Source organism: Ammodytes marinus, assembly GCF_949987685.1.
Source record: "Ammodytes marinus genome assembly, chromosome: 14".
NCBI classification, from domain to species: domain Eukaryota; kingdom Metazoa; phylum Chordata; class Actinopteri; order Uranoscopiformes; family Ammodytidae; genus Ammodytes; species Ammodytes marinus.
In genome coordinates this window covers 16,369,279-16,506,534 of record NC_137218.1, presented here as the reverse complement: position 1 = coordinate 16,506,534, position 137,256 = coordinate 16,369,279, and the positions used below count along the sequence as shown (strand labels likewise).

The 137,256-nt window shown below is 39.9% G+C and overlaps 1 protein-coding gene across 1 annotated transcript; it reads left to right on the top strand.

Moving 5' to 3' along the window:
- Positions 1–34,090: 34,090 nt before the first annotated feature.
- Positions 34,091–130,448, top strand: LOC307260310 (neurexin-2-like; the record flags this gene model as incomplete). The annotated part of the gene is made up of 21 exons (XM_080040512.1): positions 34,091–34,793; positions 36,308–36,328; positions 42,212–42,241; positions 42,483–42,494; positions 47,546–47,847; positions 56,167–56,328; positions 60,724–61,153; positions 62,062–62,445; positions 63,557–63,760; positions 66,368–66,394; positions 70,501–70,620; positions 70,713–71,094; positions 72,321–72,511; positions 73,276–73,449; positions 75,578–75,697; positions 111,411–111,592; positions 118,692–118,863; positions 122,741–122,830; positions 124,176–124,504; positions 126,289–126,373; positions 129,637–130,448. The coding sequence occupies 21 exons, from the start codon at positions 34,091–34,093 to the stop codon at positions 130,446–130,448; spliced, it is 4,932 nt and encodes a 1,643-aa protein (XP_079896638.1).
- Between the last annotated feature and the right edge of the window lie 6,808 nt (positions 130,449–137,256).

The following is a 137,256-nucleotide window of genomic DNA, read 5'->3' as shown; positions in this document are numbered from 1 at the left end:
TACCTAACACATAGGACACAAAAAAAAACCTATGTAGTAGGTAACACATAGGGTTTTTTTTTTGTGCTACCTAACACATAGGTAGCACAAAAAAAAACCCCTATGTGCTACCTAACACATAGGGGTTTTTTTTGTGCTACCTAACACATAGGTAGCACAAAAAAAACCTATGTAGTAGGTAACATAGGGTTTTTTTTTTGTGCTACCTAACACATAGGTAGCACAAAAAAAAAACTATGTAGTAGGTAACACATAGGGTTTTTTTTTGTGCTACCTAACACATAGGTAGCACAAAAAAAAAACCCTATGTGCTACCTAACACATAGGGGTTTTTTTTGTGCTACCTAACACATAGGTAGCACAAAAAAAAACCTATGTAGTAGGTAACACATAGGGTTTTTTTTTTGTGCTACCTAACACATAGGTAGCACAAAAAAAAACCTATGTAGTAGGTAACACATAGGGTTTTTTTTGTGCTACCTAACACATAGGTAGCACAAAAAAAACCCTATGTAGTAGGTAACACATAGGGTTTTTTTTTTGTGCTACCTAACACATAGGTAGCACAAAAAAAAACCTATGTAGTAGGTAACACATAGGGGTTTTTTTGTGCTACCTAACACATAGGTAGCACAAAAAAAAAACCTATGTAGTAGGTAACACATAGGGTTTTTTTTTGTGCTACCTAACACATAGGTAGCACAAAAAAAACCTATGTAGTAGGTAACACATAGGGTTTTTTTTTGTGCTACCTAACACATAGGTAGCACAAAAAAAACCTATGTAGTAGGTAACATAGGGTTTTTTTTTTTTGTGCTACCTAACACATAGGTAGCACAAAAAAAAAACTATGTAGTAGGTAACACATAGGGTTTTTTTTGTGCTACCTAACACATAGGTAGCACAAAAAAAAACCCTATGTGCTACCTAACACATAGGGGTTTTTTTTGTGCTACCTAACACATAGGTAGCACAAAAAAAAACCTATGTAGTAGGTAACACATAGGGTTTTTTTTTTGTGCTACCTAACACATAGGTAGCACAAAAAAAAACCTATGTAGTAGGTAACACATAGGGTTTTTTTTTTGTGCTACCTAACACATAGGTAGCACAAAAAAAACCCTATGTAGTAGGTAACACATAGGGGTTTTTTTTGTGCTACCTAACACATAGGTAGCACAAAAAAAAACCTATGTAGTAGGTAACACATAGGGTTTTTTTTTGTGCTACCTAACACATAGGTAGCACAAAAAAAAACCTATGTAGTAGGTAACACATAGGGTTTTTTTTTTGTGCTACCTAACACATAGGTAGCACAAAAAAAACCTATGTAGTAGGTAACACATAGGGTTTTTTTTGTGCTACCTAACACATAGGTAGCACAAAAAAAAAACCTATGTAGTAGGTAACACATAGGGTTTTTTTTTGTGCTACCTAACACATAGGTAGCACAAAAAAAACCCTATGTAGTAGGTAACACATAGGGTTTTTTTTTGTGCTACCTAACACATAGGTAGCACAAAAAAAAAAACCTATGTAGTAGGTAACACATAGGGTTTTTTTTTTGTGCGACCTAACACATAGGTAGCACAAAAAAAAAAACCCTATGTAGTAGGTAACACATAGGGTTTTTTTTTTGTGCTACCTAACACATAGGTAGCACAAAAAAAACCCCTATGTAGTAGGTAACACATATCTATGTAGTAGGTATGTAGTAGCTACTACAATTTTGTGTACCTTATTGTAAAGTGTTACCAATTCATTTTGTGCACTTTTGTGACATGTGAAAAATGTCTACATTTTGCCATCTTTCTTTGTCTGTAAATTTAGTAGTGTTGTGTTAACAATATAATGAGGAGTCAGTGCTAATATTGTTGTGACACCATCATTTTAAAAGACGGTGACAATTTAGTCATCGTATGAACGATACCGTGTATTAGTATTATTACTATTACTATTACTTTATTTTTCTGCACAGATCTGACATTAACATAAATAACTGATCACTCATCAATATTTTATTAATGTTTCCCCATTAAACAATATTACGATTAACGATTGCAGAGCAGTTTATACTGTATAAATACAGTTTAACTTACATTTATTCAGGTACTGGGTACAGATCTTGTTTACTTGCGCCGCACTTCTGCTGACTCTGATCTTTGGCTCGTTTTGAATATTAGCTGCTTAATTGTACAGAGGAAATTGCTCGAACTGCACAACTGAGTCCATCACAAGAACTGCACAAGCCTACGAAACGTGCTGAGACGGTAGACGAGTGTATTTTAGATAAAAAATTAAAATAAATTGCTGCTGAATCCCAAACAGCAGCTTCCAATATAATGCCGGCTTTTCTTAAGTCCCCAGGCCTTTCTCAATCAATCAATAATGTCCTTAGATAGATCACCCACAGCACACACAACTGTTTGGTTGCAGTAATATCACTAATAATGACAATAAAAGCTTTTATTGGAAAGAGTAGTGTGTCCCAAAGGGAAGCACAAAAACAAAACAGCTGGCTGACTAGACATAATGATGATTTAGTTCATTTGCATTTGTTGATGCTTTATTGCAATTAAATCCCTTGGACCCCGTTCTTCATACATGAATAATCAAGATATCCAGATTTCAGACCTTTACAACTCTTATCTTTTTGTTGTTTTAAGGTTGAGGTTTAAAAGTAATAAGGAGCTGTTGTCAGAGCAACAGGTCCTTAATCTCAAACCTGCAGTCAGCTGGATCATGACGAAAATATTTTAGGGTGAATCCCATTTTTTATTTTTTTTAAGATTATTTTTTTTGTTGGCATTTTCAAGCTTTATTTGACAGCCGAAATGGGGAGACAGAGAGAGAGGGGGGATGACCTGCAGTAAAGGTCCACAAGTCGGATTCGAACCCGCGACCACTGCAACGAAGGCCGGAGCCAACATGGTACACGCTCTATCCAATACGCCACCAGAGCGCCCGTGAACCCCATTTTTTTACTTATTTTAAAATACAAATGGTTCGCTTTCTTAGATTTATACATTTTCAGATCAGAACATGCAGGTTTGTAAAATCACTTTGGTCTGTAATGTATTACCACAATCACATTTTAAGTTGAACTAAATTCAATTACATTAAAGCTTGCTAACAAAAAAGAATCAAACCAAGTTTGTTTTTTGTACATAAAACAAATGCAATGACTAACTGCAGAATTTGCTTTGCCTGAAACTGTTCATGCAATTACAGCTGATTTTTAACAAGATTTTTGTATGGTTTAATTTTCATCGCTAACAATCTCAATGTAATGATGTTTAGCTTGATGTTTAAAGCTCTAGCATTGCACGACAGCATACAGATTAAATTAACTAATTTGAAACATTTGCTAATTAGTAGTAGAGTCCATCAATGGATGAGGCTGATCGAGATGACATTACTTTCCAGGTATTTGGTCAAAATCCAAATAAATTGATACAATGACATTTTTATCTAGTGGTTTAAAAAGTAATAAAGAGGAGTGATCAACAAATTATCACAATTGATCATCTAGGAGAAATGAATGTATGTATCAAACGCAATGAAATCCATCCAATAGTTGTCAAGCTATTTCAACAAACCAAGAATGGCAACTTTTTGGTGGTGCTGTAGAGGAAAAGGCAGGATCACTAAAGTCAGGCTTCATCACCTGGGGACAACAAAGACTCCATAGCAATCCATACATTAGTTTTCCATAAGTTTGGACCAAAATGGTGGCAGACCCTCAGATAGACGTTCACATCAGTAGAGCCACACTGCTAGAATGGCTCAAAATGAGGTAGCAGATGGCTAGAAGTGACTGAGATTGCCTCACTTTTAAATTAAGAGAAGTTTCCTTGACATTTTTTTTACTGATCCCATACAGTTCATGCAAAAATAGACGAGTGTATTATTTATGCGTAGTAAATGTAACCTACTTTCTAAATACGCTAGATAAACAACGGATGTCAGCTTTTTGCTCGATGTCGTTGACACATTTAAACACACATATGACCACTAAAATCTAGTTGCAGCACATACATTAACAAATAAGCCCTGCTGATTAGTGTCCTCAACCATTATAGAGAGAGAAAACAGTCTTTCGAAAAAGAAACTAAACTAAAACTAATCAATGCTTACTTATTTTAGTCACCGCTAAATAGTGGACACCATGCCAATAGTAACACCTGAATCATTGTACAGACATTGCAATTCAAAATGGGGAGAGGAACTGAGGGTAAGATACAATGATGACAAGACAGAAAAATCTTAAGCATGTAACTTCTGTGCTTAGCAGGAGGAGAGCCAAGTAGGTGTTGCCATTTAACCTCCAAAATGTGTAAGAACTTCGTTCTTCAGAGTAGAAGTTTGAAACAATCAGTTCTCGGATGAAGAAATAGTTTGGATTGCAGTTTACATTTTGGCTATGCAACAAACTCGCAGATGTGTTGTGGTTTTTTGTGATTTTGCTTTTTCAGAAAGTGCGTGGCTTCGGGTACATTTGCTGAACTTCTTGAGACCCAGATTTTTGTTATTACGATAGTATTTGCATTTTTCTTTCTTGTGATAGCGGTCCATAAAATGACCTGTATACTTCATTTGGGATGGTAAATTATGGTGGTCATAGTTATTCAGCCTCTGTTATTTAAGCATTTTGCTCATGCTTGTTCTGTTATTAAACAATGTTGAAATATTTCCACAGTAAATTAATTACATACATTTTTGTACAATTATTATACATACTTTATTTCATCATATTGAAATGCATTACTTCATTCTAATAGGTGTTAAATTATAAACGGTGGTAGTATAATGATGATTTTGCCAGTGAGGACTTTTGAAATGTAGCGGTAGAATAATTCAAGCCCATTTACTCACTTGTTTTGCAGAGGGAAAAAAAACATTTCAGGACATACATAATTTATACGTCATCCTTGGATTAAAGATTGCTTTGAATTTATCTTTACTGCAAGAATTCTTGGACCCATATAGGTTTAACATAGCAGGCTTTTAGGGGTGTGTGCGTGTGAGTCAACTGTCACTAATAAGTCAAACATTCTAAACTGACTTTGCAGCATATTAGCCTGGAAATCCAGACCCATGGTCTAGCCACAATCAATAGACCTTCCCAACTCAAGTGGATTTCAAATACCACTGCTCGCAATTGTATAGCACTACAACAACCAATCAGAGCAATGGACAAGGTGAAGTATTGAGCCCTGTTCATTTAGCGAGCAGCGGGATTAACTGTTAAATTAAACTTGCCGTGGTCGGTCGGCAAAACAGAACATTCCTCTTAATTGCTAATGAAAGATTTGATAGCCGTCTTCCAAATCGTAAAGGGTCGAGGCCAAAGCTGTCTCAAACTCAAAAAACATATCCACAGCCATTGTTGTTGTTTACTATCACAGCTTCGACTGCGCATGCACAGCATTGTCGCCATCCGGTTATATCCGCCCCAGAGCACTATACATATGCCTCTGGCCTCAGAATTTTCTGACATATTTAATGAGCTTCAATGGAGCGTGCCCAGACCAAGATGCTGAGCAAATTTAATTTGCCAGTGGCAGGTCTGGATTTCCAGGCTAGCAGCATATCCTTTTATTGGCTCCTCGCTGAGGACAATGCATACCATCTTTTGAGTATTCAATAGATAATGTGTGAAATGTTTCTGGATGGTTCAGTAATACCAATAGACATCTCTCACTGTCTCTTACCACATGAGCTCTCTCCGGGTCATCTCAAATCATCTGAAAGAGGTCGGCTTACAGTAAAGTTATTAAGCTGGAACAATTATTCAAAACACATTTTCCCCAAACATGACCAGGTTAAAAGGCTGATGTTCCTCAGCACCTTTTTTCCCACCTTGTGCACCATCCTGCGCTCTCGTATTTACTCGTACATTTTCATCAAGCATTTATATTTTTCCACTTTGTTGCCGTCTTCCTTTTTGTGTGCGCTTGAATGTTGCATACCATCCTATGCATTATGTCTTTTGACCTACTTTCGTGACCGATTTATACAGTAAATAACATTCGTGAGTCATGAATTACCCAAGACAGCATACCTGATAAGAATTATAAATGTTAAGAAAGGTTTTTTTCGATTTCAGATTTACCACTTGACATACCCACTCTGCTACAGGGTAGGTATATAACATTGTATTTTACAAGTTGTTGTTTTTTTGCCCCTGTGAAATATGTTTTGGGGGCATTTTTTTTAATTTCCAGGGCAGTGGGGAGTCTGCAGCACTTTGATCAAATTATCAAATGGACAGGGAAGGATGTGCGAGGAGTAGGCCTAGCCTATACGATGAAACAAAAATGGCATCCGAATGAGTAAGCAGGGACACACCTTGTGAAACAGGTTGAAATATCACTGTAAACCTACAACCGACTTGCAATGTGAGCCGCTTGGGAATAATGGAGTTCTAAACATTTAAAAAAAACTGTGATCCAAGCAGCTGGGGAGTCCTTACCCTGTGCCTTGCCCATGGACTCTTGGGCAGAATTAAGAGATGGTAGGGTGTGGTTGACGATGTATGTGTGTGTGTGTGTGTGTGTGTGTGTGTGTGTGTGTGTGTGTGTGTGTGTGTGTGTGTGTGTGTGTGTGTGTAGGGGGGCTTGAACCTGTGTCTCTCTCACCAAGATAGGTTCACCACTACTCCTATGCTGAGATACTCTTCCTGGGGAGATAGTTGGGACTGAGAATTTAAAAAAATAAAACAAAAATGACGCACCTGCCCGAGTGCCACGCGCTATAGTCCATGGTTGAACTCGGTTTAAATTCCTCCATGGCAACGCTGCTGTTAGTTTGATGGGGAGCGGGATTGGTCAACAGCAGCTGACCGCGCCCTCAACCCATATAAGCTTATACCTACCAAACTATTACCATCCAGTGTCGGGGGAATGACGGCTGATCTGCTGCTGCTACTGCTCGCGGTGCGGCGGAGGAGAGAAAGCATCTTTGTATGTGCGGTGAAGCTCCGGGCTTCCCTGCCTGCCTACAGCTGCCTTCATCGACACAGCGACGTCCTAAGCCTCAGGAAGACCATCCTTTCTATCTGAAGGCAGAGGTCGCGTATTCGCCTGCCGCATTCATCTTCTGCTCAATTTGAGGATTTTGCATTTTCTTTTTTTCTCTTTTTTTTAAACCCCCCCTGTCTGTCCGTCCCTCCATCCCTCCTCTTTTGTGCTTGTGTTTTCCTGGTCGGAATAACCTCGCTGTCTCCATGTGTCGGATCGCTGGATGATGCCCAGGTAAATGACACCGCGCACCTCCTACACACAAACGACCCTATGCACGGCGGTATAATTGGCTTATAAAGCGTGCTGCGGAAGGCTAAGAGAAAATATAAGACGCGTGTGAGTTTTTTTTAATTCAATGTAGAATTGATACTGTTTTTACCCTCTGATGTTGGGTAGTGCACACCAATTACCGACACTTAGGCTATCTTGAGGTGTTTTTTGTTTGTTTATTCGGACATTTCACCGTAATGCAACCGGATAATTTAGCAGGTTTCAAACCAACCCTCTCTGATTTTGTGTGTGTGTTTACAGTCAGTTGAGGAGGGTGGAGGTGGAGGAGAGTAGGCTTCAGTAGGCTACCGTTTCCAAAATTCAACATGGTTACGAATGAGGTCGCTTAATTGCTTGCCGGAAGACATGTCCTGTGGTTGGGCTTCTATGGCACATGCAGCGGTTGCTTTTCCCTTTAGAAGAAACGCTGCAGGATGGAGACGAGCTACACAAGCTATTGTTTGATTCCGCCAGATGTCACATGCCGACTCTGGCTCTGTAGGTATTCATATTTTATCATAGCCTATATAAAAGTGAACTTAGTGGTCTTTGAGTCGTGCAGCGTGCAGGGCCTGCTTGTCTCTGAAAATGCTCGAGGTAGCCTATTTATTATTGAGAGGGATTTCGTGTTCTGTGGCAAAGGATTGTCCACTTTAAAGATAGGAAGGAGAGAGAGAGAGAGAGAGAGACGTGGACACACACAGAGAGAGAGAGAGAGAGAGAGAGAGAGAGAGAGAGAGAGAGAGAGAGAAAGAAACAGTAAAGTCAAGCAGCTGCCACATCATCTGCAACAAAGGAGGCTTCGTCTCAGCTCTAAATATTCTCCTTTACAATCAGGGCAAATGTGTTGTGAGCTGGGCAAGGAATGTTTTCTTACCTGCATGATAAGATAGTGTTTCTTAAAAAGCTGCAGCCCAACATGCACGCCCCCACAGGATGCTGCCGCCTTAATACAGCAGATTAGATGGCACCAGTTCAGCAGGGTTGACCACTGAGGAGGAGGTGGGGTTGTTCAAATTATAGCTCCAAAATGTCACTCAATCCTCCGCACTAATGACAAACGGCACTGCATAGAATGAGTGGACGACTGTGGATGAACAAATGAATAGACAGTTTTCTTAATATTTGTCCATTGCTCTTTGAATTCTAATTTGTTTGTTTTTATTCAATGTTTGTTTCTATTGTCTGACTATCTTCAGTGGCAATATTTTTAGGGGCCTGCGATCTGATGCTCCCCTACACTCTTTAGTTTATTAATGTTTTTTTTACAGAAAAGAATAGAGGAGGTGACCAAGATACTGAGATAAACCTCTCACACACATACTGCTGACCTTCCTGCACTTCCTGTAAACCCATTTGCTTAGCAAATTCTGCCCCCAACAGTGAACAGGCACTATACCAGCTCAGGTTTCTCCGTCAAGTAGGTGACCACCTCTGCTTGGCTACTGTTGCACACAACCGCCACTTTTTAGCACCCCACTTGTGGACAGCACACAAGTGTTGCGTCTCAGAGCCGTTCTCCCATTACCACATGCTGTTTTCGGCTGCACTCACTCTTCAAAAATCCCTGCTGGTTCAGCCGACACACTCACTAGAATGTCTGTTCGTTCTTGGGTAAGCCACTTGGTTTCTTAAATAAGAGCCACGTTGGCAACAAGGAAGTCGTGTCTTGTGCTCAATATGTGAACGATGAACTTGTGCAATGCTGAACATATCTCTAAGTGCATATATGGTGATATTTGTAGGCAGTAATACAACAAAAGGGTGTGTCACAGTCGTGGCTTTTTGTTTTCTTTTTGTCATACTGCATTGAATGTTTTTTCGTCAGCTATGCTTCATTTATATTTGAGGCTTGTTACAATTCATGTGTTTATTTCCTATCAGCTTTATTTCTGACACAGGATGCACCATTGCTAAGATTTTACTCACCAATACCACACACTATTTTTGGTTCCCTTCAGTTCCATCTTTACCACTCTTGTGTTGCCATGATCTGACTCACACGACATCTGTCTCCACGCTGCTTCCAATGTGATTTAAGGGTCTTGGTAGAGTTAGCAGTTTAAAAAAAAGGTAACGATGTTAATACAACAACAGCAAACGTAATGCTACTAGAAATAACATCTAGAATAATATTGTAAATAATTGTTATCGCTCTCAGTAGAATGAAGCTGCATGTTACATCACTTTATGTTAAGCCTTATGATAAAAACTCTTTAAAACATGTGCTATGATGTGCAATGAGGACATCTTTCACCAAACACCAGCCAATGTGCAAAGAGAGATGGATGATTGGAAGACATGAAGGAGGAGACCGCTTGACATAATGACAAGGAATATTTGACGTTTTTGTGTGTGTGTGTGTGTGTGTTTGTGTGTGTGTGTGTGTGTGTGTGTCACACAGCTCAATGGCTTCAGCATGCGGAGTGGGGAAGGGGAAGGTTACAGATATTGTGTGGCATTGCGAATCATGTCGCTTCCTCTCTATCATACCCCATCAAGGTCATATCCACAGACTGAAAGTGGTGGCCCTGGCCTTTTCCACTGCTGGCTCTGGCAGAGGAATGGGGCCCGCGGACCACTGCTGCTTCTAATAAGGGCTGACGCGTGACTCAGTTGCATGCCAGCTGCACAGCCAAACAGGGATTTTGTCCCTGGATGGTGAAGACAAAATAAAAAAAAAGGTTAAGATCTTTGTCTCTCTACACCTTTGACGAGTTTGGGTTATTTTATTATTAATATTATTTGAAAGAAAAACTAAATCCTTAACAAAATAAGTTGTGTAGACAGTCAGAGTTGCGCACTGTTCCTTGAATTGCAATCTGGTTTATTTACTGACTCTTGTTTTTAAGGGGTAGCTAGAAGTGTAAAACAGTATTGAAGTGAAGACAATGGACAACTCTTAAAAAGAAAAGAAAAACGAAAATCTGCATTTACAGTGACTACTGATTTGAAAGTCCTGATTGATTTTGATATCTGTAAAATAATAGTTGTGAAATTACTAGTTATTTTCTCGATGGGTGGTACAGTAATGGAAGGGAAGGTGCTCTATAATTTTCTGTAAGCAGAAGGCTAGTCAGGATTTCGCCAAGGTACGTTGGAGCCTGTGACACCGATGATTAATGTTTTTTTTTCTTCTTTTTTTTAAAGCTCAGATGTGATTGATTAAGTATGTGAATGGCAGTAATGTACCACATCAAATATTAGCTTGAGATAATGCAGCAATTTTTGATGAACGAATGATGCTATAAAGTTTCTTGCACATTTTTTTCCCCATTATTTCTCATTGACGCAATGCTGCATAACTTAAAGATCTCCTATTATACTACTTTTCTGGTCTTAATTTCTTGTTAAAAACTGCTATAGAGCAACCTGACATGAATCACATCATAAAAAACTATGTAGATTTTCGGGAAACGCTCCCTCTCATCTGGGCGATTCAGCATGCCCTGTCAACACTGTGCTTCGGCCATCTCCGCCCCCCCACCCTCCCCCTCCTGCAAACCCCACTCCGTTGTGATTGGTTACCTTCCTTCCGGAACACTTTCAGCAGCACGCGGGTAGATTTGAGAGCAGGAAGGTGGGGGCATGGCCGGAGCACGTTGCAGCATTACCATATATAGAAAAATCGTGACGACACGATGGCAGGAAATTTGAACCGATTTGAACACGTGATTTCTCGACCGGCTGCCCTAGTGTTTAGCGCTCTGCACAGCCACCCCAGGCGGTCAGCAGGGAATACGTCTAAATGCATGTACGTAATTATTTGATACGCTAGTGTGGTTAAACATGACTATAAATCATTATTACAACGTTTATAGGTCATAAAAGTCGAAAAGTATAATAGGTCCACTTTAAAATATCCTCTATTGTTGGTGTTTCTGGCTAGGCCAGTTCAGGGAGTAGAATGAGGAGAAGACTGGGGAATGGTCAAACTGTGATATGAGTAGTGATTAAGTCAAGACCTGGCTCACATATAATAACTGAGAGAGCAGCACGTCATCCGGGCTCTTTCTGTCAGGTATATTTGTGCATTTTCTTCTGCTTAACTGACAGTGTTACTATAGATAAAAAGCCCATTTGAGTTGAGTAGAAGAGATATTTTCTCCCACCATTAGAGCAGACACAGTATTTATAATTGATGACCTACCAAGGTTGACACTGCAGTCTCCAATTAGCATCTGCTCTTGATTAAGAGGCTACCGCAGACCAGTAAGGAAAAATGATGTAATGTAAGTGTTCCCCATCACACCGTTTAATGTCGCACAATTCTGTTGTAATTCGACCAAAATAGCATGCAGAATAATGAGTTCTTAGAGTGTGGATAAAAGCCCCTGAAGGTGATATTTATAATAATAAGTGTTCACTATTAAACTTATAAGTGACCTATAGCGTTTCAAGGAATCAGGTTTGTCTTCCTTGCTCCATTCGGGGTGTCTTTCACGTTTGGAAGTGTTGCGTCACATTGCGAGTCTGAGTCTTTCAGCTCATCCATTGTTGTTACTGTGTGACAGCATGAGAAAAAGGGAGAGCTGAAACTGCGCCGTTAACTAAAATGTGCCCAGGCAGCATAATCTGTGCCCTTAGAGATATAAAACACAATATCACCCTGTCAGGATATACATTATGCAGTTACAGGGCTCGCAAGACGGCGGCTCTCAACGAGGCCCAACTCTACTACACAGCACTGATGGGGGCAACGAATAACAACAACTACTCTGTATGCTGTAGTTACTATATTATTTTGAATCTATTTAGAGCCCTGCGATGCGATATAGGGCTAGATATTGACTTTGGTTTTCCTGCACAGTAACCTCATGCTGTGCTTTGCGTGCATTTTCCTCATCTCCAAAGGCTAAATTATAGTGAAGTTAAGTGGCCCAAATTGGGGAGTGTAATTGACTGTGAGAGGACCAGCCTTTCCCAAAAATATCATCACATCACCGGAAATTGATACGCTGTGCAAAAATATCAGAGAATTTGATCGAGAATACGGTGATATTTGGGTCAATCACCTTTTTGGTTTTGCCATCCCTAAATGCAAATCATGCTTCAGTACATAACAAAAAAGCTATCACAAGTCTAACAACATATTGGATCAATACTGCTCTACATTCATGAGCTCACCACAGTAAGCATCCTTTACAGTCTCATAGAAATGTGCATGAGCCAAATGCTATTTCTCAAACACTCTGGTGAACTAAGCAATGTCAAAAATTCTCCTTGGCTGTCTGTCAACCTTATAATACGCTTTATCACCTCAGCAGCCGATAACTTTTGGGGGAAAAAAAATACCTGCAGTTTGGCCGGTGGAAATGTTTTTATTGAACTTGCATCAAATCTGTTGCCACATTCTTCTGACGGAGCTGCTGAGGTCTTACACTACTTTAGTTGCAGATCGCTCGTTGAATCTCTCTCTTTCATTACCCTTACCGGCGCAAGCATTCATCTTTTTCGAGGTAATATCCACGGGACTCCCGCATGGGAGGCTTGTGTGAGTTCACCGTGAAGACTAGATTGCGTATGTGTGAGGGGGTGCGAGAAGAAGGGCAGAAAACCTGGTCAGCCATTTTAAATTGCATTACACTGTAAGAGTTGAGGTTAAAGAGCACGGCCTTGTGAGATTCCTTTCCTCCTCCCCTATTGTGTCACATTAAGGTGGATGGCAGATTTACGTGGATTCCATCGATCAGTAAGAGTTATAGCAGGCTAGGCGTGATTCAGGAGATTTTTAGCAGCTGCACGGCTGTCCATCTGTCAGGCTGATCTCTGCTAAGCTTGAACCGGGCCTGTCACACTTAGATGGCCAACTGACTGCAGCATGTAGGTTTGGGGGGAACTGTGTTGGTATGGTAAACACAGGGACAGTCATTTATTTCAGTTCAGTCTGTGTCTGCAGGCCTCACTCATGGGAAACGGATTCATGCTAATTTGTTATAGTATGCATTGGAAATCTCATCTCTCATCTGCAAAATCAATCCTATCCTTGCCCGAGGTCGGCGCTGTCTATAAAGGTGTTTGTCTCGTGTGTCGTACCTGTGTGAGGAGGCCCCATGCCGTATCAATGTCAGCATTCATTGGGTCTTAGTGGAGCTCTCTGATCCCGGCCAAGAAGCTGTTACCCCAGATTAACTCTGGCTGTTCTGTTGCATAGAGCTGCTGAAGAGGAGACCTGTCTGTGTATGTGTGTTGTGTTTGTGATTGTGTTTGTGTTACAGTGTGTGTTTGTGTGTGTGTGTGTTACTGTGTGGAAAGAAGAGAATCAGGAGAGTAGGATGATCTCTCTCCTTTTTGTCCGGTGGCATCCTCCTCAGGATGAGATGTGCCAACACTGGATGATCTAATCATGTATGTCATGGCATAGCTGCTTATTAACTGAGATTTCAAGGGCAAACATTTCCACCATTAGTAGTACACTATACAAATGGGAGAGCTCTATAAGCAAGTGCAGCACCGAAAGATAGCTCCTGGTAATGTCACTTAAGCACATGAGGGACTAGTAGTCTCATTAGATTTTTTTGTGCATATATTTTAAAGGGAAAGTGTCTTTACGAGGAGCTAATTTATAGAACACACATTGATACGTGGTATGCAAGACGAGGACCAAATCTCAGGGGCGACTGAAGTCTTTGAGAGTTGAGGGGGAAGGAACTGTCATTTAGAGTAAGAATCACTTGGGTTGCTTTCATGATGGTTATGTTCTAGACTGTTTGAATATTCAGTGCTGAAGAAACAGTCTGAAAGATGTGCAAATGTATGAACTTTTACAGTTACAGAAGGGAGTCATTGATCTTACATGTTAACTCCCTAACAGTATCTTTATTGCTTTTGGATCAGTGTGTGTTTTTGAAAATCAAATGCGTGCAGTTTTCTATTTGTTTGTGCAGTTTGGCTTTTAGAAGCTTCCGGGTTCTCCTTGTGAGATGTTATCATATGTACGCTGTCTGTGAGCTACAATTCGTCAATATTTAGATGTTAGCTATTGCGGTTATTTTTCCTTGCAGCATCACACATTAGAGACAGGGAAAATATTTAGAGATATAGCTGCAATGGTTAGACTAATAATCGATTTGCCAATTGACAGAATTTTAATTGGCAACTCTTTTTTTTTAAAGATTTATTGGTTAAAGAAAGGGAGGGTGACATGCAGTAAAGGTCCACGGGTCAGATTTAAACCCACGACCACTGCAACGAGGCCTGAGCCAACAAGGCACGAGCTCTATCCACTATGCCATCGGAGCGCCCTAATTGGCAACTCTTGTTACAAAAAGGTGGAATTAGAATTATTTTTAATAGTCTTACTACTGTACATTATAGTCAATAATAGGGTGCTGGGCATTTAAGGAAGCTACCTGGGAAATGTTCTATGTTTTCCTCCTTTTACAGCCCAAAGGATTAATCCAGAAAATAATCAGATCAGATTAATCAATAATGCAAATAATTTGAAGTTGTTAGTTCCATTGCCCTGGAATTTGGTAAGGACATTTGCCAAAGAGAAACTTTTTATTTTCTATTTCTATCACTTTATTGATTTTAAAAAACAATACAAACATATAAGAATGCACATACACACAAAACAAAATAACAAAGACGTGACAATGCAATGATCAAATATGTTACAGGGTACAGTAGCAACTAATGACATTATGATATGGCTAACCTATTAAACCATTAACGGTTTATCTTCTTTTTTTTCAATAAAATCATGTTTATGAGTTATCAGCAAACGTTTCTTTTTGCCGATAACTCATCCATGATCCTACTGAGCATCACCAATTAAAATGTTTGTGAAAAAACAGCCTCGTCAGCAATTTGAACGATGCAAGCATGGCAGTGCTGCAGTGGTGCCAACACAAAGTGGTCCAGCAAAAAAGGCGACCAATGAAAATTTCAGACACAACACAACATAATTGAAGGTAACATGATGGATTGCATGCCATACTTGTACCATTCACTACTACTCCAAACATCGCAAGAAAGATCAAATAATTGCTGTCATAGTTACTCAAAGCTGTAAAATGGGGATCTAAAAGTATTATACACACGGTGCAGTATTTTGGCACAACGGCCTTCAAATTCTCGGATATACATTACTCAAACTTCACACATGTCACTGAATTATATTTCCAATCAATGCAGCCCCTTCCTTTGTTTTAACGCAGGGTTGATTTTAAGCCGAGCACCCACTTAGACAGGAAGCATTTTGCTAAAATATCAGCTCTGTGAGAGATTACACTGTGTCATCAGAATATCAAATGCATTAATGTGGCTAAAAGATTTTCCCTCTCATTCCCACTTTGCCTTACCTGTGTGAGATTGACAGCATTTGAATTAATGGCGCTCCACGCCATCCTGTGCTCGTCCACACACATCACTCATGGCATTATGTGCTGGAACAGAGCAGAGTGGGTGGCGAGCGGACGTCAGTCTTTTTCAAAAAATAAAGCTAAGACAAATAGTTCTGCTCAGTGACGATCATGTTCTTTTTATAATCCCCTTTTCCTCTCAAACATTGAAGTAAGAGTGAATAGATTTGATGTTGACAGTAGACATGCCAGGGCTAAGCTCTGTCTAATGATATTTGGGAGCCTTTGTGCCTTAGCTGTGCCTTTGATAGACACAACCCAACCTCCGCTTCTGAATGTAATACGGGTGGTGCTCTGATCCTGCTGGATTGGACGGAAACTGTGATTATAGCAGGTTAATTTGCAGCGTGCGAGCATATAAACTGGATGCTGCCTGCTGTCTTGTCATTTAAATCTATTTTTTTTGCTGTGGGAACCAAAACAAATTGTATTTCTGAGGAAAGCATTTCAAATGGTATTACAGATATAGCTATATAGCAAGCAGATGTGCATGCATTTTATCCTTTTCTACGCCTACAGTGCATTTACATCCATTTAATGAGGGTGCTGTGCTTAGTACAATGTTTGTGCTTGTAGCTAGTGTTATGCAGTACCCACCTAATTACCTGGCTTGCTGGTTTGTGAAAATGTCAGCTGTTACAGTGCCCTGTGTCACTGAGAAAATTGAATATTTTCTCTGTTCACGTACACCGATTGTATATGGCCTACATACTGTTACAGCAAGTACAGCAGCTATAAATTGTTTGTTCGGCCTGAATTTTTATCCAAGATAAATTAGCTTGAGCAGTAAAAATATATATATAATTTTCCCTTGTTTGCCTGTGTAAGAGCACTGTGATTTCCGCAGTTTGTGACTAAAACATTATTGACCCACACACTAAAAGCATGACAACAGCCACAGACGTAACACAAACAGTTTTACATGATTGATTAAAACAATTAAAATCGATTTTCAAAAAGTATTCTTTGACTTCACTGATCAAACAAAATAAAAACAATTTACACAGTTCACAGTGTGAAGAGAATGCCGGTATAAACATTAAAGGGGCGATACATATCTCTGTAAATTATGCAACATAAAAATCATCAGGATAACAGCTGATGCAGGTAGTATGAATGAACGGTCAAGATGATGAAGATGAGGATAATGATGGCCGTGGTAATGATGAAGATTGTATGCCTGGTGATGATGATGCTGCTGATGTAGCCTAGATGTTAAAGAGAGCCAAGATCATATCTCTTAACCTTGCAGTGGAAGCAAAAAGAATTTCACTCCTTGTCTATGTGTTTTTGTTGTACCCAAAAATGGAAAAACCCAATAAATAAATAAAAAATAAAATAAAAAATTATTTCACAAATGCAATACAACTGTGCATTTGCAGTTTTGACATGTTTCATTACTGGTGCTAATATGATATACATAGATACTGTGGATATGTTTTTTCTACAAACCCTTTTTCATTAAAAAATAAATAAAATAGGCTATAGTCCCAATGCAGCAGTCATAAAGCAAAATGTTTCTACATTTTGAGAAATGTACTTATAGTCTGTCTTGTTTAAAGTTACAGTACATGAGAAGATAAAAACCACTCTCATGTCTCTCCAGAAAATTACTAGCTTATTGCAGAGACTGGAATTATTGGGAAAACAGCTAGCCTGGCACTGTCCAGAGGAAACAAAATTTGCCTGCCAGCATCTAATTGACACGGTGTATTTAATCTGTACAACAACCAAAGTGTAAAAACGGCAAATCATCAATTCACAGTTGCCCGGCAACCAGTGGAGGCTCCAGGATGTTACTGGACCTGACAAAGGGAAGGTCTGGTTCACAGGATTCCAGTATCTGTACTAAGCTAATGTTTGCCAGCTGCTGGCTGTAGATTCATATAAACTATAGAGACATAAGAGTTGTATTGATTCTCTCATCTAACTCCCATCTCCCAAAATGTCTGACTTTTTGTGTTTTCTATAAACAAGCTGGTAGTTTCTTCAGTTTCTTGAATAAACCATCACATATAGCTACCAAACAGCTCTTGTGATGCCGCTGCCGTAAAGGCAATACCTGTCGTGAAATTATAGGGGGGAGGCGGGGCGTGCCGGTCGCAGAATACCACTTTTGGACTGGCAATTACCGTTACTGAACGGCACAAGCCATGGTATGGCAGTGGTCGCCGTGGCACTGGCCAAATGCCGGAAAACGATCTCGGCGTCTCTCAAAATTATTCCATTTACAACAACTCCTGCCACTGACCATGTGACAAGATCGTACCAGGCCTTATATCTTCTATTCAACATCAGAAAATGTCCAGCTGTAATTCTCCAAATGTTTATACCGTCACCACAAACGACAAACAGACAAAATGATCTCAGCCGGCTTCCTCACCCCACCCGCGAATAAGACACATTCTCAGCAAAAAAATAAATACTAAATGTCATCCATAAGTAATTAAGGTTTGAAGTCTCACACCAGCCACTGTAGATGAGTGCATGCCTGTCATAAAAGATTAAGTTATTTACAATGAAGATGCCTCCAGAAAAAGACACAGGACTGAGGAAAATGTAGAAGGAATAAGATGTAAGATTCATAAAGCAGAGGGGAGAAGAGAGTGTTGTTCGCAACATGACATACATTTGAAGTCAGGACACTGTCATGCACTGTGGAAAATATGAATCTCTGTACTAGCACGGAGGGCCTTGAACGGCAAGGCGGATGCCCACAGGAATCACAAAACAACATCAGTATTTTCCAATTACGCCTTTCACCAAATAATCATGCTTTCCTACATGTCAGGTGCAAAAGGGGGGATGGTATCAAGGGAATCACAGCATAACAACAGCTATGACAAAAGTCAAGGTGACACCTGAAGAGGAAGAGCATCCCCTCACCTCTTTCATGTGCAACACTGCTGGGATAAAAACTGTATCCAATAATTGGATGACACCAAGTTATTTACATGTGTGTTACACATAATAAATGGGTATTTACGTGTATAAAAACCAAGTTTATATTAGCTTTATTGTTGATCAATAGATAAGAAGATTCATACTATTTTTATGGTAGCCTGTATGAAATGATAGTTAGCTTAGCTAAGCGTAAAGAAGAAGGGTGAAACAGAAAGCCTCACTCTGTCTAAATTTTTTTTTTAAAATCCACATTCAAAGGTTAAAAATAATCTGTAATGACATTTAACTCATGAGGGTGGAAGTGGTAAAGACGAAAGACAATGACCATACTGTATATAATCAAAGCATATATCATGTGGTGGATGTTGCTTTAATGCCAACATTAAAACAAATTATTTTAGAAAGCATGTTAGTTTTCACAGTCTTCTCCCGCAACCATAGAACACCAACTTTCCAAAATGATTAACATATTGCTGTGCTTCAAACAAACTGGCAATAAAACATTCAAACATATTCAGACAGCTTGACTTCTCCTGTTAAAAAAGGAAGCTTCTCTACAGAACTGCTAACCTGTATGTGTCAGGGAAAAGAAGAGAACAGAAATAGGTCAACAAACAACATGCTTGTGAACTTACCGCTTGGTATAAATCGCAAATAAATTGGAATGGCTGTCGTAAACAAATATTGCACATGACTTCAAACTGACCTTTGAAAAGGAAATGGACCTGCAATTCACTGTGAAATCAAGGGCAGTTCAAGTCAAACACAGTAAGGTTTTTACACAGTTGGGCTGCAATAAAACCTGTAACATATAGTTTTATTATTTAGCCATGCTTCTTGCATGGCTGTAAGGAAATTTCCTTCCCTGCGTTCCAAATCGATCACCATTTATGTTTACCATACTACATACTGTGACTGTCAAAAAGCACATAGTTTACTTATACTATATACGGTATGTTATATATTTCGTCATAACATTGCACCTTGAACGGGTCAATTTTGCATATATATTTGTTACATCGCTGGTTGCTTTCACTAGGAGGCTTAGTCGATGTGATGTGGCTTCCACTGTGCAGTTTATTGTGGGTCAGAATTGCCAAAAAAGCATGCTGTTCGGCACACTAAAAATTGCAACTGGATGTAGTAGGATATTCAGTATTTTGCGGCATGCTGTATCATGCATTCGGACATCCAAATATTATATAATATATTTATCTGTCATGCTAAATGGAAATTCTAATGCACCCATTACGGTGATTTGGTTGGTCCGTCCAGAAATTTGGCCCAGACTTAAATATCTCAACAATTATTGCTAAGTAGCCATGAACGTTTGTGTAGACAATAGACATTCATGGTCCAGAGAGGAATCACCTTTCAAATATACTGGTTTTCGAGAGATCCCATGACATTTGTAGTTTTTGAGTGAAACGTCTCAGCCATTATATGAATTGCCATGACACTTGATTGAGGTGAATTGTGATCGTTATGTTAATCATCAAGCCTCATCAGGTCAATACTTTGCTACACTTAGGTGATTAATGTGGGAAAAGGTATGTGTTTCCCACATTAATATGTATGTGTGTGTATGTATACAAATCAGCAAGTAGGAATTGTCATTGTGAGCACGTTAGCTTTACTTTCTCTCACCGCCTTTCTCCTCTCACCTCCTCTAAATTGCCTCCAGGTAGGAGCAGAGTGCCATTGAAGGAGGTGAGGAAAGCAGGAGTAGTGAATCGGTTTCCATGGCCGTTGTCTGTTGATGCATTCACATTCAAATATATTCTCTCTCTCTCTCTCTCTCCCTCTTGTTTCTAAATGTAGCACATAAGCATAACTCTTACAATTTTGGGGGGTTGTCCCCACATGGTTGAATGCACCCCTCCCATTGCACGTCGCTTTGGATAGAAGCGTCAGCTAAATGTAATGTAATGTAATATCTCGCACTGTCACAATTTTTCACCTGCACACCACTGCATGTAGCAGTCCAGTAAACTACAGGGAGAACATATAGAAATATGAAGTGTACCTTGAAATGGTGGAGTTGTTACATTTTTTATCCAAAAGGCTGTTCTGCTTTCAGATCACATTTTGAAACAAAGGTGTGAAGGCACTTTATTTGCTTGGAATAGGAAAGGAAAACATCTCAGCTTTCAAACACCCTGCATTACTTCAGAACTGTATGACTTCTCCCTTTTTAGACCTGTCAGTACAAATGTGTTGGATGTTAAGTATCACGCAAGGAAAGCAATAGTTCATAAAATGATCAGCTGAGTAACTTGCAATGTCCTCGAAATTCAGTGATAAGGTCAATTTTCTTTTGCCCTCTTAGTGCTGAGACAGCCTGGCTGCTCTATTATGACATATTCAGCCTTGAAATGTGGGCTTCCAAAGAAGTTTATCCTGAGATGGGGCACAGCTTGTAATAATTAAACAGAGACAGATGAGTAAAATGAGTTGAATTTGTATTGTGTGAATGAGATTAATCCCATTTAATTCAAACAAAACAAATTCCCCCCAAATATGTGTCGAATTGTAACATGCTGGTTTGATCATATTATACTGTATAGTTATTTCACAAAAGTATTTTATCTAAATGAATGATTCCAAGCAAATAAAATGATTTACATGAATTTGAAGAGATTTATTGAGATGCATTACAGTGATTATTTTTCTAGATGGCGATAAGAGATTGTATTCGTGTCACCCATCATAACGTCAGCTGTAATTTGTAGCCCTAATATAGGGGAGAACGGGGGAATATGAGCCATCGGGTAATGTGAGACACCCATGTATCTAGGCAATGGAACACATTTTTGGTCATGTGAGATATATGTTTTCAAGCCCCTCTATTTTCCCCTTGGCCATGAAAGAGAGAACCTCATGGTGATGTTGTAAGCATGTTTTTTTCACAAAAATGTCATTTTTGCATGTAAAAGTACATTTTCTTGCTGTCAACATAACACATTGTTGTGCTAAAGCAAATTGATTCAGGTATAAAAACTTATATCATACATGTTGATGAACTACCAACATATGAAACCATGTGATGATGATAACTGAAGATTAGCCTTATTTGCTGAGAGAGGTAGTTTTTTTCTCAAATTGTGGCAGTGGGGTTAAGTGAGACAAATGCTGTGGGGTAAAGTGAGACAGTGTCTGTGCCCTCTTTTAATGAATCCATTATATTTGAGGTAGCAAGGAGACTAGTTTGAATAAGACAAAATACATTGTGGGCTGGAGGTGGGAGCTGATGGTTGAAGGGGTGTCAGCAAGGGCACATATGAATGTGGGGGACAGGAGAGTGACCTTTAACATCAATAGACTCTAAGTAATATGTCTTTATTCAATGAATGATCCCAATAAAACAAACGCAGAAAAATATTAATCAAAGACTCAAAAGATGGAAAATGACAGCTGGGTCTAGTCCTGTGTTCTGAGTCCCAGGCTGTTCTAGCTGGTTCTGATTGTTCTTTGCTCTGACCCCCAGACACTAGCTGGCTCTAAGGGTCCAGTGTTCTGACCCCCAGACTGTGTTTTAATCTAACTGGTTCTATCTGTCATTTGAATGTTAATTATTGAATAGGAATTATATGATGTATTCAAGTGTTTACTAAATGTTTTTCTTAATTGACCAGGCCCCATGATTATGTTACTAGTCCGACATTAGCTTTGGAATATTTGGTTTTCAATCTATCTGTCAGGGTTATAACTGTTACTACATGTGTTGTTCTGGTAGTTTCAGAGTGGAAAAAGTAAGTGGATCGGTTTACCCCCTTGATTTCTCTGGTCTGTCTCAGTTTACCCCACAGCTGGGGTAAACTGAGACACAAGACAACTTTTTTTTAAACAATCATATTTTCACTAACCTTTGTCTTGAATAAATTCAGCTAATGCCATTTTCTAGGAAACATCCTGAATTAATGGGAAATGTGTAAATTTGACTGATAAATAATTTTAGCTCCCTTAGAGGGGAGCAAATGTAAAAAGTGTCTCACATTACCCCGTTCTCCCCTACAGTATATTGAATTTATAAATGGGAAAGATTTTGACATCAACATGGCAGGCAAGGATAGCTGTTTTATTAACGGTTTTATTATTAATGTGGTGCAGGTGCATATTTGAAATCAATCATAGCCTATTTTCTCAGCTCACCTATCCATTTCCTTTGCTCTTCGTTGTCATGAAAATACTCGGAGAAGCGATCAGCATTGAGATTAATCTCTGTGAGTAAGCTAATAACAGTCCGCACATCTTCTTTGTAGCATTGTTGTTATGGTTACAACCAACATTACAACTTTTCGTCATAAGTGCAGGTGAACACACCGAGGTCGGAAGAACGACTTCAGATCTCGGAAACTCGGACCATCCGAGCACCACATGAATGCACCAAAAGTCTCAAGATAATTAAGCTAAATAAAACTCTTCTTCCAGGCTGATTAGGATTCACTAAGGGATTGCTGGCGTGGAGAACACAGACAGAATTTATTCCAGCCTAAAACCCAGCAACACTTTGCACACTGAGGCCGCTTTTATAGGCACCATAGTAAACAGTGTAAGAAGCTTCAGCTGGGCCCGACTGAGGTAGCAGCTTGTTAGAGTGATCCCACACAGCTGAGCAGCCTTCTGTGTCTCCGTCCTGGGTGCTGCAGGGTGGAGGGTGGAGGGCGGGTGCTGTCCTTGTTACTGTGCTGTAGATCCCCAGGCAGTATCAGTGCCTGAGTGACAACCCCCTGCTGCCTTATATTTGCATGCATATCCTATTTATATAACCAACTTTCAATGCAGCAGAATATACTGTGATCAGAACCTCTTTGAGCTTGTGACAAAAAAAATCTTCATATTTTTGTAGTCAACTTTTCTGTTATCATTGTATGGTACACATATGTTATTAAGTTAGCCTCATACATTTGTGAAGGCAATTTGAAATCTTTAAAAATTGTGGTGTTATTTTAGTAACACATATCAGCATTTTATCTTGTGAGGATTTTCTAAATGAATTGCCTCCACATAGCTTGTTTTGTCCAATCAACTGTCCAAACTCCCAACATATTCAGTTTAGTATAATTTATGATAACTAATTGATTATCAGAATAGTTTATTTTTTCTTATTGACTCAATTCTGCAGTAGGATAGGTTCAGCTCTTTCCTCTCAGTACCTTTGTTCGGTTCTCCTTCACAATTACTTTTCATTCAGCCAGGGAGCTATATTCCTCCTCCCTCCTTCCACTAATAGACTAATTATCATAGGGTTATATTCAAACACTGCTGGTGGTGACTTGGTGTGATGATTGAATATGGGGGTGTAGGAGGAACAAAAAAGGTGTAGATGAGTGCGGAGAGCAGGTAAGACATATTGGGCAAATCCCTCGAGGCCAATACGATACATCTATTTACATATTTTTTTCTGTCAGCCAACATAAAACAATATTCTCACTGTACTTAATAAAAGAAATTCTGCAATATAATTGACAGTGTTTTGGAAGGCAAAATGCTGGCATGCTGTGGACTGGTGATGGTGGAGCGTTGAAAACCTCCCAGTCACTCTTTGTGTCTGCAATGCATCAGTACTGACCCATTGTCCTTCCGGAGGACGACAGGCTGGAAAACACCCAAGCGATTACAGAGTTACTCAACCACATTCATGATGACTGTCATTAGGCCTGTCATTTTAAATATTCATGACGAACTATCTTTGTACTCCCATGTTTGTCCACAGAGGAGGAAAATGCGAATAGACCAACGGGAACAGAACAAAGATGAAATGTGAAGAACTGAACACATTGTGAACTTATTCGGAGGCAGAATAATGCTGTAATTTTTTTCCTTTGTCATCATGCATATATTTTTATTTAAAGAAAATATATTACACTGTAAATGCTAAAACATGCTACAAGACAGTGCATAAATGATTCAATGTGAGACAGTGGACAAAGCAAAACTTTTTGGTTTGTCTTTCATCAGCTCTATCATTATTGAAAATATACACACACAACTACACACGCACAAAGCAGCAAAAAATAACATTTGATAAAAAGCAAAGAAAATTGTGCTTGAAGACAAACTTCTAAGGCAGCAACCCTCACATATAATGCCTCTAATCTCCAACGCAGCATTTCAATTAAAGAAAACATCAAAGTGTATGTAGGTCAGGCCCATCTTTGTTCCATAACAGGCCAAATTAGATTACATTTTTTTAATTGGTTCATTAAAAGGGTGTGTCATTGTTTCAGTTGTAATTGTTTCTGTCTAGGATTAATAGTAATTATTCTTGCAGCTCCGTTCTCTTTATTCAGCAGACTGTTCCATTCATCTGTGATGCCTCACTTAAGAGCAGACCTCTGGAAATTGTACGGGCTGTAAACTTGACACGCATATTGAACAGGTGCAAATGTATGACACTGAGTATTTCTCCAGTATCATAGGGATTTGGACGAAAGGGTTAAAAGATACCGACCGTATTTGTAACTAAAAAAAATTATCCAAAAGTATAATCTCACAGTTAAACGTATATTCAGCAATATATATTAAGATACTTATTACGTAAAATTACTCTATTTTTTCTGTTTGTTCATATGGAATCATGGAGAATTCAGTAGGAGATTAGATTATACACAACATGAGCAGATCTTGGGTAGGCTCTGCCTAATCTTAGCAGATCTGAAGATGATGTAGTAACTTTAAGGGAGTTGGTTTGACACTGTCAAAAGGAATCTTATGCTCCCATAAATGCAGTTCCCAAGTGCTAGACTTCATTAAATGTTTGCATGGGTATGCCCCTGTTTTGCCTTCCGCATCATTCAAACTCTGAGCACTAAGGTTGAGGGGGGTTGAAAGATTACAGAGGTGTAGTGAGAAGTCGTTACTTGCAGCGAAACCTTAACTCGATGCACAGACCCATGACAGAGCCATGCCTCTAGTAGATTGGGCGTGCATTTTGAGCGCGGTTTCCCCCCGCATTCGCTCCCTATAGGCCTATTGGAATTGCTTTCATAGTCGTGCAGGTTCCATTTAGAGAATGACAGGGTATTCAACATCCACTGGTCCTTTAATAGGAAAATTTATGGTGGAAAAGAAAAGCGCTAAAACAGCTAGCAAACAATAAACATGTGGTGCATAGGCTACAAAATGCTGCTTTCCTCCACAATGTAAGCCTAAAACCTGCTTGGGTTAGATTAACAGGATGATTTCCCGAAAGTTTGCAGTTCATTGAAGCATTAAACAGAAACTAATGCCTGCAACAGAGAATACTGCTGGGCAAAAAGACCTTGGGCTCTGTCTCTTACAAACACTCTAACAGCATACTGTAAAATGCTTCTGTAACAAGTAATACAGACCTCATATAATGGTGTTAGAACATAATTACTGTCAAGTTGCACATGCACATTCTCACTGTACTCCGGTTAAACCTGCTGTGTCAGGAAATAAGAGAAGAAAAGGTCACGTCTCACCCAAAGCATAGCAACGTTAATGCAATTACACATCCATGCTGCGCCGTCTATTATAACAGTTCATTGTTGCCATTATCCGTCATTTTTGTCTAGAATGCTTTAGGCAGTTAAGCTAGTTTGTCATTTTTTCCACAGTCCACCTCCTGTGTGACTGTTTGACCTGTTTATTCACTTGTATTCTATGTAGAGAACACTTTAAGCTCACCGTTGTGTTCGCTGGAATGTCACTGAGTATCACACCACGATCCCTGTTGTTCTGTCAGTCACAGATTTGAGGGAAAAAGGCTTCACCACCTTTCCCTGTGGTGTACAGCCTGTGTGATAGCTGCACATGCACAATAGGTAACTGTTGAACCCACAGCCCCTCCGCCTGCCACACTGTCCTTCCCCAGGGTAGCGGTTTGACCCTTAGTAGCAGTCACTCATTCATGCTGCATCGCCTTAGCGGGGTATTCTTGGCCCTGAACAGATAGATTCTGAAGGAGTTCCATTTAAGAGAATATATCGGAGTGGAGAAAATTGGATGGTTGAAATTGTATTAGGGTTAGAGCTCTCCACTCTCAATTTGTCATTGACCAATCCTGATATATCTATATATTTGACTTACACGCTTTTGGCACAGCACTTCCAAAGAGCCACCTACACCATTTCTCGAATCATCCTCTATCAATTTCTTTATAGTGAGAATGGATCAGACGCCAAAAGCATTGAATATTAATTAGCAGGGCTAACAGTAATATTTCCAACTCGTCCATAAACATTTAAAAAAATATATCAAGATCAGCATTTATAGAAAAAAGTGTATTTTATAGATGTGATCAACTTCTGCCTGTTTTGTCATTAAAGCATCCCAGCATCTACAGTAGCACATGCATTTTTGTAACATTAATGCAAGCAATGTCTGTCTCTGTTGCATTGGTTGTACTGACCGTGGGTTCAGCTTATTCAAATTAAGTGATCTGATTGTACATGTATGGTATTTTCAGAATTACCATATTGAATGGTACAAATAGTACCATTAGTGTATCACAGTTTTGTTACATGATATAAAGATTATTATCATTCATATACAGTATTAGTATGTGGAATACAATAGCACTGGCTGTGATATAACAATATGTGATGTTGTGGACAAAGTACTAGTTCAGCAATGACTATAGCACTACAGAGTTTGCTAATTGTTTGAAGGGTGTATGGTGTCATTGTCAGGGGCGTTGCACCAAATTCTGGGCCCCTATACAGGAAGTCCTGATGGGCCCTCTGAGAGGCGGTCTTACAATACAAACATGTAAAAGCTATGTTTCTCTATAGTCCAAAACGTATGAGTGACTGGTCCCTCTCTGAGCCAGATAACAACACAATGTTTCTATTGATGAATGACCAAATCATTACGCGTACTTGAACACAACCCCTGGTCTAATGACTCTTAATAACCATGCACACACACAGTGTTTCTCACAGGAATTTGGGAGACTGTGTCGTGGACCCTGGACCTTCAAGGGGTGTCCGGGGGAATGCTCCCCCGGAAGAATTTTTTTTAAATGTTAAAGTAAAATTCATCAATCTGGTGCACTTTGAGAAGAAAACTAAGGCTAAATCAACTGTTTCCTATGTAAGCTATTTAGTACTATTTTCTGGAATAATTAATAGACACAGAATGACCAAAAAGCAGAAAGAAGAAATGTACATGTTTAAAAAATCCAGTCAGCCTCGGGAATTTTTTCCCTTTGTTTGTATTTTTTAATGGCCCAATATAGTCCCCTGATCTTCGTAGCCCCGAACAATGTTATTTAAAAAATAACAAAAATGTACTGACGAATGAAAGGCCCCTGATATCCGTTTTTTTCTTCCTAAATAACATTTTTCTGGGCCTTCAAAGATCAGGGGCCTATATTGAGCCAGCTAAAAAAATAAAAAATACAAAAAATACGTTTTAATTTTTTTTGGTGCAGCCCCCCTCTGCCTTGGGCCCCCCAAGCCTGTCCGCAGTCAGACGGCCCTGAACGTAACTGACCATCGTCAGATGCTCATAATTACCGAGTAGAAGTTGAATGCGTCATAATACAATTCAATGCAGCCTCTGAATGGGCGCATAGGCTACTGGAGCACTGTCAGACAGTAATATGTGTGAAACACATAGTCACTGTAGTAGTAACGTTCAGTTATAGTTACTGTAGGAACCGTTGGTCTACAATGAACTGGCGACTTTTTTTTTCTTTTTTTTTTAATGAACTGGCGACTTGATCAGAGTGTAGCGCGGCCAGATGACAGCTAACGTAGGATTCAGTCTGCGCCCCGTCAAAGGTAATGTTATCAATGAACAAGTAGTAGGCTAATTGTTTCAGCCTCCCTCTGTAGTTTTACTCTCACCATTCTTAGAAAAAAAGTTTTTGAAGTCCTGGGCCCCTGCTCTGCTGCTCATATCCTACTCCTGGCCTCCTTCTCAACTTGAGGGTTCTACTGGGGGCTGTGTGGGCCCTAGCTGGCTGTGGGCCCTTATAATCGTCATAACCTTTACCCCCTATACGACGGCCCTGGTCATTGTACTAAAAGAATACCCAAGCATTGAAATGTGGTGCAGGAATATAATGTTAGATTGTTAGTCAAATAACTAAGTATCAAATTAGTCAAATAACAAATAATTAAGCAATTTTTCAGGCTGATATAGCTGTTTGATTTGTGATTTAATCTCTTAAATGAATTTATAAAACCATTGACATGACATCACTGTATAATGTAGATCCTAAAAAGCTAATATGCCATTCTTTCAAACAATTTTTAATTTCAATTGGTCAGTCTTTCGTCCATGTGGGATATTGTATTAAAGTGGGACTCCTATACTAACTTTTGCATCACAATAATCAAATAGAAATGTTTTTTTGTATTAGGCCTAATGTTGGCCTTTTATTAGCATAATTAAAGCAGCTCAACATTTGAAGTAAAAGACCACTGTTTTCCGCAGAGTTAATAAATGCCCAGGACAACATACTGTACATGCTTTAATTCATAATTTTAGGTGTCAGACTTTTTCAATGGTGGAGGACACAAAGAAGGATGTATCTTATGGGTAGGCGGGGTTAAAATTAGATTCAATTAAACCCCCATTGCCCCCCCCCACACACACACACACACACACACACACACACACACTGGATTCCAGCCATAACCGGTAATTGGCCTGTTGTTTTAAATGAAGAAAGAGCAGTTGCCCAGGGAGAGAAGCCATTAAACGTAGAGGAGGCAATGTTATATTTCAAGATAACAAGCTTAACTGTAAACACCTTACTCACGAGTTGATACGTTATCATTGTGTAATGGATTACATTTGGACAATGGAGCAGCTGACCCCGGGTCAACACACACCGAGGCATGCAATTTGGGCTTGCTTCCATACACTTAATGAGATTGTTACTACTACTATACCAGTGCTATCGATTCAGTCAGTTGAACAATCCTGTTAATGCCGGAGAGCATCAAAAAGGTTGTAGAGGGGACATGTTTTCCTGTTCAGCTCTTAAGTCGATTTTGTAAAGCTACTTTAATAGAATTTTATCTATGTCATTTTAAGTAGTGTTACTGTAATATACAGTACATTTCCTTTTAAAAATGAGAATGTTAGAGTTAAATAGAAGCATTTCCTTCAAAGAAATCCCATGGCAAGGGCTACACAAGTTCAAGATGTGTGCTGAGTCAGCCTAAAATGCTTTCACAAATTCAGACATAACGACATTGCCAGACCAGCATCACAAAAGCTCCATTGGGAAAATTGGCCTTTGTTTGTTTCATCTGCCCTTTGGCGGTGTTGGCCTAATAGTCCCCTAGATCATTTTAGTCTGTCAACTTGATGTAAGCAAGCAGAAAAAAACACACACCAACATTTTTTTTTAAACTAAAACCATATACTGTAACTATACTGGAATGACAGGGGATTTTAAAGATGAAATAACAAACATAGATAAGAATAAAGGATACAGACAAAATATAGATTAAAGTTGAGTTATTCAGCCGGTGTGTCCCTCTTTCATCCACCCCTTTTTCTCTTTTGATAAATATACACTCAACAAAAATATAAACGCAACACTTTTGTTTTTGCTCCCATTTTTCATGAGATGGACTAAAAGATCTAAAATTCATTCCAGATACACAATTGTACCATTTCTCTCAAACATTGTTCACAAATCTGTCTAAATGTGTGATTGTGAGCACTTCTGCTTTGCTGAGATAATCCATCCCACCTCACAGGTGTGCCACATCAAGATGCTGATCTGACATCATGATTTGTGCACAGGTGTGACTGTCCACAATAAAAGGCCACCCTGAAATGTGCAGTTTTGTCTCACAGCAAAATGCCACAGATGCCACAAGCATTGAGGGAGCGTGCAATTGGCATGCTGACAGCAGGAATGTCAACCAGATCTGTTGCTCGTGCATTGAATGTTCATTTCTCCACCATAAGCCGTCTCCAGCAACTTCGCACAGCCATTGAAGAGGAGTGGACCAACATTCCACAGGCCACAATTGACAATCTGATAAACTCTATGCGAAGAAGATGTGTTGCACTGCATGAGGCAAATGGTGGTCACACCAGATACTGACTGGTTCTGAGTCCCCAGACCCCCAATAAAGCAAAAAAATTCACATTTCAGAGTGGCCTTTTATTGTGGACAGTCTAAGGCACACCTGTGCACTAATCATGATGTCAGATCAGCATCTTGATGTGGCACACCTGTGAGGTGGGATGGATTATCTCAGCAAAGCAGAAGTGCTCACTATCACACATTTAGACAGATTTGTGAACAATGTTTGAGAGAAATGGTACAATTGTAGCCTGGAAATCCTGACCCTGATATCTTGAACGATAGAGGGCGACGATCAATAGTAATTTCCAACTCTAGGGGCGGCTCCTACTCGTGCATTTCAAATGCCACTGCACGCAGTTGGATAGCACTACAACCAATCAGAGCGATGCACAAGTGACGTAAGCCCCGTTCGTTTAGCGAACAGCTGTTAAACTGTTCAATTAAACGTTTGCCGTTGTCGGTCGGCAAAACAGAACATTCCACTTACTTGCTAGTGAAAGCTATGAGTCCCGTCTTCCAATTCGTTAAGGGTCGAGGCCAAAGCAGTCTCAAACTCACACAACATATCCGCAGCCATCTTTGATGTTTACTATCACAGCTTCGACGTCGCATGCACGTCACTGTCGTCATCCGGTTACGTCCTCCCCAGAGCACCATATAAAGGGCTCTGGCGCGCCCATATTAGATAGAACCAATTGAAACGTTATACCAGATTTCTGGTAGTCTTGATAAGCTTCAACGGAGCGTCTCCAGACCAACACGCGCAGCAAATTTAATTTGCCAGCGCCTAGTGGCAGGTCTGGGAATGCCAGGCTAGTACAATTGTGTATCTGGAATGAATTTTAGATCTTTTAGTCCATCTCATGAAAAATGGGAGCAAAAACAAAAGTGTTGCGTTTATATTTTTGTTGAGTGTACTATATGTCAGCTATTAATCCTAGTGTTGTTGATACGTTGACCGTACCAAATTAGCCCAAATGTTGGCTTTGTTGACTGCATTTATGTAGCTGTAGAGGTTGAATGATTATATTCCACAGTTTAAAATGGGCCATATTTATCACTTTTTTAATGTTAGCTCCCACATTATGCTACATTTATAAGTCTTAAAATGGCATCTTCAAGCTCACGTTGCTCCTAATGAGCGTTAATGGGAGTTGCATTTATTATGTGGTGACAATGAAATCATGGAGCTGAAAGCACCACATGCTTCCTTGTCTTTTTTTAAACACAACACTAATCTGTTGTTCGTGTAGATTAAAAAAAAACATATGGAAGTCACCATCACGTATACAGCTGCGACAGGTTCTGAGAAGCATTTCACACTCTACCTGGCTCTAGCAAATTGCAATTCATCCTGTGAGGAGGGTGTCAGTTTTCTATGACCTTCCACAATACAGCTATTCCCATTTCGACCTGCCTGTCAGAAGGTTTTTTTTCTGCCAGCCTCTCTGATACTTTGGGGAGGAACTTTGATTTATTTGCTGTGTACACTCTTTCCTTGCGACACCTACCTTTTTAGCGGATAAAACCAAACTGTGGCAGTCCCTCATCAGCAGGACATCCAATAGAGGCTGTTATAGCCTGTAGACTCAAACACAAATGATACATCTCTATCTCTATAGCCGAGATGAAATTGGGCCAAACTTGCATGAAATGCATCTGCTCCTAGTTGAGAAATGTAACGAAATGAGAAAGAACACAGCTTACCGTTACACGAAGATTTTTGCTTCCTTTCACACAAAATGACCCCCTTTAGTGGTTTATGGCAAACCTTAGAGCCTTAACTTGACAAATTATTTACAGCTGTTTGCATTAGATGTAGACTGATTGATTGAGTCACTCTGTGTCGATCAATACCTCTGAGGTAATACAGACACAGTGTCTGCATTCTTTTCTCTTTTTAGGTGACTTTGGTGCATCTTGGGAATGTTAAGAGCAAAACGTTTAAACACATTTTGAGTTTGATAAGATGTGGGATGTATGACATTCAGTATGCCTTACTCGTTTTAACCGTGAGCTCTATAGTGTCGTTCCAGTCTTTCATGCAAATTGCTTGTACTAGATTATAGCTGCTGATTTTGTTTTTGATCCCTCATAATTAGATCACACAGCGGTATTGCTCTTTTATGTGTTTTAATAGGTTTTGGGACAGCTGTGGAGTTGGTTGGCACAGAGGCATAGCTATATCAGATGGTGACTGCACAGATACTGTACATTTATTATCTGCTTTGTTCTCAAAAGGGAAATTTTTGCTTTTACTTCTCTTAGATTATGTATAGATTCCTTGGACATAATTCCATAGGAAGCCTGATTTCCCAGTTCTAAACAAATAGCCAGAGCTGATTCCCATTTTATCCAAAGAATGAATCCTGACTCTGTGTCCTTTAGAAATAGGAGGGGCAATCTCTTTTGTCAGCACAAAGTATTGAATTTATTGTTTGTTTGTTTGTTTGTTTGTTTGTTTGTTTGTTTGTTTGTTTGTTTGTTTGTTTGTTTCTAGCACAGGCCTTCTCCTTTCCATCACCCCTATAGCCTCTGGCTTGTATCTTGTTTTTAGCTGTAATGTCTTAGCTTGAGCTCGGGGAGCGCCGAGGGCTTAAGGGGCTCAACATCACTGGAGTTAGCGAGGCCATGGATACCAAAACATCTTTGGGGGAGCTTATGAAATAGACTTTTCAACCTGCTTTTGGAAATCAGTACGTCTCGGCAAACTAGCAAGAGCCTCTGTTTCCCATTCTGCCTGATTGAGAGGCAACTTGGCCCAATACATGCAGCATGTTGAGGGCCTGTTTTTGGAATCTGTAGGCTGTCTTTTTGGTAAACAGCAGACCAATAAAAATACAAACTAATACTGAATTCCTTCTAGCAATTAAACCTCTCTATCCCTCTCATTTCCATATTTCCCTCTGTGCCATTTGAATGATTTGTTAGATTTTGAAATTAATTTCCCATGCTATTCACAACAACTGTGAATTGTATACAATTTTTTTTGTCCCATCAATTGTTTGTAATCTTTCCAACTATTCATTACACGTTCTTCTTTCATGTCTTAGGATGTTGGGAGGCTGAGAAGAATGGAGGCTGTACCTAAGCTGCGTGCCTAGCCTACCCATGGGTAACTGATGGGAACATTGCTGGATGGAGGCCAAGACACTGGATGGCGAAGACGAGGAAGCGCGCCGTATTGCGGATCACTTGAGTTGTTTGTTCTCTTTCTCACCCGATCCAAAGTAGATGCAAAGTAGTCTGCGACGTGGCTCGTCTGTTCACTCTGTCACCTGACGCCCATGGAGAGATGGCAAAAAGAATCAGGATAGGCAGTCGAGGCTGAATAAACTATTTTGCTGCATGTGGGAGTTGCATTCTCATTTCTGCAAATTTTAGGGGGATAATAAAATAACTGCAACACTTTATAGCATTTCCTCCTCACAAGCTCTGTTTTATTCACATGAATTACAGACCCCAAAGAAAGCCAGTAGTTGTAGATAGGAACCATCATGGGCAAGTGTAAAGTAAAGGCTACGCTGTTAATGTTGTTAGCTGGGTTGGTGCTATCGGGAATAGCTTTGGAATATGAGGGGGTTCCTGGTCAGTGGACTCGCTACGGCCAGTGGGATGCAAAAGCGACAGGCGAGCTCAGCTTTATTCTGAAAACCAACGTCAGCAAAGCCCTGGTGCTCTATTTGGACGACGGAGGGAACTGCGACTTCCTGGAGCTTTTGATCGCAGATGGGAGGCTCCAGATGCGCTTCACCATCCACTGCGTCGAACCCGCCGCCCTGTACACGGAGACGCGTATCAGCGACCAGCGCTGGCACAGGGTCCTCTTGACCCGCAATTATAGGGAAACCAGGCTGGTGGTGGACAACGAGGAAAAGGTGGCCGAGGTGAAGTCCAAGAGGAAAGAGATGGTGGTGGCCAGCGACCTCTACGTCGGTGGAATCTCGCCTGACGTGCGTCTCTCCGCCCTGACGTCCAGCACTGCTAAATACGAGCCGCCGTTCCAGGGCTTCATAGCCAATCTGAAACTGGGGGAAGCGTTACCGCTCCTGTTGGACGGGCAAGCTGTTCACAGTGATTTGGAGTATATATGTGCCACACACTCGCCATGCAGCAACAAAGGCCTGTGCTCTGTCAGCCAAGGAGAGATCCTCTGTGACTGTATCAACACCAGCTACAGGGGCAGGTACTGCCATGAAGGTGAGAACAATACCATCCATGTCTTTGCAGCAAAATTAAGTTGTAGCATTAATATTTAAAAATTTGGCGATGTATGATTTGGACAGAAACACACTATTTACAAGTTAAATGTGTTGGTTTATATAGACTTGAGATGGAGGCATGTTGATGTTTATATTGTGTTCCTGAATAGCAGCCACTGGGGTTTACAGCTACAGGATCATGTGTAATGCCAAATGAAATGAGTGCAAATACAATGTAGTGCCACAGTGGTACGAGGAAAGAAGAGTCTGTGCAGAGCAGAAATATAAATTAAAAATCCCTTAGTGAAGTGAATTATACAGAAGCATATACCTAGTGTTTGCTAACATTAGCCTCCATAAGTAAATGCCATACCTGTCCATTTATTTATTTCACCGTTACTTTTGGTCACACAAGTGCACGTTGTAAATGTACAAGTTGTGAAGGGCCATGCAACTTTGAAATTAAATAACGCTCTTTGGCTCTTGAAAATGTTTGCCACCCTTATGATAAGCATTAGCCAATAAATGGTTAAAATGTATTTTTAAGATCCCATTCTAAGTATATGGTCTGAACCCTCATTGAGCACAAAGAAAAATCAATAAAGCCCACTTATCCGGGTTAAAGTATACTACAGCAGTACATAAAGGCTGCTTGGGTGTGTTTGAGTCCAGCTCTCTTAGCAATTATCTTCACAAGTCATAGAGGATAACTGCTTCCTAATGTGACAGATGTCTGCATGCTTTCAACATTTTTACAGGCTGCCAAATAGATGCTCCTTATTACTTATTGAAAAGAAAGAAAAAAAAGAAAGAAGTGTTTCATCAAACATATTTTCCTCTTTGACAAAAGACTTCAGCTTTCCCTGTTATTATAATAACACATGTTTAGATTGAAAGCTGTGCAGCCTTCTCCCACAAGGTCAGGGGTCATGGGAGGTGACCTTCCTGGCTGAGTAAGGCTGTCAAAGGAGGGTCCTTGCAGGTCTTCCCTAATTTATACAGTGGACTGTATAAACCATTTAACCGCTAAGAGTTTTTAATGACCACCTGCAGTTGTTTCTTTAGGTATGCAGCAAGGTGATAACATAATATTGGAGTGGATATTAGTGAATGGGGCTTGTGAATATCAGAATACATAGAATTGCCCCCCCCCCCCCCCCCCCCGGTCTGGTTCTGTTGGAAGACGTCCAACTTGCATCGGGCTGTGACTCTATCTGTGATTATATGTCATAGATAAACGGACTATTTATGTGCTGCAATGGCCGCTATTATTATCAGTGATATAAATGCTACAGCTATACTATCGGAGCAAATGACCAACCCCACAGGCTCTGGATGATGCATGCATTCTCAAACTGCACACCATGGTATGTAAAGAAGCTGAGAGGTTTAGCAGAATGTGAAAAAAATGTAATATCAGTTTCAGTTTAGATAAAGATAGCATCCTGATAGCAGCCAAATACTGCAATTAATCAACATTAAAAATGTCTGTTTTTCTTTACTCTCCTGCAGCTGTCCAAAGAGAGGTGGAAGGTAAGAAAATGCATTGTATAATGAGCATAATGATGAGCGTAATTTGTTTTTTTTTCTCCCTGATGCTCCCATTTGTGAAAGCCTATTACGGCAGCATCAGAGTGTGAGAGTGTGTTCGCTTATTATCAGCTTGTTATTGTCAGTTTGGACTGCAGTTCTGACATCCAACAAATTATGCTGAAAGGAGATATACTATCACTGGTCACAAGGTCACTGAGGAAAACGCGATTAATGTGCTGAATACTCATTGTATATGTAATCATTGTGCTCAAGGTGACTGGAGAGGTCTGCAGAGTATGTGGGTGTCGCACAATATGGGTAGCATAATATAATGCATCACAAAGAAAACGACTCCACAGAGATGCTTTGTTTTATGATTTATAACCTCTGAGTTTTTCCTCTCTCTCTTCAGTGCATATTTCCTCATTTAGACTACTGTTTAATATTAAGATTTACTAAGTCATTGTGCCATAATATGCCATTATGCTCCAAGGTATATACTGTATATATACACAGTATGTGGACCAACTTCAAACATGATGGCATAAATCCTCTAGCGTGACATGGCCCATTACTGAGGCCTTGACATTCATCAAATTGTAATACTGTTTGCGCAGCGATATTTTTTCATAGGTGCATTTTAAATGATTTTCTTGAGGGGAACAAATCTCCCCAGGCTGGGAAAGAGACATCCCTCTCGTTGCAGGGGGGCATTTAAACTGACCATAATTACACAGGATTGGTTTATAATGAGGTGCTCATACTGAACGTGAAAATTAAGATTGAAGGTGAGGTGGAAGATTTGTTTAGTCGGCATCAGAGCGAGGCATCCATCCTCCTCAGTAAGGACTGCTGGTTCTGGTGAAAGGGCAGCCAACAGGCTCAGGAGACCAGCGCAAGGTGCACTGAACCCCTGCACATTATAAATCACTGCTACGGATTCAAAATGCACCGACCCATCCACACCTGCTCTCCCAAATCCTGCAGCTGAGACTTACTTTGCAGTGTGACAGCAAAATAGACTGAAGACTTCAAAATGTTATTGTCTTCATATGTAGTGACTGTGAGGAGCACAAGTAGAAAAGGCACGAGTGTAGAATGACATATTCATTGACACTGGTATAACTAATGTTAGATGTAATACGATACATGTTTTGGTGTAAATTCTCAATGCTGCATAAAACAGCACATAAGTCAGACCTAGTGACTGCAATGTGGTTGTACGCTTTAGTTATAGTTAAAAGGTTTTCGTCTCCATGCTTTATACAAAAACATGCATTAATCATTCTTAATAAGAGCAAAGATGGCATGGCACTGCTCACTGCAAGAAAGGCAGGCATTTTAAAATGACATGCTGCAAAGAGAGCACATCAGAATGTTGATTGGATTAACGTTTGACATGGAGACAATCCCCAATGCAGAATCTATGAAAACAACACTGACAACAGCAAAATCGCACAGAGCAGAAGCCTTTTTTTTCTCTCCCCTTCACACTCCATGTGCAATTCGGCAGCAAGTCTTTGTTGTCCTTGCAACGACGGAAATAGACAAATCTATGGGTTAGCTAAATCGCTTCCTCCCCCCAGAGATGGCTAAGATGGTAACCCATATGCTATATTTGGTTTTGTGCGTTCTAAGTGGTGCAGGAGATATCTTTTATTTGTCTAAGGAACTGCTTTAGGGCAGAGAAAGGCTTATTCACAGCAGGTGAATCTTCCGAGTTGTTCATCTACAGTGTGCAGCACGTGGGCTCCCATCGATCTCAGCGGACAAAAGGCCATGGTGGGACACGCTCTAACGCCAAAAGAGTGCCGCATCCTCTGATGTTTTGTGTGCAAAAAAAAAAAACAGGTCTGTGGACGACAGATAAGGACAGTCACATCACAAGGCAGACGCAGAACAGAGAGAAATCTCTCAAACGTATAGGAAAAAAACTTAAACTGAACACACATGCCAAATATGAATCCATTGTCATTATTTTTACTTTCTCATTAGATTCTTCAGATTTGTAAGCTCAGTGATTACACCCTAAGAACTACAGGGTTGACAAAGCAAGCATATAAATATTCTGAATAAAGGATGTAGCTGGCCCCGATGGGCTTGCATTTATTAGCAGCAATGACCTTGGTCTAATCCCTCATTACAACAAGCTCCATTATACAGTACTTCTCATGGAAAAACGTATTCTTATTCTGATGCAACGGCTCTTTCTTCTCAGATGCGATAATTAATGTCACAACAATGACTCAGAGGTCCTTAACAACTGCAATTGTAAATTGACTGTGTTTGATTAAAGTTTCTTAGAGTGCAGTGTTTGACTTTGTCAGGAGTACTTCGAAAAGTTCATAAAGTCAAGCAATTAGCATTTACAAAAATAAGAGGAAATTAAATCCAGAAGGTATTTTTATTTTGTATTAGGGTTCAAACCTTCAAATAAATGATACTAGTTTATATCAGTGACTTTACTATGAAAAAATATATGTAGTTTTAATAGGTGAAAAAACATTTACCAAAGGATAAAATCAGTAAAAATAAAAAAGAAGGCAAATTGAAGAAGAGTATAGGAGTATTTCTGATAAAAAAAAAATAAAAAAAAACATGCCTGTTAATATGTAGTTTTATGTTGTACCTTAAATAAAATATATATTTTTCAGGAAAAAGTGAGCTGGCATAGCAGCACTTCTGAGAATATTATAAATGTGTTGTCCTAATTTGCTTACTTTACTTACGCCGGATTCTGTGGGTTCAAGCGTTGCTTGTTCAGGTTCATCAATAAAGGGTGAGTGGCCGGAAATGCAAAACAGTTAAAGTTTTTTTTTTTAAATGTCGATTCATGAGGATTCACTCAAATTCAGCAGATAGATGAGTATAGGCATGGACACAGTAAGCACAGCACACCCATTACATTACTAATACAATCCCCTGTGAAATGTCAGGATAAAATGAGCATTAACATCACATCTACAAGGTAAATTAGTCAATTAACACATTCCAAACAGCGCTGACTTGAACTGTGGGCTTTTGACAGACTTACTATTCATTACATAATGCAATATTGTTGGATAATAACTCTATAAAAAGGATCTAAAAGCAACAAGCAAACATGTTAAGAAAGTGAGCTTTTATACATGTTTGTGTTCCCCTAAACTGGTCTAATATGGTTAAGGCTACCGCTACTTTAAAAAATAGATTACTGGTAGGAAGGGAGGGGGTTTATTTTCACACATGCTTTCCTCTCTATAGGCCTAGCCGGTTATCTTTGCATTTCCGCACACTGAGATTTTGATGTAAGGCTCAGCCGAGTAGGATGAGCCTATGCAATCGGTGCCCCTATATACGAAGGCAGCAACGACACCACTCCTCTGCATCCACTTTTACCGACTCCTCCAATGACAACTATTGTCTAAGATCATTTAGTAAGCTCTGTTGTTAAGTGCTGCCTGCCCTGTCCGGGTTTGGTCACCAGCCTCCGTGTCTATTAGTAGTAGTTTTTCTCTCCCCAGTTCTCGAATGAAATTAAATGTCTGCAAGTGGAGTCATCACAGCTGAGAATTCTTTGGGGTCGAAGCTCCTTTCTCCAGCTCCACAGAAATCCCCGCACTGGGCATTCCCCAGTTAATAAGACGATGGCCTCTGGCTTTAAGACTGCTGCTTCTTCATATTAGTTGGATAAAAGGAAACCTATACCCCTCCGCCTCCTCACTTGAACCAAATGAATGGAGAGGGATTTTAACAGATATTCCTCCTGCCGTCCTGGCCGGTGGCTTCTTATAGGCCGACGCCACTGGGTGTGTCTTTCTTTGTCACTGGTAATGATAAACAAGCCTGCCTTCTGGCCCCTTGTTGCTATACTGTCATAGCTCTGCTGAGGGATGTGCTTTGGCTCTTGTAGCAGAGTATACAGGCGCCTCAAGAAGACAAGTTCAAGTGCACTCAGATCTCAGTACATCTGGTAAGAATAGGGTGATAGGTGATGAGTGGAAGGCGACGCTACACTGGTTGTGCCATTTGTATGTACATAGGAGGTTTAACGATATATTGATTAATTGCCAAAATATTGCATTGAAGCAACATTGTGTTAAATGGGCATATGATATTGTCTCATATCGATCACAGGCCCCTGAATTGAATATCGTATCGTTATGCAATGAATCAATCTAATATTGTAATGAAACCAGCGATTTACACCCCTAATGTACATAGGCGTGTCATGTGAGATGCACACGCACAGTGTAGGTAGACACTGCAACTCTTTGTCTGTGATGTGGACAGAGTTATTGTTGAATCCTGTCTAAGCAATGACACACTATCAAAAGCCTACATGTTGGCAGTCACATACCCTGTCTCCCTTCCAGGGTAATCGTGTCCTTTTCACACCAAGAGTTGCAGCATGAACAACAACCTTGATCAATGGCATGTGTGAAAGAGATTTGTGCAACTATGCCCCAACCTGCCCCCTAATAGTTTTTTTTTTTTTTACTTCATCACTGAACTGGGACTCGAACTGTGAGCAAGAGACTTGCCTTTTGAGTCTTGGAGTGCTGAGCACTGATGAGAGCTGTTTGTGTTGGCCGGTACAGTGGGGGCTCATGTGCTCAGCAGAAGTGTTTGCATTGTGTTATCCCCAATCTCCTTTTTGGCAGGAGGAGCAGGTGAGGTAGGCCATGTCATTTCTGGCTGACCTTTTGAGTTATTTGTCTGTTTCTCTGCGTCTGCGCTTAGCACAGGACTAAGGATTGAGAGACTTAAACTTGCGGTGTGTACACACACAAAAAGAATAAAAATATTTGGTTGACGCAGTATGTGCAGGCCAACAAGCTGGACTTTTATATACCGTCAACTCTGACTGCTGTCAGCAATAACATGTGATTAATAGGTTGCAGCTATCTCAATTTGCTTCCATACATTTATTGTTGTCTTACTTTAGCGTTTTAGTTTTGTTTTTTTCAATATTATTAGCGAGAGTATTGCAATGATGTTATCAACAGCAGTTATTTATAGTAGGATTATACTGCCTGTGTTTCTGTATAAAAGTGTTACACCATTAAGTATTGTATGTGTTAGCCTGTCTATTGTGCTACGCTAACCCCTCCGCCTTGTATTTGACTATAGTTTCCAGTCAGTCAGTCTTAAACCCAGTGCAGTATTGGATTGCGATTTGGGTTTTTTATTCTTTTTTTTCATCAGAATTCAAAGGTAAGGTGTGGCAGATCATTAATAGCTGACCTGTTACATAATGTTTGTTATGTCATTGAATGAGTGTTCAACCCCCTAAACCTATTGAGTGCAATTAGTTGGCGGGTCAACTAAAAAGTCACTAAAGATTTCGTCAGTGGATAAGGAATGGTGTCATTGCTGCCCTTTTTATTAAACGTTGCCGTATTGAATGTTAAATTGGCTCCTCTGGATTTAACACTTACATGCAAGTAGCAGTGTGTAGAGACAAGTGGCTAAGCCTGTAGTGCCCTGTTAGAGATCACAGAACTAGCGTTACCAAATGCAACTTTGTTTCACATAAGGTGTCTACGACATAAAGAAGGATTAAGGTATATCTGATACATCTCGAACACTGTCTGCATCAAGTAAACATACAGTATGTGTTCCATTTAGAAAAAAGCATCTGAGTGAGCAACTACCTAACAGGGTTGCACCGATCAAGATGTTTTTTTTCTTTCCTTGCCTTCCCCCTCCCCCCTTGAGATGTTTGTCTGTTTTGAGTTTTAATTTCCCCTTTATATTTTAGTTTGAACTTTGACATCCGTACCTCCCCCAGGATGTCTGTCACAAACTGCAGTCCAACATTGTGACAATGCTTCTGTTCTCCCAAACCTCTTTATGAACTTCCTGTTTTTCCGTATCCTTTTTTCTGTTCTTTCCCTCAAGGTCTGGCGCACCTGATGTTAAACCGCCAAGGTATGGGGTCTATTGGTTTGCTTTTCCTTTCCAGCCACCTGGTCACATCATTTTCCCCCTTCCCAAAATCATTTTAGTTTAACTGTGCTGCACTAATATTTCCTCTCCTTTTTCCATATACTTGCCTATTCGTTTTTTGCTTCCTGTCATGTTATGCTCACTACTCACTCAATTCTTGTCCGTCAAACCCTTGTCCTGACCACTGACTGAGCTACTGGAACTTCACCTTTGACCTCTGCAGTTTTTCGCCAAGGTAATGCATCTATGCTCACAGCATCTCTTCGGTTTGGTTTTATGGTGTTTTCAAAGGAAATAAAAAGGTGTCGCGAATAAAAGATAAAGAAATCCAATGCCAAAGATTTCTTTCATGTCCGCACAAAGGTATTATTGACATTTCCTGTAAGAAAAATTAGAAGCAAAAACCTAATACATTAGTAATTAAAAGAGAGCGGTGATATCTCAACTGTGTGATCAGTGGGTTGTTTATGATCACTGATCAGTGGGTGGCAAAGAACATTCCCTTCAAATGATTTCTACATTGCAGCAGTGCTGATGTGTTGAATATTCATGGAGGCGCAGATTTGAGAAAATACATTTCAAATTACTGATGGATGAGATATTTTTACATAGGAGGCTCTTGCAGTAAACAATTAAGAGCCATAGAGAAACATTACTCCGATGTCCCAATTTTGTTCAGAAAAAAAACATAGTCATGCACGCAAGGCTAGGATATATTATATGCACACTCTGAACTCAATTGATACCAAGAACTGAGCTACTGTGACGTAAAAAAGAAAAAAAGTTAATAGTCTGTACATGAAGTCTGCTGTATTTGTGCTTTATATGTTCTGCCATGTGTTGTGAGATTCAGATTAGAGTCACCATCCTGTCTCCATGGCAATCAGTGTTGTCTCTAAACATACACCCTTGGCTTCGACGACCCACTCTAACAGTACACTGCTCAAGTTTCCTTTTTGCTGAGGTTAGATCTTGATGATCTAGAGAGGAGATATTTTCTTGGTTGAATCTTGACAAAAGAAACATTTTACACAGTGTGCTATAGAGGACTGACTAGAACAAAAAGGGCATTTTCGTTTGCTTATCCGTATACAGCTGCTGTATAAGAGGCCCTTTTTTACAGGTTCATAGACAACTACAATAGTATATGTATGTCATTGCAATAAGACATCATTTTATTACAAGCACTCTGAGGATGTAAAATCATCATCTTTGAAGTATGTTATTCCCACTCCCATGGAAAACAAAGCGGTGGAGATGAACAAAAGAGTGGCAGTACCCTGGGTGTTCACAAATATAGTTTCTGGTGTAGAACTGATAACACTAATATTGAGGTCATTTAAAGTAGATGAAAAGGCTTAAGCGAATACTTCACAGTATGATAACACAGCTTTTCAGCCACTATAAATGGTGTAGCTCGAGGCTGTACATAACTGTGACATTATAGATTAGGGTCTGGATTCTTTGGTTACTCCCTTTGGGAAAAACTTGTTCTTGTAGAGAAGCAGTAATCATTCTTTACAAGGCCAAAAGATAATGTTCAATTTACGCCCCTGCTTTAATTGATGGCTCTGACGAGGGAGCAATTGGATAAACTGTATGCTGCTTCTGCCTCAACAATGATTAACATTGTCTGCCATGTTTGAACCATGCCGCTTTATCAAATATGTTGTTAGGAATACAGTAGGTGTGTACTAAAGGCCAAACCATGAAGTGATTATTCAAAAGATAAAAGCCTAAATGTAGTAGATCCATTTCATGCATCAATGAGGAGAAGTTGGTATTTAATTGTGCAATGAAGATTTAAAGAAATGCAGTAGGCCCCAAGCAATACCCAGGCGCAGCACAGCACAGCAGCAATAAGTATGAAAGTACTGTGCATCTGATATCATGGGATATACATGAGACATCAAAGTTTTATTCAGCCATTTCATTTTATGGCAAATATTTGTTATTTACTTTGACTGTTCCAGCTTTAGCCTAAGGGGATACCCACTACTAATTTATAATCTAACACCACAGTTGTCAGTTTTAGAGAAGATTCCCACAGACTAGTGTATATACAGTATTAATTAAAAGCTTTTAGCACACTTCATGAAGTTCAGGAGTGGCTGCTTGTGTATGTGCTTCAGTCTCAGAACTATTTGCTAATGTGTGCACACAATATACTGTAAATTGTGAGATTATTCAGGAACAGGTGTAGCTCACTGACCACCTGTGCTTATGCACGTCCCTGTCTCCTGACCAACTATGCCCTTCATGCCCATTGCCACAGCCAGCAACTGATTCCACACCCGACCAGGAGAGGAAGTCAGCAACTGCCATCTGTGCCCCGGGCTTTTGGACCACTTTGAAATGAATCATCTATAAATCTTAATAATAATGAGTCACCGAAGTGTTGCTGCAGCCACGGCATCAATGTGTAATTGTAACAGAGACTGTACCGGGTGTGCTGATAGGAAGTAAAGGCAGATAATGTGTTCTCACCTGATGGCAAATCCCTCTTCCTCTGAAGTGTTTGATGTGCATCACACTGTGAAAGTTGCCAGCTAATGTAAAGCTCTGGGCAGTACCTTTTACAGATTATCCTTTTTGGACATGGACATAGAGGCAACACCAGCTGCTATCAGCTATTTTAAAAGCTAACTCGTCCAAAGTTGCAAGTGGCACCCATGATGGGGTAGCTCCCTTAATATTTCGAAGCTGCACACTTTATTGGATTGGCCATGGAGCAGTGCCTCAAGGACTCACCAGTATTTGTATCCTGAATTTAGAGGGACTTATTACGGTTTCAAACCACAGGCTGCGAGAATTGGGGATTGGATGATGTACAGTGTAGTATCACAGAGGGGGGAGGGAGAGGTAGCAAAAAGAAGCAACACGTGACAATGAGAAGAAATGCAGGAGATATGAAGAGATTGTTGGGGCTGCCGTTCTATTCCGCTGAGCCTCCTTTTTCTGCTGATATGGGTAGGTGCAGTTGTCTTATACTGTAGCTGCAGCCAAGGTATGCGGTTGATGGCTCCGACCCAAGTCAGATGCAAACCGCATGAAGTACTAAACTGCTCCTGCAGCATCTCTGAGCTGCTGTACTCTGACTGCAACCAGTGTCTCTGGTGGCATTTCCTCTGAGTTCCTGCCAAAGTCTATCTGCTGTCAGAGCAAACACAGCCTGTATTGCCTTCTCCACACGCTGATAAACACTGTGGCTGCCTGCTGCAGACAATGGCACACCTCCTTGGTAAGCAGGAAAAGCAAAGATATGGCCTCTGCCTTTCTTACCACCCACATGCTTCCATTGATCCCTTAACGAGGGCTTCCGGGCCATCTGCGGTGAAGTCTTTATTATAGAAAGCTGTCAGTGACAGGATATTACGCAAATCCTTGTGTATAAGGGGGGGCTGATCTCTTGTAAGAAAACCTTCAAAAACGTAAAATGAAATGGAAGCTGTGCCAATGGGGGGGATCAACTGGACACGTGGGCATATGTTTTTTTTCAACCTGGAGACGACACCAACAGTTTCCGTCACCATATTCATTCTGTTCCTGCATTTAGGATTATATTTCACCTACAACAATAGTCAATACAACAATAGTCAATGCCAAACGCCTTCACATTTAAGCTCAATAACAATAGCGTAATGGGTTGCTGTCTGCTGAGTAGTTGAGTTAACTACAGCGCTCAAACAAGAGACTAATGGGACCAATGATCCTGCCGGCTTAAATTGGCCCTGGAGTTCAGAAGCTGGCATTTACTGTACAAGCAAACACAGGCTAAGGGACGGCTTATCCGTCTTGCTTGAAACAGCTTGCTCAGTAGCTTCGAGAGGGCTGTATCTTACAAGTAAGCAAAGGAAGGGGTGTCTACACTGGCTTCAAAAAACCCATTCAAGTGTTCAAAAATGGGGTTATCCCAGGGTTAACATTAGCCCTGTGGTTCAATGTAGAACCATGGTTAAATCTGAAAAGTAACAAATGACGTAGCAAAATAAAATACGTGTTTTATTGTTATTTTTACAAAAGGGACAAGATAAATCTGGCAAAACTAGACTGCAAAACCACAATACAACAATAAAGCAAAACTGACTGACTTTTCCCACTATGGTGTGTAGAGACTTTGCTGCTGTCTCCACTCAGGTTGCTGCATGTCCAATATTTATAACTTGCTCTTCAATTGTTTCCACTTCCCAAATTCATAGCTTGTTCTGTTCACGTCTTCCCATGAGTAAGGTGTGTATGTATACAACTGTAGTTTTATCTATCCATCTATTTATCTGTCTGCTGTATCTATCAAACTGTCTACGAAAGGTATACAAGGCATTGGTTTATTTTTCATCCATTCAAAATCTTGTCATTTTGAAAGAGAGCATTCGAACATTGGGAAGAATCCAAGCAAATCAGAAGACCGTGTCCTGTATATGGCTCAATGATTTATAGCATCCTTGTTGACTGAGCTGTAATATCGAGAATTATTTTGCGGTGTAGAGATGTGATGATGTGGAATTCCTAGAAATTATGAAACTGACAAAAAAAACGTCTGCTCTGGTGAAATCTGAAAACTGCTTTCACTGTAGCAGTTGGGGAAAATGTTTGAGCCATCAGATTTTCCTGTACATTTCACACACTCGCTGGAAACTCTTTGGAGTGCAGAAAGGAATTAGACACGATTAGCCAAGCCTGACACATTTATATTGTTTAATTTTTTTTTACGTTACTCTTAAATAGAGGCTAAGGCTGGCATTATTGTATGCTTTTCCTATTATCAACACATCTTAAAAATAATGATAATAATGCGTCAGTCCTTCTCTCAATATATCTCCTAGCCTGTGGCACTCAGCTACAAGCCCATGTTTTCTACGTTTGATATCAATATTTTCAGACCAGTCACAAATATACATTTTTCCCTCATTAAAAGACCAAATAATTTCCTCAGATTTTCTTAAATTAAAAAATATATAAAGTAAGCCGTTGTAACACTGTAGAGGCCTGGGGAACAAAGGTACACGCTACATTAGGCTTTGGCGACATAGACAGTACTTGCTTGTAGCAGAATCAGTTTTTTGCTGGTTTTGTACGTTTCATGAGATTTGTTGATGATAAGAAAAATATAGAATATCATTTAATGTAGAACATGCAGAGATATGGGATCTGCCCTTGACAATAACTCATCCATCAGAATATACTGTTTTTGGCATAAGTATTTAACTCCAAAAGCATGCAAGTGGTCTCATCAGTTTAGTTTTCGTGATTGTGTAACATTCTAAGATCTTTCTCCTCCCCTCTCAGGGCAGGAGGAGTCAGTAGCCACCTTCAAAGGCAACGAGTTCTTCAGCTACAACCTGTCCCAGACTCCCATTCAGAGCAGTTTGGATGAGATCACGCTGTCCTTCCGTACCCGGCAGAGGAACGGCCTGCTGCTTCACACAGGGCGTTCAGCTGATTATGTCAACCTTTCCCTGAGGAACGGGGCGCTATGGCTGGTCATTAACCTGGGCTCCGGTGCTTTCGAGGCCCTGGTGGAACCTGCCAGTGGGAAGTTCGACGACTACGTCTGGCACGATGTTCGAGTGACACGCAACCGCCGCCAGGTGTGTATGAAAAACCGCTTGCCTGTGTACCTGTCTGTGATGATTTCAGTTCATTGTTTAATATTTCTGCTCCGCTCCATGTTCCTTCTTTCTGATGGATATTACAAGCTCATATTAGGTCATCGCCCCCTTTCTCATGAAATAGATTGCTTTTGTGAAAATCACTGAATCCTTTTATAATCAGGCAACCTGCAATTTTTTTTCTGTCCCCCAAAAGATTGCTGTAGAGGTCTTTTTACCTCATCGAAGGAAAGGCTGAACACATAGCAATATCCATCATGTTCGTGTATCCTGCAGTGCTAATGAAATCTCTGGAGCCTGGTCTTTTTTTATACTTTTAGATTTTTTATTTTTTTTTAGATTTGAACAAACTCCACTTAAACAAAAAGTTAGACCTTTTTCGTGGCTTAAGGCATCGATGCAACTCTGCTGCAGTATGAGAGAGGTCATGCAGGGCTTTTTTATAATGAAAACAGCCATGGCATGTGTCCGATATTGTTCTGCTGCACCTACCTTCCTGTACTCCAGCCAAGTGCAAATCGACCCCAAGGTTTCATATTCATTAGTTTGTCCATTGGAAAAAGTTCAGTGCTGAATTCCCAAACTAATTTACAAACTGCCAGGATGTGTCTTTTTTATTGAATGTTACCCTGCTGGCAATCTCATTTGACTGCAGTCATTCTACAATTAGCCCCATCATACGGTACCTTAAAGCTCCACTGATCATTGTTTTTTATATCAACACTCAATAAATGTGTAATGTGGAGAGTGTAATGTGTAACTTTCAGCAATAAACCCATAGGAAATTACCCATTTCTGCAGGTTTATGGAGTGTTTTAAAAGCTTGCAACTTTTTTCAGGTGGCAAAGTCGCAAATGCAGCTATAACACTATTCCCAATGCTGATGTTAATCTTTTTCTGGTGTAGACTACAAACAATTGTTTGCTAACAACTGAGCTTTAACAACTTACTTGTCTGTTTATCGTGGGGTTCTGTTCCCTACTTATTTAATACTAAACCTACATTAACTGATTTTTTTGGCTCCTTTGGGAGACTTAAAGTGATATGGAAAACCTGTTAGCAAACACTTGCATATTTACACATCCAGCAACTGTTCAGGAACACTATGATTCTTTAGGATAATATTTACTCTCTCGTATCGCAGTTTTTTTTATTTATTATTATTGTTGGCCATTTGAAATGGGTAAGAAATAGCATAAAGTTGACTCATAAACAGAGACTGTAATATTTATATACACAATACATTTTAAATTTTTTATCAATTGAATATTAATTGAACTACACACACAACTAGTTACAAATTAACGTAAAAATATACAGTATGTATGTATGCAAATTAGGGCTGTCAAGCGATTGCAAAAATTAATCTAATTAATTACAGGCTCTGTGATTAATTAATCTAAATTAATCGAATACTTATATGACACTTTTATACCTGTTTATAAACAGCTGTATAGCCTACTACTGTTTGTTTCTCTCTCTCTCTCTCTCTCTATCTCTCTTTCTCTCTCTATCTCTCTCTCGCGCGCGCTCGCTCTCCGTCTTTCGTAACTTCTGTCTCCTCCCCTCAGCCAGCTTTATACATGAACTAGCGCCGAATTTTCTCAAAAAAACAAGCAGACTAAATGACTTTCCATCTCCCACAACAGACAGCGCTGCACTGCCACCATTTCGTAGCCTACTCATTGGCAAAAATATTGACACACCGACACATATACACACACACACACCGACACACATACACACACACACACACACACACACACACACACTCGTTTAAATGCGAGACAGCTAGCAAACAAAATTGGAGGAAGATTGAGAGATAGGCCTGCTGTTTTGAACCTAGCCTACATTGTTGCACCCACTAAATCAATAATGCACGGACACTGCGGAGAATTAAGTAAGATGTCTTCCTACCTTCATGTTTATTTGCCGAAGCATCCCATAAACCGTCCATATAGCCCTCGAGTCGGCCCCTTTCCCCTGCTTCACTCTTTGCATTTCTCCCTTTTACCCGCGCGCCCGGCCCGGCAACATGGACATATAAAAGCTACAGGTGCAGCGCACCACTTTTGCACCGGGTCAAAGGGCATTATAGAATTGCGATTAATCTGCGTTAATTTTTTTAATCGCGTTAATTTTTCTGTGATTAATTAATCGAAATTAACGCGTTAATTTGACAGCCCTAATGCAAATATGAATGATTGAAAGACACCGTACACTACATAAAGCAGTGAATGATATGTTGGCAAGATAGATTCAATGGAAATCATGATCAATGAAATGAACTCACTGATCAAACCGTTTCTATATTGATGGGATACTTCTAACCTACATCCATACAGGTGATACTCGTATTATTAGAATATTATGGAAAATTAATTGGAATTGAGGCAGTAATGCATGCAAAAGGCGCCCAAACCAAGTACTGAGTACATATGGATGATTATAATTTATTGAGGGCTGACATTTCTGTATTTAAAATACATTTTTTATTGATTTCATTTAATATTAAAATTTGCTGAGATTTTGAATTTGGGATTTTTCATAAGCTGTTAGCTATAATAATCAAAATTATAACAAATAAAGGCTTGAAATATCTCACTTTGCAAGTTATGAGTCTATATAATATATTAGCTTCACCTTTTAAGTAAAATCTATCTATAAAGCAAGAAACGTCTGTCTGTGTGCCTGTCTGTGTGTCTGTGGCTCGCATATCTCTCTAAGTTTTAGTCAGATCGGCATGAGCTTCCGGATATTGCTTGCAGACAGCACGAAGGTGTGCATCCTTAATTGTGAAGTTTTTAGAAGTACGAAGGTGTGCATCCTTCATGCTTCATTGTGAAGTTTTTAGAAGTACGTGCGCACACTGAAGGCCACAGTGAGCACAGTGAGAACGGAGCATGAAGTAGTTTCTAGCTAAACCCCGTCTCCCTCTGATTTGATTGGCCGCTGCGACCAAAGCATGAATTTACAAACGGGACACACACAGAAGACCGACGTAGCCTGGTGTTACTTTCTCATTCAATGCACCAACTTTCCAACCAAAACGTTCTTAAACCTTTCCACAGACATCACCAACTTCTCAAACCTGTCCGCTTTAGTGTAAAAGATCGCATGTTACGCTATTTTCACTGTAATAGAGTTAATGTAGGCCTATAGTTAAACACTGCCGCGGCAGTGATGCTAATTTCAGTTAGCATGTCAATAGCGGTTTCCATTCAAACTAGCACGGTCTCGGATAGCTCTGCTATCGGTGAATGTAAACATGATCGCTTACACAGAATGTTTTAAATTCAGTAGAAACACCTAAACGAGCTAAAGACTATGTAAGATGCAAAAATGCCCTTAATTTTGTTTGCAAAGATCAATGCTGCTGCCTTCAAGCTGCAATTACGTACCAATGAAAAAAAATGTCACCTGCTTTGCCCATAAAGAATAGAGGATTATATGGCGCAAACATCCATCCAGCCATTTCAATGACTGTGTGACACTGCCTATGTGTAGGCTACATCTGTTTATGTGTCCCACTTTGATAGACGGGTTATATTTAAGCATGCATAAGCTACCACTTCCTACGGGCAGTGCACTAGTTACTGAAATAAATTAACTTTTGCACGATATTCTAATTTTTCGAGTTTCACCTGTATGCCATAACAGCTCTCTGTCTGTTGTTTTTCTCAGCAGGCAGGCAGGATGATCTTACATAATGATAGCATTTGTCAAATATTTGTTGAATTCACAGCTTTCATGTTTGAGCTTACACGCCTTCTGGACTGCTGGAGGACAACAAACACAACCCATGATAAATCTATACACCGTAGCACTGGGCACACATTCAGGGAAGGAAGTCATTCACTGCTACACATGTTGGCTTGTTGTCAAGGCTCAGGCTGATAGATAGCATCATTCACATATGTCGTCATGACCATTGAGGTTACACATACAATAATGTGTGTGTGTGTGTGTGTGTGTGTGTGTGTGTGTGCGCGTGTTTATATATAAATGCATAGCAAATTAATAATATTGAAGTAATTCTGGGTCTCTATCAAAAGGAATGTGAATTTGTTATGTCCATGAGGGGCATTAAAGGAGGGGGAGATAGGCACACGCTTCTCTCTGTGTTATTCAGAATTGGCATTTTTCCTTTGATATGCTATGATTAATTCACCCATCCACCGATTATATATATATAAATATATCTGTTAAACATAAGAACAGGTTTTTAAAGTTTTTGCAAACATAATAAAATGAGAGCTATATAAATACTATATGTTTTCCTATACTTTATCATGCTTGCAAAAACGTGTTTGCAAAAACAAAAACTAGATTATTGGATATGTTTTAACAGTTCAAGTTAGGTTTTCTAATGTGCCTGCTTCAAGATTGTAAAATAAACATATATCTATTGGAGAACACATAATGTCAATTATTTCCTTTGTTCTTCCATCCCTAAGTTCACAAGCAGCACTTCATGTTTTACAGAGCTGCATCTTGGAGTTGTGATAGTGGCCTTTTGAAGGGGTCAGTGCGGATAGGTGCTAGAGGCATTTGATCGTAAATTGGCCAGTTGTCACTTATCATTCTTATGGCATCCTCCTTGAGTCCGACTCCTGCAGGACCAATTCTGTACCCATGGGTCTTGTAAACAGGATGGTAAATGAAATTTTCCTCATGTGGCGTCTCTTTGGAAATTCTAGTCGCCAATGCTGCAACTGTCAGACAGCATTTTGGCCACTAATATCAGTTCTAGAAAAAAGAGAGTGCTATCTCTCTCATCACATCTTTATCAGATTACTGATGATGCCAACGTTTAAACGTCACAGCTGTGCTTCATGATTATTTCTGGAGCATTTACTCAGTGTGCCGGCATGTTTTTGTTTAGACTTGCTTTGGCCATTGCGCTTGGCATCTATTGGAAGTGTGTACAATATGTTAAGGGCCCACAAATTGTATCAACTCAAGAAAAGGTCTTTTGAGGTGTCATGCAATATTCATATCTTAGAAGAGCATTTACGGAATCTGCAGGAGACAAGTACAACAGGATGGCTATGGATCATTTCTCACACTATTCTGAAACCTAAAGGAAATTGAGCTCCTGAAGGCAAAAGGGGTCCTAGCAATTTTGTGCCAAATGAAGTAATCACTTTTAAAATTGACCAGATCCATAACTAAACTAACTAAACGTTCCCCCTAATCAGCTTTTTCCATGTGCAATGCATTTAAATTTTTAATTTCCTGCTAGAATAGGAATGAATTTGTTTCTAACTCTCTCATTGCCAACAATATATTCTGAACGTGTCACATTAACGTGCATATAAAGTTGCATACCCCCCTCCACATCTATTTCCTTACCCTGGCTTCCAGGGGGAGCGGCAATTCAATGCTTACAATGTCACTTATGCTTTCAGCCGTGCATTTGATCCCTGTGTAAATGGCTTTCCCCTCAGATAAATTACCTCGCTGACATATAGATAGGGAGAACTGTAACTCCCCAAGAGAGTGCTGCTGGAAACATTTTATTAGATCCGGTGGTGTTTTTCAGGCAAGGACTCCTCCTCTTACTATCTCCCTCTCCATTTGTCTTCTCACTTACTGTCGTAGGCAAACTCACTGGTGCTCATTTTCTCTCCTTTCTGACCCTTATCAATGATGCATCCCCCTATTTGTGGGCCTGAACAGCACATACTCTCTCTCACTCTCTCTCTCTCTCACTCTCACTCACTCACTCACACACACACACACACACCTACACACACACACACACACACACACACACACACACACACACCTACACACACACACACACACACACACTCTCACCCACACACACACACACACACACACACACACACACACCTACACACACACACACACACACACACACACACACACACACACACACACACACACACACACGCACATTATCTGTTGCTGGTCCTCTCTAACACTGCACTCAATTTCTCTACAACTCCTGAGCTCCTCTAATGGAGCCTGAATATTATCTGTTGTGTGTCTCTAACTTGATAATGTGTTTGTCTAATCGAGTAATTACCTTAGAACACATTCATCCCTTACCTCTGGTTTTTGGAATGTTGCTAAAGTAACTGTCTGGGGATACGGCGTTACAACCAATATTGGAAACTGGTCATGCCTTTCTAGATGTTCTGAGGTGAAAGAGAATACACCATCAATCAGTTTCCAGACATGAAAGCACTTTAGGTCTCTGAAGTTTCTCGTTGTGCAGTATCCTCAACCCACAGTCAAGCCCTGCTATTGTCCACCGACAATGCCAAAGATACTGAAGGCTTTACCACTAGATGGATACAAATCAATACCTGCCAGTAGCAGAGAACGGAGATGCAGGAGACCTTGTTTTCGAAGACCTGACACCTGGACATAACATGTCAGGACATTCTTTTTGTCTCTTATCCATAGACAGATTATGAGATAATGGGGCCTTGGGCACAAACTCTTAAAGGGCCCCCCACTCCTCCCTATCCAGTCAGGTACACTGACTTTTCCACACAGATACATACAATTAATGGCAAAAACATATAAAGGAAGTCAGTGTTTCCTACAGGATTTTGGGATACTGTTGGAGGGACCCTGTACCTTTTTGGGGGGTCCAGGGGCATACCCCCTGGAATTTTTTTTACCTTTTTAAAGTACAATGCATCAATCTGGTGCACTTTGAGAGGACATTTTAGAGGCTATATCAAATCCTGAGATGCAGAAGGAACATTATTTTTCAGATTTTTCTTAATCAGGCAGCACTCTTTACTCTGCAACTGTAAAAACAGTACAGTAGATTGGTCTGCAGACCCATGTTCTATGATGGAGGGGCCCATTTCAACAGATAAAGGGTAGATAGCTACTTTTTATGAACAATTTAGAATTCACACATAAAAAGCTTATTTCTGTATGTGTGAGGGGGCCTTCAAGGCCCCTCATGAAGCCCCTTAGACTGAGCTACTAATGCTGTTGTTTTTAACTTGCTTTTGTATTTCTCCCCTACTAATTGAGGGGCCCATGATGATTTCTATCTTGTTAAATTTTAATAAGTATATCCTTATATTTAGGCTATTCCTTTTTGGACCCTGTTATTGACATCAGTGACTGAGCTCTTTGACTATGCGACATGAAAAGTTACTATCAGTATCTCTGGCTAAGGGCCCCCCTGAGCCCTTGGGCCCCTGGGCCTGTGCCCGGTGGGCCCGTGCAGTAATCCACCCCTGCTCTTATCCTCTTGTTTTCAACGTATCACTGATTTTACAAAATAGACACAAGATAGTTTACAAAGTTAAGTGACGTCATTGAGATACGATTTCAGGCCGTGGCCTTTGAAAAAATCCAACCGCTTGATCATTCAACAAACATTTTAAAATGTTTTGGGTACGCTTACTGAGAACTAGATGGACGATTAGGTTCAATATTTTCTGAATAAGACCACACCACCTAACTTTTACTATTATGTTGTTTTTTTCTAGCTATTCATCAACTAAGCTGGTACTGTATATAATTAAAGAGAACAATTTCATCTCCCTTACATGTGCATGAATTGGTCTGTGATATATTGTCCCAGTGATTGTCCTGAAACATTAGAATTAGTTGTAGCAGCTGTAATTTTTCTTTTTTGACCTTAAATGCAATGCATCACAGGCCGTGCAATTTTTTCAAAGGTCCATTATATTTACACAGAAGCCCACACAGTAACCTTTTTTTCCTGAAAAACATTTTTCACCCATTTTGTAATTGTTATCGTTTACCCAAAGTGGGAGCTTTTACATTTTTGCAGCAATACATGTCAACTGTAGGCTCATTGTCATGGCAACAGGCATATCATTTTTTTTCTCCTGTAGTTCCATTCAGTTATTCATTTCCTTTGTCTCTGTGCACGGATAAGACCAATTTGATTTAGAATAATCTTGTTTTGTTGCTGCTAATATACAAGTGATACAGTTTCCCATCTTAAGATCTTTAATCTCAAAATAATTGTTTGTGCTGTGGCAAAAATATTGCTATGGAGCCAAAATACGGGCGGAAGGAATATTTATGAAGTAGGCCTATTGACTCCACTGCAATCATGCCAATATATCAGAAACTAGGATCGGCTGAGATTAGTGAACCACTCAAAGCTATTCTTGTAATTGCCTTCGAGATCCAACATTAAGGCGAGCTCAACTAGCATCAAGTAATCAAGCATGAACTAATTAGACCCATTCTTCCAGTTTGACTGAAAATCTGCCATTTCTTTTCCCTCACACCCTCCCTCCCTTCCCCCAACGGCTCCTCTAGGTGACGATCTTGGTGGATGGGATTCTCACCACCACCGGCTACACCCAGGAGGACTACACCATGCTGGGCTCTGATGATCTCTTCTACATAGGGGGCAGCCTAAACACAGCAGACCTGCCAGGCTCCCCTATCAGCAACAACTTCATGGGCTGTCTGAAAGATGTGAGTACAGCTTGACCTCGGCCCCATGCAAAATGACTGGTGGAAACACTATCCTACCCTCCTTAGATAGCACTACCACTCTTCCTAAGTAGAGCATGTTCTGTAGCGTATAGAAAACCGTCCCCTCACATATATCGATTCCCTCCGTTGTAGGGCGTTTGAAGGACTAAACCTGCAGCTGAGAGGCTGCGCTGTGCAGAGGATATGCATTTATGGATTCCCATGGGAATCCCTTTGTGAACGTTGTGGCACTTATATAAATATTAAACAGATGCAGCATCTCTTCATGTTTATTCCCCGAAACCCAGTCTGAACTCTTTCATGCGTATATTTCCACATTTCTGAAGCCTCCTACCTCTGGCATGTACCTGTCATGTTGATTATCTTGAGCAAGTAAGTTAAGATCATGTAATTAGAATAAGTATAGACAAAGCAGTGAGTCATGGGTTAATGCCCAATTTCAGCCTGACCATACACATTTTTAATACAAGTGAGCAATATCTTAAAAAGCAAGGGAAGTGTGAAGTTCATTACAAGTACGAGAGATGCTCTCCCTTAACTCACCGGGGAAGGATTAGGAGGAGATATAACTAAAACAGGCAGTAGTTTAAATTAAAACATTGAAATGGATAGTATTACCGGTGGGGTGGAACATTTTTCTTGGGTCAATATCAAACTCAAACAAATGAGTTTTCCTTCTCTCTGAGACATTTAAGTCAAAGGATATAAGAGCATTTTATTCCTTAAACACTTCTAAACAGATATTAGGCTCTGCTCTTGATCCCCATTTAATCCAGCAAAATAATGGGGACACAGCTGGGAGTACAATGCACCAAGGAGACACTTTACTTAGATATGGGATACAGAAAAATGCACAACGCAAATAAAAAAGAAATAACCTGACTAAGCAAGTAACAGCATCGGGAGTTGCAGCAAAACATGACAACAGTAGCTCTATGGGTGAGAGTAAGGGTTGGCAGATAGTCGTTTTTTTTAAAGAAGATTGATGACTTATTTGAATATTGTTGGAGTCGGTGTGCTTGACTTCAGTTCTCTCTAAATTTTGAACAATACTCTGGTTTATAACTAAATACGTTGCAGAAATGCTTGCATTCCCATCAGCCTTAGCTGTATGTTGTGCTTAGTGCTCGTAGCAAATCTTAGCATGCTAACCAGATAAACTAATGTAGCGTACCTGGCTAATAATACCTCTTTTAAGATCAGCATGTGAGTATTGCCTGAGCCTTAGAGAGCTGCTGCTAACATGTTGTTTAAATATTTTCTCACTTTTCATTCTACGGTCTACAGTAAAGTAATTTTGTCCATTAAAATCTGCTGCATAGAGTAGGCCAGTTTTCGTTAATTTGGTACATTAAATCAACTTTTTAAAGCACTCAAGCGTTTACTGACTGGTGTTCAAACGTAGTGTCTGTGTGTGTGAATACACAAAAATGAAAATTTGATTTTATTTGTGGATGGAAGTTGTTGTCCCAGCACCACTGCCAATGCTTCAACCTCCGCTCTGTAGGCGGTGTGGTGCTGGTGTGCTGACCTACAACTACACACACAGCTGTACCGTAGGAATGCGGGGAGAGTATGATGCAATAAAAAAAATGATACGATGGACAAGCCAATGAAAAAAGGCCAGGTAATGAGGGTGAGTGGTGGCAAAGGCAGAGCTGATCAAATGGGATCTGCCTGTCAGGAAATTCAAGAGACGGTTTCAGAGATGGGCCGGTCCAAGACAGGGCTAAGTGTGGTTTTGAACCAGAGGAACAAAGCTATGTAAAGCAATAAGACATAATTCACACTTACATATTGATCTTAATCCATGTGGGAAGCAAAAGTGATTCAAATATTTATCTTTTATAAGTAGCGGATCTATTTAGAGGGATATATCTTTCCTATTGAATGTAGCTGAGAGCTGGGGCCATGACTAATCTATTTTGAAGTTACGCGAGTGATAATAGATGCGAGTGCTGCTGGGTAGAGGCCGTCAGGTTCACCAGGTACGGCGAAAAATAATGGCCACTTTCAGACGAATAGCAACAACTAGCAGGGAGAGATGAATTGGTCCTTGAAGTCACCAGCGTATCGGTCTGCACTATGTGTGCCCACAGGATATCCCACACCACATCATTAGGTGGTTCCTCTGCTTTACTGTTTCAAAGATTGTACCCAATTTGGTTAAGGAGAATGTGCTCACACAGCTATTAGCAGTAGGTCTTCTCTCTCAAACGTCTGCTGTCCCTAATCTCTTGAGCATTGAAAGAAACAAGGGCTCTGTCGAATCTTCTACACTAGAAGGGCTGTATTCTTGTGTTTTGGGATACTCTGTAATAAGGCTGCACAACGAATCATAACAAAAAATTGCGATCTTGATCCATATTTCTATCTCATTACTAAATGGTGACAATTCACCATTTTCATATACTATAGGTCGGTCTATTTTCCTTTTTATTGTAAGAACCAACTCTGTAATAGGTTTTTATGTTGTTTGTTCTTTAATGTGTCACTAGTTGTCAAAAAACATAGTTGCAGTGGTTTTATTTAATTAAATATTTTTTTTTGACAAAAAAAAAAAAGAATCAGATAGAGAATCGCAATCTCAATTCTGAAGGAGAACAATTGTGATCACATTTTAGCAAGAATTGTGCAGCCCTAGTCTGCAATCATTGTCACAAACAACAGCCATCTGCATTGGAGAAACAGGATTCCACTTCCTATTTTGTCCTTGGCCCGCAGAGGTCACAATGTTTCTTTTTTGCATCCATCTATGCCTTTTTTGCCAGATTTCGGTGTCCTACTCATCCAATGTCTGAATATAACTGCCACACATGCATGCTATTCACTGCTTTCTAAGGGACTGTCTTGATTGACTCTTTCCCCTTTTAAAACATTGCCTGTTACACTCATTTCTCAATGGTCAGTTTCACCATCTGATTGCACTGCTTAATTAGTCACACTGAGGCGTTGTGAAGTGTGGTATTGGCTCAAATTGCCTCTCAGCTTTGCTGTTAGTCCTCTGTGCGTGTGTGTCCCCTCCAGCAATGACTGGTTGCAGAGTAGTATGGCAGATAACAGTCGGCTCCGGGTGACTTACAACTGATACAAAATGAGACAAGGATTGTTGTCTCGTGCTGTGCATATTGATGAACCCAGAAGGAAAGAAGAAAAATTATACAATAGCAGCAGCAGAAGAAGGCAGCATTTGCCTTCTACCGACATATGCTATGAATTTAAACAGGACACTGTGTATCTTGTATCAAGTAGAAGTAAACATCTTTAAAAGTGTATTTTTTTTTGTGTTCTTTCCTGTGATCTAAAATATTAAATCCATTGCCAGACTTTTCCTAGAAGACAGAGGGAGGTCTCATTGTACATGCACAGCAGCCGGAGTGGAAAATCAGAAAAAATATGTAACCATTGTTTAGCTGTTTCTGCATCACAAGCTCAGCGCTGAAAACGAAACACTCATGTTTATGCCCTCTTGCATTTACTAAATGCACCTCTTCAAATAATAAATTGTGTGTCGTGCTAGTAAAAGACCGAGTCCACCTCTCTCCCACTCACCATCTCTGCTTGGAGTTGATCTTTTCCAGCTTACTTGGCAGGAACACACGTAATTATTTGCCACTGTGTAGGTCTGTGATTCCACCGCAGCCAATTTCAGATTATTCCATTGTCAGACCCAGTGTATATTCCCGATTGAGTCAGCCAAATGTCTAAAAAAAATTTAAATGTTTGCATTACATTTGCATCTAAATCTAAGTTCTGCACCCAATTCACAAGCAGTTCAGCTCTAGCTGCCTTCTTGTTTTTTTTTTGTTTTTTTGTGACAATTATGTGGTTATTGAAGAAATTGTATGGTCAACCTAAAAACCTAAAAAAAATACATGCAAATGTGTTGTGCCGTCAGGAAGGAATCTATGCCCTCACAAATAATTGGAAGCAGCCTCTGACTTTGAAAAATCCTTAAAAGTCCAATGTGCTCAGTTCTTAATGTTTCCTCTATCTACATGGATACACAGCACGAGTCAGGGACAATCACAATCACAGCGAGACAAAATGTGATTGATGTTTTTTTTTGTGTGTGTGTCAAGAGCTTCTATAAACATATCCGTATAATTGAAGGTGGCAGTTTATTTGACACATTACTGGATAGGAAATCAAAATTAAATTGTGGGGATATTTTCTATCTGAGCTCTGACTTTTTTTTTTATCTTTCAATGCTGCCGTGTCACATCGATTCTCGTATTATTTATCAATGGGTAATATCCGACCTTTGCACCCTTGGATTTATTGCTGTGTCTGCGGCTTGTCATCTCTCGCTCTCTCTCTCTCTCTCTCTCTCTCTCTCTCTCACTCTCTCTCTCTCTCTCTCTCATTTATTAGGTGGTCTACAAGAATAATGAGTTTAGATTGGAGCTGTCGCGGCTGGCTGAACAGCGAGACCCTAGGATCAGTATCCATGGTGACCTGATGTTCAGCTGCGAGAGCGTGGAAGCCCTGGAGCCTGTCACCTTCGACACGCCGGCTGCCTACTTGACGTTGCCCCGCTGGAACACCAAGAAGACGGGGGCCATATCTTTTGACTTCCGCACCACGGAGCCCAGCGGCCTGCTGCTCTTCAGCCATGGCAGCCTGCAGGGCACGCAGCCCGACCGCAAGCCCAGGGCCGACTTCTTCGCCGTGGAGCTCCTGGATGGATTCCTCTACCTGGTCATGGACATGGGCTCCGGCAGCATCAAGATGAAAGCCAGCAACAAGAGGCTCGACGATGGAGAGTGGTGCCATGTGGACTTCCAGAGGAAAGGGCGAGACGGTGAGATGTAATTATGTATATATCTTTGTGAAGGGCAGGCGAGGGGAAAGCCTTCTGTCTTGCTTTCTGTCACTGGGTTTCTCTCCAATTTTAGCCCGAAAATGGCTCCAAGCTGTGAAGCTGCCAGACGCCAGCCAGCACGGATGCGGTCACGTGATCCTCATGGTCTTGTTCTGTATTCCGCTGCAGTGAAACATGCACGCATATTAGGGTTTTAATTACAATGGTTTTGTCGCTTTAATCTATGTATGACATTTTGAAATCTGTGTTAACCTGTGGCCAATTATGCAGTCACCCTCCTCCAAAAAGGACCTTATTTGTACAATCCAAATGTCTGACGTATTAATAGCAACAAGATATATACACAGGGTTCTTTCTATCTTCCTTTTTCACATTGCTATAAATACAGTAAGTAACACTTTACAATATAGGTATATTAATTAACTAACAATTATGCTTAGTTAATGCTTAACCAAGCAACAAACTAACTAGCCTACTAATAATTAAGCATAAATCGTCAGTTAATTAATAACATTAACTAAGCATTAGCTAACAGTTCATTAATGTACCCTTTTTATAAAGTGTAACCATACAGTTCCTTCCTCCTCAAGCTGTTTAACATTGTTTGTTTATAACTCTCCACTTCATTGTATCATTTGAAACGTACAATGAAATTAGGAGTGCTACTCTTGATATACTTACTTCTATACTCCATACTTCCCAACATAATCTGCACAGAGCAGTGCCTCCTCCCTCTATCTCACAGTTTGTTTTTACTACTCATTTAATGCTTACCCATACACACACACACACACACACACACACACCTGTCTTCATTTTCTCACACAAAAAAATCATTATATGAGCTGAAGTTGACTCACTGCCTGGCCTGCCTGCCTCCTCTACAGGCTTTATCTCGGTCAACAGCCAGAATGTCCCCTTCTCTGCTAACGAAGGCAGTGAGATCCTTGACCTGGATGGCAACATGTATCTCGGCGGTTTACCTGAGGAGCGCCAGGCCCTCATGCTGCCCCCCGAGGTATGGAGCATGTCTCTCAGCCTGGGCTACGTGGGCTGTGTCAGGGACCTGTTCATCGACGGACAGAGCCGCAACCTGTGGAAGCTGGCGGAGGTGCAGAGTGCCACCGGCGTCAGCAGCTCCTGCACCAGAGAGACTCACGTGAGGTGTGGCCGGGACACGTGTGCCAACGGCGGCCACTGCAGAGAAGGCTGGAACCGCCACATCTGCGACTGCAACGGCACCGGCTACCTAGGTCCCAACTGTGAGAAGGGTAAGAGAGTGTCTGAGAAGCATGAGTCGACGATGGGAAGAATAATGAATTAAAGGGGCACTATGTAATGTTGGGTGTGTAGTGAGTGAGGTGAGAAGTAGAAATACCTGAATAACTGAATGAACTTTAACTTTCTTCCCAGGATATGTAGATGCCTGGAACTTTGGAATTTTTATAAAATGAACTACCTCTAAGAAATATTGTTTCACTGTTGTTGTTTACACCGGCAGGGCCCACAGTTTTGTTTACAAACATATTCTAGTCTTACGGTTGGTTTCAGGCGCATCAAAATAATTTTGATGACGATTTATGATAGAAGAATTATTCAATACTAAGAATTACATGTAGATTAAAAATGTTATGTAGACTAACTGCAGGCTCTGCAAGTGTCAACAAATCCCCCTCCTCTGAAGCTGCATAGTGCAACTTTCATTTAAAAATGCTGCTCCGAAGGTTTTAACACACACTTTGGCCGGTATTTTATTTATCACCTTCGGTTTTATTTTGAGGATGGAAAGTGCCTGCATCGACTGAAAAAATTTAGATGTAAAGAAAATGCATTAACAGGCCTCCTAAACAATAATAATTATCAATTTTTATTTCATTTCAATTTAAATGAGAGCTGTGCTCTCAACTCAATATAGCCCTCCATGTTCACGAAGCAGTCCAGGTGACAGTGAAGGGACAAAAGAAATGACTCTGTATTTCCTTTCTTACAGTATAGTGATTCGTTAATGGAATGTCAGTGTGAGTGTTTGCAGTGCTGCTCCGGCCTGAATCACGCTGCGTTACCATGAAGAATGTTTTCTCACTAGAAAGCCAAATTAGGCAGATCCATTGGCAACTACTCTTACGTGGGATATATGAAAACCCCCCCTCGTATTGCACTATGAAGGGAATAAATCCTCCAGGAATATGATTTGCTGCTGCAATCTCACCACTGCTTCTTCCTATGCTCTGGGCTTTTTCTGCCATCTGGTGTGAAGTGATGAAAACTGCAATTTAAAAAAAAATTATAACACGCAGCAGCAGCACCCTACCATAAGCTCCAATAGAAATCAGGTTTCATTCCCCTAAAAGCCAATTTGTGTGTTTTTCCTGAAACCCTTAGAGGCCACCATGGTAAGCTACGACGGCAGCATGTATCTGAAGGTGCTGTTGCCAAGGACGATCCACACGGAGGCGGAGGATGTGTCCCTGCGCTTCATGTCCCAGAGGGCCTTTGGGCTGCTGATGGCCACCACGTCTCAGCAGTCAGCGGACACCCTGCGTCTGGAGCTGGACGGGGGCCAAGTCAAGCTCACTGTGAACCTGGGTAATGCTGCTACTGCTGCGGCAAATGCGAGCAGATCACTGTAATACCCGTTGACCTTTCAGGACGTGTCACCTAGCACCAGTCCTCATGACATTAGTTTTTCCTTCTCAGACTCTCCCATAGTCATCTCTTCACACACAATGCCTACAGTTGCTTAAAACAAAGACAGAAAAGAAAATCCCTTGATTCTTGTGCATGTAGTCATAACGTACTATATTTCTTTCCCCTGTGTCAGGTTTATCCAGTGTAGTTCTATAACTGGAAATTAGTCAATTCAATTATGAATGGCAGGATTAACCTAAAGTGAGAACATAAAAAAACATTTTTAGGATATCCCCTCTACAATTGTCTATTTATATCTTTCTGACAAATATAATTTGTTCAAAGCAGTTGTAATGAAACATGTATAATGTAAACACAACTTCTAATGTTGTTTAATTTTAAATTCCATCCAACATTATATTAACTATAGAAATGTGTCAACTTTACAGTGGCATTCATCATATGGCTTGTATTTTAGGAAATGGATCTAGTAGAGTTTTAAAGTGATTCATCCATGTGGATGAGACTTAAAGTAACAGTTTGACCTTTTAGGAAATATGATTATTCCCTCTCTGGCAGAGAAGATCGATACCACTGTCATATTATTCAATGAAACACAATCCAGTAAGCTTAGCTTAGCGCAAATGGATAACCAGGGGAGGAACAGCTAGTAAGAAGAGACAACTACAAGTGCTTCTAACGATCATTAATTAACAAGTTATATTTTGTTTATTTGAAATTTTATTTAAACTGATGTTTTAAAAACGTCAATTCACAGTTTTAGATTTATATGTTATGTGTCTGACTATTTGTTGCAGACTGCTCAGAACCAAGAAAACACAAATAGTTACACATAACCCACCAATTCTGTATCCGAGATTTAAAATCAATCTTTAAAATACATTTTGAAAAGGTACTTTTTATATGAAAAAAAACTATGAAAAATGTAAGGATTTTAAGCAACTGTAGATGTGTGTGTATTCTCTCTCTCTCTCTCCCTCTCTCTCTGGCTCTCTCTCTCTCTCAGTTCATCCAGTGGTCAGGTCCCGTCTGACCATCTCTGCTCTTTCAGCCCTTCAATGGCTTGTCTGCAGTTCAAGGAGAAGGCAGTCAGAGACCAGATCAGTCATTACGCTGAGACATTACCACTCAGTCTGCTCACTCTGTAGATGTGACAGGTGTAGATCCCTCCCCTCACATTTACCGGCATGTCCAGTTTAGAGTCGCTTCACCGAACAGAGGCTGCCAGTGATGGAACCACGCACACACCGACACACACACACATACACACACACACACGCACACACACCTCTGCAGCTGAAAGTCACTCTGGTCTCTGGCTGTCTGTATCCACTGCTCTGTGATGGTTGACAGCTTGAGAGCACTCCTCAGCCACATGACTTTCACCAATATATTCATGTCCAGTCGGATACATTGCTTTTCATTATTCAGGGATGCAAATGATGCAGTGGGTGATTCCATTTTGAGGCCTACAAATTTGAATAATGCAGATGCATATGGAAGGTAGTAACCATAGTAGACACATGAAAATGTAGGAAAAAGCATCACATTTGTCTCCTTTTTTTTACGGTGTAAGGTAGATTGTGGCTGGTGGTTGTGCAAATCGCCCCTTTTCCTCTGTACTTGACTTTGAAAATATATTACCATCACGACTGCCAAACATGGCAGGAGACTGGATCATTTACGTAAATAGTTTGAGTTCAGGGACGAGGACAGATCAAGGTTCGGGGTTTTTGTGTAGAGGTGCATTGGTACAGTAGGCCACATTTTAATTTAGTATGACAGCCCTTTTATTATTAAATGACACATTTTTGGATCTTCTCAGTAGTATTCAGTGAAAAAAAAAATAATAATCCACATGCATAAATATGATACAGAAGCAGCTTTGTGTACCAGAAAACTGAGATGGTTTGAATACATGTACAATGTATAAGTGTGATCATTTGAAAGCCACTCTCACCTGTTCTATAAAGGGAATTCCTTATTCTCCTTTGGTGATAGGCTTTTAGAACGTTTATTCGTTTTTTTTTCACGTGTTAAATCCTCCCAACAGAATCCACCATTTTTGTTATCTTCTTGAGACAGTTTTTCACTCACAGCGGCACACGTTTCGCCGTATTAACCCCATAGGCACGTTTCAATCAAACCATCAGTCGTGGCATCTGAAACACTCTTTTTCACTCATTTGCCCCGGCCGCCTCAGTGCTGATACTGATGCAAAAAAAAAAACACTGGTGCACCTCTACCTTTATGGTCGATAAAGCTTGTATCGACCCCCAGCTTTGATCTGCTCTGTTAGGCTCCATGCAGTGCCAGACACATGCTGAGCCTATCCTTTTGACTCGCTGTTTCTATTTTTTTGTAATGGTATGTACACTACAGGGAGGAAAGTGGCGGTTTAGACTCTCGAGCCTGTCCCCGGATGGTGGGCTCTGAAAAGCACTGAACTGTCTGCAGAATGTACCTTTGAAGGATGTGAAATATGCTCTTCTCTTTTGTGCTTTTTTCTTTTTAATCTCACCATCTCACTCTCTCTCTCACCAGATTGTATCAGGATAGACTGTAATCTCAGTAAGTGTCTCCTATGATTATTTACTGTATACTATGATTTAGAAAAACATGCACTGTGTGGTATAATCATTTCTCCCAAGACAACATGCATTTATTCTGCCCTGCAATCCTCCCTGTTGCTTCTAAACTACTCGCAACAAGCATCATTACAAAGATAAGACCAAGAATGCGACTTCACTGTGGCAAGCAGTTGTACGCTTGAATATGATTGGATTTTATATTGTTCAATGGCCATGAAATCCACATTTCAGTAACCATTTAAATGACACATTTTCTCATTATGGAAATGTAATAATGTTGTAATCAAGTGTAGCTCAATTTGACTTACAGTAGTCTGCGGTTGTGCTCCCCACAAGTCTTTCATTAATTTTTCCTGTGGCTAATTTTCTCACATAGCTGGTAATTGTGCACAGTTCAAGTACACTCGGCAATTATTTGTAGTGAGAAAAGCAGTGGTCACTCTCAGTTTAGAGAAAGAAAATGTTGATTTTTTTACGGGTTATCACACTATAGTGGAAGATATTCATTTAACTGTTAGCTTGATATCTGATCAAAAGACGGATATGAGACGTTCAGCCATCAATGACTCTCTGCTTAAATGTTGAAACATGTCGGAGAGCTAACAGTTTGTTGTGGCCAATTTTTGGGAGAGCATGTGTAGTGAAACATCAGATGTCAGTTCATGACAAATTCTTCTGTCTGAATCTTACTGAGTGTCAGAATCTAACTACTTATCCTACATCAACAGACACTTGCTATTCCCCAAGACCTTAATTGTAAGAAGCCAACTGGACCAGATGTGCTAAAAGCAGTTCTGCCTCCGTATAAACTGAATACATTTTCCGTTATGATATTCTCTTGTGAAGTGGAGTGGTCCTGTAGTTTGCACCGCAGTCATGTTTGAATTCATGATGCAGATTGTTGCGCTCATCTGATAGAGACAGGCAATTTAAGTTTTTGGTTAGACTGCAGCGTTGTGAGAGACAGATAAAAGCTATCATCAGTGGAGAGGTTAACGTCTCTCTGATAAAGATCCTCCAATACAGACGGGGCTTATGAATGCTTATGAAAATTATCTCTACGCTGTCACTCGAGTGATGGCTGAAAACTCCTGTGTGAATAGTTCCTGGATTCTCCCAAATAGAACTATTACTGTTCAATTTGCAGATCAGCCTTAATATTAGTCACTATGTTGTACGTATAGTTACGCTCTCCTGAGGTGAAAGGAACCGATGGCAACAACTGCTTACATGTAGCCTACTCTCAAACATGTTTTAACATTTGAGCATGTGCAATATGATCATCAATAAGCCTGTATTGTAATTATGTCTCATTTTAAAATGTATCCGATTTGCTGGCAATACAGCCATAAGGTATACTTTAACCGTTAGAACAGATTTACGACGTACAATTTAGCATGCGCAACAGTCCCTTATGTTGAATGGATTATATTGTTTTTTTCTCTGATCCAGGTGAGTGTGTGTGTGTGTGTGTGTGTGTGTGTGTGTGTGTGTGTGTGTGTGTGTGTGTCTGTCTGTCTGTCTGTCTGTCTGTCTGTCTGTCTGTCTGTCTGTCTGTCTGTCTGTCTGTCTGTCTGTCTGTCTGTCTGTCTGTCTGTCTGTCTGTCTGTCTGTCTGTCTGTCTGTCTGTCTGTCTGTGTGTGTGCGTGTGGTTGGACAGAAGTGAGGTACTGTCTTTGTGATCCAGTTGGCTGAACCACCTGCAGGAAATATTTTTTAAATGTGTCACTGCACTAAATACGACAAATAGAAATGCTGATGAATTATTATGAAGAAACAACAAAGAAAATATGTTGATAGAGGTGGCTGTTTATCCCGCATCTGCTCAGATATCTTCCCTAGAAATTGCCCTGTCTACCAGCAGATGGCGTTGTTCCATCATGCACTGTTCCCTATGTGCACTTCTTCTCTGCATGCTAAATGCATCGTCTTCCTGATCAATTATACTGTATGTATGCTATACCAGTGACCTCTGAATAGCTTACACTGCAGATGCGATGATAAATGGCTTGTTAATGAGTTTAATGGTTCATAAGAGAAAAATGGAGCCACATTTTATATTGCAGAATTATCTGCCTTAAAGCTGGGGTGGAGGATTTGGGGAGAAAATGGCAGTTGGGATAGAGATTCGAATTCAGATACCTCAACCGCTCTACTTGCTCTCTTTGGTCCCTCCCCTATGGTCCATCCCTGACACGCTTTACACCAAAGTCCTGCCAAAGTGAATGAACAGTCCCAACAGCCAATAAGAACAGAGAATCGGAGCCTCGCTCTGATTGGTCAAAGTGTACAGCTCATGTTAACTTTGACCAATCAGAAATCATATACCCCAGCTTTAATGCTTTTTAACCATAATCACTTTGTGAGCACTATTTTTTACAATTTCAAATATGCTTGTTTAGACTCCTTGACCGGGTTAGTTTATGACATTGATATGCGATGAAGGATTCAGATTTCTCAGGTGAGGGATCTGGTGAGTGTAGCAAAGAGAAAGCCCATCTGCAGCAGTTGCTTGGATGCTGTCAGTGGGAGGGTAATAGTTGTAAGAACAAATGTTGCTGCATGGCTCTTGATTAATTCTCGGGAATCTGGGGAATAATGGTACCCTACACACTTTTGAAAATGAAGCATTACCATAACACGCTTTGATTAGCACGCACATCCTGCGTTCAAAGTCTCCGCTCGCTCATATAATGCTGACCTGTATAACCGCACTGTGGCTTTGAAGTTATCCTTGTTTGAAAATATTAATCAAATTCAATTTTATCTGAGGATCAAACTGGTCGAAATAGACCCCTCGTGCACGCGCGGCTTGCTCTGCAGCCCCCTGGAAATCGAGCGTGTGCGTGAGTGAGTGAGGCGAAGGTGCTTTATAAAGGGGCCCACATTTCAAAGGGTTTACAGTCAGATGTCTGTGTGAATACATATTATATTCCACCATTTTACTGCCCACTGCAGTGTCAGAGATAGATCACTATCACTGATATGAATCACAATCTGCACAGTCACTTAAATGCTGCTGTTGTGTGTGGCCTTTACATTTAGAAAAATGCGCTATGACCACACTTTGCAATCAAAGACTACTTTCAGGTATAATACTTTTAGTTGAATAACTCATATTGAATGATTTGATTGAGGGATTCTCGGATTTAGCATTGCACTCCACTGTCGAGTCACAAGGATATTATAGATAAATGGTCCCTGCTATCCAGCAGTCCCCAATATCCTTTTTCATTACAGCAAATCTAGAGATTTACTGGGTAAACATTTCTGGTTATATCAGATATTATTATGTTTTTTTAATTATGTAAGTAAAACCTTTAAGTGCTTAGAAGAGCAGTATTTTGACGTGATGGATCCGTCTGATGTGTGTGTGTGTGTGTGGGGGCGGGGGGGTGGAGGTAGGGTGCTGTTAGGACACTTGTTATGCAGCCCTGGACAAAGTCTTCCGTCGCACTCTTTTTATTTCCCTGAGGATGAAACAGTGAAGTGTTCGGAAAACCAGTTGATGTTTTCCATTTATTGCCCTCTGTACGTCCCCTGTAATTCTCCCGCACCCTGAGCTCAATTAGACAGACAAACCCCTAAAGGCGCAGTCAGCTTACGCATGGCCAATTAGTTTCCCAAGCGATGTCAGAACTCCTTTGAACTGCCGTGTCGGCCTGTTGCACAGCCACTGATTCGGGATGACGGTGCTGCAGCAGTGGCAAGCTTCTGCACTGTGTGACCTATTTTGTACCCATTGAAAAAGAGGCAGAGGAAAAATGTGCAGATTCAGAAACTTGGAGATGTGCGTTGGAGGCAAGCCCCCTGGATAATGCCTAGCAATCTTATCATATCCCCAGTAGACATCAATTAAATAACCCAAAAAAGACAGGCAGAAATAATTGTACAGATGTCGGGCAGTTGAACCTTCAGAACAGGAGCTACTGCTACATTCCATCCTCTAGCCGTGTGATACTGTAAGTGCATAAATGTTTGCGCCCTGGGTAAAAAGTGCTTCTCATGTGGAGAGCTTAATGTGGAAAAAGTGTATACGCTGGGCTGATGTGGTATGATTGTCACTTGACGCTTTCCTCCTCTTAGGCAAGGGACCAGAGATACTTCTGGTAGGCGACAAGATGAATGACAATGAGTGGCACACGGTAAAGGTGGTGCGGCGTGGGAAGAATCTGCAGCTCTCTGTGGACAATGTGACTGTGGAAGGTATGTCAGGGGTGATGGAACTGCATTCAAAGAGGTACACACAGCTATTGAAAGGTTATATGCAAACTAAAGCCGCTTGTTTGGTTCCTCAGGCCACATGACCGGCGCCCACACCCGCCTTGAGTTCAATAACATTGAGACAGGGATCATGACAGAACGGCGTTTCATCTCTGTGATGCCGTCCAACTTCATTGGCCACCTGCAAGCTCTCTCCTTCAACGGGATGCTCTACCTGGACCAGTGCAAGAACGGTGACATCTCCTACTGCGAGCTGAACGCGCGATTCGGCATGAGGCACATTGTGGCCAATCCTGTGACTTTTCAAACCCAAGCCAGCTACTTGGCATTCTCCACCTTGCAGGCCTACGCCTCCATGCACCTTTTCTTCCAGTTCAAGACCACCAGTCCCGACGGCCTGATACTTTACAACTCTGGAGATGGTAGTGACTTCATCGTGGTGGAGCTGGTCAAAGGGTAAATGCTGCGCGTTGGTGGCCTGGCGAGACCAGTCTGATCTCACGCAAGGTTCAAGTTTTCTTTTATCACGCAGATCACTCTTGAATTTATCCAATCTCTGTGGGGGGAGTGTTAATGGAAGCAGCCCCTGATTGGTTCTTGTTGTAGGCATTGTTGTAGTGGATCCACAAATAAGCTTGTGATATCTGGCTGTTTTCACAAAGCTAGATTGACAACTACATGAACCAATCAGAAGCTGCCTTCCACTAAACGGGATCTGCAGTTGAAAACCGAATGTGAAGCTCGTGTGAGATCAGGCTGCTCTCGTTAGGCTAGGGTGTTGGGATGAGGAAAGATAGAACGGGGTATTTATAGTATATATAGAAAATATTCAACTTGTATATAATTGTGATTAGTTTCTGGAATCCATCACCCTGCAGCAGAGATGGGGAGACGCAAAGTGGCTTTTAAACAATTTGTCCATCATAAATCATTTTGTCAAAAGGAATAATGAGTAGAAGTAGAGAGAGGAAGCATGAGTGTTGAAACATAGCTGCCTTTACCACAGCACCAGTGCTATTTTCATACCCTAACCTTAACCTACTTTACTCTGGGGGGGAAAATACACTATATTCCAAATGTTTTATTCACCTTAAATAATTATTTTGTTACAGAGACTGAAAGAAAAAAATTGCGAGACAGAGCACGCATAGAAACAACTGTAGCTTCCCCCTGTCAAACCTTGCACACTTTCTAAGCAATTAGTCAGCAGGGGGCCTTGTTCAGCTCTGAAGCCTGCAGCAAAAGCTCCAACACAGACAATAATTCTGTCAGTCTTCAGGCTATACCTGTGTTGTGTTATGTGTAGCAGGCTTAACTTTGATTTGAACAAGATTTAGTTTCCGACATTCCACTCTGTCTGCCGATCAAATTTGTTATCAACACAATCTTATCAACAAGCCATACCGTGCGTTTTCATGTACGGCTACTGTTATTTATTGGAATGCTAATAAAGTACTTTTCAGGACATTTCGGACTTCAATAGAAATGGGAATGTCACAAAACAGACTGCTACACAGCAGTGTGCACAGCTGCACATCCTGAAACACGCTATTATCACATGACAGCAGCCATGGCTTTGAATTATTTAATCACTCTGGCTGATTGGTAAATGTCATAATGCTGTTTGGAGAAATATTACTAGATAATAAATAGTGACTGTAAACATCTGTGTCTTCCTGTAGGTACATTCATTATGTGTTTGACTTGGGAAATGGGCCGTCACTAATGAAGGGAAACTCTGACAAGCCACTCAATGACAACCAGTGGCACAATGTGGTGATCTCCCGCGACAACAGCAACGTGCACATCCTTAAGATCGATTCCCGCACTGTCACACAACACGCCAATGGAGCCCGCAACTTGGATCTAAAAGGTGAATGATCATAACAATCGAAACACAGGGACACTATTGAATGATGAAATAGACTTCGTATTGAAGATGTATTTATTTTATCTTTTTATGCCTCTAAAGGCTGGAGGCATTATGTTTTCAGGTTGTCCGTTCGTTCTTGATTAGATTTCTTCAAGGTCACTGTGACCTCATCCCTTTTAAACGCTTTGAGGTATTTTCAGCAAATTTGGCACAAACTCGCAACTTGATTAGAGGATAAACTGATTACATTTTTGGGGGGAAATGTCAAGGTCACTGTGATCTTGCATATATTGAATATTATACACTTAACATACAGCCCCGGAAAAAATTAAGAGACCAGTTTGGATTTTTCTGCAATTTCATCTCTACATTACTTATTGAAAATGCTCTAAATGACAATATTTGTATTGTGATTGTAATTTGGTAGAAATGTTGTCAGTAGTTTATAGTATAAAATCTAGATGTTAATTTCACTCAAACATATGCCTCTAAAGAGTAAAACAAGAGGCACTGAACATTTGGAGTGGTCTCTTCATTTTTTCCAGAGCTGTATATTATATTTTCGTCAAAGTCTGCACAAATGTAGTTTCTGACTAAAACCTTCTATGAAGGTACAGCATTCACCATTAAAAGTGTTGAGAAGCTTGCAACAATCTATACAAAAATGTTTGACAAGTTGTTTTCTAAATTCCCCCTTTAAGTGGTTGACCCTCATACACTACTGTGTAGTTAACTAATGTAAAGCTTATCTGTGTATCTCACAGGAGAACTGTACATCGGTGGCGTTGGGAAGAGCATGTACAGCAGTCTGCCCAGGTTAATAGCATCCAGGGAGGGATACAAGGGCTGCCTGGCGTCTGTTGACTTGAACGGAAGACTCCCTAACCTGTTGGCCGATGCGCTCCAGAAGGTTGGAGAGGTGGAGCACGGCTGTGGAGGTGAGGCGGGGAATGCTCTGGGGAGTATTCCAACACATGTGAATCATTCCCATAATCTGATCAAATAATTGTTCTTCTCTTTCCAGCCAGAGTGACGGCTCACTGAAAAACGAATTACACCACCATTTGTTATGGTATTAAACAGCTTTGTTGAATGCTCCATTCTGATTAGCCAGTGAACATATCATGGGGGGTTTATTATTTCTGATTATACACGCTAATGTGTAACAGTATCACTCCCCGGTCAAGAAGTCCAGTTCCTTTGGTTGAATTCTCTTTCAAAAAAGAGAGTTCTGCCAGGCTTTGTAAGCTCAAGTAAATTCCCCCAGGTAGTCATAACTTTTACAGGAAAAGTTGCTTCAGTTGTGACATAAAGATTATTTAAGTGTACCCAAAGTTTGGCATGAGTGTGACACTTAGGTGAAGGTCATGGAGCCTTCTACGTCAAAGACATTGACCTCTTTGGAGCATGAGCAAGAAAACTCAATTTCATGCCAGTAGAAATTATCAAAAGATTTAATGATTAGGAAAGGATTAGTCCTAAGGTTTTCAAAAATGTATGCAAAAATTACTGATCCTCTCGCCTGGAAATCCAGACCTGCCACTCGCAATTTGCGGTGCCTGTTGTTCGGAAGCTCATTTAATATGTCAGAAAATCCTGAGCTACGTTTCTATTGGTTCTATCAGATATGGGCGGGCCAGAGCCCTATGTATGGTGCTCTGAGGCGGACGTAACCTGATGACGAAAGTGCTGTGCATGCTCCGTCGAAGCCGTGATAGAGATGGCTGTGGATATGTTGTTTGAGTTTGAGATGGCCTCGACACTTAACGATTTGGAAGACGGCATTCAAATCTTTCATTAGCAAGAAAGAGGAATGTTCTGTTTTGCCGACCGACCACGGCAAAAGTTCAATTTACCAGTTAACCCTGCTGTTTGCTAAATGAACAGGGCTTAATAGGTCACCTTGTTCATTGCTCTGATTGGTCGTAATGCTATCCAATTGTGTGCAGTCGTATTTGAAGTGCACTCGTAGGTGCCGCCCCTTGAGTTGGGAAGGTCTAGTGATCGAGGCCAGGCCCTATCGTTCTAAATATGGGTCTGGATTTCAGGGCTACTGATCCTCCTCTTGAGATTGTGATTGTGCACAGCACATTCCAAGGCAAGTTGATTATAACTAACTGATTATCTGATTAGACTGTGTGTGTCATCGAACGTCTTGCTTGGTAGAGCGCAAGGAAAAAGGTATTAACCAGTAATCAGCCAAATCAGGGGTAAACAGCATTCTCAATTAGCTTGTTTAAATTGTCTTGCTGAACATCCTTTTTCATGGAAGCGTGTAGAATACATGATCACTTAATAAAGTGTACTTCATGTACTATTTTATGTCAAAAAAGCTGATAATATTAGGGGTTTGGTCTATCCGATCCAGTATCATATCGGGTCCGATACGGCTGCAATCTACGCATCGGATATCGGACTAACAGCTCCGATATACTTTTTTTTTTTTTAACTATGAAAGAGCAAGCGAGCCGTGCGAGCAGGCGCCAACGTTCGGTGGAGTGAGAGAGGACGCCACTTTCTAGTTATACAGTACATATCAGTTTGTTAGCCACTGAGCTAACCAAAGCTAACCCCAGTCAAGTGAAGAGGCTTCTGCAATGTGCTACAAATTCTACTATGTAAAATACAGCCAGATAAACACACCACCTAGTGGGGCAGAAGTGATCATTGAGAGGGATTCTTTTTGTGTGACTCTACAATTTATATTTTCATTAAAATATTGCATAGTCTGCCTTTAAGATAAACCTATATGCATTTGTGTATATTTCCTGCTCTTCTAAATTAGAATTGCTTAAGCCTTCCTAGCCTTACACATAACATCACCACCAACAAAGAAATGTTTAATAATTATGATATCGTATCGGACAGTATCGGTATCGGCCGATATCCAAAGCCCAGGTATCAGAATCGGATAGGAACTAAAAATAGTGGATCGGTGCATCCCAAATAATATTGCCTCTTATTTCAGTCACCAATGCATAGTTATTTTCCTTTGGGTAGTTGTGAGGATGCATTAATGAACTGGAGAGATGACACCTGGTAAATGTGCTGTCATACCCCCTACAGGTCCGAGCACCACCTGCACAGAGGACTCCTGCCACCACCAAGGTGTGTGTCTGCAGCTGTGGGAGGGCTTCTCCTGTGACTGCACCATGACTACCTACGGGGGGCCATTCTGCAGTGACCGTGAGTACAGTTGTCTTACGCCTGAATAGCTAAAATAGTTGGGAAAGTCTTCCACCAGTCAACTGTGATGATCAGATCCCATAATTGAGTAATTTGACAAAAATTGTAAAATCATTCACAAATGAGTCGTGTCGGTTTAAAGCCCGTAACAGTAAATGACGACAGATGTCTTCTTCTATTAAAAAACCCTCCCCGGCTCTCACAGTAGGAGTCAGGGCCGTTGGTTGTCTGTAATGTGTTGTTGTGGAAAACAGTGTATCCCCAAAATTCTAATTGTATTATTATTATTGGAAATAAGACAAAGTTCCATGTTTTATCTACAGAGAAATGCTTTTTTTGGGTTAGCTAGCTCAGATGTTCCCAACATTTTTGTCTTGTGGGCCCCTAAAGTTTAACTATTTTGTGAGTAATTTAGTACTCACATTCACAACAGTAGTATTCTAGAGCACTGAAGAGCTAAAAGTGTGCTTTATTTCCCAACAAATAGTGAAAAATAAGGAAAACAAAAGTAAGAAAACATTAATATTATTTTCTGGACCCTTATGGGAACACCAACTTATTGGCATAAGGGATGTTATCTGTGATCAATTGTTAGTTTTAAGCAGCATTTCCAGGTTCTGCAAATACATTTTGCTGATGGTGTGCTTTGGAAAATGTTTGAAAGTGATTTAGAGTCCTTTAAAACATTAAAATTTTCAAAACATTAATAAATGATCACTCTCCAGAGACGTATATGATGGCTTTTTGATTCAGACGACAAAATCTTTCTTTTGTTTAAGATACACACTATAACCCAACGTTAATTTGAGTTCCTCAGCACTGCGATTGTGTAGTGGTAATGCTATCATGAACACATGCTGATTTACTGCATTTCTAACTTAATAACGACTGATTGCACGCTAACACTGATCGCACCCAAATTACAAAAAACCTCTGGTCTGATTGCTGCTTCCTCTCAAAAGAGCCCTCGATGTCCAATATAATAGAAGCGCCTTTTCACCAGAAGCTTTTCATAGTTATAATAGCAAGAGATTAACATTAAGCTTATTGGTCCAGTGGTCATGGCAAGTTAAGCTTCATTTGCTGCGGGAGTCATTTAGAATAACTGCAAATATCATGCTTTTGTGGTAATTGTTTTAAGAAAAAGACATTACACTTTGAAAGGGGGGCTACATAAGGATAATTTGACAGTAACAGTGTGTATAAGAAGAACGCTACTGATGGATGTCAAGTCACTACTTCTTTGGGTAGGTCAGAGTACTTGTAGACCTTTTCATACTTTCCTGTTTATAGTTTATAGCTCTGTTTGTGGATGTTCTATCAATGTTGATGGGACTATAACATTGAATTTCGAGGCAAACAAAGCAGTGATAAATCCTGTTTGTGGCTAAAACATGTTGCTCAGTATTATTGTTTGTATACTGTATAAACCAGGCATTTCATTTAAACATTTATTTTTATTTAATTTCTAACAGAATTCTTATGTTTTGGATGACTTCTTCAGGATCTCTTAAAATCATGACTTAGACAGTGAACTGTTATTGTTTGTGTTACTGTTCATGTATATTTCCGCGCCGATAATTTTTTTTTTCTGCCGTGGTGTGTCAAAGCAAAGCCAGAAAAAAAACATGTAGACATTTATTAAATGTGATAAAGATTTCCAAAAGCACTCTTTCTCACACTCTTACTATTTATAACTAAGACAAAAATGTTTGTACAGTAACATTTGGGTGCTAGAGAACGATGCAAGTTCTGGCTGTTTGAATGGTGTTGAATACAGATCTGATATGGTTCAGTCAATATGAGTTTTCCCAAATAATACCAAACTTTCTAGTAGCAACCATTTCTAATTTGTATGCCCCACATATTCTCTGTGCAGTTCCTTTCTGAAATATGTTCCTTTACCTGTTGAAGGCCCTGAAAGAGCAGTGCTTTTCCACAGATACAATTATAAGGCAAACTCTTTCTTACATTCCTGAGTTTACTAGCCAATCAGTGAACAATTAGCACTACAAATAAAAACGTTTTCAAGCTAAACACAGTTCCAATTGCATTTTTTTTGTTTTCATCCGGCAGTGACCAGGCAGTACTCTCTATCATTTGGGTGGTAAATGGTGTGGCTGACCGTTATCAAAGGTCAAACCAATACATCAGTCCAACAGAGGGGGAAATAACAAGCCTCATGCTGCACACTGAACCATCATCAAAATATATTAAAACAAATGTGACAATAATGTGAAAGCACAAACAAATATGCAGGCAGGACTATGCTTTTGCAACCATGTGTATTAATTGGAAAATCCACAATCTGCAGCTTTACTTTCTCGCCAACATTGAAACCTAATTAATACTACTCCCCCAACCTTTGTTCACCTATGTCTGTGAACCAGCCCAGAAGGTCAGCCATACACAATCCAAGAGGAGGAGTGGTAATTCTTTACCTGTCAACTATCTTTCAAAACTATAACCTCCTACGTGCAGAGGCTTTAAAACAATTAAAATTTCCCCTGTCTGTTTGTGCCTCAGTATATGTTTATTTATACACAGCAAAAAGCAATTTACCAAGTATGCCACAAACATCTGTGCTTATTACTCGTGGATCATCGTTTCATCACTGAAGTCACGGTGATGTATAATGATGTTCTGTGCTCAATTTCCAGCGCTTCTTTCTGTAAACATACGGAGGGTGTAATCATGGGTTAACCTCTGCAGTTGCAATGAATTGTTTTGGCATATTCATTACCTGCTGGTGCACGTCTGCATGCTTGCAAATGTGTGTGTGTGTGTGTGTGTGTGCATCAGTGTCTTTGTGTGGCTGTGTGCATATTTCCAACAAGTGCAAATCCAAAGCAAATACCAAAACCATTCCTGCCGTAACCAAACGTACAGCACTGCGGTTACTTTGCTTTAACTTCCACTTAAAGTCCATAAAAAACAATGGCAATCGTGACGAATGTTTTACTTCACTTGACGTGCCAGGAACCGTTCGGTGTTGAAACGCACAATGGGTAACCACTGATGTGAACTTAATGTGACAAACAGCTGTTCCTGCATCTTTTCCTTGTCCTCCCGTCCCCATCCAAAAACACACAACCCACACATTAGACAAACATAAGTATTTCAACCCGACGCAGCTTTACTTTAAAACACCCATCAGCTGTCTACAGAGTGGAACCTACCTTCGCCATTAATTTGTAAGTCATCACTTCTTTTTGAATTGTTTAATTCCAGTGGAAGAATGGCAGATTGGAAATTGAGGCTGTAGCCGCCAGGCATGCAGGCAAGGTACAGTGACACGGCATTGAGGCGGCAGCTGTCTTCCTTTCCTGTTTCATGTGGCATTTAGCAAGCTTTGTATCCAGCTTTCATTTTATTTCTGCCAAAACTACAAAGCTTTTCCATTTCCTCAAAAGAGCTGGATGTAGTCTGTATTATCCAGCAGAAGTCGTAATTGTCAAAGGATTCTGAACCGCAAGACTCCTGCAGAGGCTTAAAGGAAACCCTTATCCAGACTATACAGTTGTAATACATTGCATAAACCGTATTTTCAGAAATATTAGACACATTTTTAAAGATAATGTGATTGTTGTACATTTTTGGAAATATTAGATGGGCTTTCAGTTGATTTACAACCAAAACAATTGTGTAGGTGTGTCTGGTGCTGACAAATTACTCTAAATGCACTACAGTGTGGCAAAACTGGAAGTAGTATTATTGTATAGTATCATATTATTCCTCAATCAATTTGTCCTCTGACCTTCACTTCAGGTGGAGAGTCATTCGATATGATGATGAGTGTGTCCCAAAGGCCACAAGGATAATCTAGGATAGAAGTTCAGACTTAATCTTACGCCCTGGGACCAAGGCTCAAGAAAACACAGTGCTGGTGCTTCGTAACATGGTGACCTACCCAAAATACACTTGTGAGACTTCTGACTCTGGGCCACATACATCCAATGGTCTGGGCTGTACTTGGGGTCGAGCAGAAATGGCTTAAGAACATGATGTTTAAAGTATGGCAACATATTTGAAAACAAGGGTTAGGGTTAGTTAAGTTAAGTCAAGTTTTTGGGCCATTGATCTCATTTACATGTTAGTTGCATACTGTATGCTTCATTTCATCTCAGTCTTAAATCCCTTAAATGCAGCGGATTTTACAGACTTGCTGTCAACAAATGTTAGGATAAACATAGTCCTCATCAATTTAGGGATCTCTGATTAGAAATAGTTTGAAAACGTGGATAGCTTAGTACAACATAATACACTTCCCTCCTGAGCATAAAAATGTGTCTTCTTTGTTCCTTGTGCAGGGTTTTTATTAGTAGTAGTGGCCCATGTTACCTTATTAACACCCACCCTGAGGTCACTGCAGTGTGTGTCAGTCGTTTCTGAATAACACAAGACCCCTGAGGGCAATTACAACATTTTGTGTATCCCCTGATAATCCTTTAGTTGGCCCTGTTCTTCCTTTTTTCATAAGAAAGAGACAAGCAACTCAACCTCAGTTATCTCTCTTTGTTCATAGTATGCCCTTTTACACTTAAACTTCAGTAGTGGACGCTGTCAAAGTAGATTGTATTTCCTAACTTTTGGCGAAAGATCTCGGATTCATCTTCACCATAGTCACACCTACAATGGTATTTTATAATCATCCTGTAAATGAATAGATGTATGACGTTCGGAGATAGACTGTCCAAGGTGTACAGAGAACTGCTAGGGTAGGCGATGGATGTATGGATAACTCATATGATACCAATTCTGATTTTCTTCAAATTAATTTATGCATATTGAAATCTTGCATGTCCACGCACCATTTTCCCTATTAAGTTAGTTTTTTCTTTCATAATTAGGTTATCAACTCTATCTCCATTAGTGGCCACGACCATCATCTTAGCCACCTGGCCCACACTCGATCATCTCTGCCAAATCTCTGCTCTGTGGCGGTTATGTGGATACGCTGAGCACAACACTGCTGGCACAGCTCCCCATAGCCACATAACGGAGGCAGAAAAGCATGAGCATTGTTTAATTGACTTGATACACGACTCACAAGGCTTTAAAAGTGAACCCCTGACCTACAAGATGCATTGCTTTAATCAGTGTAAAGCAAAAATCATCTAGACTCATCCTCCAGTCAAATACACCATGGGTCGATATCTGACCACTCCCAGCCTCTGACAGCATTTTAGCCTTTCAGGCATGAGCAGAAACCTTTTGACATTTACATAGATGTGAAAGGAAGTCAGGCACCTGAGGGAATCTTCCCATATTGACTTATTTTTGGTTCTCTGCCCTTACAGTTTCTCACGTTAAAACATTTTTTTTTTGTCTTTTCTTTTATATTTAAAGGGTATTAAAAAGGCCCTATAATGAATTAAAAAAACAGATACTAAATACACTACTAGTAACTTAATAACTAACAAGTAAATTCATATTCCTATTTATCATGATGTAATCAGGCCAAGTTTATTTTTTTAATCTTTTCAGCAATGCATGATTGGACATTATGTAGAGACTGGCTCATAGTGACACACTGTAGCTGTTAAGAAATGCATGTAGTGTAAATATAAGTGTAAAAAGTTCAAACATAATGATTATGTTATTACAACCATGCACGTAAGAATTTCAAACACTTAATAAGAGATTTGAGTTAATGTAACCTTAAATCATTTTAATAAATAGTATGGTTCAGGCACACAAATAGGAAGAGATTCCTGGGAATAGATTGCTTCCAGCAATGTACCAAACTGAAACTGTCACTGTTACTGTTAGGGGAAGGTGGGGTGATTTGTGCAACTTTTTATTCAAAGTGATTTTAAAGTGAGGCCTTGACAGTTATGTCTCCAACTCAAATATGTACATATATTTCAGGATGTTGTGCATCCCTGGCAATAAAAACTTTGGATCTGGAATAAACTGTTTAAGAAATATAGCTTTCGGAAAAAAAGTTGTCTTGTCGCACAAATCACCCCACGTAGTGGGGTGATTTGTGCGACAAGACAACTTTTTTGTCATTGTCATTGTGTCACAATGACAAAGTCACCATCATCATCTTTCTGGCCATCTGAACTCTCATCAGTGGTGTCGTTAAGTGGAATTGAGATGTCACTCTCTCCTGAGCTACTGTAGACTATCACTTTCTTTTGGTGACCAGCGTATACAGCCATGCCACTGGCACAACTCTCAGAAATGTACTTTGCACTAGTTGCTCCGTGCTTGTGGAACCAACTGCCACCTGACAAATGTGATTCCCCCTACATTTCTGCCTTTAAATCAAGGCTCAAAACCCATATGTACACCCTGGTGTTTCCTCCCCATTAACCTCTGCACTACTTACTTACCTCTGCACTACTATCTGTGTTTATGTGGATGTATGGGCTTTACGTCTTTTATTTTGGTTATTGTTATTTTACCTTCATTGTTTACCTACTGAATGCACTATGTACAGCACTTTGGACAGTGCAAACTGTCATAAATGTGCTTTTATAAATACATTTTACTTACTTACTTACTTATAACTCACCCAGGCCCTTGCGCACAAATCACCCCATCCCCAGAATTTTGGATAATAGGCATGATGCAGCAATTTAGGGTTGACATTGTGCTAACTATATAGATTCAAAGTGTAGCATACCAAAGCACTAAAACATGTGTCAAATGTTTTCAAACGTGTCTATAATTGTTCAGACACAATAATCAAAAAACCTTGATCATGGAAATTTTACTTTGAAAGGCAAAACACAGTTTTTTGAGCTTAAATGTGCTTATATCTTATTCCTTGTGTCTCCCTTCTTTACAGGATGAGTCAAATGGATGGCTCTTCTTAAATATGTGGTCACATTTCCAATTTCTTCCACGGTTTTCTAGAAACAAGGGGTTTTGCAACTTCCAAAATGCACAAATCACCCCACCTTCCCCTATTTGTATTTTAATTCATTTTTGTCTGACACCCAGCCTGGTGATGTCACATCGTCATAGTGGAAATAGCAGTTGAGTTTTTTAATTTTGAAAACTTTTAACACTATCCCAATCCGCTAAAAGCCGGTGATAGCTGCATTAAGCAGTGAGCATGGATGTTGATTCACATTTGGGCCCATTGTGCGGGTAACCCTTCCATTACAGTGAGTAATTTCACTCAGTTGTAAACACAAATAATATTGCATAAATTCTCTTTGGCTCTCTATCCGATGCATTTACATGCAAATATCTTAAACTTTTATGGACCTTGTGAACTTTGATGATCCCCTGACTTTCGTCTAACGCCATAACCAGACATTTCACTTGTCTGATCCTCTGGTTAATCCATCAATCATTGTTTTTTTACAATGAGAATGACTGTACAGCCTCGCAAAGCTGCTGGTAAAGCGGTTGATGACTTAAAGTTTGTCATTTTTAGGGTTAAATACAAAGTTGAAAATGTTTCACTTCAGACAGTGTCAGTGCCCAGTGCCTTAATGCTCATTAGCCCGCAGTCAATATTTTGTTCAACCCTGTGAGGTCTACGAACGCGTGCGCGCATATCTGTATTAATATCTCCCTGAAGATATGGCTGAAAAATAAAATGAAAACATCATCTCAAACTAGAGGTCCTCCTGTTTCCGGGGGAATGTTCTTGTGATACTGCCTGTCCCTTACAGGCTTAGAAAACACCGTGAGGAGCAAGACCCAGAAGCTCCCCAGCTACCACTTAGCTTGTAAATAGTGCATAGAGTATATACATAGTGTGAAAGTAGTTTGTTATTATTGTTTTTATATTTACTTAATGGTTTGTTTGAAAAATGTTTTGTGATGCTTCCTCTGTTATTAGTATACATCCCATGAATCATTATATGTGGTTCAAAAACTTCATTCAGTCTAATTTCCTAATGTTTTTTGAAAGTAGAGACAACATTTCTACCAAAAAGCGTCTGGACCAAATTTTATATTAGTGATGTTTTGTGCACTCCCCTTCTGTGTTTTGGAAAATTTCCACTGCATTTTTTAGCGAAGGCTTAGGAGAAGCAATTTCAAGAGCCAACACAACTCAACAGGATGACTAAAGGTTCTTCTTTCACACAAATTTCCAGGTTTTTCAAAAATCGCAATGAATTTTTCAGCATGTAGCCAATTATTTATATACACAATGGTCTAGGACATACAGTAAGTAGACCTCAGAAAACAAAGGCCTAATGTGTTTCCATATAAAACACTTAGGTATAATTTATCTTCTTGCACATTTGAAATAGGTATTTATAGAAGTATGTAAAATCGGAGAAAATACCCCTAGATCTCAGATGGTTAAAAGATAAACCTGCTCTCTATTTCAAGCCCATAGACATTGCTCTCCTGACCTATTGGCAACTTTTGGGTGAAGTGTCACGGACCAGGGTCATTTAATGAAAGCTAATAGCTCATTAGAATACAAACAGACACGGGTTGTTCAGCTAGGCTATGTTTAACAGATTGGAAAATACAAGCCATACTGCGAGTTTCCCTCAGATATGTGACAGGTTATTTCATGATTAGTAATTGTCTCGTATGACTCACCCTGTAAACACTGACGGCTGGATAGGGAGTTCAATCTCCTGACAATGTCACACTGACTAACAGAGTTAGCGAGAAATGTCCTAACATTTATAAATCACACTTCACTCACTCTTTCCATGGAGGAGTTCAAACCACATTGTAAACATTATATTACATTGTCTGAGATGAAAGTTACAGGATGCATTCTAACAACGCTCTGCAGCCATTCTTGTGTACTATGTGAGTTATACGCACATGCTCATTTAATAAGCTATGATGGCCGTTGTCAGTATTCTATTCTATTGTGAAAAATTAAATATTTCTGGGATTTTTATAACAGTTTTTTTTCTGAGATGTCTGTGTAGCGTACAGCAAATATAGTATTCGTACTGATTTCTTGTTCCATGGTTGTCTGTGAAGCATATGATAATCTGATTTAATAGTTTCCTATAGTTGGAGGTTGCAGTTTAATATCGGTAGTTGTGTGTTCATCTCTACATCTCAGCACAAGTCTATCCATAAAAAGAAAAGTATATACTTGAAAAGTCTAATTTTTCCTCTGATGATCATGAATTACATGTAACAGAAAACAAGACCATCAGTGCAATGAATGCTTTTTTATACAGTTTTAATTTAATAAAAACAAACTAAAAGAGTACCTTTTAAGATATATTTATTTTATTAGAAGTATTTTGATTAGTAGTAGTAGTAGTAGTAGTAGTAGTAGTAGTATTATTGAAGGATTCCAGATATCTTTACGTGGTAAATAAAGAAGGCTGTATCCTGGTCAGGTATTGTATAATGTAATTGCATCAGTATCTTTATATTGCTAAATGAAAAACACATGATTGTTCAGGTAAATCAATCCTCTACCTGCTCTATTTGGCAGTGTATAAGGTGTATTCAATAATACTAAAATAGTTCGACTAGGATAATTCATCTCTGCAGAGAAGATGTTTTATTGCCACGAAACCGTCACATATTGAGTGAGAGCACTCATTAAAGAGTCATTTCGTGCCTGTGAATCGTTTGAGTGTCATCTTCACACATCGTATTAAACGCCTGCATTGTTCAATGTAAGTGACTCTATTCGGTTGTGGATTCGACTCATTGTCAACATCCTCGACAGCTCATTCCAAGAGAAAAGACCTGTTTTATGATGGAGCTGGGCTAATTAGAATAGGTAGCGCTAATGCATTTAAACAAAGGCTGCTGCGCTGTCACTCCCCACCCCCCTGAAATGGTTGAAAACATGCGAAACCATCAATATTGTGATTAAAGAGAGATTCGTAATTATCAGGTGAAAACAATTCTGAACAATCTGAATCAAATTACAATACAAACATACAGTATATACTGGCACCTTGAACCTTCTTCTCTAAGGAGCTCCGAAAAAAGGTGCAGAAGTGCAATTTCCATTTTAAGAAAATAATTAAGAAGCTCTCCATTGTTCAATTCATTTAGTAAATCATATTATATACGCAGGCAACAGCAAGTTCATCACAAGGCTTGGTAATTTAGGCTACAGGCTCAGAGATGCCCTAGAAAAGATTTGCTTCTGGTTGGAAAGCAATTTTCACTATTTCCTGTCTAAGATAATGTGAATTCATAATGCACAACTTGATTACTAGTATATGAGTAATTCTGTAAGCCTTTATATAAAGGCTGAGTTTTGTCAGCATTGTTCATGTGGTGTTTGCACTATCTCTCTATATATCTCTGTTCCTCCATACATTCATTCATAGGGCTATACATGGGTAAAACGCTGGAATAACTAGTACCACATAGTAAAAGTGGGGAAAAGAACACCGAAATACTTTAGTTTTTCCTTAACAAACAATTGAATTGAAAAATATAGTCTCCCAGCTTCGTCTCATGTTACATGTTAGAGGTAAACTGAGTAGAAAATGTTCCCATTGCAGCATCATAAGCATTTAATAAAACTACAAGATTCCCTTTATAAGAGCAACCAGGAGGACTGTATATCAGCCGGAAATAGCCTTGGCATGATTAACGATTTAAACAGCCAAAGGCAGTTTCAGACTGCAAAATAAAGCAGATAAGAGCTGGTCTGAAAGCTGCATTTGCAAATAGAAAAGAGCAGCATATCCATAGGATACATTTTTAGCAGGAAGTGTTTCTTTTTTTATAATAACAGGCAATTTGTTAAGTAGGATGTTATAAAATAATATTAATCGAAAAGCGATTTATTGTCAGACTGCTTTTTTTAAATTGCTTTGTCTCTAACCAAAGAAGTAACAACATTCATAATACGGCTGCAGGTGAAATAACCAAGGGCATATGTAATTACGGCAATAAATGGTGTAAAAGTTGGGTCAGAGCCTCGCCAAGAGGCTGGGTGCTTCTGCACACAATGAGTGCTGTGGCTGTGTAGAGATACAAGATAAAGTGTAAATTGTCTCGCATTGGCAGTTAGTGCCTTAGTTCATTCACCGTTTTCCAGAATGATATCGTCTAAAGTGTCTCTTAGGCACAGGCCAGTTTTGAGACCAACATTATGCAAGGCTTGATTACCAAGTGGACAGCTCCTGCTCTGCTCTGACTGTCCCTCTGTGCTCCACTCTGCATGGGAACATGGTGGGTTTCACTTGACACCCAGACCACGCAGCAGCTGAGCCACAGATGAATGCTGGTCTATGCCGGCTCCCAGGGGGAGGGGGCAGGGCTTCCCAGTCCCTGCTGCAGGGGCTGTGCCAGAGGAGAAAGGTTACTTTCAGTTTACATCATAAAGGCTTTACGCACACACAGAGGCCTTCAGATGCAGAGTCTGCCTCTCTGTGGCTTGGCTTCTGCCTTTCTGTCACTTTTAACACTCTCACAGGCCACAGTGACACACTCACTTATACATCATTCACTTGCTGTCACTCACACAAAGTCAGAGCTTTTACTCGGTGTGGTAAATTATAACCCGCTGTAATTAAGAATTTAGAATTTAGAGTGCCAGCAATGTGGCTGTGTCATTGAGGTCATCTTAAATGTTATCATGAAGAGGTTGAGAGGGTAAATCTAACAGAAATCTGACAAACACCTAAAACACATAGCGGGTTAATGTAGCTAACATTTACTGCTGTGTTTGCTTTGGCGATATAGGTGCTTCAAAAAATCGTTTTAGTAAGGTAAGGCATAAGAGTAATTTATATAAAGAAAAATGTTATTTCAATTACATGCTATTGCATTTTCTTTCCTAGTTGTACCTGCTTTGAAAAGAGATGTCATGTCACCTTTGTACAGCCCCATGCAGTTGAAACAAAGGGACTTTGCTTGGTATGCTGTGAACTGTAAGGCTATACATCACTCCTGATATCTTTGAACATATGATGGATTTCTGTGGTTGAGGTCACAACTGTCGTCTCTTCAGCCAAACTGGGCCAACTGGCTGCTGCCTCTAGCTACTGAAGTTGCCTCTGTGGCCTTAAAACCTCATGTACTAATCCTTCGCTTTTCCCAGCCCATTTTAACTCATAGTCCATATAAAATTTGCATTCTGAAGATTAGTTCATGGAAACATGTCTTGACAAGGCACTCAAACTGCTGGAATGTCACTGCTATAGTCAACGCCATTGTAACTAACCTATTTAATTAGTGGAAGTGAAGAACAGTAAAGGGTTTGACATGAATGTCTAGTTGTGTAATCTACACTGACTAAAATGTCACAATACAAATTATACAAATAAGTTGTAGTATACTACTTTATACAGTATGTACTTCAAATAATTATATTTAGTTCAGGGAATACAACGCAAATGTATTTAAATATTATTATATTAGTATGATTATACTATATTAAAATAGTATTTTATTACAAGGAGACTTAAGGTGCTTCACATTAATGACTCATCAACCTGAAGAAATTATGAGGCACTTTGGCTTAATATTACTGCTACTATAATTATTGCAACATAAAGACCAACAATAAGAAGTTGTGCAATTTGATTCCCTTTTATGGGTCAGTAAAAAATGAATGTGTCCATTATTCTGAAGTATTATTGTAATGCAGCATGCAATCCGCAACAGTGCTGCTTCATCTTGGACATTTTTATTCATTCATTTATTTAACCTTTATTTATACTCGAGAGATCATTGAGGGGTGAGTCTTATATACAATGACATGCAACACCACTAACTGCATCTGCACATACACAAGCTAGAGTTAATTTACAACAGTGTAATATGACTGTATGTGGGCTAGATCAAATCTGTTCAGAGAGAGCAGGCTTTCCATTTGGTGCAAGAGAGATATAGGAGCATATACAGTGTATATACAGTATATATGTCTCTGTCTCTCTTCTCTTTGTCACCTCTTTGTTTATTCCTGCCTCACTCTCTGGTCAATGTCCTACACAGCACCAGTCTCTGCATTCTCAGCAAAAGAAAACCTTTACATTATCTGCTTTGCTCCCAATTCATTGCATGATAGTTTGTTAACTTTCTTCTGTGTTCAATGAATAATAAAAAGATCCCTTCCTTCCTACCTAATGGAATGATATTCTGTCACTTAGACATTTTTATTCAGATGTAAATGTATTGCAGAGTGTGTATTTTGTCTCTTTTGATTTGGTCCTATATACTGTATAAAGGCTCTCTTAAATACACAGCGGACACTATTATTGTGCAGTGCACTGCTACAACACTTCACAAATTGACTTAATGGGTAATATTTTAAAAAACAGTATAAGTAGCAGCTTTTGTTGTTGTTATATATGATACCTGAACATGTCATGCGTCCCTAAACATAATAAATGCAGATGCAATTCGGCAATTAAAGCTGCAAACATTCGTTATTCAAATTCGTTATTCATCTACTCACCATCTGCTACCTGTCCTTAGTGTTTGTGCACTGAAACAATTTCCAGCGTGTACTGAATACACAGTGGCTCGGTGCAAGACACACAGTCTCACTCCCAGCACTTCAGGGACCAACGTTCTCATGTTGGTCTCCGATGCGAAAGGTCTCCTCCGATGTGAAAGGTCTCCTCAGGTCAGGAGGATGGCTGGAGCACTCACATGGTTAGTTCAAATATCAACAAGAGGTTCTCTGGAGACTGTATACTCCACCATTAACATCATGCTCTCTGGCATGTGTAAAAATGCTGAGCAGGACAGTTGATTCTGATTTTGTATCAAGTTGGAAAGAGAATAAGATCTAAGGGACTTGGAAAGAGGGCTCATTGTTGGGGCATGGGTGGCAGGAGCTTGTTTCAGGCTAGTGTTTCAATAGGAAAAGTCTAAAGTACATAGTGTCTGATAGTGTGGTTGTGTTGCACATTTGGAGAGTGTGATGTTTGTGCATTGGTTTGAAATGTAAGGAAAAAAAGGCGCTAATGAAAATGTCAATGCAGGACGTGATCAGACTGTCAGAAAGAACTGTCCATCCATAATTACATAGATAGTTATATTTTTATAGGACTGTAATTCTTAAGCCCCTTATTACAAGTATGAATGCACATTTCAGAGTTCAGCTGTTAAAAACCATAGGCACTTGTTCACAGGGATGTAAGAAAAAGTGATATGGTCGGATGAGTCATCCTTCACCATATTCTCGAACAGTGGGCGAGTGCATGTGTGGCGTACAAAAAGAAAACAGCACAGGCCTGAATGCTTGATCCCTACAGTGAGTGCATCCAATGGCTCTGTAATGCTCTGTGGGACATTTTGCTGTGCCTGAATGTCACTAAATGGTTTGGTGAGTATGAAAATGATTTTAATCATACAATACTATGGCCATTGCAGTCACTAGATCTCAACCCAACTGAACACCAATGGGAGTTTTGGGATCAACGTGTTAGATAAAGCTCTCCACTACCGTCATCAAATCAACAAATGAGGGAATATGTTTGGAGCCAAGTAAAGTTCAGAAGACTTGAAGAAACAATGCTAAGAAGTATTGAAGCTGGTTTTTCAGCATGTGGTGGACCAACACCTTTCTTCAATACTTTATGTTGGTTTTTCCTTTAAAGCCACTACAAGTAAGTCGGCACGTTGGCGACACCTTTGAACAAAAGCGGTAGTATTATTACGACGCCAGCTGTCGTGAAGCTGTTTTCTAGCTCGTGCAGGGCGTTCAGATTCAAATAATCAGGAAGCAATATGGTGCGTGTCCGTGTGTTGAAAGCAAAGTGTGAGGGCACCGGACTCTTTTCGGCTCCGTGAGTCTATGGGTGACACAACATCAACTAATGCCAGTAAGTGCTAAACACACCTGATTGCAATGAGTTGATGCATTGTCACCTCTCACGGAGCTGAACGAGTCCGTGTCCCCACACAAAGCGAATGAACGAGAGATGGCAGTTAGTTAGAATGGATCACGATGAGGTAATGTGTTTATGTTGTAAATAATGACTATTTCAGATGAATAATGGTCATCTGATGATGCTGGTGAGGCAAAGTAAACTTTGTTTTAGTAGGCTACCACTCATTCATTTAGGAGTAAACACTGCAGTCTACGTTCGCTGCGTGAAATTGTGTATACGTTGCTTGGCAACGCCCTCCCGCCCGACTATCACTCTCCCTTTTCGCTTTTCTTCATTGCATTTTCTTTTTTTTCTTTTATGGTTCAGCCCCGTTATCAGTCATTATGACGACAAACAACTGTCTCAAACAAGGCTCCCGCTCCCCTTCCCTCACCTGGAGGGATAGGCTTCTCAAATCGCGTAACTGCGCCACACTGAAATCTGTGACCAATACGGATATGTGACCATAGAGCATGCACGCGTGAACCGAAAATCGGACTGGGTGTACGACCAGATCAAATGCAGTAATAAAAACTATATAAAAACGTCTTTCTTTGCACTGATGGTCTCGTTTGCTGTTAAAGGTAATTTATGATTATGAGAGGAAACATGAGGCTGTTTAAAAGATATTTAAAAGTTACTCGTTGCCGCTTTAAGAGCACAATCACAATTGACAATCATACCATGCCCCAGCATGTTTGACCAGTGTCAGTACTTTTTATGCTACACTTCCTTGGTAATGGCCCAGTCATGGCCCAGTTAGAAGAGGTGTGCTTCGGAACACCATAGATGCTCCTGTCCATAGACAGCGGCCCTTATGTCACCTTTGTATGCTAAATCTCCCTTCGCAGATATTATAAAGAATGCCACCAAAGGGTTCGCGTTGGTCTGAAGCAGAGGTGGAATGTTTGATGAAAAAGAAATATATACAGTCATATGAAAAAGTTTGGGAACCCCTCTCAGCCGGCATTATAATTGACTCTGCTTTCACAAAAAAATATAAAAGTGGTATGTCTTTAATTTACCAGGAACAGCTAAGTACTGGGATGTTTTCCAAACAAAGATTTTTTGAAAAGCAGTATTTGGTTGTATGAAATAAAATAAAATGTGAAAAACTGGCTATGCAAAAATGTGGGTACCCTTGTGGTTTTGTTGATTTTAATGCCTGTAACAGCATGTAAAACTGATGACTTTAAACACAAAGGTGGTTGGATTATGTTGTTAAGCCTTGAACCTCGTAGAAATGTCTGTTTAATCATGAGAAAATGTATTTTAGGTGCCTAAATGCAAGTTGCACTTCTCTTTGACTCTCTGCTGAAGTGAGACAGAATGGGATCATCAAAACAGCTCCCAAAAGATCTGAAAAACAAAGATTGTTCATTGTCATGGTTTAGGGGAAGGCTACAAGAAGCTTTCCCAAAGGTTTCAATTGTCAATTTCGACTGTAGGGAACGTTGTCAGGAAATGGAAGGACACAGGCACAGTGGCAGTTAAACCCAGGCATGGCAGACCAAGAAAAAAACAGGAGCGGCATAGGTGGAGGATTGTGAGAATGGTTGCACACAACCCACAGATCACTTCCAAAGACCTGCAAGAACATCTGGCTGCAGATTGTGTATCTGTACATCGTTCAACAATTCAGCGCAATTTGCACCTAAACATCTGCTTTTTATAAAGACCAAATAACTTAATTTTTGTCTCATCAGTCCAAAGCATTTTCTTCCAATATAAATCTGGCTTGTCTAAATGAGCTTTTGCATACTCCATGCAACTGTATCTGTGGCGTGGGCGCAGAAAGGGCTTCCTTCTCATCACCTGGCCATACAGATGTTTTGGTGCAAATTGCACTGATTTGTTGAACCATGTACAGATACACAATCTGCAGCTAGATGTTCTTGCAGGTCTTTGGAGGTGATCTTTGGGTTGTGTGCAACCATTCTCACAATCCGCCGCATATGCCGCTCTTGTACTTTTCTTGGTCTGCTAGACCTGGGTTTAACTGCAACTGTGCCTGTGTCCTTCCATTCCCTGACAACGTTCCTTACAGTAGAAATTGACAATTGAAACCTTTGGGAAAGCTTCTTGTAGCCTTCCCCTAAACCATGATAATGAATAATCTTTGTTTTTAAGATCTTTTGGGAGCAGTTTTGATTATCCCATTCTGTCTCACTTCAGCAGAGAGTCAAAGAGAAGTGCAACTTGCATTTAGGCACCTAAAATAAATTTTCTCATGATTAAACAGACATTTCTATGAGGTTCAAGGCTTAACAACATAATCCAACCAACTTTGTGTTTAAATTCATCAGTTTTACATGCTGTTACAGGCATTAAAATCAACAAAACCACAAGGGTACCCATATTTTTGCACAGCCAGTTTTTCACATTTTATTTTATTTCATACAACCAAATAGTGCTTTTCAAAAAATCTTTGTTTGGAAAACATCCCAGTACTTAGCTGTTCCTGGTAAATTAAAGACATACCACTTTTATATTTTTTTTGTGAAAGCAGAGTCAATTATAATGCCGGCTGAGAGGGGTTCCCAAACTTTTTCATATGATTGTATATATAAAAAGGATACACCGTACTAAAACAAAACTCCAAAACAGTGTGTTTTCCAAACAAAAAGTTGCATCATGACAGTGTCAAATCAATGCATGTGTCTTATTGCGACGTGATGGTGCATAAGCAAGAAGCAGTCGTGCCTTGGCCCGGATCTTTTGAAGCAACCGGGCCAAGTGTGAGTGCGCCCTGAATTGTGACCCATTTGTACCGTACAGAGAGAAATATAAAAGTATGCTTCTATGTTCTCACTGCAATGAGAGTCCATAATACCAGCACATCGCATATCTTTACAACTGAAAAGGACAAATATTTAGTTTTACTTTACTGTACTGCATCACGTTATAAATTTAATCTACAAAAATGCTAGTTCATGTGAATGTATGGTATTAGAATTTGAAAACAGTTTTGTACAATGCTGTTACACATGTTTGTCTGTTTCTGTTGTGTTCTTGAAAAACAATCAAACGTGTGACTATCACATGTAATAGGCAATGCCCAAAGGCTTTCACAGCTCGATGAGTTGTATCTTAATGTTCCCACGGTCGAATGAGCAGCAGAAAACATTGTAAAGCTTTATACTGTATAAATGCATGCATTTATTTATTGTATTGAAGTTAGTTAACTATGGATCAGGTAAACAGTAAAGCAGGTTCAGTATGCAGTACACACTTCACTCATGGCTGCACAATCCTTTAACCTTTTAACATTCTGAAGGCTCACCAACCACATCTATGTACAAAAAAATAAATCCGGGCAAAATACAAAGATTTCTACTTCAGTGTTTTCAAACTGCAATTTCTCAGTGCCATCAGCTCTTGCAGCACATTGATTGTGACTGTGGGGGGGCTTACACCTCAAAGGGTTACCTCTCTTAGTTTAAAAAAAAAGCAATGCATATACTTCAAATGGTTCAAGAACAGCTTACAATTTGCTTCGGGTATGGTTTGGCTATACATTTTAGGTGAATTGTATAGGACTGTATATGTTTTTTTTACTGTACATCTGGATCAGGATCCACATCAAAGGATTTTGGTAGGTGGCTGCAGAGGTATCGTTTTTTAGCAGGGTATGGCTTAATTGTTTCTAACCTCTCTTACCAATATTTTTAGGATGTTTCCACTAACTGTTTTTAGGTGGTTACTATGTGTTAGTTGGTTTGGTTTTTTGATCCTTTTTGGAAAATCCATTTGTGTCTTTGGCCACTGTCAGACAAATACAACAACAAAAATACATTACAATCAAAGACAGACATTTACCAGCATATTGCTCCACAGCAACCTCACCAATAATCAATAATTGAGTTCAGATAACTGAATAAATGTGTCTCATATCACATTTGTTTAACAAAGCTATACTGGAAGGTTTGAAGGATCTCCGGGCATGGGTAATCCACAGAGGCAGTGCCTTGTTCATCCTTCCAACAACTTACAACGCATATTCACCATGGAGAGGGTGGGATAAATCACTTGGACTTTCTGTCCCTTCCCTAACAAAGCATTGTCATACTCTGTTGTTGTCGACCCACAATCCTATCAGACATATAAACAGTCTTATTACGTTTATACAAGTTAAGTACAGACAGTGAGAAATACCACAACAACTAAACAAATTGTTTATCTCCTTAAAGAAGGTTAATGCCAGTGGTATTCGGGAATATTGTCAGATAAATGTATATTTAGTTATTTCCCTATACTATCAGATTTGGGATAACCCTTCAACAAGGTTTTGGTGTGCATGGTGAGGCTGTGGTGGCCGAAATGAGGCAGAGGCAAAGAGAGACGGGCTTTGAATGTTTCAGCACCATGGAGAGAGACACACACCGAGAGCAGCAAACCTGTACTATTTTAGTTGCTGTTTAACAAGCCACAGTTTACTGTCCCTCTCCACTTCTTCATTGAGCATGCCCATCATCATGTTAAGAAGTGTTAAATGTATACTCAGAAACTACATTTTAGAAATACATTATTATGAAAACATTTCCACCAAATGTGGACCCAGGGTTCTGGGTGGTGTGGTTTTAAAGTAGAAGAGGCTACTTGCACACATGTCTATCACAATTTGCAGTCATAGCAATGGTTATATGATTTTCTTTTTTGTTGCTATAACGAGCAACATAAGTAGATTGATGAGAGCCTACAATAAAGACTGTTGCTTTTTACATGCTCATCATCAGACTTATCCTCCATGGTGAGGAGGGAGAACCACTCAAGCAAGCACTATTAGTACCGTCCTTTGCGGTGACGGACCACTGCCTTCTTCGGTTTTCAATTTTGAAGACCAGGGTTTGATGGTGGACAGGGGGACAATACAGTTTACATAAGCAGCTCATTTTGTATCAATCCAAAGCCCAACATTTAGTAAATGTTGTAGTTCAAAATAAAAGTGCTGTTGCCCCTTTCATCTTGTTGGGGGGGGGGGGCATTGTAAGCATCGCTGCACCTTTTCCTTTTCTAGCAAACATGCTGAGGCTTGTGCGCTCAGCTAAACAAGCAAATGGAATCTATTTTTGCCTGCACCATTTGCAGCTAATAATACGCAACCTACTGTCACATGCAGTGTCTTTCAGCGGAGAGTGCCCACAGTCTGCCAACGAGACGCTAGAGTAAAACTAATTTTGAATGAAGGTGTGAATCTGGAGGAGTGAAGCTGGGCATTCAGAGGCTCTTTTATACCATTGAACTCTGGACCTTTTGTGTAGTTAGTTATTACCCGACCTCTGCACAACTGACATCTCCATGAGTTAACAATAGTCGTCTTCTAAGATCATAATGTAAAAAAACTGTGGAATAAGATAGCTGTTCTTCAGGTTATACATACACTTCTATCAGTGGGTGGAAGTGTATTTCACTGCCTTTATATTTTTCACTCCTTTCCTTGCATGATCTAAGCCAGGCTTATTTTAGGTGTTGTCCTTTTTTGCCTAATGAAATCAACCGAACATCACAACTGCGGGCCATGCCTTTCAGAGGTTGCTCGCATTATGAGTAATTAATCTGAAAGTGCTATGATTAATCCTGCTACTTTACCCCCCGGGGCGGGACTGGATGTCTGTGAAAAATCTCCTCTCGCAAATCCTCCTGAGAACAAACAGTGCACATTTAGGTTCCCTAAGTCTTTAAGACGCTGTGCACGTCTTCTCACATCATGTCATTTACAGGTTTGCAGGCACCACATCTTGTCACTTGTCTCGGGAGAAGAAAAAAAAATTCTGTTCATAGTTTATAAACTTCTATTGTTCCATACATGCAAAACTAATTTGATTATGTAAATGCACGTAGAGATTTGCCAAGCTGCTCTATACGTGAGAAAGAAGGTTAAAAATAGCCTGTACGAAAATATGTAAAATGCAAATGATGGACTGGAACTGCAGAATTAGCTGATATAAGACCAAGTCCGTCCATTTTCAATATCTTAAGAGAAGTCAATTGGGATTCATTCAACAATTAAGCTCATCATTGAATGTATCCTACATACAATAAATGCACATGTGACGTGTGTGTAGTTGAGTGTTAATAGGAAGAGCTGTGTGGGATGCCCAAGTTATTAAATAACCAAGGACAACACAAGGTTACAATCAGCCAGCCCTCTTCTTGTTGTCCAGGTTTCACGGCTTTCATCATGTTGAGCAACCGTCAAGCCTGTCAATTGATTAATGCTGTTCCAAACAGCTCTCACCAAGATATCATCGCTGCCTCGGAAGATGCTCACATGCCCAAGAGCCTGACAGTTCAACTCACTGGCCATAAATCACCCCCCCTTCACTATAGGCTGCATAACTTCTCGTCGTACCCAGTCCTCACAGTTAACTGGGATTGAAATGCCGGATTGATTTAGGAAGTGATCGTTTGTTAGTTAGAAAAAAAAAATCTCATTAAAAGGATTTTTCCTGCACTTCCCTCATGTTAGCTTGGGACTAACTGACAACGGAGCCGGCCAGAGCTTTCGACGGTAGAACTAGAGAACTAGAATGGACTTTTCCGTCGACGTCATCACTGAGGATTATTCTCTATGCTTGTCCTTGCGTTGCCACACCGAATAACCATTACTGTCAAACGTGTCTTGCGTGTTCTAGGCGGGCAATTGCTCTGCATCATTGCCATTGTCTGTTTGATTAAGCTTGTCATGCTCTTCCTCAGTTCGTTCAGATTTACTGAGCAAACGTACCGAGGACGATAGGCATAATCTCATGGTGACTAAGATTGACAGACAGTTGAGAAGGGGAAAAAAATCACAATTTCAGTTTCTTCTTGTTCCGTAATACCAGCAGATGAACGTCCATGAACTTGTTTGGGCACTTGCCATTCCAGAGTGTTATGCACTCACCCCCTCCTCTGTTCTTTCTGTTCAATCAGCCTCGCTCCCCCACACACGCCCCACCCCCTCCCCTGCTTGAGTAATGGCCTGCGTCGACTTCTTGTCACTATGAGAGGTGGTGCTGCATGGCTCGCCCCTGTCCTCCTGTTTCCATGCGTGTCCTTTCAACCGACTAGGCAATCCCAGCTGATATCTCTATCGACCGTGATTTAGCTGATATCGCTGCAGTCTCCCCTTCCTCTCCCTTTACTCCTGCCCTGCAATCTCTCTCTCTCCCTCTCTCTTTCTTTCAATAGCTCTCTTGTTTTATCCTGTTTGGCTCCATCTCCTCTACCTCCAATCCCTCCCCACTTTGCCTTCCCCCTTTTTCTAATAATGTGTTCATCCTCTCGAGTGTCAATATACTCCCAATTCATCTTACCATCACATTTCCCCACCCGGAGGAAAAAAAAGAAGAAAAAAAAACTCAGCTGCTCTGAAACTGTCATGACGGAATACCTCTGAACTCAGATCAGTCATAGGAGGAATAAGTTCTGCATGGCTAAGCAGCATGAGTACAGAGAGATACCAAGCTTTTCTATCTGAGGGGTGACTTGTTTACAGATATGAGGTGAAAACATCAGGCAAAAGGGAATGAAAGAAATTGATTTTTGAGTGTAAAAACAGCTGTGTGTGGTTGTGCAATGTTTGGGGGATGAGGGGGCTTGAGGTGGAATATTTACGCAAGATCCATACTTCTTAAAGATGGATAACATACCATCCATGTAGCCAATAGCTTCCTCAGCCTAAGGCAGTGAGCTGATGTGTTACATCATCTTGACAGGCATTTGTGTTTTCGATCATTCATGCACCGTGGAGCCTCTTATGTTAGGAGCACGTCCATACCGATACCCTTGTGTTCACTCTGTAACCGCTCTGACAGCTCACCTAAATCAGGCTCCTCCTCTGCAGTATGATTTCTACGTGTTACTGCCAGGAACCTGCAAGCCGCCAGTGCGCTGCGAATCTGTAGCGTGTATTTATTCACACACAACCTATTTTCTTTGCCTCGCACTATTTCCCTGCGTGTTGGCGCCGTGGCTGTGCCTGTGTTCTCTTTCGCTGTCTCTTTCTCTGTCTCTTTCTCTCTCCCTCCTGCTAACGCTCACCCACCCAATATCTTCCACCCTCCCCCTGCCCTTTCCTCCTCACTCATTTGCTCACAGACACACTCTCTGAGATGCGCGCACACACACACACACACACACACACACACACACACACACACACACACACACACACACACACACACACAGGCACATGCTGTGCCTCGCTGGATCAGAGCCTCTGACTACAGTATGCCTTCAGAGCGGGCTCCCTTTATCTGGCGTTCATTAGACCACAACTCCAAAGCCAAGGTTGTTTTTGCCGCGCTCCCAGACTGTCCTGGAATTTTCCCCCCAATCCAGGATTCATAATGATACGACGGCGCTTTTCAATTAGCATATTTTTTCCTGCAGCAGTCAAAGAAGGAAACATTTCTGACGCTGACATCCAAGCGGTCGCAGCATCCGAGGAGAATCACCTGCCCTCCTCAGGAGACGGACACATGCAGCTGTCACGTTAACCGTCCTCGCTTTAGAAAAACAGTTCAGCAAATCTGGACCAGGTTCAGGGAGAGAGGAGAAAAGGAGAAAAAAACGAGCAGCGGTGAGGGGGAATGCAGCAGTAGACTTTACTGCATGAGACTGAGCAGGTGGAGCACGAGAGAAGGATCTCCTAGTGCGTTCATTTTGAAATAGAAACACTTGTGCTATACGGCTTGTGCATTCTGTTCTGGCGGATCACTGCCACATCACCAGAGGCTGCTGTTTGCCGGATTTTTGCTTCTGCGTCTGGGAGACAGGGAATGAGGAACTACTGAGAAATTATTTATTTATTTACTGGATTTTCTCCTTTACCGTGCCGCTGCAGATACTGCTCCCTCTCTCCTTCCCTCCCCCTTTCCCCTCCCTCGTCTCTCTCTCTCACACACACTCTCTCTCTCCCTCTCTCTCTGTTCTCTTCCCTTTCGCTGGCTAAAGGGGAACAAAAGCGCTGGTGCCTGCATCACCCGCCATCGCTGCATCTTCACTTGCGCGTTCTTTTTGTGTTTTTGTTTTTTAAATCTCCTTGTCCCTATTTGCTGAGAGAAATGATCCAGTTCACTGCGGACGCATGTTATGTTTTCTCCTGCGGTGGACGGGCACTCTTCTTAGTGGGCAGGTTCAGCTGCCCTCCAGCTCTACCTGTGGGCGATGGAGACTCTTATCAGAATTCTTGTCACATGAAGCTCCGTCCTGCCACTTTTTAACGCCTAAATATCACGATTGAGCAACAACATGGCTGTTTGAAAATTGACACCTGGATTCATCCCCATTCCTTATTTGAATGAGTATCTTTTTCTTGCATTCTGGATACATTCGGCTCACTTTTCTTGAAGAATGTGCTTTTGGATGTGTTTTCAAAGACTGGGTTTTAACACTGGCTTGTCTGTGCAGCAGGCTAGACATTTTGTCATGGCAAAATGTTAAGAAAAAAATAGATGTTAGTTTCTCCTCAGTTTCTTCCACAAGAACATTAATTGGATTTTGACTGCCTTCTTGAATTCCATATTTTTTGGTTTATTTTTCTCCCAAATTCCAAAGGATATTAATCTTCTTTATTCCTAACCAAAACAAAGGGATTATGAAAGAAATGGGCCCAGGTTGCCACTGAGATGCCCTGTGGCCTTCAAGTTGAACTGTCAGAGGCCAAAGCTTGGCCAAGTTGTCTGCACTGGGCCCATGTAGATCTGATATTCATGGGGAGACTCTTCACAGCCACCCCTGTGCTCAGACGGAGGTGCAGCTGGTCACGCTTTAGCCAAGGCATGGGCCTAAGTTATTGTTCCAGGCTAGCCTTCTGGTTCGCTTTGCTCACTATACTTCCCATACAGACTGGAACAGCACGCGTGTCTTCTAGTCTCAGTACCACACACCATGTCCACCATTTTCACAATAAGCATGGCACCGTTCCTATTGCCATCAACAGGATGCCTTTTCTTACCAGAGGGGGTCATGGTAAGAAATTTCACTCACAACATTCTCAACTTGGTGTTTGCTGCTTCACTTATGCATCATTTTGCTCTGATTGCACCTAGTGTCAAGGGTCAGGAATAATAAAAATAGATATGAGCTTTGCTTTTGCTATCCTACGTATTTAAATGTGTATAGCCTTGGCATTTTAGAGGCAACATAGATTTAGTACATCCTATAGGTGAAACCATAGGCCCTATGGTGACACACAGTAAGATAATAGATCCTTGGCTAACTATGGATTTTTCTGCAGCCCCTGTGCACCATCAGACCCCTTTATCTACTAATCAGTTGCAGTAGTGATTGCCCTTAATCCATGTAGCTTTTCAAGATGCTTTGGCAACAGCAGAGCTCTGTTATATTGCAAATACACATCCATGGTGAAATGATTCATCCTTGCGAATCTCATTATCTTTTTCCATGAGATTCTTGTTTGTTTAACAAGTGATTGCACTCCCTATAGTGGAGACAGTTTTGTGTCAAAGGTGATTGCTACACTATACTGTAATTGGTGGCCTCTCACAACAGGCCTCAAGCATTTTATGTACAGCAATGAAATAGAGAAAATATATTTTTCTCTTGGGCTTGAAATATAGAACAGTCAACAGAGGATTTATGATAAATGAAAATTGAACTTCATGTAAAATCTGTCTTCATAATGTCTTCTACATTGGGCTCTTTCAGAGGATAGAGAATAACATGTTCAACTGTAAAGTAGTGACCTATCCTCAATAATCTACATCACACTGGCTATGCCACTTAAATTGGCCCCTTTCAAAGCACTGACACCAGTCACTGCTCCCTTTTATGGTGCGCTTTGAGATTTCTGTCCTAAGACTCACTTTTATGTCCCATAAAATGAGGCTCAATGGATTTGTAGTGTCTTTTTTCACCGCAGCAGTTTTGTCAGTCGCAAAGGGGCTAAAAAATGTGATGAATTACATCTATGCCATTATAGCCATATCATTCTGGACCAGGCTTTTACAGGCAGGGCACAGCCTGTGATCAAACAGGCCTATAAAAAAAAGCACTTCAAAGAACTCACTGATAAATTTTCAATTACCTCTTTTGTAGATTTTGTACTTCAGGTTGTTCTGAAGTATGTGCTTCAGAGCAAGAAATTCAATTTACTGTGACATAAACGATACAGGGAGTGCCTATGATTTACAAGTCCATGGCCACAATCCAATAATCCACCGTGTAGAACGCATATGCAGATGTTGGTTTGCATTGATTGGCATAATATTCTCTATACTGTGTTATGTAACTCTTTTCACAGAAGCACACATCATTTTAAAATAAAACCATGTTTTGTCACATCTACTGTCAGAAAAGTATCTCCACTAAACAATCATTTTTTAATACCTGTTTTTACATGTTGTGTGTGTGTGTGTGTGTGTGTGTGTGTGTGTGCGTGCGTGTGTGCGTCTCAAGGCTAGCCAAAGACTTTTGGAGGCACCTGGGCTATGGCTATTTTTAGGCCACCTATCCTGCTGCAATGCCTCACATACTAATCCTATATGTATTGTAACACTAAATTGTTAACAAGTAAGTGACACACTATCGCACACTGACACTAACAGGTTCAAATGATGAGCACAGTGAGCTGATTAGGTCTATGAAGAGTCATCTAGGTCACAGATTAGCACGAAGCACCAAGTGGCAGGATGCATTGCCAGTGCATTAGTACTATCTTAATGATGAGCCAATTAATTGTATTATTCAACCGCCAGAACGTTAATCAGCGACAATTTTAATCGTTGTTTAAATCCTGAAACAGGATCTTGTTACAGCTTCTTTAGTATGACAATTGGCTGATTATCTCTCTTCTATATACATTTATAACAATGTAATCTGTTAATACATTGGATTCTGGGAATTTGTGCTTGTTTAGATTGCATTAAATGATAAATAAATAAATACTGCATGTTACAAATAACTAGCACTTAAAAGATTGTTGATGAAAATCCTCTGGAATCTGGTCATTTATCAAACCTTGCATTTCATCATTTTAAGACTAATTTTTTCAAGATTCATTTTAGCTTCCAAATGTCTTTGACAGAACGATGGGAAAATGGTTGCAGTAGAAACATAGCTCAAGATAATGACTTTATTATTTACATTGGTGGCATTTTATATTGGGCATTTTATTTTATACACTAATAATCTTTTGTACAACTGATCCTAAGAGGAAGCCCTGAACTACCCGGTTAAACTCCACCATACCTTCTATATCATCAGAGAGCTGATCACAAAAACCTGCAACATATCTTCAGTTAATGTTGGGTCTATACAGTCGAGGCATTGCATCTGGGTTGTAATGAATAAATGATGTTCCCATGCGTGAAAGGGATATTCTGATATCCAAGGAAGGAGAAATCAATCAGGAAAAAAGGTTGATTCTTAGTTCAGGCTTCTTTGTCCACACTTGTGGTCGGAATCAGCACAAGCGTACAATCAAGATACTGCACACAGAACAAAGGACCCCAGGCCATTGTGTAGTTTATCCTGTGAGTCCACATGATATGTTGCATTGTGGATTCATATTGCAAAGTCTCATGTGGTTACGAGACCATATAAGATTGTAGATTTCTTTCTTTATCTATACGTAAAAGGGGAAATACCTTTTATATTCCTTACTCATTACAGAGACAAAAAGAACCAAGATAATAAATTACACAAACTAAGATGAGGTATTTAACATATATGAAAATTAATATGGACCGTTTATTAGAATTAAAAATAAAGGCATACTAAATGTAATTTTTCTTTTCATGTCATAGACATATTTAACTCGTACCAAACCCACTTATCAATTTTCCAAAGAAAATACTATCCATGAGTGCACCAGATATTAAAAAGACATTATTGAGAATGTTAATACATTGAGTGAAGGATTTCTCCTGTCAGAGGAAGCCAAATCCCAATTTGAGATAATGTAATTTATGTGTTTACTGTCTTCCTCAGTTTATATTCCAACCCAGTGTCATGATAACTCAGAAGTTTTTTTTTTCATTGTTGTGTGTGTTTGTTTTTATGTAACCATCCTCTTGTATTTGTGGATGGGCTTCTCGAAAATACAAGTTTCATTTCTTCAAAGCAGGTTTTATGAAGTGTTTTGTTGAACTAACCCCATAACCACTGCACTGCAAGATGGCTGGCCAGGGCTACTATCAATGCCTAATAGCTCACATGCTCCCAACTGGAGTGCAGGACAGTTTGATCTGTGTGACTGATCCCTCATTGTGCTCCCAAGGCACCTGTGTGTCCAACAGTCAGTTAAAATCTACTGCACTTCCCTCTCCAGGGCCACCGTGTTGGTGTTAGAACTGTCTGGCTGTGGCGAGGCAAAGAGCAGCTAATGCTTCCAGAGAGCTGTCTCAAGTGGTGTAGTGAGCTTATGTCAATGATATCTTTGAGAACTATGAAATATTTAGGGAGTGAATTCAACAGAAAATGTTACCCTTAGATAACGAAACACAAGCTTTAATGTGTTGTTGCTGCTAGACTGGGATGAAGGGGAAAGCAAAGGGACAGAACCAACAAAAGGTCTATCAGGAAGAGTTCAATATTCTCTAGGTCACGCATTGCATTACCCTTTAGGATGACAGTGACGCAGCCCCACGCACACACTCCAACCCAGAACGTCGAAACGTTGTTTGACCTACGTAATCGTGGGTTTGCGGAAGAGTATTCTGAGAACGTTTTCCTCTGGAGACTGGGTTGCACACTCACACATACGATCATACAGACTCAAGCAATAAAAACAGACTGAATTCCAGAAATTTCCTTCCACTGCATGTATGTTTTCTTCACATGCTTCTAGTAACTGATACTATAATATCTTCACAGTTGTTCTGTAGCTGAATACAAATGTGTTGATCACATTTTTGCCCAGACATTTAGGGTGTGAAACAAAACAAGGCACAGTGCAGCATGTGTGAGCATAACATGATGAACTAAGGTAACCACTGCTCTGCTCTAGACCTGCAGCAAATAAGAAAAAAACTGGAGAATAAATAACTTGATGAGAATAAAGCGTCTGCTGTAGATATAAAGACAAGGTCAGCAAGGTTTTTTTTCTCCAGAAAGTCAAAACATGTGTTATTGCTTTTCCGTGCTCGACTATTATATAGGATTGTAAAACTCGGCTTACGTGTCAGACTTCTTCATATTCAGAATTTTGACTTTTATGGTGAGGGATCCCATAGTTCCCCATTTTAGGAAAACATGCGTGGGCCTGCAACAGAGAACTAATGGACTATAAGAATAACCTTATAATGACAATCAAAAACCTAGGCATTAGGGTGTTGTTACATGCTGAAAATCTTACCTTCTCTGAGTAAGGGGGAGACCAGAGAAAATATAACGGACTAGCAAACAGTACAGCAGAAGTTCACCAATAACGACTGTACCTGCTTCAAAAGCATTTCTAGAAAACCTCTTCAGCCGTTGTGAAGACAAGATTTAGATCCAAGGGTTGTGCAATAAATCTTTACAATACTTGAAGGTATTGAATCCCTCAAAGTGCTCAATAGAAATTATCTTGTTGTAATTTGGTTGAAAAAACCGCATTGTGCTTGTTCTTTTGTCTGGAGTGTGCATGCAATTCAAAGCCTATTACTGCAGATTGCTGTTATTGTATGTATATTTTGGGATCTTAAAAAATGTGTTTGTCACTAAATGCAATATTCTTCTTAATATTAAAGTTCTAATCCTTAAGATTGGAGTCCAAATTGATTTGGCAACACCTGTGGTTTCTGTGATAACAGCAAACACTACTTTGTCAGAAAAAAAAACCGAGTGTGCCTGTCTATAGCCCAGCCAAAAAAAATCACGTTGTTGTGTTTTCATATGTTCATAGTTAAAACCAATACAAGCCAACTCGTTGTTTACCAGTTGAATGCTTTTAATGTGAAGCGGCAGCAGTAGCAGTGAATGTTCAGTTTGCATTAGCAGTAACTTAAAAGAGCACTCCACCATTTTAACATTACACTCCTGACTACACACCGAGTATTGTCTAGACCTGCTTCATGTGAAAAGTGCCATGAGATAGCTTCTGTTGGGACTTGCTATATAAAATGAATTGGATTAAAATGAACTCTTAACTGCTATTACACTGTCAGAATTATGATTTACATTTTTTCTATTTGTTTTACAGAGGTTATACAGCTCTGGTAAATTCACTTATTTCTAACTCTACACGTCTGAATTTGTTTATTTTCACACCAACCAAAGACGCCTCAAGTGACATCTCTTTATGACATCTCTTGTAAAATGACAATGTGTTACGCGCTGCAAAATATTTTGTGAATTCCTTGGGCATGTGCACGCAATTTGAGGGTAGAAATGGGAGACTCGGCCAGTAACAATGACATACTCAAAATTGTGCTTATCACACAATGAAAGGACTTTGAATGGCTTTTGCAGGAAAACAATGTGCCGACCAATAAATAGCATCAAAAATGGAAAGGAAATAAGAATGGAAAATTCATGAAAACCTTAATGATTTTAACTTTATATATAGTACATTTGCATTCATACATTTATTGTGTGTCATACATGTACAGATCACATGCGAAAACTTGTGGTGCTATTGACGCAACCTTGCAAATACCTCAGCAATAATGGAGTGACATAATTCTAAAAAAATAAAGCCACATGAAAACCTTTGGGATTATATCAAAACGCTATCCTGAACGTCTTTGTGACTTTCGCAAAAATAAAATATGTTTTTCAATACAGTATTTCAGAATTGCATTTGAGTTGAAAGAGTTTCACAATGCCTCAAATCATCGGAAGATTGAGTGGGAGAAAAACCCTTAAAATTGTTTCAGAAGAAGGGGGCCATTGAAGGTGCTCTGAGCTACAGACGTTCGATTTAGAGAACCAACAGTCTTGATACATTTAGCTGGAAAGAGCAGAAACAGCAATTCAACCATAATACCGTTGAAGTTTGCATGTGCCCGCTGCATGTGCTATTCAAGATTAACAAGATCTTCAGGGCGGTTTGTGTAATTGATCAAATTCGATTGATCTGAATGATTTGATTCCTAAAGTCTATGTTCCTCTAAGTCTAACTTAAGCGCAATGTTTTAACTTTAAAAACAAATGTCTTCTCTGACAGGCTCGAGTCTGCACTATTCATTTTCATCATTTCACTGAGCTGAATTTAATAGACCATGGAAGGAGTGAGCCTCAGATGCAATAAGTCAGACGACAAATTCAAACTTAATGTCTCTCCATAACTCTCCATTTATGCAAACTGCTCACAGTCTGGAGATTTATATGAGTGTATATCCGTTATCGATCAGCTGTGTTTTTCCAGTAGAGTGCCTTTGTTTGTTCTTTGTTGTTGTGCTTATAATGGTACAGGTGATACCGGATCCCTATGTTATGATTTAGGATTATCTTTTCAACCTCTCAAAAGGCATGATTAGTTATAGTATTGAGAGATGATGCTCACTAGGTCACTCACTCAAGCCATATGAATAATCAAATTGTCTAGGAAAGCATATTCAGAGTGCTGGTTTTCACCTTTTCACACATAAAGTGCTGTTTGTGTGATGCAAATTATCAAGGGCATCTCAGTGTATTTTGCAAGTCCTATGAGTATGTTGCCTAGTGTGTTGCTGCATATTCAGTTGGCTGAGAGCACTAATGAAAAGGACAAGATGTTTGAGTGGGTAGCAATGCATCTTGGCACAAACAAACAATCCATACTGTTGATACATTTCTTGCGTAGAGATCCATTTAGACACGACAGCCAATCATGGTTTCATTTGAGGACATTTGTGTGCTTCATTGACTGACAATTACGATGCATTTAAAAAGCAGATGAATCAACAGTATCTCTCTATGATTTTGCTGGCCTCTGTAATGTATTAAACCATTAAAAGGGTTTTAATAGGCATACAATTTATCTTTTACAATGAATATGCTATCACCCCATATATCATCACACTATATCATAACCCTCAAATAATGTGGTAGCTACCGGGAGTATTACAAGGTCTGTGTACAATTTAATTAGTCATCAAGGCTTCCAGCGAATAATGTTGTGATATGCAGCACACATTTTGAAGAATCTCCGAGGGAGACCTATTATTCGAGCACAGATGCATTGTATGGTCATGAGTGAAGAGCGCTCCTGTGAGAAAGTCGGCAGAGAGAGATTGAGAGAGAGAAAGAGAGAGGGAAAGGAAAGCTGCATTATGGAAGAGGACTAATGTTTATAGCAATAACCTCAACTAGACTGATGTATTGCCTGCTTTATGTGATGCAGGCCTACCACAGGGAGAGAAAAGAGGAGATAGTAGGAGACGGAACAGGGAGGCAGAAAGATGTAATAAAATGCTTTAACGTTATGACTAATGCAGAAGTTATGGCTGTCTATAGACAGAGGCTTCTGTGTTCCCGCGCAGGTGCATTAGTATTCAATATTTCATGATGCACATTGTGCTTGTTGCCCTTTGTTCACCCTTTTGAATTTCCAAAGCACCAAACAAAACATGTTAATTAGCTGTTTGTAGTGGCACCATTTCTTGCCAAGGCAAAATCGTTTTATTTTTCTACGCTCTCAACTGTGTAAGGAAAAAAGGACAGCAGTTCATAGTTATACATAAAATGCCAAAAACCACCATGGCCTACATGTTAATTAATGCTGTATTAATTTCACATTGTTACATTACATAGGTATTATGAGTTAATAGCACTCACGTCCACTAGTTGAAGTAATACAGAGAACCCCTGAAAACCAAACGTATATGGACGCCTTACATCCCCAAAGACTGTTTAACGCAATTGAAATTAAAATGTCCAGCTGTGTTTTACTGTCAGTGTTAAAATCATCGCCCTCAACTCTGTAGCCCTGGTCTAGGTGACACTCACAGGTTGTTCACCAAAACTCATATGAAGTGAGTGACGCATTATCATGTAATACATTTAGAGGTACTGTTTGAGCTTTTTTTCAGTAGTTTAGGTAGGTTCAAAATTATCCAGTTTTTCTAATAGTGACATTTTTTCTCACTACACTGGCAATTGTAATGTTTGCGATGATCTAGCCAGACCAATTCTTGAGTATTCAAAATTTGGCACAAATGGTTCATGAGATGGGAGTCTCTGGAGTATTGTCTTAAATTGGTCTTCAAGGCTGTAATATTTCCCAGTGAAATTTGAAATGAGACCTAGTGTGAAATTGGGTATCAGGATATGATGATTGACCACATCATGTCTTTCATGCTTGTTCATTCATTGGTTTCATAAAAACAAACAAATTCCGGAAATCGTGAAGCGTTGTTCAGTATAATAAAACGCAGCATTATAGCCTTCATCAAATAACACCTTTGTAAAGCCTGATGTTTGATTTTTGTTGAGATTGTTTGTGTGTTGTGCTGTCTGAGCACTCCTCCAAGCCATTACCAATAAAAGCAAATGAAAATTAGGCTTTTATTGGGTTCACATGCCCATCCCCTATTTCATGTGTATGATGCAAAAGTGTAAAAGGAGTGAGTAAGTAATTCAATTTGACAAAAAAATCTATTTAATTATAGCTGTATAAAAGGCAAAAAGGTCTGTACTTCATTAAACAGTAAGACAATGGATTTCATTGAGCAGAAATGAGGGCAGAGTAAGAGGCAAGATGAGGATAACGCTCACCGAAAGGGAGAAACCAATAAAACCGAGACTCCTTGATTTAACTAATGTCACGACTCACATTTGACTGCAAATCCCAGACATTAATTAAGATTACCTCAGTAAGAAATAATTATGTTTGAGAGAGACTCTGTCAGAGAATGAGCCCATTTAATTAAATTCAAAGTCGGTACATGGTGTTTTTGAAGTCGTTGGAGTGTTTAAGCATCCAACCAGCTGTCAATAAGAGACCTTTGTCGTGAGTGGCCCATTACACCAAGCAGAAGAGTGCTCAAGTCTACGCACTCGGTTTAAATTGAGGCCTCAATTTTGATTCAAGTGTTTCTCCAAGCTTAAGAGTTTCGGGTATTGGAAAATATCAGTTGTTAAAACAACACTTCGGTTTCAGGCGTTAAAACAAGCGCAGAAAAACAAAATAATATACTATTAAAGGTAATGGGCGTCTCTGCTCTACCCTGTATCATAATGACTACACATCTTTCGTGATGTAATTTTTTCATCTGAGGACAGGCAGTTTCTCTCTATACCTACAGTCAGCACCTGCAATCCCAGCTCATCTAACGGCACATTCACTTTTCAAGAAAAGTAACTTTAGTTTTGACTGAACCTTAAATTGCACAAGATATATAGCAAGGACTTACAGCTCCAATCGTGGTTTTCTCGCACAAATGACAAAAAAAAATCAAAATTCTAATTTATATTTAATCAGCATTCCAAGGTTTCTGGGAGGTGCGGTATAAATCATATAATATCTTCATATTAATATGCCTCATTCATCTCAAGGAGACATGACCCTCTCTGAGTGCCGATGAATAACTTACATGGTGAAAGTTTAAGCAGTCACTATTGCTTTGCCCTGCACCTGCTAGATACAGCATGAGCGGGTGGAAACATTTTAGTCAGGCTTAAAACTATGCTTTTTTAAAGTCACCTCATATCAATCACTTACTTTGTCTTATTTAGTTAAGTGAATTGAACATTAACAGCTAATATTATTGTTGTTTAACCCGTATATCTGGATATCAGAAAGTTTGTATAAATGAAAAACATATATGCTGAATATTGATTCAACAATCATGTTTAAAATACCCAGACAATAAGAGATACTTTATTGTTGTACCACCAATAGTAATAAATTACATTATATAATAATACATTTATTTAACATCTGAAAATAAGCAACGAAAGAGAGGCATGGTCAAATGGCAAAATAGCTCGACAAATGCTGGTTTTAAATTACTGTAGCTGATGTTTGGCTCAGAGCTGGGGTAAATCAGATGCAGAGGCCAGGCGAAAGATAATTACACTCAACCTACTCAAGTGCTCGTTGACCTCACATGAATACCATTGGTGCTTTTTGTGATTTTAGCTTGAATTTGTCACTTCCTGGATTATGTTTGTTTTTGATTGTTTTGTATCTTTTAGTGTGAAATATTTTTGGGGTGCCCATAGTGTTGGACTCAGTATTTGTAGTTGACGTGTGATTGTTAAATTAAAAGATGCAGCTGCAGCGCTCAACTGATGTCATTAGTTGTTATTAGTTTACATAGGGGAATGTACAACTTCATACTTTGTATATCCGGCTTTCCTCCTTCCTTCCTGATTTGAGCGTCTCTCCACCTGCGATGTTGTGAAAAATGAAAGGTCAGACTTGGTTGGTGAGACATGTCATCTTCATACGAGGGATGGCACTTTAAATATATTTTTCTTAAAGGTTGCCTATTATGCCGAATGCACTTTTTCATGGTTTTTCAACATATATGGTTCTCCGGTGTGACTAGAGACTTCCAAAGTATGAGAAAAAAAAACACCCTCTCGCTTTATCTCCACCTCCACCTTTTTTCACCATATGTCACAAGGGGAGAAGCAACGTCCCCTCATTACCAACCGAACTTAACACTACCTCCACCTGTGATAAGAATACGTCAGATAACCCTGAATCTATCTGCCAGTATAAGATTCAAACTGGCAGTTAGATTCAGGGCCAATCAGAGCAGACCGGGCGTTTTAGAAGGTGGGGCTTATGATTATTAAAGAGACAGGCCCTAAAACAGAGCGTTTCAGAGAGAGGCGAGTAAATCTAATATTCAGCAATGGCACTGTGAATAATACTGTAAATAGGGTTTTGGACACTACATCATGAAAACACTTTCAAGTAGAAAAACAAATAACAATTTTGAACCTGAAAATTAGCATAATATGTGACTTTTAAAGATGGCTCCATCTCCGTCTGAACAACAGCTGATTATTTTAAAGAGCACAAACTAAAAACCTGATAACCATAAAAGCACAGCCTAATTAAGTTCTATTCTGTCTCTCTTGTTTTCCAGCCGGGACCACGTATATCTTTGGGAAAGGGGGGGCTCTCATCACGTTCACCTGGGCTCCCAATGAGCGCCCTAGCACCCGCGCCGACCGGCTAGCCGTGGGCTTCAGCACTCAGCAGACGGACGCCATCCTGGTGCGAGTGGAGAGCACCCATGGGCTCGGGGACTATCTTCAGCTGCACATAGTAAGCACGGGGAGCGGGGTCTGGGTGCTTGAAGCATACATTTCCCAAAACACATGAAAGATAGGTGGGAAATCACACTGGATAAAAGATCCAACTTAAAGGAGATTAAAAATCAAATATATTGTTTGTATAATTTCAGTCCTTCTCATTAATATTTGTGTTCAAACTCTGAACTATGTAGAGTAAAGTACACATTTCCACTTGTGGTAATTCCTGTTGCACTATAAGCTGTATCCCGCTGTCCATGTGGACTTAAAGAAGCATTGTATTAATCATTATAAAACACTGTATTTGTAATTATTTACAAAAAACTCGAAACATCTCATAAAAAACCAGGACAATTTGTTAAAGGGAACAGTGGGATTAAGTCCGCTCTGTCTGCAAACAAAAGATAACGCATTTATAGATTATTTTCACACATTGTGTTCATAATACCTGAGGATCAACAACAATATTGAGTACTATTTGCCAGCGTTCGGATGAAAGCAGCTAGTGGCAAAAACTTGTTGATGGGAAAAAAAGAGCCAAAAATGAAAATAACAAAGTAATTTACATTTCTTTGTAGATAGTTAAATGGCTTTGTTGAGTGCTGATGCTACAAACTTAATTTAATGGAATGAAAAAGAAAACAATATAATAAACACTCTCATGGTCTATTACTTGATTAAAGTTTTAACTCGACTGTGCACTTATCCACAAAATATTGAGTCAAATTATTGATATATGAAGCAGGAAAAAAGACATTTTGACCACGAGAAGGATTAAATAAAACACGTCAGTGGACTTGATTTCCCGCTGATAAACATGTGAGTCGGTTGTTGCAGAACAGAGTGACTCCTCAGCAGCTGTCAGCCACTGTGTCTTTTCCTGCAGGGAAATCAGCCTTTTTAGGATCTATTCGAAGGACAGATGTTCCATGACGAAGACGAAGAAGAGGGGAGGTCTGTGAAATGTCTGCGTGTGGTGTCATAATTAAAATCACACCTGTTGTGAAAGCACAAGGCAACATTTTCAACTGGAGTTTGACCCTTATTAGCAGACTCTTTGCTATTACCCGCATAAAAGACTATCCCTAAAATCACACATCCTGTCCATTCTTTATGCAAAGTATTTTCTAAACATGTGGAATGGTGTATTTATTTGATATTCATAGCTTATTTCCAGCATACACAGACATGTCCAACTATTTTTTTATAACTTTTTTTTAAAGAAGCAGCGTGTAAAGGTAATTGACATTGGTTGAAATGGAAAATAAAAGTAGGTTTTAATTAGTGTACATTACCTTGAAAATCAATTTTTTTTTCATCACCTTAGAATGAGCATTTTATATCTACATTGGAGTGGAAATGTCTCTTCAGTAGAATGGATACATTCATCTCTTGATATTTTGAAAAGAATGAGGCAGTGGTAATTAGCTTCCCATAATACTAGAAGGCCACCATAGATTCTCTTTCCAAACTGGAGGGCTAGAGACGGAGCGTTGCAATCTAGAACTTTCAAAAAACAAGATGACACCAATGTACACGTAATAACACACGGCACCTTTAATGGTAGACAATAAATACCTTTCCTAATGTACTTTGGGCCATTCTACTAATAGTTTTTAAAGTATGGAATTTTCTAAATAATATATAGAAATTGTGCTAAGACAACATGTGGGAGCATGTAAAGAAATGAGACCCATTAATGATATACTATAACAAATATAAATGAAAATATGAAGGGAAAACTCTGCTCAGTATTTCCTTTATTGTTTTCCACAATGCGTTGCCTGTTGTTGTTCTTGTGTCGTTTCAGATTTTTATTGAAATGTGACACAAGTTAATTTTAATTAATCAAAGGTGACATCACACTAATCGCACCCATTATTTTTAGTGTCTTCCAGTCAAATCCACTCCATATTTTAACACTTATTAATATTCAGTACAGTTGGTAATAAATTGGGTTCACTTATGAAAGAAGAAGAAGTCATTAATATGGACAGTAATATCCCAACATTGTTTTAAACATAAACTTTATAACATCTTACAAAAAAAATCTGTATTTGAACAGAGCCCACAAAGTATGACAGCCTTATTCATCAGTGACTAGGCATGTTTGATCCAAAACTCCTACACTGGACATATTTTCAAACTGACTAATTTCAATTTGTATTTCCTGTTTTAAAAGTGTAAATCTGTCCTTGCCAGCTTTGGACTGTAGCTAAAACATGCAAAAGTGTGCTGCCTGCCTGCAAAGCCAGCTGAACATATTTTTTTCCAGCATCTGCCAAGTCCTTGCACGTTGACAGATTGCTTATTTTGACACCTTATTACTGCTCAGCGGAAGGGAATAAGAAAAAAAGTGCAGAGGGTGTTGAGGTTGTCTTTTTCGGTTCCTCTTACTAAACTTCATACTATCACACCTTCCTGTTTTGTTGAGACCCAAGTTGGCATGTCTTTTTTCAACTGATTTATGTGTGCTATTAATTCCACATCTGATCACAGTCTATTTATCCTGCCTCTGCCTACCCATTGCCAAAAATGGGAGCGGTGTGGAAACTAGGTGAAGACCGGGAGAAGCAGTGCACCGGTTAAAATAACACTATAGCCACAAGGGAGAGGTGAAAATAGGAAAAGAAACAAATGATATATGAGTTTTGTGTGCTACAGGGACTTGGGGTGTTTCAAATGAGGTCCCCTTAGAAGAGAATTCGCTTCTTATAATCTTCCTGGGATATCAAGCTTTCTTTTTCAAAACTACAATATGATGAATAATCACAGTCATGCAATGAAGGGATCAGAAATCCTCCTTAAGAAGCTACCTCAATTGATTCATAATAAATGGCATGCAGGCGCCTGTTATTAACATATCTCTTTTATTCTTAATTAACAGACAGGATTATTAGAGCAATCAAGATGAAACGTGACATTAGTCTTGCACAATGTTTACATGATACATTTGAAAATATTACATTTCTACAGTTGCAAATACCCAGCATCTGAGTGTCCGTGCTGCTGTCAGTACTTCATTAAAACAGCAATTGCAAATCCCAGATAACCTCCGCTGTACAACCAAATAAACATGACTTACTTGTGCAGGCATTAAAAGGGGAACCGTAACTTTGAGGATGACACATACACAAGCTTCGGAGACCAATTACTCAAACCATCACCATATTCACTTGAGAGTACATTAGAGAGGTTCATGGCGCTTTCAAAAGGCCACGATTTTAATTAGTGACTAAAAAGATAAAACAAAAACTGAAGATTGGTTGCGCATGATGACAATTAGAAATGTTGAGGGAGCAATGCTATGCTACACAGCAGAGCTTCAAACTATACAGCATGAAGAGGTTAGACAGTAACCTGGTGAGGTTTGAGTGGACATCAGTGATACCGTTAAGTGGATTTCTTATGCATATTGATTGGGCAATGGCTGGAGCAATTTCTCTCCCGAAACCCTTTCTGAATAAGAAAGTCTTTCTTAATAAATATTCAACCTCATTCCGTGTAGGAATGGAAAAGCTTCACGTCAAACTCATGAATGTGTATATTTCAGGAGGGCACTTTCAAAGGCAGAGCCCGATCTGCTGCCTTTGCCTCTGACTGTGCGTCTGTGTGTGTGCCGCTCTACACGCCCTTTCTTTGGATTATTCATTTCAAATGCATGATGGATAATTTAGGTTCAGAATGCTGATGCTGTGTGGACTCTGGTTGATAAATGTTAACTGAAACTAGAAGAAAAGGATGAGGGTTCAGTTTGATTACAATCACGACTTTTCCCCCGCAGCTGAAATACATTTTACATTTACAAGTAGATACTGTATTTTCAGATAGAAATCCTTTAAGAGAAAATCGGGGCCTTTGATCATTTGTGAGAATGCATTCAAAGAAATTAGAAAAACGGCTTACATGATAGCACAATGGAGCAGTTTGAAGAATTTCCATTATTTATGATGATCTGTGATTTACATCCATCTTTTCCAATCTCTTTTGGAAAAGAAAAAAAGGAATAGAAGAGAGTTTCAGGTTTATTTTAGGTTTATTTGTTTTTATTTACTAGGTTCCTTTTTATGTGAGATATACAACACGCCTAGCACTATGCTGAGTGTGAGGAGGACGAGGCACTTCATTATTCCTGTGGGAATAGAAAAAAAGATAATAAATTTCCCTCTGAGGAGGAGAGGCTCCAGTGAAGAGTCTCGTAAATGTATCCAATGCAGAGAAAAACAGACAGATGTGCTTGTCTTCTTAAAAGAATCATGATCTCTCCACTTTGTGCTATGTTGAAAAATGTATCAGGTGTCAGTGGTGTCTCATCATAGAAGTTTTGTCAATACCCACAGTCCTTTTGTTTGTTTTTTCATAGATAAATCCCTAATCGTCAGATATAGTTCAAGTATTATAAAAGCCTAATGTAATATTCATCCTCTTTAACCCTAACCCCTATGTTGCTAAAATATTGTATCCTTATAATAATTGTTTTCCTCTCGTATGAATTAGTGGAGGCAGAAGATTAGAATTAGAATAGAGATCTCACACTTAAAGCTCCATAGGGAAGGGGAAACGCTCCGAGGAAACGCTGTCTCCGTCAGAGCTGATGTCAAAACAGCTCAGAGGGGGAACTGCGTGGCTTTTCACAAAGACTCGCCTGACTAGCGTTATGCCCAAACACATTGGCATTAAGTAGCCGCTTTTTCTATTAAAAAAATAAATAAATAAAATAAGTAAGTGAACTGGAAATGGCAAGCTTTTTTGTTTACTTAAACTGGCGTGCAGTCGGGTTACTTTGCCAGCTATCAAAAGGTGCTTTGGGGCGTTTTTTTCCCGTAATCGTGCCCTAAGACACTCTAGGCAAACTAGAGGCAAATCTTTTCGCTAAAGCCATATAAAGCCCCCGGCAGCCCTGTTTTTGGCCTTGGAGATGTTAATTGTTGTAGAGAGGACAACAAGGGGCTGAATTTGACCTGAGGCCCAACTATCCTGTAGTGTTTTGCCTGGTGAATACTCATCACTTTGCCTCTAAGGAAGAGCGATTAAACCATGGACAACCAAGTATCTCAGCATGTAGAGCTTAAAGAAAGACATTTATCCCAGACAATTTAAGGAATGTTAATGATGTATATAAAAGAAAGGTGTTTTTTAACCAGCGTTTTCTCATCATACTTGGTCTTATACGCTGTGGATGCCCACTAACCCTACAGTGATGCCGACCTGGATTAACCCACAGTTTCATAGGGAAAGACTGTGAGTTGGTAGACATTTGTCATGAAGCAATTTCATCATCTGTTTGATCAGCTAGTGTCATAAATCAGTCGCACATAGTTTGCATCCTGCTGGTTTCTTGAGAGCGCCAAGTGATTACAGAATTCAGAAAGATTACTATGCTGTGTTTTGGGACATATATATATATATATATATATATACATTCTTTATTTTATATTTTAAATCTTTTTTTAAATATGTATATAAAAAAAGAAATGTTGAACACTGATTTCTCAAGCTTTATAATCACATTACTAATGGGACTTTCAAGGTCTCAAGGAGGACATTTAACGTGTTCTGTGCTGAACACCAACTGTTTTAGCATGAATAATTATTTGAAATTCAAAAGGTTTCTGGAAGGATTTTACATATGATTAGGGGGAGAGAGAAAATCTCTGAGACAGGTTTTACATCACACACACAATAGCAGCCAGAATCAAGACAAGAACTGAAGTATTGCCAACTACCTACTTGAATGTCTGGCCCTTCGGTGAGCAATGCAGTATTGGAAGTATTAGATAAAGGGAACAATCAGTAATATGAAATGGCGCAGGAGGTTCAGCACGTACAGCAAAGCCAGGGAAAAAGCCAGATGCAATGCAAGACCCACTGGAAGATATTTAGGCCAGTAAATATTGTGCACATTGTGTGCTGTGCAGGTACAGTCGTCTGCGAGATTTAATATCAATGAGACATTGCACCAGCCTATTTCACTGTTTACCTCTTCTCTATGGTTGAAGGTGTGATATAGTGCAAACAGCTGCTGGGGACGAGGTTATTTGAATAAAAACCTGCGTCTTGTGTCCTTGATAGCGCACAGCTTAGAAACAAATAATATAGAAGTGGAAGTCTTTTATTATTAATATTATGTAGCGATAATGAGGTTTTACCTTTGTGCGTAACATAATACCATGAATGTGAGACATTCTATATAACAGGCACTCGCTGCATAATCTCATGGATGGATAGTTACCTTATCTCAAGGTAGTTGAATTTTTTTTTATTTCTATGCTGACTGAGGAGCCTTCCAAAGTCATAGGATTGTATTTGTATTTTAACTGTATTTTAACTCAAAGGTTATTGCGATCTTTAAGCTTGTGAATAGAGTAAAAGTGTTCCCTGTGTACTGCTGCAGATGTGTGTGCTGTAGTGTGCCTAAAACCACATAAGCCCTTTGACTTTGTGTTGATTCAGTAAAGTCTGCAAAGCAAGCAGTGAATGTTCAAAGAGCAGACAGCCACAGAGACTTCCACACAGTTTACCTCCCAAAATTTCTTACCAACCAAAGGCTGAGAAGTAGCTTTGAACTTTGCGGAAGGCTGGCAGGAGTAGGGACAGGTGGACAGGGGAGAAAAGTTGGGCAACAAAAAGAGAGGCGGGGCGCCCTTAGCATATTAGGTAGGGCGTCCCCCCCATGGGCCTTGGCCAGCAGCGGACCCGGGTTCGATTCCAGCCCGCGGTCGTTCTCTGCATGTCACTCCCCTCTCTGCCCCATTTCAACTCTGTCTCTACACTATCAATAAAGGATAAACATGCCAAAAAAATATCTTAAAAAAAAGAGAGGCAGTAAGATTCTGTCAAATATGATCCACATCAGAAAAAAGATAAAGTCATACCGCCTGTGTCACAAAATATGTGCTTTTTACTGCTAAAACAAGGTCTCTGGCCTCTACGAACGATAAGATTCTGTAGTCGGCACATTTTCAGTGATAATGACATACAATAATAATGATAACAACTTTTGTTAGTTGATTAATGTGAATGATTTAATGTTTTTATTTGCTTACCAGCTGCCATCTTTCCAGCTGCCATATTGCCCTGTGTCAAACACAATCTTTGTTATTCATCTGCAGGATCAAGGGAAAATTTGTGTCATCTTCAATGTGGGGACCGATGACATCACCATCGACGAGCCTGCTGTCATAGTCAACGACGGCAAGTACCACGTTGTGCGCTTCACACGCAGCGGTGGCAATGCCACTCTCCAGGTCGACAACCATCCGGTCATTGAGCGCTATCCACCAGGTAAGACATGAGGGGACAAACCATGTGGTTGTAGGAGAGAGGTGGCATGGAGCATCTGGACTAGTGAGAGGGGATATTGCATGTTTGCATCTAACATAAAAACACGGAATGAGCTGTTGTGTTTGCAAAAAACTGATTGTCAATTTGCCCAGTGGCTTATATTGATTCAGTCTTTCCTGTGTAGGGTATTGGATCGCTCTAGGTATCATTTAAGTAGCCTCACACATCCAACTGGATATGTACAATTGGATAAAATCATCTGATATACATTATATTTGTCAATATATATACCGGATATCTAGCAATGAAATAATGTACCTTTTTTGCAGACAGTTTGTCAGACAGGTGGGGAAGGCTGGGGAAAAAGATGATCATTTACAGTAAATGAAAGCAGCATGACATTGGCTTTTAATGAGTATATTAACAGTGGCAGTAACAGTAATATTATGTGGCCCAAGTGGGATTTCCCTGATGCTTCATAAATACGTAGTAACCTGCTTATGTAGTTCAAGTACTATATAAGCCTAATTTAATATTTATCTATTTGTCTACATTTATCCGTCCATCTGTTGACTAACAAGAGGTGAATACGTTTCACGCTTTTAATTCAGCTGATAAATTCTTGTTGACATTGCATTTGCATTCATCCGTCATCACGTTTTTACATGTGTGTTACCTTATCTTGGTATGTGTAATCATGCCTCAAGCAACACATACGATGATCTGTTCCATCATTGTAAATTATATTCATAAATTTGAGTCTGGCTTATAATTAAAATAGGGGAGAACGGGGTAATCTGAGCCACTTTTTACATTTGCTCCTCTCTAAGCGAGCTAAAATGATTTATCACTCAAATGTACACATTTCCCATTCATTCAGGATGTTTCCTAGACATGGGCATTAGCAGAATTTTTTCAAGGCAAAGGGCAGTGAAAATATGATTGTTTTAAAAATAGTTGTCATGTGGCTCACTTTACCCCAGCTATGGGGTAAACTGATCCACTTACTTTTTCCACTCTGAAACTACCATAACAACACATATTGTAACAGTAAGAATCCTGAAAGCTAGCCACACATTCCAGAACTAATGTCGGACTAGTAAAAGAATAACAGGGTTTGGCAAAGCAAATTTTCTAAACACTTGAAAGTAACTCTGAACAAAATCAAATACAACATATTATAATTCAAAAGGTTTTAATAAGATTCAAATGAAAGATAGAACCAGTTAGATTAGAACACAGTCTGGGGGTCAGAACACAAGCCCCTTAGAGCCAGCTTGTGTCTGGGGGTCAAAGCATAGGAAAATCAGAACCAGCGAGAACAGCCTGGGACTCAGAACACAGGAGAAGACCCAACTGGATTATAACATCAGCCTGTCATACTCTACAACTAGGCCTATTCTACATTCCAGCCCTGAAGGTTACAGGGAAAGATGAGAAGGTGCTCTTTCCGTGTGGTTGCCCCAGGTCGTCTTCCTGGTGTATTTCCTTGGCATGATGGCTTTTCTACAATGTGTATGACATTAAAATAAAACATATGTCATGTAATATTACATTAAAATATGTTTAAGACTAAACTTAACTTGTGCCTGTGGTGGTGGGGGAAAGTGAGGCACTTTCCCCCACCACCACAATTTGAGCAAAAACTACCTCTCTTAGCATTTCAGGCTAATCTGTAGCTAATATCATCACATGGTTTTTATATGTTGGTAGTTCATCAACACGTATGATAGAAGTTTTTCTACGTGAATACATTTGCTTTGGCACAACAGTTGATTAAGTTGACAGCAAGAAAATTTACTTTTACATGCAAAATACCTATTTTGGTGAAAAAAACATGCTTACCACAGCACCATGAGGTCCTCTCTTTCAGGGCCATGGGGAAATGAGAGGGGCTTGAAAACATATATCTCACATGACCACAAATGTTTTCCGTTGCCTAGATACAGGGGGTGGCTCACATTACCCGATGCCTCAGATTCCCCCGTTCTCCCCTACCCTTATGGCTTTGCGTATTATTTGATGACAAGCTCTGCATAGGCACAAACGCGATCAGCTATGTACTCACATACTTGAAATATACACCCACAAAAAAAACACACATAATATGATCACGACCGGCTGTGCTTTAACCTGTTCTGAACCAATCCACCGATTAACCTTATTTAGAACAGGTGCACCAGCTGGCGTAGCGAAGGGGAAACCAAGCCCCCTCTCTTCATCCAGCTGGTGCACAGAACAAACACACACACACACACACACACACACACACACACACATACATGTAAACACACGCACACCGTGCCACACATGGATCAAAACTCAATATTTGCGACAGCCATGTTTGTCGTGTTTCCACTCTTTGTCATCTCCCACTCGGTAATAAGAGATCATTTGAAACATTTCTAATTGTGAATGTGTAAAGAGCATTGCAGCAATCATAAACAAGAGTGTATTGTACACGGGGATGGGCAGGATGGATCTTCATTTTCTCCAGTGAGGCATTAAACGTCTACTAACATGTGTGACACATGGCCACTGCCTGCAGCCCCCCAAAGGCTCACTGCTTCACCTATTATAAATACCTGCTCTTTATCAAAGCATACAGGGGAAACCATAGTCTAGGTAAGCTTCATGTCAGCTGTCAAGCAATGCCATGTACTGCGCCTCCTTTTCCATTTTCCACTGTAATCCTAATCCTTTTTATCCATTCATTACTATTCAACGACATGTCAATCAAGATGGCTGACGTTCTTTATTATTTATCCATTTTCATCTGTTTTACATTTTTAGTCATAACATAAATTGGTTGAAGATAATTGATTTTCAGATATCCTGTTCCTAATTAAGTCTAAATGGAACAAGGTACCCTACACATGCTGTAAATAATGTCGACAAGAATTTACGAGATGTTAAGCCAGGACCTTGCGGAAACCTTGCGGGTGACACCGGATAAGTACACGATTGAATACAACATATGTATGGCTCTAATTGGCATCTTATTGTCCAGAAACTGGCAATATAGTGTGCGTCAGACAGTATATGTCCTGCCGCATAGTTTCTATTTGAATAATGACTCCTCTGCGCTTGCATGTGTTGAATAGAGAGCTGAAGTCCTGCCCCACTTAAGAGGGGCCTTTGTCCTATTAACCCTGATTCCACAATGTAGTTTAACATACAAATAAAGTTATTTCCTAAAACTAAAATCAGATACGGGTGTACAAGAGCTAAACGTTTATCCACTGACTTGTTAATTAAGCCGGAATATATTAACAGCAATTAGCTTAAGAATTCAACAACTAGTGCACCCATGGGCTTAGATGCAGACCTACAGTCAGTATATCTCATGGGAGTAAAACACATTGTATATCACACAATACATTACTAAAGTACATTGTGGAACAGAAGTGGGGTGTGATTAAGGCACTCTATAATGTCTTACATCTTTTTCTGCTCTAACTACAGAATTTCTATCACTAAATGCTGTTTTCCTGATTGTCTTTGTTGAAGTTGCTGATTTTTCAATTTTTTTATTTTATTGTTTACTGGAATTAACCTTGTTTTTTAAAAATACATTACATAATTTGCCATTTTACTTTAACTGGTATTTACTGAAGATTATAATTTGCTTAAAAATAACTAAATAACACTAACTAGCGTAGCACATTATAAATAGCCTAAACAACATTCTAATTAGTATAAACACTGTTACTCGTGATAACTAGTCTCAGTAAAGCACAGGTTTCTTTTAACTCACAGCTGGGTTAAAATTGATAACTTGTTAAACCTTGTTAGCCATTATAACACTGTTTCTAACCATGTGATCTTTCAGCTTGCAGACTTTAACCTTTAATCTGTCTCTCCAAATTCTTTGAAGGACACTTTGATAATGAGCGACTGGCTATTGCTAGACAAAGAATCCCATACAGACTTGGTCGGGTAGTTGACGAGTGGCTACTCGATAAAGGTAAAACATTAACTAATGAATCCTTGAAATAACTACTAAATAACCTTTCCCCCATGAGAGGTGCAGTGCCAAAAGACAAGGGTGACAAGGATCAAGTTACCCAAATGCATACCCCAATTTTAATTGAAATTTAGATATTGGCATTATATATTTGATGACCACAATAGAGCTTCAAGTGGAATTCAAAATAAGTGTCGAGGCAAAGGGGTATAGCATACTTGCGGTTTATTCTTTGTCATCCTTACACCTTGTTGACAAGCTGCACCTTCTAAAGAATTTTAAACCGATTAACTAAAAACACATAACCCTTGTCTAACCCTCTACCGCCCCCTCCCCTTAACCTATGTGTGTAAATAGATACTGTGTGTAATTATTCTACATAAAATCATAAAAATGCTGTGTAACGTTTATCATAACACCAGTGAAACTATGTTTCTATGTGACATAGATTTACCATAAATTGTTCCTCCTAAAATTAAAACATAACTCCTGGGTGGCATCACACCAAATTAACTCATTTTCTAATTCTTGTTCCCTGCAAGTTGCAACCCATACTGACTTACCATGTACAACTTTTTTCTATTTACGTAAGTAGATAACCGTTTGCAGCCATTAACGTTCCTAATAAGTATTCCCCTGAGATGGGCCCATTACTGCTGTCCTCCTTCCCTCATGTAACACTGCTTATCAGTGAAGCTGCTGACAACAGTGCCGTTAGATATCGCTGCCCCTTTGAGGGGGTGAAACACTTGTATGAAGAGGGGGAGCCAGAGCAGGGCATGTTTCAGTGGCCTAATGGCTGATAGAGTCAGCGCAGGGCAAAATGGGGTGTATTTATTCAGTTGGACGTCTAGTATGACTCTTAACAATTCACCCATCTTTGTAAAAAAAAAAGAAGCCATGAGATATGCATCTTTGCACCAACTGCTCTGGAGTTAAGAGATAAATAGATATCCTGGAAAAACATCTGTCCTTTTTTCCTCCCCACAAACAGCTGGCTAACTCACTGATAATTCTACTATCTCTACTTTCTATGTGCGATCAAAAGACTTAAATAGGCAACTAAATATAGGCGTTAAGCCTCCTCTGATGGTATTAAACATCTGCTAACTAACCCACTCCTTTTAAAGTTAAAATCTAAATCTAATATTAAATACCTATTATCACTAAAGCACACCTGGTTCAAATAATGCTCCTGTGCAAGCTCTCCCATGTGACTTCTCTTCGTCTGCTCTACCATTCTCTTCCCTATGGCCACCTCTCGCTCTCTCTCTCTCTCTCTCGCTCTCTCTCTCTCTCTCTCTCTCTGTCTCTTCTCATCCCCGACGTCTCCGTCTAACTTCAGGGAGACAGTTGACCATCTTTAACAGCCAGGCAGCCATTAAAATTGGCGGCCATGACAAGGGTCGGCCCTTCCAGGGTCAGATATCGGGGCTGTACTACAACGGTCTCCAGGTGCTCAAACTGGCTGCAGAGAACGACCCCAGCATACAGGTGGAGGGGAACCTGCGTCTGGTCGGCGACTCGCTGGCTGTGTCGACCACGGACAGCACCTCCGCCACGCCCCTGGCCGTGTCCGATATGTCCACCACTATCATGGAGACCACCACCACCATGGCCACCACCACCACACGCAGGCAGCGCTCGCCAAGCCTGAGAGAGAGCATCTCAAAGGTCAGAGACAGTATTTAAAGACATCATTTGAAGAGAACTGAATGCAAATGTAATAAGAGCTGGATGTTCATTGGTTTATAATCTAAGATGAATGTTGTTGTCACCACGTTTCCAAGAGGTTAAGTAACTAGGATCATACAACAGAACACAATAAACACAATATACAGTGTTAGCAATACAATATATAAAACTATATAAATAATAATATAACTTTTTAACTTTTAGTTTCTAGAAATTGGGCTTTGCATTGTTATTTAAAATACTTTATATTGTTCCAAATATTTTAATGTACATTTGTAAGAAGTAACATTGGCATTGTAACAAATATTAGTGAGAATAAGGTGCCTTCTATCTTTTTTCATACAAAAGTGTGCAAAATATCATATTCAGTAGGTATTAGAATACAATGATGTATACGTAATTAATTGAACTTGTCACCTACAACTGGTTTTCTCATATCGTCACCCTTAAAATAATGGCCTAAGTAATTTTTTCAGTGTTTTCAGGAAACACAAAAAACTTAACCAAAGATTGAATATATGATATGCATTAATAATTTCACTCAAACAGGTTATGTCAAAAGATGACTCTTGACATTGTGATTACAATTTCTGTCAATTATGTAACATAATAGGAATAAACTCTTTTTATTAATGTTTAACTTGTGACTTAAGCCATTTTACACACTTGTAAAATTTCCTTGAAAAAAAATTAACAGTAAATTTTGACTTAGGCAAAATAAAATGGCCTAAAACACACTCTTGACATTCTGGTAATACCGTATAATGGCCTATGTCAAGTAAAATCACATGATCTGTTCAACTGAGGAATTAGGCCATTTTACCAGAGCAGCATCATGAGGAGATGATTTAAGCAAAAAAATCATTTTGGCCAAAAAGTGACTTAGGCCATTATTTTAAGAGGGTGACGATATGCACTTTAATTAGAATTTATCACATAATTCACTTTACTTTCAAGTATGCGATGATAATAACTCTGGCTTCAATGTATTTTTTTAACTAGCACAGTTCAAGTGCATAAAATGCTTTTTACTAAACACATTTGAAGAACATCTTTTCACACGTTGAGCAGTCGCAATGCTGCACCCAGAGTCCAGACTAGTGGACATCACAAACCCCCATTTCAAAAGAGTTGATTTAAATCCTAATGCTGCAAACCTGCCAAATTGGAAGGATTTCCTCCAGTGTACAGGATGTCCTTCGGTTTCAAAGAAAAATCCCCATCTATGCTAATAAAAATACAGACTCCTTTTTTCTTAACATTTTCTTGGCCAGTTTCTTTGAAATTGCCTTCGCTGTATCTTCAATTTTTCTAAGAACTCCATTAGTGAACCATCTCTTCCCTGCTCTGCTCAGGTATTCCGTTGTGGAATTTAACATCCAATTTACAAATATCGAAGCTCTGATTTAGCATTTGTAGAATTAGTTTTTGCAATAGTAATGTAAAATAATTGTACAAATAGCAAGTTATGTAGAATAAGCTGAAAACATCAACACCATGTATCCCCCTGAGAATGTACTCTCCATCAGAAGTTCCCTTACTTTGTTTGCAAACACATAAAGTCAACCACAGGGGAGAAAGATAAAAAAGCCACCGAATTGGCACATATGGGATTTGTTGTCTTTCTAGTGTTGCTCCGAGCAAAAACACCAAAGTGGTACAGTGCTGCATACTCATAAAATACTGAGTACAAATTAAGAGGATGGGAAAGTGTTGACTGTGTGTTTGTTGAAAACAACACATTTTCTCTGTTTTTCTTTCAGCCGCAGAACTCAGATGATATTCTGGTGGCGTCAGCCGAGTGTCCAAGTGATGATGAGGACCTGGAGGAGTGTGAACCAGGAACAGGTGGGTTTGCCATGGCGATAAAGATGGGAGTGCATCTCTTATCAAACCACTAGTAGTGTTACCTTCACCCAAAATTTGAGACTAAATGCACTTTTTTCACATTTTTAACCCCCGTTTACAGTTTCTGCAGCAATCGTATAGTCATTGATTCAGGTGCTCTGTCAAACAGCTGTCCTCATTTGCGTCTGCTCATCCTGGTTGTTGAATTTTAAGTTCAATTGGATGGGAGAAAACTCTTTTTGCCTCTGTACTGCAGTAATTAAGAGTTGAAGGCAGGAGATCAGGCTTGCAACAGAAACAAGCAGTGGAATTTAGGGAGAGTGCCCTTATTAAAGTGTGCCTCTCAATTATTAACGTGACCTTATCAGAATTGTTGGTTGTTTACCGGCCTGGCAAAGTGTGACTCAAATAATGATGAAAAAGGAGCTAGTGGCCATAAATAACCAAACTCCACAACCAGAGGTCATTCTGGCCTCAGAGTCAGATCAAAGTAAAATGTCAAGGCATGACATGAATATATATGACATACATGTATATAAATATGACACACACACACACACACACACACACACACACACACACACACACACACATGCACTACCTACCAAAGGTGTGGAATCACCTGCCACATGTTTCAGCAGTCAGATCTGGCTGAGTGGAATACTTTGTAGTTTTGAATGGTCTTCCGTGCTTTTAGTTTTTTTTTATCTTTGCTAATACCAGTAGATGTTATTTTGTTTGAAGGCAAATTTAAATGAGAACTAAATGCATTCAATGGTTTAACCCACATGTGTCAAACTCAAGGCCGGCGGGCCAGATGTGGCCCGCGACACATTTTGATCTGGCCCGCGAATCAATTCGGCCGATTTGAATCAATTCTATAAAAAAATAAAAAATAAAAAAAATTCCATTCTTCATGGAGCCTGTGCCATATCCGCACGTCGCATACGCCCCTAACTGTTAGGAAACTTACGGCTAGGAATGTCTGCTGAAAGTTCCATAGCTCAGGATTTTAAGCCATGAATTGATGAACTTGCATCTAAGAAGAGCTTTCAGTTTTCTGAGGGTTGTAAATAGGCCAATATATGTGGCTAAATAGCATGCTAATATTGATGATTGATTGTGTCAAGTGTCAAAGGATTAATGCCAAAATGATCTGGTTTCTAACTTTTGCTTTAAGTTACAATATAGCCAACTAGCTAACGTTAGCTAGCTGCTGATAGCCCACCCCTTTCGTTTCCAATGGTGGCTTGGCATTTTATTACCAATGTAAAGTGTCATAAATAGCTAACACTGGTGCTGCGCATGGACATATAAAGTCATGATTCCTAAAAAAAACAAAACATGTGATATGTTTTGAATGTGCAGAAAGTTTTTAAAAATCCAGGAGAATAAATATTGTGGCTCAATCCAGAATGCCTGAGAGCCTTACTGCATTATAGTCCTTTATAATTGTTTCACCAGGAACCTGAATGTTGTCTTTTCCTTTACAAAAATTAAGACATTTCCACCATAAATTGATGCCGAAAAGGCACAGATTGGTGGATAAAAATCCACCAGAATGCAGGAAATTAAGTGTTTGATATTCAAAAATTTCGGGGGGAACACCCCCATACTCCCCACCTGCAATTTATCCCCCGAAAATGTTGAAGCGAAAACTAGCCATTGTACGCAGTTTATATACTTACTTAGATATGTTCTTTTTATTTTTCGATTAAAAAGAAGGTATGTCAGTCTGGCCCTTAGTGTGATTATCATATCGTAGAGTGGCCCTTTGTGAAAATGAGTTTGACACCCCTGGTTTAACCAGACTGAAAATTGGGACATACCTCTGAGCAGCAGTTCAAATTACAAAATCACTGGTCATTGATAGAAGAAATTGAAAGCTAATCATCACAGTTTTGCAGATTTTAACAGGTTCCTATGTCAGTGTCAGGTGCCTGATAACACATGTCTGTAACAGAAGGAGAGTCCAGGGACCCTACCTGGATCAGGATATAACAGCTGAACATATACTAGGGGCTGAAAAATAACAATTCAAACCTATTCAATCTAACCACTGAGTGGACTGCAAAGGAAAACTAGTTCCCAAAGAGCCCAATTGAAAGCACCATTGTTATTCAATAATAATCCAGGGTCATTTACGTTTCTCTGGATTGGTGAACAAATTAAAAATCGATTATTATTTGGGGAGGGGAAATGGTTACAACAGTATTCTCCCCTTAATGCCACACTGCAAAGGCATTTACTAATGGAAAATGTAATCATTTACATTATATATATAAAATGTATATTTATACTATATGTGTATATATATATATATATATACTGTATATACTGTATATAGCTTGATATATTGGGAGTGTATCTGATGAGGAAACTACATCCATATAGAGGACACTGGTTGCTCTTAATAAGCCATGTGTGATTCCTTTCATAAAACTGTCTGTGATTTGTTGCCCTGTAACCCCTCCCTACAGATGTGCAGACAGCGGCATGGCAATTTGACTTGCTGTGCTTTTGTTTGTGTGCTCTGATCGTTGTATGCTCGGTTCAGCTGCAGCCTTTCATGAGTCATATTGTATGTTTGTGTCTACATTTGGGCTCTTCTATGTTCTTGCTGTGCTGTATTATATATTCATAGTATTAAAGAAATGTAATCTGCACACCCACACATAGGCTGCTGCCAAGAAATGTATACATGGTTCCTGAGCAACTTCATGGTGGCTTCTGGCTTTAATATGTTTTAATATAACCTTGTATTATCGAAGCCAACATAATTTAAAGTAACACAGGTGCATCTCAAAAATGTGAGCATCATGGAAAAGTTCATTCAAAAAGTGAAACTTTCACATATTCTAGATTCATTACACAGAGTGAATTATAGTATCTTTTTCTTTTGCTTTACTTTTGATGATAACAGCTTCCAGCTCATGGAATAAAAAATCCAGTATCTCAGAATATACTGTATGAATATTACATAAAACCAATCGAAAAAAGGATTTATAATACATACATTTAGTATGTTCATGTTTTGTTTAGGTTTCTGATAAAAGTTTCACTTTTTGATTTAAATTATGGAAAAGAATGAACTTTCCATTGATATATATTGATAACTCATTTATAATATTACTTTAATTCCTTCGTCATATACCACATAATGAGCAGAATGGGCCTCTTATTCTTATGAGCATAGGAAGAAAAAAATGTAATGCTGTTCTAATTTTAGGAATCCCCTACCTTTTTCTGTTTCCTTCTTCTAGGAGGGGAATTAGTGTTGCCTATTATAACAGTGGATTCCCTTGAGCCCCCATCCATCGCCACCCGTTACCCCGTCATCCCTCCTCCCCCTACCCTCCTGTCCCCACTCGAAACCACCAAAGAGTCCCTGATCCTCCCCCCTCCTCCCCCCCACCCCTCCTGCCCCCCGGACCAGGAGGACTGCGGTGACCCTGTGGAGGTGTCGGCCTTCGGCTCGGGGGAGATGACCGAATCGGACGACGAGGACTTTTACCGTAAGAACTCCCCCATGGTCACTGACAGGACAGTCCTTCCTCCACCCCCCACCGCCGGTGAGGGTGGAGTCCAGAAACCCCGCCCCTTACCTCCTTATGTTCCCACCACCAACCCCGACCAGCTCCCCGCGGGCAAAATGAACACCCGCGACCAGGTGCTTCTGCCCCCCGCCGCTCCCCCGTCCTCCCGAAACACGCCGGGACTAACGTACCCCCCCAATTATTTCCCCCATGTCCCCACAGCCGACCCCACGGCCTCGGACGAAAAGAGCCTGCCCGGCGCCGTGGAGGTGATCAGGGAGTCCAGTAGCACCACGGGCATGGTGGTGGGCATTGTGGCCGCCGCCGCCCTCTGCATCCTCATCCTCCTCTACGCCATGTACAAGTACCGCAACCGGGACGAGGGCTCCTACCAGACGGACCAGAGCCACGGCTTTGCCAACAGTGCCGTGGCGGAGGGCAACGGAGCGGTGGTCAAGGACAAAAGCACAGCGACGGCCGCGGTGGCCAAGGCAATCACAAAGGGCAAAAAGAACAAGGACAAGGAATATTACGTCTGAGAAGGAGAGGGATAGAGAGAGAAGGCAGGTGTGTGGACTGAGACAAGAGGATGAGAGAGAGAGAGGACGCTTTTGTTTCGAAAAACCCACTATTTTGTCAGCTCGACCCATCCGAGGACTGTCACAGGCTGCCACAAAAAACAAACTGCACAAAGTAATAGTATCTTGCTTTAAACAGTCACATTTTCCCTCAAACAGTCAAGGTTGCCCAGCTCCTATTAGTGATCAAAAATCCTCAACTACAGGCACAGGATCTGACTCATCCTCTGTGTCACAACGCCATGCACTCAGTCTGCATTCACTGATACCTTGTTAGCGTATCATTATTATTATTATTTTTTTTAAACCAGCTAGGAATTGGCATTTCCACTTTGGCTTTGTATATAGCATGGCACAGTGAAGAAGGTGCTGAGAGACATCCAGACATATTTGCCTGGATGTTTCCTTTGTACTTCTTTGTAATGCTCTATCTCCAAGTCTCAATGTGCCCATTGTGGTACATGAGGCAAAACAGTCCAGTTATTGAATTTCTATAGTGAGATGAGCCGAGAGCACCCCAGTTATTCTGACTACACTCAATAAGTAAGCCTTTATTGGGATAAGACAATATCTCTGTCTGCAGCCTCCATGTTATTTCATGTGGTTTTAAAAAGTCCCCAGTCAATCTGCCTCTGTCCACAAGACATTGGTATTATTGCTGGCCCAGTATCATAAACAAAGCATGATATTTAGCTCTCCTGGTGAATAATACAGCATTATAAACGGGATTATGAAGTTACTCAATGTGCTCTGGACAGTGAACCTTATAGTATGATGGATCAGAGACGTTATAAATGTGAGACATTACGGTCAATTTGCCATGCCATTCCAAGTAGGAATAATTGTGAACAAGTCCAGTCTACACCAGTGAAGGTATATTTCTCTGTAAACATTGCTTGTATGTACATATAGAGGTTAGCAGATTGAAAAGGCATTGTGTACGCAGGGGAATGGGTATGAAGAAGAATAACCGTCTGAGAAGAATAACCCTCCCACACACACACACACTCACAAACACACACACTCACACACGCATACACAGCTGTGAAGACGACATCAAAACCGCTGGAGCCCGAACACAGGATTTTTGTGGAACACATAATCCCATTCAAGGAAGTTTTTTCTTCACGAAAAAAGGGAGAAAAAAGTTGTCTCTCTGGAGGCTGGCTCACTCTTGGTCTTTTCCTTTTCTCAAAACTGTCATGGGATAATACAGAAGCACACGAGAAATGTAATCATCTTTGAGACATAGATATTCCTTGTGAAGCAGCCAAACATGTATTGTTTTTTCTATCGGTTACTAAAAAGACTATTCTATGACATGAATAATTGAAGGTTTGTGAATTGTATTGATATTTCTCTGATATTTCGATGTATCTTGTTACCACTCCTCTCTTAACACGTTACATTTTAGATTGCCTTTTAATTCAATCCAGACAAAAAGCACACTTTCCTCCGACAGCTGCAACTATCTTCTGTTTTTTGTTTGTTTTTGCAACATTTTACGGTTCAGATTGTGCCGAAGAAAAACACAAGGGATGGAACAGACAAAATGTTTTGTTTTTGTTGTGCATTTTATATGTGCTGAATCTGTTACTCAATGGATCTGATAATATAAAGCCATTTTTCTGTGTTGAGTTACGTCTACATTTACTTTATTCATGCGCTGTGATTTCTTGTCCTTTTTTTCTTTATGAAAGTGCCATTCAACATGAGCCACTTGACGCTCAGAAAATATTCCATTCCTCACTCGTTGCTATTGTATAGTGTTCATGTGAAATGGATCTTAATATGTGTACAGAACGTGGATAAAGATGAAAATACACTTGATTATATACTTTGTACACACCTGTGTTGTGTGTTGCTTCTTTTAGAGTGACAGAGGAAATGCACCTAGTCAGACATGATAGGACACACACTATAAAGGTTAGATAGTTTTTTAGGTCATTCGAATTCAGAGTGAACTGGCATGAATTAGGATTTTGGGTAACAATAACGGTAAAATTTGGGGTACATTATATGAGCATGAGCAGCCGCAGATTTTTAAATATTAATGGAAATACCAATTGCATCAATCCGTCTTCTGGTGATTAAGGATTGGGAGCTGTGAATCCTTCGAAAAAACCCACAATGATGCAATTTTTACAAGGGTCACACTTTCCCAACAAGATGAGTTAACATGTCTAACATTAAGAACCAGCAGTCCACACAAATTGCAGTCCATGATGTGTTTTAAAAATGTGTCTTACACTTAGTTACATCATCAGACACTGTCTATCTCTCTCTCGCTCGCTCCATCTCTTTCACTCTCTCTTTCTTTTGGGTGGTGCATAGTTCTGGTATGTTAGTAATGCCTAGATGTCCATTATTTATCATACAATTAAATGTTTAAGTCTTTTTTTCCTGCACCTTACACTACTGCTGCAGTCCATTTCAAGTCCACATTAAAATATTTATTTCAGCTTTATATTGTATAGGCTTAAAAAAAAAAGTGACTTCACTTTACCAACTTGAAATATGTGGGCGTCTAACGGGCAAGGTTCTACTTTACAGAAGACTGTATAGTGCAATACTCACTGGTGGAATATGTAAAGGATACTGTAACTGTACTGAACGTCAGCCTTCACAGTAACTCAGTAGACCAATAATGACGTTGACAGTATTATATAACTTTGGTGTTGGATGATGATTTTTTCATTAGTTCTTTATGTCCACTGCATGTTATATCATTAACATATGTGTTGTTTCTAAAAAATATATCCAAAAGTTTATTGACGTAATTTTATTAGTCCTTTGAAATGCTTTGTCTCCTGGTTGGCTTAATATTTAACTTTTTTTTTCTTTTTTATGAAACGTTCTCTGTAGCGTGTTTAGCCATCACTTGGATAAAAATAATGATCTGACATGTTTTGTGTTGTGTGACTACCCCCTGCTGAGGACAAAAGGAACTGTAGGACAGAGAGAACAGTTGACCAAGAGGTCCAAACAGGCTATATGTGTCCCTACGCCAAAGCAGCCATTAATTTCTCTACGAAGGCAGTATGGGTAGTTTATCACAGAAGATGAGAATTTAGGGAGATTGTACTTCAAGACTGCGGGGTCACCTGTCCCATTAGCCTGTTCCTGCTCAGAGCAATGGGGAACAATACTGTGGGCTAAGTGTCTAGGAGTTGTGTCAGCACAGGTTGTGTAGGTGAGGTCTAAACTGTGCTGACATTGGGTATCAAGGTGGGTGGTTACGGGGTGCTATAAGTCACTTCCGAGAGCTGCTGAGATGTCACAAGACTTATTCAACAGAACCGCAATGACAAGAGGAGCCCAGAAGAAAAATGCTATGCCATATCCACTCAGACCTACATCTCTCTGAACACCCAAGCCAGGTTTCCTTCATTCCGTAAGTATTTTTCATTCATTTAATTATTTACCACTCGTGGCCATAATTGCATTGTATGGAGCACAAAATTAACAAATCAAACCAATGGCTAAGGCATGGTCAAAATACAACAAATATTTCCTAAACAATGGGAGGACATTTTTCAAGAAAGCGCCTATTTTCCCAATAATGTTTGGCCAATCTGACCTCAAAAGAATAACAAATTAAAATATAGATGGACGGTACACCCAACACTTTGGCAGGTACATTTTCCTATATTTCATTACATTTACATATTCTTTCATTCAAACAGGACATGATATTCCTCTCTAAAATAATAGTCAACACAAAGGTTACAGATCCTCTGGTCTCTATCCAGCCCTTTATATCTTCCAATGAATTCTAGTGTAATTTAGCATATATTTTTAAGCTTATGTATTGCTAAAGAGCAATTTGTAAAATCAGGGCTGTACAATGCGACAGTTTTGATCGCATTTGCTACTGAAATTGATCACGTGCGATGATGAATACAACTCCAATCGCACTCGTGCTAGTGTTGCCACCCGTCCCGTTTTTCCCAGAATTGTTCTCTTTTTTTCACCAGCTGTGACCCGTTTTTTGGGGAAAATGCCAAAACCTCATTTGATTTCCTTCCTTCGTTCAGTAGTTAAGGCCGTCTCACACGGGCCGAGGAGTTTGTTGCGCCCGCTATTGCATCGGAGAGGCGGGCGGGCAGGGGCGGTCTTAACGATCTCGGGGCCCGTTTCAAGACCCTGTGTGGGGCCCCACACTTTTTTTTTTTTTTTTTTTTTTTTTTTTTTTAATAAATAATGCTTGTGCATGCTGCCCGCGAAAATAAAAAAGATTGTGGAAACCAGTTGGTTCATAGACGGATTATGAGATAATGGGCCCAGACTCTTTGTACCGTTTTAAAGTTAAATGCATCAGAGCAGAGGAACATTTTAATCAAATCTTGAGCTGCAGAAGGAACATTATTTTTCTTAAACAGGCACTCTTTACTCTGCAACTGTGAAAACAGTACAGTAGATTGGTCTGCAGACTCATGTTATATGATGGAGGGGCCCATTGCAACATATACAGGGTGGAAAGCTACTTTTCATGAACAGTATAGAATTTACACATAGCAAGCTTATTCCTGTTTGTGTGTGGGGGGCTTAGCTGTCCCTCATGAAGCCCCTTAGACAGAGCTAATAATGCTTTTGTTTTGCACTTGCTTTTCTATTTGTCACCTAGTTGGGGCCATGATGATTTATTTCCTTATATTTAGGCTATTCCCTGTTGGACCCTGTTATTGACATGAGTGACTTAGCTCTTTGACAATGCAACATTTAAAGTTACTATCAGTATTTCTGGCTTAGGCCCCCCCCCCCCCCCGACCCCTTGGGCCCCTGGGCATGGTTGCATGCAATATTATTCTCAAAGTGCACCAGATTGATGAATTTTACTTTAAAAGGTTGCATTTTTTTCTTCCGGGGCCCCCCTACAAGGTCCAGGGTCCCCACCCACCTCAGTCTCCCTATTTAGCCTATACTGTAAAAAGCACTGTAGGTGTGTATGGTTATTATAGGTCATTACACTGGTCAGTCTGAACTGGTAGCCTAATAATGGCCGAGCCCTCCGCCCCAAACATTCAAGTGTCCCTTTTTTTCCTAAATCCAAGGTGGCAACCCTAACTAGTGCGACAGCCTGCCAAATTGCAATTGGCAGGTTAGATTATTTTGTCTAAATTGCAATCAGTGCACCCCTATTAATTTTTCTACAATTATTACTGCACACACTAGGAAATAATATTAATTGAGAATCTCAAATGAGACCAAGATGACATGCTCAAAGGTAATTAGAGCGAAATGCAAGGGTTAAGGTTATGCAAGTTTTCGATCATACTTTGTGTGCTACCAAATTTATTTTTGTGCTACTGATTTTTTTTGCTTGCTAGCACCAGTGCTACCACTTTAAAAAATAAGCGTACAGCCCTGTGTAAAATATAGTTCAGTTTCAAGGTTGTCTCAAATTAAAAATACATTGTTAAGTTTAAGTTAAACAGGTGTCTGTGAATGTGTCAGTTGAAAGCCTCTACAGTGTGTTTTTAGAAATGGCTCTAGAGTCGTATAGCCTATGCTGTAGGTTTACAAAAAGGTGTTTCTTGTCAAATGTATAGAAACACCATGTTTTTAATGTGTTTCTTGGGTTATCCTCGGATCCTGATGCTTGACCATTACCCCTGGCTGCATGGTTCAGCCCCAGAGAGCAATGTCAAGATTCCACAACAAACGATGTGCCATTTCACTGTCCATACATCTAGAATGAAGTGCAAAAATATGAAACAAATGCTAAAACATATATTTTGAATTATACACAGCAGGCAGGAGAGATTAAAGCAATGGGACTGTTTATATCCTGATTTGCACATGCCAAAGATGATTGAGGAAATTTTGACTTGAATTTTTTTTCGTCCATGAAATTGTTTTTTTTTTTTTTTGGCATTTTTGCTTTATTGATAGTGTAGAGAGAGTTGAAATGGGGCAGAGAGGGGAGTGACATGCAGAGAACGACCGCGGGCTGGAATCAAACCCGGGTCCGCTGCTGGCCGAGGCCCATGGGGGGGACGCCCTACCAACTGAGCTAAGGGCACCCCCTTTGACTTGAATTTTGATGGTAAGTGTGGTTGGCGTACATGCCCTCATATGTTTGTTTAAAAAAAAAGCAGCACAGATAATGTCTCTTTTTTATACATATAATTTATCTCGCTTGTGTTAAACTGACAATGCATACAGAGGATGCCCAAGATGGTTACTTCTTCTTACTTATATCTATATATTTATTTTTTGTGATTTGCTAAAACATCCCACTACAGTGCAAGGAACAGAGGAGAAGCAGATGACTGCAGGATGTAATGCAACCAATAAAAAGGCAACAAAATAAAAGTAATAGTGAGACACAACAGGGAAAATTATCTTAAAGGTTTGCTATTTAAAAAATAAGATTTCAATAAGAATTATTTTGAGCGTGTGTGATGTCAATAACATAGAGTCATAGTTAAACACAATCTCATGATCATGGGGGCATGGTTTTCATTGTTTTTACTGTGAGGCACTTTGTATTACAGTTTGATATGTGAAAAGTGCTTTTATCATGCGCAATGTTTATTTTGTTTGTTTGTTTATTGTATTTGATATCTTTATAGTGTCTGGTGTCATTTAAGGAACAAACAAAGAGTGTTTGTGAGTCATCACAAAAATATGAATGTGATGTTTCCATAATTTTTAAATAGCAGAGAAAACGAGCCCCAAGATGACGTCAGTGCATATGGCCAATCAGCGCCATGGGAATATCTCTCGCTCTCGCTCGCTCTCTCGTGCGTCCGTGCGCGTGTGT